Source organism: Impatiens glandulifera, chromosome 3 (genome assembly GCF_907164915.1).
Source record: "Impatiens glandulifera chromosome 3, dImpGla2.1, whole genome shotgun sequence".
NCBI classification, from domain to species: domain Eukaryota; kingdom Viridiplantae; phylum Streptophyta; class Magnoliopsida; order Ericales; family Balsaminaceae; genus Impatiens; species Impatiens glandulifera.
Window position 1 is genome coordinate 14,797,193 of NC_061864.1, and position 137,201 is coordinate 14,934,393.

The following is a 137,201-nucleotide window of genomic DNA, read 5'->3' on the forward strand; positions in this document are numbered from 1 at the left end:
ACAAGGGTTGTTTGTAAAGGTTGATTAATACAACATTTAAGATTTTCAAGACTTTTTCCTTTTTAGTAAATATTTATTTTTCAGAGTTTCATATCTTCACAGTCGTTTTTAGAAGATTCAATAGTCAAAGCCAACAGAGAAGAGAGGGTTGGGGGCGACAATGGGATTCATCGTCGACTATCGGATTTCAACCAACTTTCTAAGCAACCCTCAATGACACCCCACGCGCTCGGGTCCGGGGAGTTTTTGCATCCCACCACGGTTAATCAAGGTGGTGTTGGAATTTTTAAACTAGTTCTATAAATTCAATTAATGAATGGAAATTAGAATATGGATAATAAAATCAAATCAAATTCACATGAAATTCAAACGTGAATTAAAGGGTGAAATTTGATCCAAATGTATAATTTAAATCAATTAATTTAAATTAATTGATCTAAAATGCCTTGATGACCAATTAACAAAATGTTGTTAATTTGTAGTGTAACTTACATGAGTTAGTTATTATTATTATTTGTTATGATAATTTATAAAATTATTAACAAATTGGAAAACCATGTAATGTTAGTATTGAATTGTAAATGCCTTAATTGTTTTGGCAAACAATTACTCTATAATGAAGAGAAAAACGTTAAGGTATTGAAGAGGCAGACAATGCCAACCGTTGGATCAAATGATGATTTTATTTAATGGTTTAACTTTCAACAATATAAGACCTCTATCTCTAATCAAAAACAACTTTATCCTTCATCTTTCTCACTCTAGAATTCCAAAAGTCTTCTTCTTGTTTTGTGAGTGTTCTTCGAGTTCTTCGCTCGATATTTTCCGTTGAAACCCGGTGATAGTTCAGGTACTTTATCAAGCTCGTTGTGTAGTGATTCCGGTGCTGAATCACTACTAGATTCGTTGTACCCTGGGAGACAGCCATCTGTGATAAGCTCTAGCACACGGGGAGATGGTGGAACTGTTTTAAGGGAAATGTGTCTAACACATGCCTCGAATCAACCATCAAATACGGTGATATTGTTCTTCGTACATCTTATTTTATTTTTATTTATTTGTAACATCGTATGTATATATATTTTTCTGTTATTTCAAGACATTATTTCTAACAATTTTTTGTAAAGTTGCGCAACTTTATCTTTTATAGAGAACATATTTCTCTAACAATAAATTATCTTTTTATTTATCATAATATACACAATTATTTTTGTGTTATAATCAATAAAAATATTTGCCCCCACATTCGTGTTGGTACCATTTTTTTTTAAATCACACACTTATATGATTTAAATCAATGATTTTCTAATCAAGAAATTGTCACACAATTCTTTTACAAATTTCTTTTGTTATACTTATCATACAATGAATAAGATAACTATATCATAAATATTTAATTAAATAAAATATAATTTCTATACAAGAGATTAGAATGTTTATTCATATATAAATCATTTTTCACATAATCTTTACATAAGAAATTAAAATATTTAATCAATTAAAATATTTATTTCAACACTTAATTTCTATAAAAGAAATTAGAATATTTAATCAAATAAATATTCACCGTATCACATTATTTCTACAAAAGAAATCATAATATTTCAAGCATCTTTGACCGAAGTCGCTCAAATATTTATTTCTGGTTGCACGTTTGCATCCCATAATATCGGCACGTTTGCCACATTATTCTCAAATCAAACAAGACTTTCCTTGTAACTATTTGATTTCAAAATTATCAAATTACGTAAGTCTTAATGATGCGTTGAACAATGTATATCATAATATATTATATTAAACCAAAATTAATATATCCATATATATGATATTGTATATTATTGCTTCATGAATTTTTGTCACCACAACAAAACAACTATAATATATATAGTCAATAACATAGAAACGTAATCAAACAAATAATATGTCATATATTATTAAACAAATATATATACAATTTCATTTATCATTAGAAAAATACGTTTAAAAAATACATGATAATTAATTAGAATATTAATTATTACACTTAATTAGAATGTTGATCATTTATCTTTAATCGAATATAAAACTAACTAATTATAAAAATAAATATTCATGTCATAAATTATTCGTTTCTTAATTAATTAGATGACCTTTAACATTCTATAACAAATCTTTGTCAATCAAAGAACACATGATTTGTGACAAATTTCAAAATTATCTATTAAAATAAAAATAGATAGAAAATAAATCTTAATTTATATATATATATATAAATTTCTAGATAATCATACTTATTATGAATAACATGAACCATCATATTATTAGCTAATATGCATGATTTATATTAATAGTCAATTAGCACATAATCAAATTAAATATAACTACAAATATATTTCATATCTTAATCGAAGCACTTACATTGTCATGTTTTGAACAATAATCGACGTGAAACGACTATGCATGCTCAAAATAAATCTGAGTAGATTATTCTCACCGAGACTAATTTCCATAGTCGTGTCTCTTTAAATGCATGATTAGAATAAGTTTTAAAACAAATAACTTATTTAATCTCATTATACATATGACCTTCATTTTCTGTCATTATGAATCACATAATTTCTATAGTGCCCCATTTCATTTCATTTAATAATTTTTACACAAGAAATTATAATGATTTTCACATCAATGACTCAAGTATGATTTCTATAAATAAATCATTAACTACCTCATTCATCTTCAACATTAATGGATAGAGTCATTTTAACGAGTCTGATTTCTACCAAGAAATCATTTACTACACATTCAACTCATAATTTCTACACAAGAAATTGAAATGGTTTTAATATCAATGACTAGAGTCATTTTAACAAATCTGATTTCTATAAAGAAATCATTGACTACCCCCATTCAACTCATAATTCCTACAAAAGAAATTGGAATGGTTTCAACATAAATGACTAGTGTCATTTTATAACACATCAGATTTCTATGAAAGAAATCATTGGCTCCATTCATCGAATAATTTCTATACAAGAAATTTAAATGGTTCCACCATAAATGACTAGTGTACTTTGAACCACTGCACCAATGCGCCATTTCATTGTTGTACCGCTTTTATGACCTTTTGTCTTCTTTCTAGAGACAACTTATAATTCATATTTGACTAGACTCTGTCAACCAATGAATATATACACATTTAAAACGATAACTTATTACCATAATAAAATGTAATATATAAAATAATGTATAAATAAAGATATGTATAAATAAAGATATCATCTCTCTTTATTTATTAAATCATCCTACCATATTCTTATTAATTATATTGTTTAATTAAAAAGAAGGTATATATTATAATTAATTATTTTAAAACTGAAACCATATGTTTCAATTATAATTAATTTTAACACCATAAATTTTATAAAAATTGAAAGCTAACATATTAGTTACTTTCTTATTTTCATTCGATATTATTAATAATTTTAATAACCAAACAAATCTTTAAATAAGACTAAAACAAATTAAATTATTGTGTTCTAATTTATTTTATATATAACATTTGTATAATGAATATACAAATTAATATTTCTTGAGAAAATTTTTATATCAAAATATATTAGCTTATAAAAACTAAGCTTTAACAGCATAAGAATATATGTGTTAATAATCAAACATATTTATATGCAATAAAGACTTATCTTTATTTGTTGATTCCTTAAGATGAATCTTTTTCATTTTTTCGAAATGAACATCATCTTTTTCGCAACACCGCGACTCGTATTTCTGAAACATCAAAGACAAAAAAAAAATATTCGATGGTGCAAGCTCTTAAATAGCTTAGCACAAAGGTACTGTTTTAAGATTGTGAAAATAATGTCAAAATATGACACGTTTCTTGATTTCAAAATCCTCAAATATAAAATATTGATTTGAACACCAACTTTACAAAAAAGAAAGAAAATAACAAGAAAATGTCTTGTTTATATTAGCTGAGTTGGTGTTCAAATCAATATTTTATATTTGAGGATTTTGAAATCAAGAAACGTGTCATATTTTGACATTATTTTCATAAAATTTTGAAGAACCAATGTCTTCAAAAGAATTTTATGAAATAAATGAAAAAGAAAGTTTATAAAGTCTTGATATGACTTATAACAAATTTTATAATAATGATATAAAAATTTGATCATACTTTTATTAAAAAGTGGATGTGACAATTATATATATCATGAAGACAATGAAAATTATTTCATTACGTGTCTTTTGTACGATATTTTTATCGTTGAAAATTACGATAAAAATGATTAAATCCATAAAGGATATGAATTGCACTAAACGAAATATCATGTTGTTATCAAATGATATATTGATATTATTAAATGAAAGACTTTACGTCTTAAAGTGAATATGTTTACACTTAGAAGTGCAATCTACGTATGGAAATCTTCTAATAAATTTATGATGGATAGATTAAACGTTATAATCTATATTTTTGACTTATGTCAAAAAATAAAATATTTTTATGTAAAATATATAATCATTTACACGAAGGCAGAATAGTTCAAAGACATTTTGTCTACTAGTTAGCCAAGTAAACAATATTTTCATAAAAAATAAAATGTTTAAATGGTAAGCATGTACGACTGACTATGCTTCTTATTAGAAGATATTCCAAGATTATCAGAAATTTCTAATTATTGTAATAATAATTTGAAATTAGATAAACTTAGAGTCAATGACAAGTCTAGACATGCACGTCTTAGACATAATGTCATTAGACTATACTCTCTAATGGAGTTATCAAATTTGACTATGTAAGTCAAAGATAACATTGTGGATCCACTAATCAAATTATTGAATAGAGAGATAGTTTGAAGTCTTATGAGACATCAGCCTACTATAAGTTGGTATGAAGGAAAACCCAACCTATGCAGACTGGAGATCCCAAGAACTAGGTTCAATGGGACAACCTAATTGTACTAACTTGGAAAGTTATTGTTGAGGATTAATCCTATAACGAAACAATATATATTTTGACGAGGATAAGCATATCGCTTTTAATGATTCTTTGTGAGAAAAGAGATCACCTATGTGAGAGAGAAGTGGGGTCGCTTCGAAAGAATTGCACGGCTCAATTCTAGACCCTCTCACAGAACCAGGCACGTGTTCCATGGCCAAAATGGACACAACCATGAGAGCTTGACATGTATCAGGGAGAATTTTATGTGAAAGTGTGTAATCGTTTACACAAATGGCAGAATAGTTCAAGGACATCGAGTCTACTAATCGGCTAGTAAAGTTATATATTTTCATAAGGGAAGGTTCAAAGGATTACACCTACCTATCCTATGTAGAATTCAACTGTTGAACCTTTCACCGGGTTAATCTTTCAATTTCCATTAATGTGGGGGATTGTTGGAATTTTTAAACTAGTTCTATAAATTCAATTAATGAATGGAAATTAGAATATGGATAATAAAATCAAATCAAATTCACATGAAATTCAAACGTGAATTAAAGGGTGAAATTTGATCCAAATGTATAATTTAAATCAATTAATTTAAATTAATTGATCTAAAATGCCTTGATGACCAATTAACAAAATGTTGTTAATTTGTAGTGTAACTTACATGAGTTAGTTATAATTATTATTATTTGTTATGATAATTTATAAAATTATTAACAAATTGGAAAACCATGTAATGTTAGTATTGAATTGTAAATGCCTTAATTGTTTTGGCAAACAATTACTCTATAATGAAGAGAAAAACGTTAAGGTATTGAAGAGGCAGACAATGCCAACCGTTGGATCAAATGATGATTTTATTTAATGGTTTAACTTTCAACAATATAAGACCTCTATCTCTAATCAAAAACAACTTTATCCTTCATCTTTCTCACTCTAGAATTCCAAAAGTCTTCTTCTTGTTTTGTGAGTGTTCTTCGAGTTCTTCGCTCGATATTTTCCGTTGAAACCCGGTGATAGTTCAGGTACTTTATCAAGCTCGTTGTGTAGTGATTCCGGTGCTGAATCACTACTAGATTCGTTGTACCCTGGGAGACAGCCATCTGTGATAAGCTCTAGCACACGGGGAGACGGTGGAACTGTTTTAAGGGAAATGTGTCTAACACATGCCTCGAATCAACCATCAAATACGGTGATATTGTTCTTCGTACATCTTATTTTATTTTTATTTATTTGTAACATCGTATGTATATATATTTTTCTGTTATTTCAAGACATTATTTCTAACAGGTGGTAGAGGGAGAGCTTGGGATAGGGGTTAATTCGTTGATTGTCATTCTCGCAGCAAAAAAGGGAGAGGTCTCCGATTTGGGTACGTCTAAGGAAGCCTCCCTTGTTGGGTCTGATATTATTGAACCAGCTTCTCGTACAGTCAATGTTCCATCTTATACTGCAATGGTGGGATATAAAAGACGTGTGATATGGATCGATTGGACAAATACGTTTCGTGTAGGCTCCAGGATGTTCGAGTTTCAGGTATTGTTAGTTCGTCCTGGTGTAGTAGCAGTATTATTAATAAAAAATAGTAAACGTCGTACGATTGAAACAGACGAGTCCCATCTCAAGCTAATGCGTCAAAATCTTTTAACGGCTGAATGGAAGAGAGCTCGGCTCGGTCACGCCCCATATACGTGTATTTTGGAATGTAAATATTATAATGGGAGATACATTGCTCTATGAAATAACTTTAAAACAACTTTTATTATGCCTATTGCAAAATGTTTTGTTCATTTGATTTTGATTGAGGTAGGTTTGCGACGGCTTATTGAGGGTCGACCAATTGGTAATGAGACCCCGATGGTTTAAAAACTAGCTCACCTCCATTTGTGGATGGTATATGGATCTTTTTGTATGGCTTGCCTGTTGAACTATGGTATATTTCTATTCATAAAAGGGTTGGTGACTTACTTGAGATTAATGAGAACACTCGGTTATTTTATGAGGTTGGTTGGGCTAGGCTTCGGGTGCAAATGGTTGAGCCAACAAACCAATTTCCAAAATTTATTTATGTTGGCAATGAGACTGTTGAGTATAAAATTTTGGTGTGGTCGGAAAGGCCGGTTGTAGAGATTTTTTCGACGAATTTTGCTGATAATTTTTTGGGTGGGAATGTTGGCGTTCCCTCCTTTATAAACCCTTTATAGGTTCAAAGGATTGAAAATGAGAGGGTGCATGTTGTTTATTTTTTTTAATTAAAGGAGAACTAATATGAAATCCCACGGTTATTCTCCGCTTAAACTTAAAGCGCGTTTCCAGATGTAATCGAACCCATGACATTTTGGTCTTTTAAGTCAGCTCGTACCATTGTCCAATGTGTTATGTCCAAATCTATTGGTAGTTGTTGGGAATTTTGGAAAGAGACAGTCAATTTAACTAGTTTAAAACGGTGGGATTTTATCCATATTATTTTTTGTTGAATTATTTGGCTAGAGAGAAACTGAAGAATTTCAACCACTAGAATTTCAACAACTATAGCGTTGTGAATTACAATAAGGACCATTCATAACGCTATTATCATGAAATTGTCTAAAGTGAGACTCGATAAGAAAGTGGACCGGATATGTGATTTAATTGCTCTAATGGAAGATCAATGATTTTTTATTTTTTTGTTTTTGTTATTCAATTTCTTTGCATTTTGAATGTGATATTTTTTTCAATGTTTTAATTCACTTTAATTTGTATGTACCATTTTTTTTTAATTTTAATTTTCGTTCTTGAATGTTTTGAGAATAATGATTATTTTTTAAGAAAAAAACTTATAAATTTAAATAGTTTATAATTAATAATAATATTATAAAAAGTATATATTTTTTTACATATAATGTCATTATTATTATATAAAAATAAAAAATATTCTTATTTTATTGTTATAAAATAACTATATTATTTAAAAAATATTATTATATAAATTGACTGAAATAAAACAAAGTTTAATAAAATTTTAAAAATAAAATATAAAATAATAAAATAATAAACAAAAATAAAATATAAAATAAAATGAAAATATTTAATTTTTTAAAGTTAGTGAATGATGACTTATGAGTTAGTGATGCATGTGGGTAAAATGAGGCACTATGTTTAAAAAGTAATATAAGAATTGATGCAAAATTACAAACAAAAAATATTTTAAAATATTTTTTATATTATAATTTCATTCTTCTTATTATTTACTATAATCTAATTAAATATATACTTTTATTTATTTATTTATTTATTATTTAAACATAGTTATATACCAAAAATGGTCAAGAATTAACCAAATTAATCCAATATTAGGATCATTAAATTAAATGATTGAATCCAATAATGGCCGTGTCCTATATAAACCAAATAAAGAAAATACAATTCCAAACATGTGAAAATTTTGAATTGTCTTAAATGGCCAAGCTTAGTATTGTTTTTTGACGGTCAAGTACAATGCATCCAAAATCAAATGAATTGTATTTGCTAAAACAAGTTTTTATTAAGTTAAAAACAAAATTATGTAATACACGTGGCATGTCTACAGCCGTCAGATTCCCTCAAAAGTTGACGCTCCAAATTGCGCCCCGCGTGGGCAAAGAAAAGAAAAGAAAACCGGAGCTTCAAATCGATGCCTGAACCGTGGACCTTTTAGATTTTTTTTCTTCTTCAAAGACGGGCTCCCACGTTTATCTTCTTCTCGGAACCACAAACCCCCACGATTGAAAGTTGAAACAAGTGACCCACGACAGACACCAATCCTTCCAGAATATCTCTTCAATAAATCCCACCCCGAAGAAAGCTCTAAAATCCTTATTTTTTCCAAATTGGAATCCACACCACCATTTCCTACCAAATTAATTCCAATAACTTCTTGCAATGGTGGAAGATTGAATCTTACCCAAAATCCAAAACCATGTTCCCGTTTTGACCAATTTGTTTTTGCAGGTTGTGATGGAGAGGGTCTGTCTAATAATGCAGAGTTTTGACACTAGTCTAATGCGGCAGACCAGGAGCCAAGAACAGCAGGGAGGAGAATTTGAGGTTTGCAATTTTCTGATTGAAAAATTCTAACCCCCTAAATTCTTATGACTCATTCGATCCTCCTGTTGTCTCAAAATTTGGAACAAATTTTGTTATCATTTCCTCAAATGGCCCTCTAATTACTATCACCCTTTCAGACTAGCCCCCCTGGATGTTTTCTGTATTTAATTTGATTTAAAATCTTGTTGTTTTCCTCGATTTTTTTCCCCCAGGTATTACACTTGGTATTCAAATTCAATCCTAGGCTTATGATTTTGGAAATTTGTATCAATTAATCTGAAATCAATTCCATAATCAAAAAGGGTTTTTTCGAAATCAAGATATATATATAATAGGATAATATTGAAACCCGAGAATATAATGGTTGTTCAGTATTGATACAAATTAACAAAACATACATGATTCTGAATTCGGTTTGATCGTATCTTGATCATCTTATGATATATAGCAGCAAGGATGTCGTCGTCGTCGTCATCAATTTGATCATGATCAGGGAATTCAACAAGAAGAGCCATATATCATCATTCATCATTGATCTTCATCATCATTTGTAAATTGTAATCATCTGATGAGCAGTTCGAAAAAGATAGTAGAAAGGACAACCGTTGGATCTCCAAATATAAGGCCAACAAGAGTCCTGACGAACAAGGCCGCCTTCCACAAAAACCCATGATCCCCCTTGCTTCTGCTATTCTTCCTAGCCAATTCCTTCAAATTAACCGATGATCCCACATCACTACTATTAGTATTACCCTTCTTCTTCTTCTTCTTGATCATCTCCATTTTCTTCCATGCCTCAATCAGAATCTCTGTCAAGCAATACACATGTACTCGATAATCCCCGCAGCTGGACACATAAGACCACCCAGGGACCCACTTCTTAGTCCCCTTCAAACTTCGTTTCTTGCACCACAGACAATTTTTCCGACAACAGACAGCACCCGATGATCCGGCGGCGGCGGCGGCCATGGGCAGATTGAGGAAGAAATCCGTACCGTCGACGTGAATCTTGGTCTCGAGATTGCTACAGCAAGGGTGTAAATCCCACCCTTTTTCCTTGCAGTGGTACACGAAACCGCAGACCCGTTTCCCGCACGCGTCACAGAAGCGACCCGCCGGGGTGTGAGGATGGAAGGGTAGGAACTCGAACGTATCGCCTGGGAAGTGGTCGTGGGAGATCCTAGTACTAGTAGTAGAATTAGAGTGCTGCAGTACTACCTCGTGACATAGCTTGTGGAGATCGTAATTGCAGCGATCGCAACGATATCTCGGGCCGATTCCCAGTTCCTGGCAGCCATCGCATTTGAAGGTGTTTTGGTAATCAGAGTTCCATTCTAGTTGGTGCAAGTGTTTCCACTCACCATGGCCGTTCTTTCTAACAGTGATCATAGACATGATTAAGATTGATAAACGAGTATTTGAAATATTCTGATATGAAGGAAAAATGAGAGATTAGTATATATATAGAGAGAAATATGTAGGGTAGGTGTGGCATTTGAGATGGTTTGGTGTTGGGCAAGGAGATGAGTACAGGAGATGAGTACGCGTTTTTACAATTTTTAAACACTAAAAATTCAGAACCAATTTCCAAACTAACCTTGTTTTAGGTTCAACTTCCCAAACTAACCTTCCTTACTTTTCAAACTCAATTTTCATATTTTAATTTAATTAATTATTTTATTTTTATTATATTTAAACTTATTTTTATTATACTTAAACTTATTATTAAATATATATATATTTAAATTAATATTTTTTTTTTAAATATTTAAATTTAACTTTTTAACAAATAAGATTATTTATATTTTACATTATTATTTATATTTTGAATTATTAGTTTTATAATTTTTATAATTTTAATATATAAAATACATTTCAATTATTATTTATTATATTATAATAAATATTCACACTAATACATTTGGTATAACTTTTTGGCCACACCTCCCATAAATTATAATCTTTTGTGAGTTATTCATCTTAATTCGAATACACTAACTTTGACTTCGTTAGTTTTTCTCTTTTTCAAAATTTTATTGGGAATGAAATTATCATATTTCTCCCAATTGAAAACGTACGGTAATGATTTTCTTGAGCATATCTGAAATCGTTAACACTATATTTTATGTTAAGTTTGTTCGTTGATAAATATTTTTGACTTATGTTTTTATTATTGTTTCTCAAATGTTTAATCTCGTTATTTTCTGATTTATTTGGTAACACATTGAATTGAATGATTGTGTTTTTTTATAATGTTTTTTTCATTATATTTAAACCATTCTCGTTTATATAATATTTTTTAAAATAAAAATTAAAAGTTATATAAAATAATAATTAAAAATAAATATATATTAAAATATAAATAATCAAATTTATAAAAATATTAATTTAAATATTTATATTAAAATATAAATAATCAAATTTATAAAAATAATAATTTAAATATTTTAATAAAAATAATAATGTAAATATATATATATATATATATTCAATAATAAGTTTAAGTATAATAAAAATAAGTTTAAATATAATAAAAATAAAATAATTAATTAATTAAATTAAAATATGAAAATTGAGTTTGAATAGTAAACGAGGTTAGTTTAGGAATGAATGAACAAAGTAGGTTAGTTTAGGAAGTTGAATATGAAACAAGGTTAGTTTAGGAATTGATTCAAAAATTCATATAACCCGATTAGGTACTTAACCGTGTAGTTATTTTAAGAGTTATGATTTCAAGAATAAGAGTTATGATTTCAAGAAATTGATGTTTTTATGAAGTAAAAATAATAATAATTTAAAATAGGAAGTATTTTAATACTTTAATTAATTAATTAATTGAGTTATATATATGATGAATAAAATAAAGTTAAATAATATTTAAATAGATGATGTGGTTTAACAAACAAGTCCCAAGAATGGAAAAAAAAAATTATTATATATTAACATACTCATTTCCTTCCTATCAATACTTATCAACATCTTTTTAAAATAATTTGTGGTTAGTTAAGTCTTTGTTTGATTCGGGTTTATAAGTCGCGTATGAGTGTGTATGAGTGTTTACGTAATAAATTTTTGCGTCGTTTAAAAAATTACAATCAAACACACTTTTGCGTTTAAGATTATAATTTCAGAGTTTTTCTCTCTTTATCATTTTTAAATATTTTTAATCATTCTCTCATTTATTTCATTCATTTCTAATTATTTTATTAATTTATTATCTATTTAATCTTTTTCTAATTATTTTATTTATTCTCTCTTATCTATTCCATATATTTATAATGTTTTTATATATTTATATAAAATTATTATAATAAAAAAACATAAATTTAAAATATTTTATTTATTATTTATAACATGTGTATTTTAATATATAAAATAATTAAGCAAAATATAAAATATAAATATAATTTTTTTATTTATAATTATAGTTTCTGAAATTAAACTAGCTTTAATTAATTATTTAAAAGTACCTATTACAATTAAGATGAATCAAACTTGACTAAATGAATGATAATAGAAGATGGTGAGAGAACCCAGTAATGAATTGAAAATTAGGTAAGTGAAGGAGGGTTGAAAGATGAAAAATATATATAATAATAAATTGCTTTTTTTATTCATATCATTTATTTTAAAATATATTATTTTTAATTAAATAATTTATTAATTTTTAAATTATATATTAACAAAAAAATTATAAAAATTAATATATTAATATAATTTTTTTCAAATATATACTATTTTTTAATTTAAATCATTTATTAATATTTAAAATTAAATTAATAAATATATATAACATTATATATATATAATATTAATTATTAAATAATATTATAAATATAAAAAATAAATAAACTGGACTTATAAGCTAAATCAAACGTATCCAAGTTTAACGATTAAATAATTAGATAAGATCATATCCAATATACTAAAGAATAAATTGGATAGGCGGACGATAATAATCAAACTAGTCTAAGTAAATACAAACCAAAGCTTTTATCACATAACTGATTATTAAAGTAAAGATGTTGGAATGTTCAACCAGTCTCAAGTCTCTAACATCATTTTCTTTCTTTAATCAATATATATATATATAATATAGTATCATTAATAAAAAATAAATAAATAATTGAAACTTGGTGATCAAGTAGTTACTAACAAGATAAAGAATCAATTAAGCCATTACTAAACGGAGGGATATATAGATTAAACAAAAGAATTGTTTTCTATTTTATTTAAAAGAATAATATCATATAATTTTCAAAATTTAACTTACTAATAAAATAATTTTAATGAAACAACTTAATAAAAATAAGAGAAATGATTGAAAAATTACATGATTAATCTGATTCGTTAAAAAGTTAACAATTTTTTTTATCTTCTCTCTCCTCACATTTTATCATTTTTCTAGCCGGTGATAATGTAGTGACACGTCATTTCATTTCCTGAATTCTCTTCACCTATCACTCTTCTAAAAATAATAATGTATTTAAACCCAACAAAAACAAAAAAAAAAAACTATAAATCGCATTGTTCAAACTTTTGAAAATAGGGTTAATCACACCGACCCAGACCTAGGATTCGGTGGTGGGATGGGCTTAAATCTTTTTTAGGGTGTGCTAAAGTAAAAACAAAATTTGTTTGGATAAAACGGGTAAATAAAAATAAGTTTTACTATTTTTTAATAATTAAATAAATAAAATAATAAATTCTATTGAATTTTTTTTAATAATTAAAGGGTAATGTCATATTTTAATTTTTTTTTAGAGTGGTTTCAGCACACCCAAACCCTTACATAGATTCGTCCCTGATTACAAACAAGTTGAACATCTACTTTCTTATATATAATTACCAACGTAAAATATAGGAGAAAAAATTATTTTGGCTAAGCATATATCTTCAAATTCTTCGCCCTTATATAAAGTTAAATATTATTCATACAATTTTATATTATGTAAAATGATATAATATATAATATTTTTTGTAATTTATTTTTAAAAGCACAACTACTTCTAAATACACATTTTTTTAAAGTTTAATATTTTCATACACAAAACTACGATGGATTGAACGATCGTAAATGTTTTAAACGAGCCTCTAAATGAACATGTTCGCGAACTCATTAACGAGTCTCTAAACGAACATATTCGCACCGAATAACTAAAAACTCTAGTTTGACTCATTTAATTTTCAAGTTTTTAAACGAACTCGAATTCAGTTCGTTAAGACTAACGAACGAGTTCGAACGAGATTTTTATCGAGCCGAGATTCAAATAGCTCGCGAGTAGGGATGCCAATTATAATCCGCCTGCGGTTTTTGACCCGAACTATCCCGTTATGGGTGATTTATCCCTGAAAGCGAACGGGAATATGGAGGGAAGATATTTGTGTCCCCGTCCCAATTTTATCATGATTTTGTCCCAAACACTAATAAACATAATTAAATATATAACTTATCAATATATTTATTTATTCTTTATATTTTATATATAAGAGTTTTAAGTTTGTTTAATAAATTTTCAATATATTACAATATATAATATTAAAATATTCGTTTATATAATTTTGTGAAAGAAAAATTTTATTTTATTTTTATAATACGGTAGAAAATCGAACAATCTCGAAGTAGAATAGGACATCTTGAGCAACTCAATTAATTTACATTACTTTAAATTCATTAATTATATTAATTTTTTATCTTCTATTCTCTTTAAATTCACATCAACTTTAAAAATGTAACATCCCAATAAGGTAATATATATAAATAAATGAGAGATTTAAAAATTATATAAAATATAATATGAAAAGTGAAAACAGTAAATTAAATATTTTTACATGTGTATAACCCAAAAAAAGAGCTACAGTGTTTTTTTCAATGTAATTGGTTTATAAAAATACATATATTATTTTTAAAAATAATAATTTTATGTTTATAAAGTGAAAACAGTAAAATAAAAATATTTCCATATTGATTGGAAAATGGGCAATGAAAAAAATATGGGGGTTTGACAGTTGTTAGCACCTCAACAATCGCCAAGAATATATAGATACTAGAAAGTTTCAAAACTGGTGGTGGATCCAATTGTTGTTCCTACGAATCGTCATCAATTATGGAGAAGAGGAAATATCTATTAAATTTAGTATATTTTAATTCATGATGTCACATTAGCCTTAATACATAATTACATTTTAGTTATTAATTATACAAATCCTAATAGGAGAATACGTACATTTGGTTATATATACGTACAAAAATTGAATTAGAATTTAATATATTGTTTTCTGTTTTTGTATGAACGTTAGAAATTAATATTAATTATTAATTTAAGACGTTTTAAATAAAAATCAAATATAAATATATATTAGGACTAAAATAGAAAACAAGTGTATTAATTGAAAAGTGAAGTTTTAAATTATATATTTTTTCAACTCTTGATATATATATGAACACTCAAATAAGCAATAATTATAATAAACAAATTAACCTTGACCATTATCTTTTATTTTTATTTTTGTCCTAGTCATCATAATGGCATCGATCATTATCCTGAGAGCATGTCGATCGAATCATGGTTATAAGTTGTATGGTTTATTTGATTTCCCTTAAATCTGTAAAAGTTAGTAATTAAATATTGACAAAGAAAATGTTGGACAACATGTCCCTAAACATTATTTATTATTTTTTGACCCGCATTAATATATTGGGAGTTGTAAGGGAGAAAGTCTCTGAAAATTTAGGAAATGATTTTTGAATTTATTTATGTGGTCTTATTCAATAGTTAATTAAATCAGTTAAGAATCAAGCAAATTTATTCAAGTAAATGCATGTTGTATAGTCTAGTTAAATCAAATATAAAATAGGTTAATTAAGCAAATGCATGTTGATGTGGTACCATACATTGTTAGACAGAGAGAGTAACTAAAATGGAATTTTCAGAATTCCCCACATATTGAAGCAAATAAGGTTTTATTTTGGGTAATGAATATTTTGCGTAATTAATTAAACTACCACATTTTTATGGTCAATCAATCTAAAGTCTCAACGTCATTTTCTTTCCTTTCTCAATATATATCTGTAGTTTCATATAATAAAATTAAATTATTGTAACTTGATGATCAAGTAGTTATTAACAAGATTAAGAATATTGTAATTAATTCGATAAACAAAAAAATTGTTTTCTATTTTATTTAAAAGAATTATATAAGAATGTCCAAAATTCAAATTAATGAAATAAAAATAATAGTTTATACAAACACAACACAAATTAACTAAAAAACAACCATATTTCTTCAAAATCTTGACCCCAAAATAAAGTTAAATATTATTCATATTTTTATTAAGTTTAAATTATGTAAAATTATATAATAAATAATAATTTTTGTAAATTAAAAAAAAAAACGAAAATACAACTTTAATAAGAAAAAACAACTTCTAAATACATAAATTTTTAATGTTCAATATTTATCATACACAAATATACAATGTATTGAACAATCATAAATGTTCATAAATGTTCACAAATGTTCTAATAATTTTAAGTCGTCATGTGATTTATATGAGATCATTGTTGAAATCTCAATCTAAATTTGAAAAAATTATATGTGAGAAAACGAAATCCCACTAAAGAAAAAATAACTGTTATTTGCTCATCAAATATTTTAATAAAAATATTTGAATACTGGTCATAAACCTATATATAACTAAATATTTTGTTTAGAGTATGTAATCGTGTTTTTCTTTTATTTAAACGATTAAGGACATAGTTGTTATTTTATAATTTTCAAAAGATTCTATGCTTATATTATATCCTCCATTCTCATTTAAAAGGCATAATTAATTGATTGAGTAATTATATTGAAAATGACTTGTCCGTTAACTAATTTGTTATCATAGCAAAAATATTATTTATTTAGTTTATCATTTAAACTAGTTGATTAGTTATAAATTTATAATATAAAATAGTTGTTACTTTATGTAGTCTGGATACATTGATTGAAGATAGACATATATAAATGAAATCCAAAATTCTTGTTTCTATATATTGTAATGAAATTTGTTGTCTGAAACATTGAAATTACATCCAGTATAAAACTCTGTTGAAGATTAACTTTCAAAATTGAATTCAACATCAAAATTTATTATAATTTTTTTTTTTCTTTTTATCATTGGTATGCTAATATATAACCATGAAATTTTTGTGTCAACAATGATTTCGATATTGAAGCAGTTATTAATTAACTTTCGAGGTCATAATTCAAATATAAAATAGAGCCGTGATAAGACAATAAAGTTGGGAAAAAGTAAAATTAAGAATCTGATATATCTTGCCAATTGTGCAGAAAAGATAAATAAATAAAAAAATTATACTAAAAAAATAATAAGTTAAAAAAAATGATCATGTACCAGAAAAAAATGTCCATGTTCAAAACAAAAATGTCCTGTTCGATATATTTCGTTGTATTAGCACCACTACTATTTGGTTTTTGGAAAAGTATGTCCTAATAAAATATATTTTCCTTGTTAAATCATTAATTATTATATTAGGTTAAGAGTGTTTTACACCGAATATAAGAATATTGCGAATCTATGTTAATTATTTAATTACAAACTCCAAAGTTAATGTTTAGAACAACATATATATTTCCTATTAAAAATAAAAGGGAAATGAAACCATGGAAATTAAGAGGTACAATAAGGTCTTGTTCTTTTTGGGTTTTTTAAAAAACCCACCCCAAATCAATTTTCTAATCAATCACTTCTCAACAATCACATCACCCATTTCATTAACCAAAATACTAAAATAATCTCTATTTTAAATTATTATTTTTTATTTTATTCATATATCAATACCCTTTAAGTCTTTTTACCAAAAATAATCATCACCTCCTCAAAATCATCACCAATCATTATTTTTTTCCCTCTCTAATTTTTTTCAAAAACCCCAATCCGAACAAGGCCTAATATTGTAAACAAAAAATAATAATAATAATTTTTCCGTATAAAAAAGGTCTTATTATTATTGTACACCATTAGACCCTCTCAATAGACCTGCCATATTAATTTCTGTCTTACACATGTTTCAAACAAATTTTGTCATTATACTTATCTTTTTATTTTCATTCTCAAAATATCCACAATTTTCTCTCTAAATCATAAATTAACATTTTAATTATAATTTTCCCACTAAACTTATTAATACTTTATTTTACAAATATAAACATATATATTAATATTAAATAAAATATATTACATTAAAATAATACATATTTTATTTTTACTTAATTTTATAAATATAATATATATAATTCAAATTAAACATTATAAAATAAATAATTCAAATAAATATTATAAATTAAAATAAAATATTATATACTAAAATAAAATATATTACATATTGTTTTAATATTATATATTAAAATAAAATATATTATACTATATTATATTATATAAATATTAAAATAATACACATATTACATAAAGAGTAAAATACTATAAATATTATAAGATTTATGTAATTTATTTTATTTATTTTATTTTAAAGTTTGTTTAATTAATAGTTTTATAAATATTTTAAGATTTATATAATTTATTTTAAGGTTTATTTTATTTTATTTCAAGTTTATGTTATATATTTTATTTTAGTTTATATATTTTATTTAAAATATTTAGTTTTAATTATATATATTATATTTATAAAACTGAGTAAAAATAAAATATATGTTATTTTAATATTTATGTAATATATGTGTTATTTTAGTATATAATATTAAAGATTTATGTAATATATTTTATTTTAGTATATAATATTTATTTAAATTATTTAATTTATAATGTTTAATTTGAATTATATATATTATATTTATAAAATTAAGTTAAAATAAAATATATGTTATTTTAATGTAATATATTTTATTTAATATATGTATTATTAATTTTAATTAATATTTATATTTGTAAAATAAAGTTTGAATGAGTAATTTGTAATTAATATGTTAATTAATGGTTTAGAGAAAAAGAGGTGAGTATTTTGGGAATGAAAATAGAAATGTGGGTATAATGAGAAACCTATTTTAAACGTGGATAAGACAAAAATTGTTTCCGCCATAAGGGTGACTCTTGATCACCTTTAAAACTTTAGAGTTTCACCGGTAAATATTTACAGAAGCTTAGGCTTAATTTATCTTTATAAAAACATTTATGGGTGATTTTGATATATTGTTTTTTTTTTTAATTCGTCTCTCCTCCTCTCGGAAAATTTGACGAAATGACCCTAAAAAGGTGAATAAAAATGCGTTGGTGACCACTTCATATTTTTTTGACAAAATTGCCCATGTTGCGAGACGCAACCGGATGTCATGTGAAAAGTTTACAATCGCGAGATGCAACCGAATGACATGTGAAAAGTCTACAAATCGCGAGACGAAACCCCGGTTGCGAGAAGCAACCGGCAAGCGCGAGATGCAAATTTTCTTTTGACAAAATTTTGCATTTCGCGATTGTCGGTTGCTTCTCGCAACCGGGGTTTCGTCTCGCGATTTGTGGACTTTTCACATGAAATTCGGTTGCGTCTCGCGACAGGGACAATTTCGTCAAAAATATATGAAGTGATCACCAACGCATTTAAAATTATGCGTTGGTCATCAGCTTATTTACCCCTATTATGAGGGTCATTTCGTCAAATTTTCCCTCCTTTCCTCTTACCTCGAAATTTGACGACATAACCTAAAAAAACTGTTAAATATGTGACCAGCGTCCAACGCATAAATTTAATTACGCAAATTACCACTTTAAAATATTTTAACGAAATTATCCTCGTCGCGTAACGCGGAGGGCATGATCGTCTCGCGAAAGAATAACCTGTGAAATTACCCTGTCTCGCGGAAGTCATTTACTATAATCTAATTAAATATATACTTTTTTATTTATTTATTATTTATGCATACTTTTATACCAATAATTGTCAAGAATGAACCAAATTAATCCAATATTAGGATCATTAAATGATGAAATACAATAATGGTGTCCTATATAATCCAAATAAAGAAAATACAATTCCAAACATGTGAAAATTTTGAATTTTCTTAAATGGCCAAGCTTAGTATTGTTTTTTGAAGGTCAAGTTTACAATCATCCAAAATCAAATGAATTATATTTGCTAAAACAAGTTTTTATTAAGTTACAAACAAAATAATGTAATACACGTGGCATGACTACAAGCCGTCAGATTTCCTCAAAAGTTGACGCTCCAAATTGCGCCCCGCGTGGGCAAAGAAAAGAAAAGAAAACCGGAGCTTCAAATCGATGCCTGAACCGTGGACCTTTTGTTTTTTTTTCTTCTTCAAAGACAAGACGAGCTCCCACGATTGAAACCAGTGACCCCACGACGGACGCCAATCCTTCCAGAATCTGTTTAATAAATCCCAACAGCCAAAACCCCACCCCGAAGAAAGCTCTAAAAACCTTATTTTTTCCAAATTGGAATACACACCACCATTTCCTACCTAATCAATTCCAATAACTTCTTGCAATGGTGGAAGTTTGAATCATACCCAAAATCCAAAACCATGTTTCCGTTTAGACCAATTTGTTTTTGCAGGTTGAGATGGAGAGGGTCTGTCTAATAATGCAGAGTTTTGACACTAGTCTAATGCGGCAGACCAGGAGCAGGGAACAGCAGGGAGGAGAATTTGAGGTTTGCAATTTTCTGATTGAAAAATTCTACCCCCCTAAATTCTTATGACTCATTCGATCCTCCTGTTGTCTCAAAATTTGAAGATGTGATTTTAGCTCAACAAGGAACAAATTTTGTTATCATTTCCTCAAATGGCCCTCTAATTACTACCACCCTTTCAGACTAGCCCCCCTGGATGTTTTCTGTATTTAATTTGATTCAAAATCTTGTTGTCTTCCTCGATTTCTTCCCCCAGGTATTACACTTGGTATTCAAATTCAATCCTAGGCTTATGATTTTGGAAATTTGTATCAATTAATCTGAAATCAATTCCATAATCAAAAAGGGTTTTTTCGAAATCAAGATATATATAATAGGATACCATTGAAACCCGAGAATATAATGGTTGTTCAGTATTGATACAAATTAACAAAACATACATGTTTCTGAATTCGGTTTGATCGTTTCTTGATCATCTTGGGATATATAGCAAGGATGTCGGTCGTCGTCGTCGTCGTCAATTTGATCACGATCAGGGAATTCAACAAGAAGAGCCATATATCATCATTCATCATTGATCTTCATCATCATTTGTAAATTGTAATCATCTGGTGAGCAGGTCGAGAAAGATAGTAGAAAAGACAACCGTTGGATCTCCAAATATAAGGCCAACGAGAGTCCTGACGAACAAGGCCGCCTTCCATAAAAACCCATGATCCCCCCTGCTTCTGCTATTCTTCCTAGCCAATTCCTTCAAATTAATCGATGATCCCACATCACTATTATTAGTATTACCCTTCTTCTTCTTCTTGATCATCTCCATTTTCTTCCATGCCTCAATCAGAATCTCTGTCAAGCAATACACATGTACTCGATAATCCCCGCAGCTGGACACATAAGACCACCCAGGGACCCACTCCTTAGTCCCCTTCAAACTTCGTTTCCGGCACCACAGACAATTTTTCCGACAACTGACAGCACCCGATGATCCGACGGCGGTCAGGGGCAGATTGAGGAAGAAATCCGTACCGTCGACGTGGATCTTGGTCTCGAGATTGCTACAGCAAGGGTGTAAATCCCACCCTTTTTCCTTGCAGTGGTACACGAAACCGCAGACCCGTTTCCCGCACGCGTCACAGAAGCGACCCGACGGGGTGTGAGGAGGGAAGGGTAGGAACTCGAACGTATCGCCTGGGAAATGGTCGTGGGCGATCCTAGTACTAGTAGTAGAATTAGAGTGCTGCAGTACTACCTCGTGACATAGCTTGTGGAGATTGTAATCGCAGCGATCGCAACGATATCTCGGGCCGATTCCCAGTTCCTTGCAGCCATCGCATTTGAAAGTGTTTTGGTAATCAGTGTTCCATTCTAGTTGGTGCAAGTGCTTCCACTCACCGTGACCGTTCTTTCTGATAGTGATCATCGACATAAAATTAAGATTGGTATGAAAGATAAGAGAATATAGAGAGAGATACGAGGTTGTAACTTGTATATATATATATATAGGCTTTTGAGATAACAGAGGAAGGCTGTGTGGGTGTTGGTAACTTGCTATGGTTTGGTGTTTGGTGTGGGCTTGAGATGGTTTGGTGTGGGCAAGATTTAGTAACGCGTTTTATTTTATTTTATTTTATTTTAAACGATTCCTAAAAAAATTATATGCCTGTTTAGTTAGTTAGTTAACCATAGTTATTTTATATCTTAAATGTTAAGATTAGTAATGATATTGAGAATTATTTTTTTTTTTTTTATTTTTAAGAAATTATAATAAAAAATAATAATTTAAAATAAAGAGTATTTTAATACTTGTAAATTAAATTGAATGATGTTAGAGATAAATAGAGTTAAATGATATTTTATTAGATTTAGTTATTTATATAACTCAATAAGATCTATAATAAACATATTTTTTTTAAATCCAGTTATAATTAAATATGATTCAAATATGCTAATCTTCTTAAAATAATACCAATAAATATTTTTTTTAAATAATTTGGATTTATTCAAATAAATGCAAACTGATGCTTTTATCACATAACTAATTAAAGTACAAGCATCTTTATATGGAACTGGTCAAGAAGTCTCTAACATCATTTTCTTTCTTTAATCAATACATATATATATATAACTATAGTCTATATATAGTTTCATTTATAAAATAAATAAATAATTGTGACTTAGTGATCAAGTAGTTACTAACAAGATTAAGGATCCAAAATGGAGGGATAAGATTAAACAAAAGATTTATTTTTTATTTTATTTAAAAGAATAATATTATTTCATTAAAAAAAATCGTATAATTGTAACTACAACGCATTACACGAAACAAAAAATATACTTATTATTAAGTTATGATGCAACTTTCTTGTAGATAATTGCACAATCTAAACTATTAGAAACATTGATCATATTTGGCTAACCATATCTCTTCAAATTCTTCGCCCTTATATAAAGTCAAATATTATTGATATAAATTTTTAAATTTTATATTATGTAAAATTATATAATATATAATAAAATTTTATATTATTTTTAAAATCACTAAAATACAACTACTTCTAAATACACCTTTTTTTTAATGTTTAATATTTTCATAGACAAAACTACAATATTGTATTGAACAATTTCTAATATTTAATTCTTCATAGTTTATCATTTATATGAGATATTAATGTTAAAATCTCAAGTATATAGATTTATATGTGAGGAAACGTGTACAAAATCCCAACAAAAGAAAGAATAACAATTGTTTTGCGCGTCAAATATTTAAGTACTGAATCATAAACCTTTGTTGACGGTTGAGTATTCATAAAATATTGTATATGGATATTCGATATACATTATTTAAATAATTTATGACTCAAAAATATCAATATCTCCTAATATCTCCTTCATTGTATTATTTAATTTATTATTTAAAATATTAAAATATTTTATATTTTAAATTATTATTTTTCTATTTTTTCTTATATATTAATTCTCTTTAAAAAAATTTTTTATCAAAAATATATACATATTTCAAAATTATCATCAATTATTTAAATAACTTTTAACTTATATCCATGTCTTTCCGGAGCTGGAGCAATTGCGAAAGCGGATGAATTAAGATCCGCGGAAAACAATAGGACCCGAGCAATAAGGCCTAATTCTCTTCTTTTTATTAGGGTTTTGTTCGGATTTGGGTACCCGTATGCCCGATACCTGTGGGTAGCCGATGGTCGGATTCAGGTATGTTAAATTGGGTTCGAGCCTTCGAGATTGAATATGAGAGAGGGGAGAAAGTAACTTACCGGGTATGAGGTTGGGAATGGAGAGTGTGCGGAATATTAATATGACTTTTCATATCCTCATTATTATTATTATCATAATTACATAATTTATTTTGTTTTTATAAATACTTCATTCTTTTTCACACTTTTTTTTATTATAAGAAACTTTTTTCTCCATCACTCTTTAATCTTATCTTTTAATTTGTAAAAAATTATCTCTCTCACATTACTTATTCATCTTCATCTCTTAATATTTTTCAATATTTCCTCTATATTTTCTTATTCGTTTATAATAACAACAAAATTGTTATGTCTTTCAAAATCTATAACATACTGTATAGGTAAATAATACTTCTATTTTTTTTTTTTATATTTTCATATTACTATTTTCAAGATATTTTTTATTTAGTTTTAATAAAATATATAAATTTACATTTTAATCGGGTAATGGGGTACTTGTCGGGGATCGGGTACCCGACGGGGATGAGAAAGATATAGAGATACCTGTTGGGTTTGGGTAGTAAAATGAAAATCGGGTACGGAAATGTGTACTTCACTACTCAGCGGGTAGGGTACCCGTTGTCATCCCTACTTATAACCCAAAAACATCATATTAAGGATGACAATTTGAAACCGCCCCACGAAAACCAAACTGAATTGTCCAATTTTAGACGATTTTCTTCCAAAACCGAACGGGGATGGGACGAGAATGATATTGTTGTCCTCCGCCCTGATCTCACATTGATTCTGCCCCGAACACTATAAACACAATTAAATATATAAAATCACCAATATATTTATTTATTAATTATATTTTATAAGAGTAGTAAATTTATTTTTTTATAATAATATAAAATTTTAATATATTATAATATATATTATATTTAAAAAATTATTTATATTTTTTTATATTTTTTTTATAAATATTTTATTAACGATGTCCCGCGGGAATTACCTGAAATCGAATGAAATTGAACGGAGCGGGGATGATATTAAAAAAATCCCTGAAATAAAAACGAGACAAGAGATGATAAATGCATTCCCCACCTCATTGCCATCCCTAAATCATATCACTCTCATTTATCATATCATTCAATTTATTATTCAAAATATTAAAATACTCTTTATATTAAATTAATATTTTTTATTTTATTATTATATATTAATATATTTAAATAATCGAATTAATAAAAAATCAATTGAAAGAAATGATTAATTGATTGAATAACAATTATAATGAAATAAATTGGCGTTAATTATTTTGTTATCATAGAAAAAATATTATTTATTTTATTATTTAAAGTGGTTAGTTATAATATAAAATAGTTGATACTTTATATTGTCAAGAATTTAGATATATTGACTATAAAATATACTTTTTTATTTATTTATTATCGGAATTGTGTTATTAACTGTATGTTTTTATTTCAAAGTGTTACAGTGCAAATCTCACATAATTTGTCTAACATTCAATATTTATTTATTATAAAAACACTATTAAGAGTTTATCAATAAGTAAATATTTTGATATTTTTTAGTCTCAATTTTCAGTTTTATTGCTTTTTTATTTATATATCACCATTTCCATTTATTTATTTAGTTTTGTCTCAGAAGTTGAAATTATTATTTCAAAATTAAAACCGTTATTAATTAACTATTACATTAGAATTCAACACCCACTCTTCTCTTTGAACTTTTAAATCAAGATAAAATTATGTATAACATTAATAATTTAATAGGTTAAGTGTTCCCCTAATAAAAAAAAGTTTTCCCCTAATAAAATATGTTTTCCTTTTAAATCAATTTAATAACTAGGTTAATTCACTAATTGTACTTTAAACTAATACAACAATATATATTTCTTGGGATAGGCAAAACAAAAAAATCTTAATTGAACCAACAGAAAAGGACTGAAATAATTACACCGACCGAATTCTGAATGATTTATAATTTTCTGTAAATAATAAAACATTTACGGTTTAATCAACAACGATATGTTTTTTCTTTATTTAGGATAATGTTTCTCAATTAATATTTTTATTTTTAATTTATTATATTATATATATATATATATTTTTTTTTCATATAATTTATTATTATTATTATATATATATATATATATATATATTATTTATTTATTACAACTAAATTAAACCGAAACAATCGAATCTAATAGGGAAATTTGATTAAATAACCTCAAAGATGAGGTTATTTGATCTGGTGGTGATTTACTAATTAAATTGCGTTCGTGGTATTTTTATTTTTTTTTGACGAAATTACCCTTGTAGCGAAACGCTAAGGAACTTAGCGTTTCGCTAAGTGAATTAAGTTTAGTATAAATACTCTAATTTTTTAATTTTTTCATTTTCTTTCTCTCTCTTCTCTTGTTCTCTCTTTCACGGCGGCGGCGACAGAGGCGACGGAGGCGACAGAGGCAGATGCAGTGGGGCGGCGGTCTAACCTAAATCGATTTGCACGATCTTCATTTCTTTCAAACACTAAACCTAAATCGATTTACACTATCTTATCATTTCTTTCAAACCCTAACCCTAAACCTATTTTGCATTCAGGTCAGGTGAAGGATGATTCTAAGGTGTCGATTTAAGGATGTTTCCATGATATTCTCAAACCCTTCTGTTCTTATTTGGTTTATATTGTTTCATATTTATTATTTGGTTCGTTCATATCATATTGGTTCATATTTCTGTTTCAGGGAAGTTTCGCTAAGTGCTTAGCGTTTCGCTAAGTGCTTAGCGTTTCGCTAAGTGCTTAGCGTTTCGCTAAGTGCTTAGCGTTTCGTGAGTTATACTGCGATGATTTCGGGTTTGTCGAAGGTGGGAAGATCGGATGAGGCATTTGAATTGTTTGATGAGATGAAAGAAGCTGGTTTTGTTCCTGATGATATTGTGAATTCTTCATTTGTGGGAAGTCTTCATGGGGTGATTAGATTTTTATTTGAATGGTTGAATCTTCATGTTAATGATGTTGTTCATTATTAGTTTGTTAGTTGAATAGAATAGAGAGGTTCTTCTTATTTGTGTTGTTTAATCTTTCAACTATTGTAGAGAACCAAATTTTAAACTTTCAATCAATTTTTATAACAAAATATTGGTAACACATCTTATGAATTATGATGAATGTACCTTGGTTGGGTAAGAATACAAACCGATCCGAGCTATCTAACTATCTAATCTGAATTGAACTTTTGATCATTTGGTTCAAGTCCGTGATGACTTGGATTCGATTCCATATTTAAGACATTCATGATGGAGTATAATCGAAATCTGAAAAAAATCACACCTTTTTTGAATAGTTTTTATAAGAACATTACTTCAAATATGGGGTTCACTTACATAAATTTGAATCTTGAAATGCCTTTTAGATCTTGTTTTTATCTTAATAGTATAAAGAACTAGAACTTCACTTCTATCAATGAATAAAAGAGCTCTGCATAAATGAAATTGTACCAAGAACAAATAGTCTTATCAAAAATATTATTCTTTTTTACCACATGAACTAAAAAATTACAATTACAACTGTGAACTACATATTATATGTTTTCATATATACAAAATCTATTACCAATTAAAAAACAAACTTTTGAAGAGATTACTATATTTTTTTTCCCAATAATTGAAATGAGAATAAGTAAAAAATAGCATCTCCAATTAGTCTAAAATCCTTTCCTATATAACCAAGTTAGCATAGGCATAGGTCCTTGGCTGCTCCCATTTTGCTTTAGCTTCTTGAAAGGAATAATATTTTACTGGAAGGCGGATCGTTCTAGAGTGCTGGAAAATCGCCTTCCTAATGGATTGCCTTATCCACCTGTATGCATAAGTAGAAAACCTGCAACCAACTTGAGGCTTGAATTTCTCAACACTTTTCAGAAGACCCATGCTTCCTTCCTGCAACAAAAGACTCAGTTTAAATTGACAAAATAATAGTTTTCAAACTAAATAGTTTATTCAAGTTTTGTTTGTACATGTAACAAATCATAAAGTTTGAGACCATGATTCTGATACTGTTTAGCGATGTGAACCACCATCCGTACGAAACGCTAAGCACTTAGCGAAACGCTAAGCACTTAGCGAAACTTCCCTGAAACAGAAATATGAACCAGAAATATGAACCAATATGATATGAACGAACCAAATAATAAATATGAAACAATATAAACCAAATAAGAACAGAAGGGTTTGAGAATATAATGGAAACATCCTTAGAATCGACACCTTAGAATCATCCTTCACCTGACCTGTATGCAAAATAGGTTTAGGGTTAGGGTTTGAAATATATGAAGATAGTGTAAATCGATTTAGGTTTAGGGTTGGAAAGAAATGAAGATCGTGCAAATCGATTTAGGTTAAACTGCCGCCACGCCGCACCTGCCTCCGTCGCCGCCGTGAAAGAGAGAACAAGAGAAGAGAGAGAAAGAAAATGAAAAAAATGAAAAAATTAGAGTATTTATACTAAACTTAATTCACTTAGCTTAGCGTTTCGCTACAAGGGTAATTTCGTCAAAAAAAAAAATAAAAATACCACAAACGCAATTTAATTAGTAAATCACCACCAGATCAAATAACCTCATTTTGAGGTTGTTTAATCAAATTTCCCATCTAATAAAACAACTAGACCGAACCGACATAATCGATGTTATAGCAAGATAGACGACTAAACCGATCTCTTCTACATACTAATCTTATAGGGATGAACCAGAAATTTGGGGGAGGGAGACAGCCAACGGGGACACCGTCCCTAGCCTGGTCATCTGTCGTCGTCATTTGTTCTCTTCTTGCTGGTGCCTCCGTCGTTCATAACATCTACAAGCCTAATTTGGTATCTCATCTACAAACCTAATTTCATATTTTACTCCATCTCATCTGAACTGCATATCAAGCTTCGCTTTATTTGCTACTTGGGTTTCTCTTACTAATTGCTATCATCTACAAATCAGATTTGTGATTCTGCTTCTATTAGTGGATTGTTTAGTCCTTATTAAAAGGGCAATACATGTGCTGCATTTGCCCATTTAGATTGTAGTACTTCTCTGAGCATTAGGAAGGCAACACACTAGGATGAGCTTATTAGATAAATTTGGATTATGCCTCAAGAGGATTCATTTATGTTAACAGAATACAAATCAATAGATATCCATGAATATTTCTTTATCTGCAATGGTAATCCTTCAATGTATATCCATTATGCATCATCCCTTTGGTTGAAAGAGAAAACTTGATTAGGTTAAAATGCCAAAATGAAGAGTCTTGCAACTTAGACGCCATGTGGATTAAGCTTCAATTTCTCATGCAGAAGATACTTCCAAAATACAAAATAGTAGGTTACTCGAAATCCTTACCCGTGAATATTGAGAACAGTTTTTGCAAATCTTGGGAGGCTTAGATGGGTTAATGTCTACAGGATTGGTGAGCATACAAGAACATAGATCAAAAACATCATAGTTAAAGAATATGCGTAGTCATATTTTTTATTGTCGCAAAAATTATCTGGCGACACAATGAATTAGTAACCAAGGAAGTAGAACAATCAAGGGACAGTGTTTGACGTGTATGATATTTCTCATCTTGGTTGGAGCTTTCAAATTATGTGCTAACAGAAGTTGTAACAAAGGAACCTTGAAAATCCATACGTGGATTTGATGAGGATGAACAAGCAAGATTCTTTGAAAGCTTAGGAACAAGAGGTTCATCATAAATGCAGGAGGGTTTTCAATTTGACCCTTCTGAACAACATTGTAGGAAGAAGCAGTGCGTTGTTGACCTCTTGAGTCTCTTTCATGGAAGAGTCAAGATTGCTATGGAATCTAATATTGCGGCGAGAGTTCTTGGAAATAGGACCCAGCAATTTCTTTTTCAATTCATATTGAGGATGTTGGCCTCTAAACCAGATATGTTGAAATAGCCACAACTATTGTTGTTGTGGTTGAACCACTAGTCTGACAGATGCTATAAGCTGTAGCAACATTATGAGACTTATGCCTCCTGCTGGTGATTCAGTTGTCCTATTAGTAAAGTAAAGAGGCTCTTGAAGTTTATTATGTTATTTACTTTACCCATGTTAGACAGTTGTTAGTTTGTTATTAAATAAATAATATATGCAATCATTATGACTTTAAATAGAGGTGAGCTAGTTGGAGAATATCAATCAATGAAATGAATGAAGAACAGTTTGTTGCTCGGACTCTCACCTAAGAAATTTCTTCTCTGGACTTGCTCTTTTGGTAACCTTCTTTTTTTCTCATAAAATTACCTCTTAACCCCTTCAAACCATTACATAACCCTTAACCAAACAAGGCACAAATCTAATCACTTATGAATTCTCATTGTTGGTATTGGAGGGAGCATATATAGTAAGTTGGTGTTAATGGGAGGCATTTCATCGTTAGTGGTGGAGTATGCTTTAATCAACGGGGAGCCATCCGATTAGAAGAATTGGTGCATGAATAATTTGAACTTTGAAGATATGTACAGTTGGTTGGATGTATCTTCTAAGGGAGATAAGGATGATGGTAAGTGGAGAGCTCACGTAGGACTAAATGAGTAGATCAATACGTGAGCTCACATAGGATTAGATTAGTAGATCGAATTCAGATGTGAAGATGAAGACTAAGAAGGAAGATTTGAAGACAATGTGATGGTTCCAGTTGGCATACTATGGCTTTCATTGGGCGAGTAGTATACGATGGATTTATTTGGTTGTTATTTATTAGAATGGTGTTTTGTTCTCTAATTTGTTACTAGGCTTTTCATTATTTATAGATTAAAGCCTCCTATTGTTTATGTTATCCTTTCCATTTTTCTACTTTCTTCCTCATGTTCTTTTCCTTTTGGATAGTTGCTGGTACGAGGAATCGCATTTCTGCGATAGTTATGAACACAAGGTTTACCTTTAAAATAAATCTCATCATATTATATTAAGCAACATTATTCCAATATAATATAATGATAGCTATTACAACAAATGGAAAGATAGGGCTGGGACCTGCTTGAGACAGAAACTTAGGCATATAAAATGTAATGTTTAATTTTAGTTGAGAAACTGAAGACTAGACAAAGGGAGCAAGTAAACCTAAAAAATGAGGGACATTCCCTATATTTAAAGGTTTAACATCCTCCTTGATGCTCAAATTAATGCATTATTTGTCTTGATTGGATGATAACTTTGATTGATAAATGCAGAGCTTTGGATCCCCAGTTACCTCCCCTCATTATTTCTCAGTTTGAACTATTATTGTTTCTCCTCGTCAGCTTTCTCTAATAGCACCTGGTACCCTTATGCAGACAGTACCGGCAAGTGAAGCTAAGAGCAAAGAACCACATGAGAAATAAAAGCCAGGTTTTGGAATCCAAAAAGGCAGGTTGTATTCTTAACGCCCATTTTGTAGTTCAGTGACATCTTATGCATTAGATTGTCTTCTTCTTCAGTTTGATACATACTATCAAGTTGCCCATATGGCATTTTGCTAGTTATTAGGATCATATGCTAATTCTTTTGATTGCATAACTTTGGAAGATGGTTGCACAATGATTGAAAGTGAACTCGATATATAGGAAGATGTTCTTGAATGTTCTTGCCAATATTGCATCTCTCAACTTTCTATTAAATGGTGAACCTCATTGTGGTTATTAAATCAAATATGTTTTAAGGAAGTCTTTCTAAAGCTTATGTTATTCTAAAGTGGATATTTTGATTTGGTAGAAAATTGTTCAATTGAGTACTAATTCTTCAGGAAGAATGTTAGTGTCTCCACCTGGTCATACTTTAGTGTCTCCAAGGATATAAAAAGTGAAAAAAGAATGGGTCCAGATATCCTGCCAGAATTATTTGGAATATATGAGGGTATATTGTCATTTTGATTAAAAATAAAGATAAAGTATATCATAATAAACACCATCTTCATTTATTGAAAATAAGATTTACAAAAAAATTATAAGAAATGTTTCTTCTATTTATTTTTAAATTCATGTCACTAATGTTCTTTGAATGAATTAAAATAAAAATTCCTAAAAATACCAAAAAAAAGTTCTGTCTTTTATATCTTTTTCTTAATATTTTTTTATAATTTGTATGTCCATTTTAAAGATTTCTTTTACAAATAAGATGAAAATTATTAATGAATTGAACTTCTTCAACTAAAATTGTTGAAGTTGATTTTAGAAAATGTCAAACTTAAATAATATAATGATATCTAAATTTAGGTTGAAAACATTTTTTTTCTTCTATATATAACGGTAGAGATTGTAATTGAGTTAATTGTTTTTCTCGAGTATTTAAGAGTCTGATAACATATTGAGTAACGTTTTCTTATTTTTTGTTTTTTAATTATATTGCAATGTTTTTGTCGTCATTTTTAAACGATTTTTATTCATTTTAATATACATAAACATTTTTCAAAAAAATAATAATTTAATTAATTAATTTGAAAATAATAACAATATAAAAATATTTAAGTATAATCTTAAGTTATAATCAAATGTATATATATCTCCCACTGGAATTCAAATTGGCACAGACCGGATACAATCTGCCGGTCCAAAACCCGGCCGCGAATCGCCGCCGAACGATCTCTTCCACTAAAGGCAAGCGAAAATACCGGTTTTCCAATCTTCCTCGAGCCGGCCCAATTGGGCCCACCGAATGAACCCGGATCATTTTGATCGGATTATCCGGTGATCCCGAGTTAATTCTGGTTACCCCAACCGGTCCATCCGGTTATCATCGATTCTCATCCTTCATATATATATTCTTTCCCCTGACTCGGCTGCTTCTCTCTCAATAAAAATCGCCAGCCCTAACATTTGGGGATTCGCTTCATCTTCAGGCGTCGTCAACAGCAACGCCCGGCTTTGCGATCGCTAAATCCAGTTCTTCATCGGCGTAGACTCTGCGGACGTCTGACGCACACTGTTCTTTGTTTCAATAACAATAATTTCAGGTGAGCCTCATCTAATCTTCAATCTCTGGTTCTACAAAATATAATTTTATCGATTTGAATGTGATAACACATGTTAAGAATTCTTAATGAATTCTCCAATTCAATCTCTCTTTGGATCTGATCTGTTTAATTTATTAATCTTACTGGTGTCTCCTTCGTTTATAATATCTACAAACCTAATTTGATATTTCAGTCTTTCTCACTATATCATCTTAATTTGGTACTTCGCTTTCAAAGAATATATTTGATCTTTTAGATTTTGCTACACTAGGTGAGCTTTAGACAAATTTGAAGGATTTGGATTTGGATTATGCGTTCAAACCAAAACCATATGCCTGCAGTTTGGTCGATTTGGCAATTTAAACAAACAAATCACCTAATCTTTAGAAGTCTAACAGCTGGGGATCTATCATCAACAGTAAAAGTGTCTAGAACATGTACATTTCGGTGTCTTCATAGACATTATGTGTCTTCTAGTGTTAAATTATCAAATCAGCTTTCTGTGAAAACAACTTTGTACGCTAATGCTTGAAACAAATTTGGATGTCTTTTTCGAACAATATGCAATGCCACATACTTACATACTTACTCTTGATAATTTGTTGAAGGGTTCTGATGGGGAAGAATGACTTTCTAACTCCAAAGGCCATAGCCAACCGAATCAAAGCCAAGGGTCTGCAGAAGCTCCGATGGTACTGTCAGATGTGCCAGAAACAGTGTCGAGATGAAAACGGGTTTAAATGCCACTGTATGAGCGAGAGCCACCAGCGCCAGATGCAAGTATTTGGCCAAAACCCTAACCGCATCATCGACGGCTATTCAGAAGAATTCGAAAGTACATTTTTGGAGCACATGAAACGTAGCCATCGTTTCAGCCGCATCGCAGCCACTGTTGTCTACAACGAATACATCAACGACCGACACCATATTCACATGAACTCCACACAATGGGCAACCCTAACCGAGTTCGTAAAGTACCTAGGACGAATGGGCAAGTGCAAAGTGGACGAGACACCCAAGGGTTGGTTTATCACCTACATAGATAGAGATTCCGAAACTCTATTGAAGGAAAAGATGAAAAACAAACGAGCAAGAGCTGATTTAGTGGACGAAGAGAAGCAGGAAAGAGACATCAAGAGACAAATTGAGAAGGCTGAAGAACAGTCTGCTGTAGTCGACTCAGAACCGCCGCCTCCACCAAAGGCTCTTGAGAAATACGAGACGAATGAGAAGATTGCATTTAATTTAGGTGCATCATCTTCTTCCAAACCTTTAATGAAACAAAAAGGAGGTGAGAGTTCGACAAAACCAGTATTCGAAGAGCTAGAAACCGAATCCAGAGGCGGAGCTAGCAAGGGTGGTGGTAGTGGTGGTGGTGGTGCTTTGGATGAGTTGATGAAGGAGCAAGAGATGGCAAAGGAGAGGATGAATAGAAAGGACTACTGGTTATGCGAGGGAATTGTAGTGAAAGTGATGAGCAAAGTGTTGGCCGAGAAAGGGTATTATAAGCAAAAGGGTGTGGTGCGGAAGGTGATTGATAAATATGTTGGGGAGATTGAGATGGTTGAGAGCAAACATGTACTGAGAATCGACCAAGAAGAGTTGGAGACGGTTATTCCTCAAATAGGTGGACTTGTTAAAATCGTTAATGGGGCTTATCGAGGGTCTCTTGCCAAATTGATTGCGGTTGATACCAACAAATTTTGTGCCAAGGTGCAAATTGACAAGGGGATATACGATGGAAGGGTGCTTAAGGCTGTTGAATATGAAGATATTTGCAAACTGGCTCAATGACGACGAGATGCTCCTTTTTCTTTTCTTTTCGAAAAATTGTCTGATCGTGTTCATTTCTGAAAGGTTTGGGAGTATGCAACATTGGATTAGAGCTAATTTTATGCTTTTGATACACATTTTTTTTTGCTCTGTTCTGAATATTATTTAAAGGTATCCAGAATGAAGATGCTAACTATTGCTGCTTTTTGAAGAATAATATTGAACCAGACGTTGTTGCACAAGAACAAACATATCTCCGTTACGAACATTAAAGCCTTTAAATCTTTCAATCTAAAACTACATATCCCCCTAAGAATAGTCGACCTAAAAGTGGGAAAAAAAAATTTAAGGTCCTACCGAGAATTGAAAAAAAAATTTAAGGTACTACCGAGAATTGAACTCGGGTTACTGGATTCAGAGTCCAATGTCCTAACCGCTAGACCATAGGACCGCCTATGTTAAAAATAATTATAAAAATAAAATAAAAATTAGCAAAAGAGATGTCAATGTTAAAAGATCCTGGAAAAGATATATATATATAAGAGATGTCAATGTTAAAAGATCCTGGAAAAGATATATATATATATATATATATGTATTCTTAGAAGCTGATTTTCGGGAAATTTTCTAAAAGAAGCAAAAATATTTGGGCCGTCTATTTATGACATTTATAAATATATATATGTATTCTTAGAAGCTGATTTTCGGGAAATTTTCAAAAAGAAGCAAAAATATTTGGGCCGTCTATTTATGACATTTATAAAAAAAATGTTATAGTCAAATGTCAAGACACCGGACTCGTAGGAGGAAATTCCCCGGGAAATTTGATTGAATAACCCTCATAAGAGGGTTATTTCCACTTTTAACATGTCATTAATAATTTTATCATTTTTGACCTTTTGCCAAGGCAAAAGGTCAGTTTTACCCTTTATTAAAAAAAAAAAAAAATTGGTTTTCCCCTTTCTTCTTCCCTTCTTTCGTTCTCCTTCCCTCTCACTCTTTTCAACTCTCTCTCTTTTCAACTCTCCCCCTCCTCCGTCTTCGACCGATCCAGCCTCCCTCTCCCCGACGACGAAAAGCTCCCGAAACATCAACGACGATCCAAACCCATGTAACCCTTCCTCTCCCCCGACCTCCGACGAGTCCCTGACGAAAAGCAGAACGACTATCCATTGAAGGTAAGTTTAAGGTTTTATCTTATATTCCATGCATGCTGAAATGGAAGAATGGTTTAGGTTTATGTTTAGATTTATTGGCTGTTGCAGGTTGTCGAAGGCGAATGTGCATCTGTCGCCTGCGAATGCGCATCTGTCGCAGACGAATGCGCATCTGTCGCCTGCGACAGATGCGCATCTGTCGCAGACGAATACGCATCTGTCGCCTGCGACAGATGCGCATCTGTCGCCTGCGAATGTGCATCTGTCGCCTGCGACAGATGCGCATCTGTCGCAGACGAATACGCATCTGTCGCCTGCGACAGATGCGCATTCGCAGGCGACAGATGCATTTTTCGCCAGATGCATTTTTCGCCTGCGACCTTTTGTTTACTTGGTTGTTTGTACCAACAATGTTAGTTTGCTTTCTGACATTGTGATTTACTTATCAGATAACTCAGCACAAGTTATGTCACCGGACGAAGATGGAAATAACCGGTCTTCTTCTTCTATGTTGTCCGGTGCTTATGGAGGAATGATGGCTATGATTCATCTTGCTCTGTTTTGTTACTTTAATTAAATTTTTAGTGGTTTGATTAAGGTTAATTTATGTTTTTAATTATTTCGTATTTATGGTATAAACAAATTGTTTCTAGCTACTTTGTTCTTGTTTTTTTAACCCATTTATCAACTTTTTAAGAAACCCTTCTTTGGAAACCTACAACATATATCAAATCACTACTAATGGTATGAACAATGCTTATAAACAGTGATAATCTTTTCATTAATCCAGGAGCAATAGAAACATTTGCTCATTAAATTATTAAATTTCAAGTATTTTGATTATGATTAATGAATGAACCATTAGATTATAAGAAATCATCTCTATTAATTAATAATTAATGATATGAACAAATTGTTTCTAACTAGCCTAATTAGAATAGAGATCTATCTATCGATCGATCTAACCAATGATTTATCCATGCATGGAGAATCCATATTAAAGAAAGAATTAATTAATTATAAGATAAAAAGAGTTCTTAAAAAAAAAAAAAAAACTAGAGCCGGGCAAGCACAAGCGTTTTAATTAATACACATGCATATTGATTGATCCATTGTTATCTCTCTTTTATGAGCCATCGGCCATGATGATCATCATCATCCATAAAGACACCATCATCATCATCATCTATCGTTATAATCATGGTGATCTTGATCTCAAAAACAGCAAAACCTAGTTTTCTTCTCCTGCAAATGAATAAATGAATTAAGGGTGTGAATCCCATGAATTTTATAAAGGTATGATCTTTAGACATATACCGCTGAAGGGTACTGATAATTTGATGTGGATTGAGGAGGGGCGGTGGCGCCGGAAGTACCGCTGGTTTTCTTTTCATCTCTAGCTTTGGCAAATATAACGGTGAAACCATCTGCAGAAGATGGATTGTTTAGCCTAGTATTTTTCAGTCACCCATTGTGATTTACTTGTGCTGAGTTATCTGATAAGTAAATCAAAATGTCAGAAAGCAAACTAACATTGTTTGTACAAACAACCAAGTAAACAAAAGGTCGCAGGCGAAAAATGCATCTGGCGAAAAATGCATCTGTCGCCTGCGAATGCGCATCTGTCGCAGGCGACAGATGCGCATTCGTCTGCGACAGATGCGCATCTGTCGCAGGCGACAGATGCGCATTCGCAGGCGACAGATGCGCATTCGCAGGCGACAGATGCGCATCTGTCGCAGGCGACAGATGCGTATTCGTCTGCGACAGATGCACATTCGCCTTCGACAACCTGCAACAGCCAATAAATCTAAACCTAAACTAAACAATAAACACTAAACCATTCTTCCATTTCAGCATGCATGGAATATAAGATAAAACCCTAAACTTACCTTCAATGGATAGTCGTTCTGCTTTTCGTCAAGGGCTCGTCGGAGGTCGGGGGAGAGGAAGGGTTACATGGATTTGGATCGCCGTTGATGTTTCGGGAGTTTTTCGTCGTCGGGGAGAGGGAGGCTGGATCGGTCGAAGACGGAGGAGGGGGAGAGTTGAAAAGAGAGAGAGTTGAAAAGAGTGAGAGGGAAGGAGAACGAAAGAAGAGAAGAAGAAAGGTGAAAATCAAATTTTTTTTTTTTTTTTTAATAAAGGGTAAAACTGACTTTTTGCCAAGGCAAAAGGTCAAAAATGATAAAATTATTAATGACATGTTAAAAGTGGAAATAACCCTCTTATGAGGGTTATTCAATCAAATTTCCCAATTCCCCAACTCTACTCATCAAGGGTCCATTAACCTTTCCATAACATTAATGCTCCCAATTGGGTTACAGGCCCACGCAACTGAACCCAGCAACTATTTGTTCAACTCTAATCGAATATATCCATATGATTAAAATTCTAGCATAAAGATGTGGGAAAACATAGCACTCTTCTTAATAAAATGTATATTAAATGTTAGAGATGTCACCATATATTTTGAGACAGGTAATTAAGGAATTAATTCCTCTTCCTCTTCCTCTTCCTCTTCCTGCTTCTGATTCTAAATACCACCAAATTCATATTCAATTCATCAAACAACAAAGAATAAATTATTTCTTGCAAAGATGAATAATGTTAAAATATACATATTTAATTCTACAACGTTGTTTGCTGTGTGATTATAAACGACTTCAATCCCAGTTTAATTGAACGAGAGATCGATATGATTCATTGCTAATTTGTTGAGATTGAAATTAGATCAAGTGTAGCTAAATCAGAATTGTGTGACACATTTCATCACACTATCTATGCAGGCACGATTATTACACAAACAAATCAAGGGAAAACATTTTATGACTATTATTATGTCTTTTGTAAGACTTTGGAAATTAAAGCTTGCCAGCTGCTAATAATCTAGATTTTATTCCATAAATGCAGAATTATAGGAAGATACAAAAACTACAGATTTCAACAAATCCAATAACTTCAAAATATTGGTGTCAAAACTGAGAATCTTCCTTCAAACTCACCGGATAATATCCCAACTTCCTTTTCGTCCAGTTCTCTACCTCGCCGGACTTACCATTCCCGACGAATCCAGCGACATAGCATAATGGTGGAAAACACTGGTGCAGACAATTTTGATAAAAAAAAACTAATGAACGATCTCCTTTAAGAACTGTATTTATTAGAGTAGTAGTGTATGAAATTAAACTCGACATCTCATTAGAAGGATTACATATTTTAACCATACTTGTTTGTTTTTTAAAACTTTTGTTTGTTTGTAATATTTTTTCATTTCTATCATTCCACTTTTTGGCTTTACAATCATTTTTGTAGTCATATGATATATGCAACTTTTGAAGAAAAATAGTATTGTTTAATTTATAAGTTATAAATTGAGAAGTAAAAGAAAATCAGAAAGAGGTTTGTAAATTTTGTTTTTTAAATACTAATGATTTTATTTATTCGAGTGAAAATCAACTATATGTATTATCTTTAGGGTTATAAGCTTGATGTTGAATTTTTTAATTCAATTTCTCAATATTCATAGATACTTACTCATTCATCTTGTTTCAAGAGGGCGTGTAGAGAATAAGACTAAATGATTTATGTTATAAGTTCGTACTCATTCTTTGTAGGATTATTTTGTATTTTTTATATTTTATTTTTAATAAAAGGTAAATCACAACCTAATTGTGATTAATTGTTTTCAATTAGCCAGCCAACTCTATATTTCTTGATTCTAAATCTTGAGAAGCAAATGTGTGTTTATGGAAGTTATTAGAAACTTTACTAGTGTTTTTACTGGAAGTCATATATTTCTAAATTCCACAGAAATAATAAAATTGTTAAATGGGTAGCAGTATTAAAATTATTAATTAGCATGGTATGACTAAAATATAGGTCCTACCGAGAATTGAACTCGGGTTACTGGATTCAGAGTCCAATGTCCTAACCGCTAGACCATAGGACCATTTATGCTAATTAATTATAGTCATTTATAATATTACTTGATGTTACTAGAAATAATAAAATAAAATTAAACAGCAAAGTAAATTTAAAGAACATATATATATCTCTGTTCCCCCATAACCCAAAAAATTCAAAACTTCAATGAAAAAGTTAGACTTTCAACATTTATATTTAAGGACTATGATAACAAATAAACAAAGAGATTGGAAAATTCCTTTGGTAGACAGGTAGAGATCAAAAAATTATTGTTTAAGGGACTTCAATTTAAGACGAGAGGAGTTTAAGGTTTGAATAAAATTAAGACAGATTGAGATTAGTATATAATAAATTATCAAACCCATAATATATATATATATATATATATATATATATATATATATATATATATATATATATATATATATATATATATATATCAGTCTTGTGACATTTGTCAAGCTTTAAAAGAATAATAGGATTCAAATAAATACATTCCAATGGAAATATGTTGAAAAGAAGATGTCACACATTTGCTTGATTGTATGATGTCCCCCACTTGTTGAAGAGAAACAATCTAAGAAATTTATTTATTTGTGTGATCTTGATTTTTTTTGAGTTTTGTCAAAAAAATATATATTATAGAATAAAAAAATAAGTTATTTGACTTTGTAAATGGTTTAGTTACTAAAATGACATTTTATATTTAAAATTAAAATTTAATAAAATAAGAATATATTTTAATGAATGAAATGAGTAATTTGACAATAATTATTCAGACCTTATTTAGCACTTAATTTATCATATCATTAAAACAAAGTACACATATTATTGAAGCATGATAAAAACCTCTTGTGCTTAAATTTTGCACTTAACTCTAAAAAATTATATTATTAATTAATCTTAGATTTTAAAAATACTCAATTTTGCAGTTATTTAATCATGGTAAAGTTTAACACCCATTTTATCTACAAATTTGTCTCGTATGCTTAAATTTGACATTAATCTGTAAAAATGCTTAATAATCACACTTCATAATCAATTTTAATCAATTGTTGCTGATTTTTTGTTTTATTCTTCATGAAATTGAGATAATCACACAAACAAAAGAAAGAAGATATCATGTCAAACAATAGATGAAACCTAAAGGAAGAACACTATACTACTATCAGACCATATTTGAAAACACCCAGATTCGGATCTGAATTTGAGTTTGATCAAAAAAAGACATCTATAAATTTGACAAAAGGATGATTATAAGTGGAAAGTGTCAAATTGGCCTCTCAAAACACATGAGCCTTGGATGGGTATTTGCATTCATCGGTTTAAGCAACCGTTGGACATCAATTTCCGACACAATTAAAGATCGCAGCCTCTTCAAATGGCTCCGACAGTGTTCATGATGTTGTAAAATACCAGCAGCAGACCCACCACCACATGGTCCCTGATCTGGACCCAGATGTCGACGATGAGGAGATTGCCACTTGGCAAGCAGATAACCGAGAGATCTCCACGGAGGAAGAGGCATCGAATTCTGATTAAGAGAAGATCTAGCAGCTTCCACCATTAAAACCAGTAGCTGTTTAAGCTTTGAAAAAGAACCAACATAAACCACCGGAAGAGAATTCAATATCCTATTATATGATTTCACCGCTCTTGCTATCTCGAAATGACTCTGAAAATCGATTTCAACAATCAATCTTTCTGTATCATCATCATTCTTGATTATGTCAATATACTCGTGATCCCCTGCATCAGCAAGCAAGATCATCTTTATTATTACTTTCATGTTATAAATTGCATAATTTGAAACATGGGTACCTCCTGGAACATTCTTTCCGTTTCCCTTCCATTTAGAGACACAAACGGCGGCGTTATAGCCGGAAAGTCTTAGAAGCTTCACCAGATAAAATCGTAAACAGCTCGCCGCCTTACATGGACTTGATATGTGAAGGTCGGTTTCCTTGACTATGGACAATATTAAGGAATTAATAACCGACGTCAATTCCTTCTCGTATTCACCATCTTCGCCGGAATGTTTGTAAAACTGCAAACAACAGCCAATTTGAGATTTTCCCGGTCGCCGGAAATATGAATCATAATGTGAACAGAGAAAGAGAGAATACCGAGATGCTGTCGGCGAGGTGAGATAGATCGGAGAGTCCGGCTTCACCGTCACTGTTATTCCTTGAATCAGTCGAACTATTACTTCCATTCTCTAAGAAGTCTCTCACCATCACTGACAAATCATGTTCGCTGTCTTGGCTGTAACCGCCGATCTGACCGCCGACAATTCTCAACCAAGTGTCTCCGGTGGCCGTCGTACATACTTCGCAGTTCATCTCAATTCCCAATTACTCACCAAGTTCTTAATTTTAATTTTGTTATTCCAATTACAAGACAAAAGCGCAAAACCCAATCAAGAAAGAAGAGATAAGCTAGAATAAAAATCGAAATTCAGTTTCAGAATGGAAAAAAATGAATACTTTAATGAAGACCCAAACGGGTAAATGAAAAACGAATGCATCCTAGAGAGAGGAAGGGCCTGCAATCAAGAAGACGATTGAGAGAGAGAGAGAGATGACAATGGAGTGTTGTGATATATTATTAACTTGTCCATGTGAAATATTTATAATGATTGGACCTAAATTGTATGCAAGAGCTTGTTTGAATTAGTATTATTTGAAAAATGGGAGAAAAAAATAATGATAATTAATAATTTTGATAAGATAATGAATATTTTTGATAAAATAATATTAATATATATAAATAAAGTAAAATAAAAAACATTTTAGTTAATGAATTGACTGATATTATAGTATCGGTGAAATAATATACCAGACCATGCCTAAAGTTTTGATATTTATTTTTTATTTATAATTTTAGTGTAATGTTTATTTTGAATTTTAAGGAATAAAATGATCTTCAAATTTGAAATAATCAATGTCTTAATCAAAAGTTTTGTCAATTACCTAATCTATGTTATAATTCAAAATAACAATAAATTAAGGTTTTAATTCACTTTACAGATGACCAAGAATACAAAATGTTAGAGCTATTCTTGTAAAATAAATATAGAATATATTTTATTTTATGTTATCTATTTGTTAAAAACGTTGAGTTTCACTTCACGAGTCATAGATATTCACCACTTTTTACCGAAATGTAATATATTTGCATAATAGTAATAATTTTAAATGAGTTTAATTTGATCCAACCATTTACCCTTGTGATCTCCTTCAACAATAAAATAAGCCTTTGTGTTACAATACTGAACGGAAAAAATGAAAATATTAAGAAGAAAATAAAATAAAATATATTTTATTTTTACTTAGAAAACACAGTAATATGAAAATAGTAAGAAAATAAATGCAGAGTAGAAGGCTTGATAGAAATGATTAGAGGAAGGCCAATTGAAAATTTGGACCAGACAAGTAACCATTCATTCAATTCCTATAATTGGATTTATTTGATTTTAAGGAGATGGGACCCACCATGCATATTCCCCCATCATCATCTCAAAGTGTCCCAACATCAACACAGCCTAATACGCCGTCTAATGATGTTTTAGGACAACAAAGATTCCACTTTATATTTAACTAATTAGGAAAATGTCTTTATTTGATTTCATCATTCATAAAAACTCTCTGGCAGTTGGATCCAAATCGCTCTCAGGCTCCAAATTGGGATTTGGATCCAAAAATAACCAACAAAAAGGATGTTTAGAACACCTGTCATGTTGGCTAATACATAATAAAGACAGTTTCTATTGTATTATTATTATTATTATTATTGAATCGGATTCTTTCTTTCCAAATGCTTCTTCTTTCAAACCCCTCACCCCCCACTGAATCTCTTAGTAAATTAAGCCTATACTACTCTATGACCAGATGATTCTCTATCAAATGTTTTCATTATTATTCCACACCTTTATGTGTCTTGCTTTGTTAGCTGGTGTCAACAATAACAAAAACAATAATAATAATAATACACCTTCATTTCCTTTGTTCAACCTTAAGATTACAGCGACAATTACCTAGAGCTCCGTGCCAGAAAAAATCTTCAATTGTTAGTTTGTCACAATTCAAAGTTCATCATCTCCCAGGTTTTAGTGGTCGCTGAGAAACAAAAAGCATAATGAGTATTCAAAGTTTATGATAAAAATAGACCAATAAAAAGAGAGAACATGATTAACTTACTTTGGCCCAAGTATTGGCTGCTGCTGCTGCTGGTGGTGGTTGGACTCTTCTGCTTGTACTACCACCCCTATCCGCTACATCTTGTCCATCAGGACTATCTAGTTTATAGAATGTCTCAAGTGTCTTCACAACAAAAGGCCTCACTATATTCACTTCCATTGCAGATACATTCTTAAACTGCACCCCACAAGTTCATAATCTGAGTAGCTCATAATTATGCAGACAGAATAATATATATATATAAACAGGAGAGACCTTCAATGCAGATGTACGCTCAGATATCTTCTCCAAGCCGGTACCAATCTTGTGAAACCTTACATCCTTGATGTCCTCGATAAGAGACCTAACCTGGAATAAAAAATCACTCATGTGTGTGTGGGAAACCCTCGTATGCATGGAGAGAGCATAACTGAAAGAATCTCCTCAAGCTTACCATATACACATCAGCTATATCATCACGAGCGCTGTTGGAAACATGAAGGACAAAATAAATAAATAAATAAAACATGTTTAACAAGTCTACCACAATGTATAATGGCAAAAATTAAAATATAAACTTCTTACTGGTCAAATAGAAGCCTTGAAATTTCTACATAATGAAAGGGTAGTGGTTGACAGACAGCCTTATCATCTCGCTCTGCTTCCAAGACCTGTGTCAATTTATCTGATCAAATAGAATAATATTAGTGAGAGTTTCCGTCACAACTTGCTAGCTAGTCTCACATGCCAAGGTTTGTTAAAATTACTTGGGCTTTGTTTGATCTCTGCTTATTTGAATAACTAAGTGGTTATTTCCAATTAACCTAATGAAAATGATTCGTCCTTTCAAAATAAATAAATCCAAATAGGCAGGTCAACTAGAAGGTTTCAAGTACAATGTTGTGTGCATCCTTATAGACGATTGCCTATTTTTCCTTAATGAGGATACTCACATTGAATTTACAGTAAGGGTGGGCTTTTCCTTTCTCTTTTTCTGTCTTCAATTTGTTATCCTTAAACAAGTGGGTCAAATAGAAGCCTTTGACCCACTATTATAGTGCAATGAATGAATGGAAATTTGTGATCCTATAGTGACCCACCTAATGATCACAAATTGCCATTTCTGCAATGAATGGAAATTTTAAAGAGACTTGTGTGACCCCCCAAGGCCTTGAATTTGCCAAATAAGCTCCTAAGACCTTGTAACAGAAGAAGATTTTCAATGGAAAACTAGAAAGGCAGGAGAGAGGTAACGAGTTTAACTTCATTGGAACACCTGAAATGAAGAAGAGGGGGCTTAAGGAATAAGAACTAGATTTTATAGCTTCTTTTCCTTTTTTCTTCATGCTTTTCTAGGGAATTTCTATTGGATTCCTTCCTTTTGTGGACACTTCTTATGTTACAGACCTAGTTTACCTTGAGCTAGGCTTCCTTCTTATTGTACATGACTGATGGCTCCCTTTTGGAGCAATATGTTAATACTTTCAAGTACATGAAAACCTAACAAATATTAGTTGTACAAGAAAGATACATACTTTCAAACCCAACAATGTTCATCATAGAAACCAATGAGAAGCTTAAATCTATAATGCAGGTCTTACTATTTGTAAGGTAGAAGAACTATGTCAGATAAAGAGGAAAGACGCAAAATGAAAGGGAGTAACCTAAAACCTGCAAGTCATTTAGACATGCATGTTAATCCAAATTACTTAGTGGAGTGTTACTGCTTCCAGAAAGTTCTAAAAATTAGCAAAACAATGCATAAACATGTATTGTTTTGATGATACATAATTCTGTCAATCTGACCCCTAGTTGTGCAATACAATCATTTGGATGATCAGAGATGGATAAGAGGAAGGAAACCACAACTCAATTTGTAATGGTTTATCTGGTAGATAAAAGAGATACCATCCATTGTCAGTTGATGTGTTGGGTTCATATAAAAATCAGTTTCAATTCTTGCTTTCAACTAGGTTGCATAGAAAAAAAAACATTGAATACAAAATTAGTCAAATGTCAAATGGAAGTCAGATCTCCATCAAGAATGTAAATGATCTTTTTAAGTACGGTATTATTATGTCTGGTTTTTCATCTGTCCCAACCTGTCAAACTGCTAGTGACTATTTGAACTAAGAAGGTCAAGCAATGAAGAAGAAGAATGATTAACTAAATGGATAGGCAAAATTAAGTCAGGAATTAGCAAGCTTACCAACTGACATCCACTCTGGAGGTTGAATTGTACATTTTCCTCTCTTCTTCAAAGCGACAGCCAACCACAGAGGTACTTTAGCAGCTAGTTGTGGATGAAAAGGGCCAAGGTCTCCCTGTTAATATCATATAAACTATCCTAAATAAGTGTCATAAGAATGTATTTTGTTTGAACATGAATTAGTAGAGAGAGTGAAAAGAGAAGTACACAAATAAAATTGAGAGTGCCCATTTTCATATTTGGAACGATCTCGATCATCTCGTCTTCCGCTAAAAACTCCAACTAATGAAACAATAGACATAATATCCATCAGCACTTCAACGCCTAAGTAAGCTTCTAAAGAAAATATTTTTGTAGAGATTTGTCACGCGTTTCGGAACGAAGAATCGGATCATGAAACATAGATGGAAGATTGAGCTAGAACGAACCTCGGCCGCTGAGAATTCGGAGCAGAGGGGATTAGATTGGCCTGACATTGCTGCAAAATCCTGATTCTAAAACCTTACAAACAGATCTAGAGAATTAACTGAAGAAACAAGCTGTAGATTTGCTCGACGAGAGGAATTCTAGAGGGGCGGGAAAAGATATAATTTTACTTCAAGTGAAATGAAAGAGAAGAGTGATTGGGTTAGGGTTTAAAGATGGCGGGTGTTGTAATAAATCATTTTAAAATATATTTTACATGGGAAATTTGACCAAATGACCCTTTTTAAATGCGCTCGTGAATGGCCTTGATAATCACTTTAAAGTTTTTTTACGAAAATATTTCATTTGCGTAACGCGAGAGAGAATCGTCACGCGATAGTAAATATGTGAAAAGTTGAGAATACCCTTACTATTTAATATAACTTTGACCTATTTTTTTTATTTCTTTCCTCCTCATTCTCTCTTCCCGCTCTTCTCCTCTTTCTCTCTAAACGGCGGCGATCTTCGACGAACACCATCATGAGCACGAGCACTGTGACAACTGGTACTCGATTTGTTTGTTGTTTTTATTGTTTATTTAAATGCATACAGATGAGTTCATCTTGTCGATGATGATGTTTGCAGATAATGATGCTCTAATTCAGTTTCGTTTCAGAGAAAATTCATGTGATTCTCGCGATGGGGTTTCTCGCGAAGAGACATTCCTTTACGATGGGGTTTCTCGCGAAGGGTCTTCCCTTTTCGCGAAAGGCACGATCGTCTCGCGAAGGGGATTAATCGTTTTGTGAAGGGCATGATCGTCTCGCGCGAAGGGGACTGACTAATCGTCTCACGAAAGCACCATATTTAATGAATAATTGCATGTCTTCTTCAATAGTATTATTTATCCATTCATTTTTCTATTGCAGTTGAAGTATTGATTTTTTATAATGGAGAGTGGAAATTTGTTGTTGATTGTATAATGTCTTTTCATTTAACTTCAATCAAAACTTTGGATTACCCACAAATGTTACTGAAGAAATTTAGAGAAAAGTGAGAAATTTTATTTCTTGTTTATTGGTTGTGTTTCTTACATAAGACATCTAGTACTTAAATAGTAAAAATTACATTTGCAGAAAAGTAAATAATTAAATAGTAAAATCATGTAATTGATTTGACAATCAACAATTAATTAACAAATCAATTAGTCTAATTGATTGATTTACAAATTAATTAGTCTAATTGATTAATTTGCTACTGACTTTCTCAACATTTCATTCTCAGTCAATTAGCAACTCAATTAGTCTACTTGATTAATTTGCTATTGACTTTCCATATTTGAGATAATTCTACACTCCCCCTCAAGTTGGGTAATAGATATTGAGATTGCCCAACTTGCCACATACTTCCTCAAATCGACTTAGAAGAGATTTGATGAGAATGTTAGCCCCCTAATAAAAAATGACTTGGGCAACTATGAGAGTGGAGAGGATGTTGTCGAGGAGGTGAAAATGTTGATGACATTCTTTCAATTTGACTGATTCAAATCCATGATTCACTTAGTTAGAGGAGTGGTTCTTGGCTCTTGACACTTGGCTCTTGGCTCTTGGCTCTTGGCTCTTGGCTCTTGGCTCTTGGCTCTTGGCTCTTGGCTCTTGGCTCTTGGCTCTTGGCTCTTGGCTCTTGGCTCTTGGCTCTTGGCTCTTGGCTCTTGGCTCTTGGCTCTTGGCTCTTGGCTCTTGGCTCTTGGCTCTTGGCTCAGCTCTTGAAGTGAAAAGTGATAATTTTTTAAGAGATGAAATGTTGGAAGAAATTTGTCGAGACAGAAGCCGATGCTTGTAAAAAAAAAAGGAGAAAAAATAAATCTATCGAGACACGAAGACGATGTTCGATACAAATTCGACAGAACTATGAAAAAACGCACTGGGATTTGTGATAAATAATATTTAGAGAAATATGATATTATAGAATCATTTGAGTTCTTCTCCAATGGCTATTTCCACCATTGGAGGAGGCAGCGGAAAATTGTGAGTCAGTTTCTTTAAGATGAAAAAATCCGCTCTGATACAATGAATAAATTTAGAGAAAAGAGAGAATTTTTATTGCTTGTTTATTGGTTGTGTTTCTTACATAAGACGTCTAGTGCTTAAATAGTAAAAATTACATTTGTAGAAAAAGAAATAATTAAATAGTAAAATCATGTAATTGATTTGACAATCAAGATTGTAGAAATATTTTCAAATATGGAAAGTCAGTAACAAATCAACCAATTAGACTAATTTATTTAATAATTGACCGAGAATGGAATGTTATAAGTAGCAAATCAATTAGACTAATTGATTTGTTAATTGATTTGCTAATTGATTGAAGATTTGATGTGAAATCAATTATATGATCTTATTGTTTAAATCTTTACTTTTCTGCAAATGTAATGTTCACTATTTAAGCACTAGAGTACTTATGTAAGAAACACAAACAATAAACTAGCAATAAAATTTCTCTCTTTTCTTAAATTTTCTACAACTACGTTTGTCGAATTAGTTAATATATTTTATGATAGACTTAACGTGCAAAAATTTACATATGATTTAGTGTTTCAAGTCAAGTATGATGTTCCGCGCATCACAAATCCTCCCCCCTCTTGTTATTGATCAAGATCAGGATGTGAGCACATATTTATCACGGTTGATTTCGGGTCGCACTGTGTCACCACTGTGTCTCTTTGTAATAGAGAAGTCACCACTTACTTAAGAAAAGATATCACTATTTACATATCTAACTCAAGAAAATATATTACCACTTACTAAAAAAATATATATCAGGAGTTGTACCATCGTAGGATGTCTTTGAAAGTCAAAATGAAGCAGGAGAAGAAGAAAATTATTTACCTCATTATGAGGACTTGCATGCTACTACTAGTGCCGCATCAGCAACTGCACTCACGCCTCAGCGAACATCAATACCTACACCATATACTCCAAGAGCTTCATTTCAATCGACAAATTGATCATCAATATCTACGTCATTTAGTGCAAGAGCATCAATGGCTACATCATCGACAGACTCATCACTGACAGACCACTCATTTGGGATGACATTAAGTAGTGAAACCGTATTGAAAGTCAGTGCGTTGTTTGATAATAAAAAAGAACTTCAAATGATGTTATTTAAATATGCGATGACTAATCATTTTGAATTCAAGATAGAGAAGTCAATAAAACATCTTTGGTATTTGAAATATTTGGATGAGACATGCAAGTGAAGATTGCGGATTGTGAAAGATAAATTATCTAAGATGTTTGATATTCGGAAATTCGACCAATAACACTTATGCTCAGTTTTGTCGAGATAGAGAAAATAATGCAAACACCAACATGAGTTATTAGGCAGTGCATGAAGAGTAAGTAAATGGACCATCACCACGACCACTTACCTAAGAAAATAATTAAAGGCATTCAAACAAGTTATGTGATACATTTGAGTTATAATAAGGTTTGGAGGTCAAAGAAAAAGACTTTAATGACGATGCGAGGAAAGGTAGATGATTCCTATGGAAAATTGTCATCATACTTTTACATGTTGGAGAAGAATAATCCGGGGATCATAACAGATATCCAGACAGACGAACTCGGTCACTTCAGGTATATGTTTATGTCATTAAGCCTCTCAATTATGGGTTTCAAAGTCTCTCTGCAGTCATGTATTATGCGTTGATGCCAATTTTTTTAAGCACAATGTTGAATGTCATCTATTGGTGTCTATAATATTTGATGCGAATGAACAACTATATCATGTTGCATTCAGCATTGTTGATTCAGAGAATAATAACTCCTGGACTTATTTAATGCAAAAACTGAGAGATGCAATTAAATTAGTTGATGATCTCGTCTTCGTATCCGATAAACACCCAAGTATCGCCAATGCCTTTTGTTTCGCTAACACAGATTCTCTTCAAACCCATGAATGATGTTGATACATTGCCAAATGAAGTCATGCTTAATTGTAAAAAATAAGAAATATTGACCCATCACAAGAAGGAAATTCCCATCACGAGAATGGACGACCCTTCACGAGAAGCCCCATCGCGAGAATCACATGAATCTTCCCTGAAACGAAACTGATTCAGAGCATCATCTGTAAATATCATCATCATGAACAACCAATATGAATAAGATGAACAATAAGAGCAACCTCATGGTTAAGGGTTTGAAGATGCACATAATGGAAATAAGAATATAAATTGATCCAATCACATGATATTAGAACGGATTTTTGTCGTCGATCTATATGATGTGTTTGTTTAGGTTTCTACCGCCGTCGCCGTCGCGAGAGACAAATAATGCGGAGTATAGAGAGAAGAGAGAAGAGAGAGAAAGGAAAATAACAAAATACATTTTTTTTGAGTATTTATATAAAGAACATTTTTCCATCGCGTGACGATTCTCCCTATCGCCTTACGCAAATGAAGTATTTTCGTAAAAAAAATATAAAGTAGTCACTAGCGCAATTAAAAATATTTGCTGGTCACCAACGCATTTAAGTCGTTTTTAAGGTCATTTTCATCCAATTTCTCTTTTACATTAGGAGAGATAATTTGATTTTTATTTTTTTATTTTTTTACATAAAACTATATTATATGTTAGGATTGAAATTTAATTACTTGAATTTGAATATATATTATTAATATTAATCAAATATTATTTAACCTAATTTATTATAACATTGTGTCAATTTTTTTTGTCTAAGATTTGTTCTTAATAAAAAAAATAATTTTAATTTTTTAAATTTAAAAAATATATATATTTTATGGACATGCTAATTACTTAAATTTTAAAAAAAAAAAATCTGTTCAAAATATGAACTTACTAAATTAAAAAAAAATTATATTTTAACTTCATAAATTAAAAAAAATATTATCAGTTCAACTCTTTAATCTTGTTATAAATAATAAAATAATAAGTTATTTTGTTTAAAATATATATTATATATATTGAAATTACAATTTGAAACTAAAAATAGTTTAACGATAATTATAAAATTATATTATTTTTAATTTCATTAATTTTTTAATTCTTAACCTTGTATTATATGTTATCTAACCTAATAATTGGAATTAGTTTCGATTCAAATTTTAATTCAAATTTTATGATTATTAGTCAAACCTATAATATCATATTTTATTTTCAAATTATTTAATTAATCAGTTAAAACAATTTTTTAAATAAAATTTTAAATATAAAAGATACTCATAGTTAAAAATCCAATATCATAATTTTTAATTAAATAAAAATTTTAATAATGGACTTTCGGTCGGTATTTTTAAGGCTGTGTCAGACTTTCACTACTAAAAAAAAACTTTTATTTTTTTAAATTGAGTACAATCTCTCTTAATTGAGTCCACTTTAACTTAATAATTTATAAATTAAAACAATTATTTATAAGTTTTTCACAAGTTGCATATAGTTGTTAATTAACTTTAAAATTTTAAATGTATATTTTAGGATCATTATTCGGGTGGGTATTACATAAATATAAAGGTGTTGAGATATCCGCTCATGACCACACATGTTATCTTCACTAGTTGACTGTGCAAATACCATAATACCCTTCCATTAACAGAACCTATTAGCGAATATCCACCGTCTCTTCAAAGAACGGTAGGGGCACGATCGCCATTCCATACAAATATGAGTGTCTCCGGATCCTCCACGGTATATATAACTCCAGGTCGTCAATTGATCTCTCTCGCTCTAACACATTGTCTTCTTTGAGTAATCTTTCTTAAAAATATCGTTGAAGATGGCCAGGAAGTTTTTCGTCGGCGGTAACTGGAAATGCGTAAGCTTTCATCCGATCTGATCTTCTTTCTTATTCGTTGACTTGTATGATCTGATTTTTCTCATACCCTTTTTGGGACTTAGGATCTGACACGTTCCTTCAATTGCTATGCTTGAAGTGTGTTATTGATTCGTTATTCAGCTCTTAATTTAGGCGATTGTTAGTGATTTGTGTATCAGATCTTCATTTTACTTGAGAATTCTCTTTCTGATTAATGGGTCTTTATCAAGATGTAATTCTGTTGTGTTTGGAATTTTATGATTACTCAGAATGGAACGACGGAAGAAGTGAAGAAGATAGTTGCAACTCTCAATGATGGACAAGTTCCTTCAGCAGATATTGTGGGTGAGTGGTGGAAATAATAATAACTTCTTTCACTTTCTTGTCTTGTTCTTATGGAGAAATTGCAGTTTTTAGTACTAAATTATATATACTTCACAGTCTGTTACATGTTATTAAAAGAGCCTAAATCTTAATTTTTATAAAGTATCTCAATCAAATAAGTAGCATAATACTTGAGGATGTATTTTCTTGTTTTCTATCTGAGCAATCCAGTGGTGAACTTACATATAGATTTCAAAGAATGGTAATTTCCTTATAACACCAATCTTATTGGCCTTTCTTTCCCTTCTTTGCAGAGGTGGTTGTCAGCCCTCCATATATTTTTCTTCCTGTGGTTCAGAGTTTATTAAAACCCGATTTCCATGTTGCTGCCCAGAATTGTTGGGTTAAGAAAGGAGGTGCTTTTACTGGTGAAGTTAGGTACGAAACTAATTCATGATTTTGATCTTTTTCATATTCTGTCTTATCCTGTGTCCATAGGACTTATTCAATATATGCTGAAATCCATTTCAGTCTACTGTTGTATTGTTTTACCATTGTCATATCAGTTATTTTTTGAAATTCAATTAACTTCTCAAATGAATTGTTTTACTTGCATTTCATGTTCTTTGTTGCTTAAGAACATTTATGGGGGGTTGAGTCTTATGAACTTTATTTTTTTCCACCCAAATGACTTTTTTTGTCTTTGTTTTGTTTGGATTCCCTTCTGCAGCGCTGAGATGCTTGTGAATCTGGGTATCCCCTGGGTTATCCTTGGTCATTCTGAGAGGAGAGCATTGCTCAATGAATCAAATGAAGTAAGTTTTTACTTTTAACAACATGACCTATTTCATCTAATGAGTTATGCACCTGCATATATCCTTAATAATGTTGGTGTATTTGTAATTTCAGTTTGTTGGAGATAAGGTGGCTTATGCTCTTTCCCAAGGTCTAAAGGTCATTGCTTGTGTTGGTGAGACACTTGAGCAGCGTGAATCTGGATCAACCTTGGAAGTTGTTGCTGCACAAACAAAGGCAATTGCAGGTATATGTTTAATTTCTAGTTATAAGTAAAAATATATTGTTGCTTAATGATTTCTCTTTCCCGTTTTTATAGGAAATTAATGTTTATTGTCCCATGAACTTCTGTTTCTAACTTATTATGTCATAAAGTATCTTGATACATATTTTAATATCTCCTGAACAGCCTAAAGGGTTTTATTCACTCAAAATCTATGTTAACTTCTTTCCTTTTTATATATGTTTATAGACCGCGTGACAAGCTGGGAAAACATTGTTGTTGCCTATGAACCTGTGTGGGCCATTGGAACTGGAAAGGTTGCAAGTCCTGCTCAAGCTCAGGAGGTAATTAAGAGTTTGTTTGAACCTAGAAAACTCCATTGTTAATGGAAGGATCTAAGATGATATTCCTGGTCATGAAGCTCCCTCTTTATGGGGAAGAGTTTATTGTCAAGGTTGTTGCAAGTTGTGATATGTTGTAGCCTCTGTTTGTTGATGAAAACAATATTTTCTATGTGACAGGTACACAATGAATTGAGAAAATGGCTTCATGCAAATGTTAGTCCTGATGTTGCTTCTACCACTCGCATCATTTATGGAGGTACATTTTGATATTCTATTATTAGATATTTGGTGTCTACATGTGAAACTGTTTCAACAATTGTCTCGAATATACAGTTGCAAAATATTCACACCACACATTTTCACTAACAGCTGGTTAGAATTCAAATTTAGCGAGTTCTTGTAAAATAGTTGTGCTCAAATGTTTGGATGTCCAAGTGTAATTATTTATAAATTTCTAAAGCTTTTGCTAAAATCTTGTATTTATTTATGGGGTTTTTCAAGTACGTTAATGAATAATTTCATTGTTTATTTTAGGGAAAAATCTCATTTTGAAACTTGCATTAAATGTTCGCATAACTTATAAAGAAATCAACTGACAATTGAGTTTGTTCATGAATGTTGTAAACAAGTTTTTTTTTTGTGTTGTAATGTTATTAGATCATTTAGAAACCTAACCCCAAATGAACAAGCTTTAACCAAGCTGAATAGAAGACTACTTTGATTGCTCTTATTTGTCAAACGTGGACTTCAAATTCATGCTTCCGTTTTGACTTAAGTTGGTTTAATTTCGATGTAGGTTCTGTTAGCGGTGCCAACTGCAAGGAACTGGCAGGAAACCCTGATGTGGATGGATTCCTGGTTGGTGGAGCTTCTCTAAAGGTATTGATTTCAGCTTAAGATCCTTTCACACTTGCTATTGTTGTTTTCCCTTTGCCCTAATTCTCTTTCATTGTATCTGATTCATTCATATACAGCCGGAATTCATTGACATTATCAAGGCCGCCGAAGTGGAGAAAAAGGCTTAAGCTCATCATAAGCTATATATATTATGATGTCTTGTAGCTCATCCCTCTTGCTAGTTTTTTCATGAAGCTAGGAAATGTGTACTCTTTTTTTTGTCAAATTTCCTGAAATTTGAGAATAAGTTCTTATTGCCTTTTTTCCTTTTCAATGAGAACCCCCCCACCCACTAAAGGTAAAAAGTGCAATGATTCTCTTGAATTTGATACTTGATGAGTTCATTTATGGACAATGTTTTTAATAAATTTGTAGTTATGATTTTTAATAATAACAAATTTCTCACCAAGTTTTGATTATGTTTAGTTTGTCACCTGGTACAAAGCTATTTTTTTATGTCAAAAACTTTATTAAATAATGCTTATATTTGAAATGAAACTTTTTCTTTTTAACCTTTTATCTTTTACAAAATATTATCATTAAAATTGAGATAAACAGATTTAAAATATATATATTTTAAATTATGAATCTTCACAATTATTGACCCATTCTTTATTTATTTATTATTATTAATTTTCTTCTTGTCACGTCTCCTTTTAATTGGAGTTTGCCTAGCTTTCCTTAATTTTAATTAGAGTTGAAATTGAGTTTATTTATGTTAAAAAAATGATTTTTGAATATATTTTAAATTATATTTAGTACTAAAAAGTGTAATTTGACATGATACAAATATTCTTCAAGAAAAAATAGTTTAAATATATATATATATATATATATATAAAATTGAGTTGGATTGGATTAAACTTTTTAAATAATTATTTATTATTATTTTAAATACTTATAACAAAAGAAAAGATATTACGTGAAATGCACCACTTCATCTTCTTCTTGATTACTTTCTGCGGATTTTGTTATTTCGTCGCTGCAATTCTCGAATTTCACCAAAGTTACGAAATGACCGGCTAAAGTAGCGTCGTGTAATATGAACGGCTGGCTGACCACGATCGGAAGATAGAACGATCTCCGACAGAAATTTCACTATTCGCATCACTTGAGCTCTCTCTCGGATTGTAAGATATGATTTCTTCCCTTAGCTTGACGCAATAGGCTAGGGTTTTGTTTTTGCACTGTTTGTTTGACGTATCCTACTTACTTTTAGTCTGCATTGCACAACTGTCTCTCTGGGAACACCTGGGATAAATTTCTTGATACTCACCTATTCTTTGTATACATCGAATTCATTCTTCATCTGCTTTGGGGATGAATAATAATGAATTGATGATGGAACAGGCAACAGGATATATAATTAATTCCAACAACTGATGAGATCTCTCTCTCTTTCTCTATCATTTAGAGATCTCTCAATAGATCTTCTTTGGTAAATTTGAGGTTATATTTATTATAATCTTGTTTGGGTAAATAATTGTATAGATTATTTGAGGATAAATAATGGTGTAATAACTCTGTTGATTAAGAATATAATTAAATTTAACCATATCCCTAAACAAGACCTTAAGTTACTTGCCAATTGTTACTTTGGTGATCCCACATGATATTACTTTCTACACTATATACTAAAATGGTTAGAGATAACAAGGCACGACCTTACTTGAACATGATCTGTTCTATAGGCTTGTACATCTGTATCCGACAGGAATCTATGTCTGGTTGATGAGACACATGTACTCTAGACCAGAGCGTTGCTGTTGGCCACACTGGCTTTGGTTTGTGTGTCACATTGTTGTAGAGGATCATTCTTAGTCAGTTTCCTGCCTGGGTTGGTCTAGTGGTTGTCTGACAGGCTCAATTTTTTCTTATCATTTTTCATAAATGGTCCGAGTTTGAAGTCTCGAACTCATGACCATGAGAACATGAATTCTTGTGAATGAATCCAGGATTGGTTAGTATTCTATTCAAGAGGAGAAGAAACCATCTGGTACTACATACAATTTTGGGGATAAGAATATCAATATTCTCAAAAATGTAGAAGAACAAGAAATAGGCCTTGATTTGTTCATCAAATTATTGACCCATAAAAATAACTGTGCCCTACAATCCAAATTCTTATGCTTGTTCTAGTTTCAACACTGTCTTTGTTGGGGCAAAATCTTTTGTTTGTAGGTAGCTAGTGTATATTATATGGGAGAGAGTGTTAATGAAATAATTTTATAGCTTACACTATCTTCCTTCCATGATTAACTAATTCCAACACCTGATCATGTTATCTCTCGATTGCTTCTTGGTTAACTAATTTCAACACCTGATCATGATATCTCTTTGTTACTGTAGCATCTTCGGATCTCATTTTCTTGGCCAGAATTATTCTATCACAGTTTTTCTCTCAACTATTTAGAAATTGTTTGGTTGATTTGGGGTTATTTTCATTAAATCAATTTATTTTTAGACAGTAATCTCGTTTGGTTGAATAAGTTATAGTGTAATAATTCTGTTATCGTTTAATTTAATTAAATTTACCTTATTCCAAACAAGTCCTTTAATAAGGTTACCTGTTATCGTTTCCTTAAATTTACCTTACCTTAAGTTACCTGTTGTTTTTGTCCCACATTGCCTAGGTTATCTAAGTTTATGCACTATATATTAATAAGGTTAGAGAGTACCAGTCACGACCTTACTTGAACAGGATCTGTTCTATAGGCTTGTACATCTGTATCCTTGAATTACTAAGGAGACAGGAATCTATGTCTGGTTGATGAGATGTTGCCGCTAGACCAGAGCGTGATTAACGGTGCTGTTATCTACCGGCTCTGGCTTGTAGTCTGCACTGCTGTAGAGGATCGTTCTCAGTTGGTGCCTTTGGCCCTTGCTGGGTTGGTCTAACGGTTGTCTGACAGACAATTCTTTTTTCCTCTTGTCAAAACTCTTTTTTTATGTCTCTATATGCCTGCAAAGTGTTTGTTGGAATGCACAATGAAACGATCTATATGTCGTTTTTTCTTTTCAAAACATATTTTAAGCAAGACTTTACTTGAAGATGATCTGTTCTGTCTGCATACATACTTTGACATCTAAAAAGACAGGAATCTACGCTTTCCTCTATTTGTGTGAATATTGTTTTCGTGTAAGAAGAGTCTCAAAGTTTTCAACAAAATGCAGACACTGAAAGCAAAACCTCATATATATATATATATATATATATATATATATATATATATATATATATGACTTCTTAATTAGTTCTTGGGGGAAGTCTTGCTATTTACCTGAGATATGCTAGCTCTTTCTACATGTTGAAGAAAAAAAGAGGTAGATATGCTCTTTCTACTATTTCAAATATGTCCTAACGATTTCACACTGCCTAGTTACTTGATGAGTCTAAACCTTTCAATTTTGAGGTTTTCTTAGCAAAAGAGGTAGTACTTGAAAAAGGTGAAAGTAAAGCTAATAATTATATATACTTTAAGAAAAATATTGAATTCAGTTTCTAGGTGATTACCTTCTTCAGATGGTTCAAGAATTTGGAGACACTAACTATATAAGAAGCAATATGAAAGAAAAGATGGTTGGAAACTGTAAGCACACTGCATTGTTGGTAATATAGCTAGTATGTATACTATCTTACACTAACTTCCTTCCATGATTAACTAATTCCAACACCTGATAATATCTCTCTATTTCTGTGTAATCTTCAGACCTCATTTCTTTGTCCTGCATTTTACCTTATCAAAGTTTATCTCTCAAACTCTTTAGAACTTGTTTTTGTTAATTTGGGGTTATTTTTAGTGTAATCTTGTTTTGGGTAAATATTTATATGGATTAAATGTGGATAAATTATGGTGTAATAATTGTGTTGATCATTTTGTTTTATTAAACTTAACCATGTTTCTAATAAGTCCTCCGAGGTAACTAATGTTTATATCCCTCGTTGCCCAAATTATATTACATTCCTAATAACACAAATTATTCAACTTATACAATTTCTTATAATTTAAACACAATTATATAAGTTATACTATTTGTACCCGGGATGGACACGTTTTGTTATTAGGAGGAAAGTATTATTTATTACATTTCCTTTAGAATAGGGAACGGGCGACCCAAAGTCCGGCCCTGTTTGTACCCCCTTTAGTCCATAGTGAGAAATTGGGTCAAATTTGTTTCTCTGTTCCGATTGCTGGTGACGTGATCATCCGCCGGCGGTGATGATATCGATTAAAGTGGAAGTTGGGTCAGCAGTACCAGTGGTGATAAGTTGTATTAGAGTAATTGATGAATTTGAGAGAATGTCCCACCAAGAAGATTCGCCGGTACCGGTAGTAGTCCTAGTCCTAGACGACTCAAGTGAGCGCCGATGACGCATCTGTCGCTCCATTATCTTCATGAGACAATAAACGTGGCACCAATGAAGCCCGCAGTGAGACACGTATGACCACCCCGGCACGCCGTGGTTGTTCTCCCACAAAGTGGTTTTCTTGCAATGGAAACAAGTTGAAGAACCTGCTGCAACATTATTAATAATAGTACTAATTAGGAACATGTCTGTATCGGGTAAGTGGATCTTTTGGGGAAGATTGGCGCAGCAAGGGTGGAGGTCCTGTCCACGGTCCTTGCAGTGGTAGAAGAAGCCATGGATAGGCCTACCGCAGGCATCACAGAAGAGGCGGTGGAGGGACGGATGGTGGTGGAAGTCGAATTTGTTGTATCCTCCTCCTCTTCCAGCTTGATGATCATGGAGGATGGTGAGAGAAGGGAGATGACATTCCTTGTGAAGGTCGAAGTTGCAGATTTCGCATCGGTAGTGAGAGCCATATCCCCTTTCCTGGCAGCCGTCGCAGATGAAAGAATTGGTTTTGTAATTTAATTGGTGCCCACGCCGGCAATGCTCATTTCTCCCAGTAGTCATCGATCGTGTTCTTTCTTCTTTCTGCCTGGCTGCCTGCCTGCCTCCGATTTCAGATACATATAGAGAGAAAGAGAGGATTGCTTTTAAACTTAACGTGTTTAATTAATTTAATTCTTGTTTATCATCAACGTTAGAATATTCGAGCTAGTTTCCTTTTCACAAATTTAACGATTTTTAATTCACTCATTAATTTAATGTAGTGAGACTTTTTCTCATTGTAAAACATTAATATCTATATATGATTTAAAACATATATTAGTTTAATCTCTTAAAAAGTATTGACTTCATCATTCTTTTAATGTCGTGAGAAAAAAAAAATTGGATCTTAATATTTAAATGTATGTTAGTTTAATTATCAGTTGTTAATTGTTTCCTTAAGACCTAATCCATCATTTTTTAAGACACATCCAATGATATTGAATTCCATTTTTAATATATAATATATAGAGCAAATCATCTAATTTCTCTCCTTCAAAATTTAAATCTCACACGACAATTGATTCTCACAACTCTCATATGACATATTGAAGAAGGGTATAAGGAGATAAAAGAAAAAACATCTCATTCCAATAGTTATGGGTCATTCTCCTCAACAATCAGTTTAAACGAAGAAAGTATTCAACAATCCGAAAAACATTACTCAACCGATTAAAAATTTGACCGCATAGAAGAAACGCGACTCTAATGATTCGTTTGCGATTTCCTACAATCCAGGAAACATTATATGCACGACAACATTTAATGGTGGAAACTACATCGGTTGGAGTAGTGTATCATGTTAGCAATGGAATCAAAGTTGAAATTAAGGTTCATAGACGGATGATTAGTGGCTCTAAAAGATGCGGAACAATTTAATCGGTGGAGAAATGTAAATGGCTTAGTATGATCTTAGATCTTGAACATTGTTTCTGAATAAATCTAGGCTAACTATTCTTTCACTTTCACTCCTACTTAGTTGAATTTGTGGACTAATATCAAAGAGCCCTGACAAGAAAATAATAAATAATCTACAACGTACTCTTTCAATTAAAAAAAATATTATTATAAGATTAAGAAACTTTAGGATGAGATTATGGAAGCAATGAATCATTTTTATCGTTTTTCATCATTTGACAAGAGTTGAAACTATAGTTTGATGTCTCATTAGTAAAGCTCCGAAGATTATTGATGTGAAAAATTTTAGGTCTATCAGTCTCGTTTCGTCTTTATATAAAATTGTCGTAAAATGTTTGACCAACAAGTTGCGAAGGGTGTTAGAGACGGTCATATCTAGTAATTATACGACGTGCATTGTTTTCTATCATTGTTAATGGGAGTTCTTAAGGATTTTTTTGAGAGCTCCCGAGGGATCAAACATAGTGATCCACTCTCTACTTTCTTGTTCGTCATTGTTATGAAAACCCTCTTAAAAATGATGGTTTTCACAGAAAACTCGGGACTCATTTGTGGAGTGACTTGTGGGTCAAGAAGATATTATTTTTCCAGATCACATTTATTTTTTGCTGATGACACATTTTACATGATTTAAGCTACCTATAGGAATTTTAAACACCTTTAGGACATTTTATGATTATTCGGTGCATTTTTCGGTTTTCGAGTTAATCTTAATAAGTTAGATATTTTTTTCTCAAATTATTTTTCGAATACAGGAATGATGAAGTCGACAAATGTGTTAGAGTTTAGAATTGGTGCTCTTCCGTCAACTTATATTGGTTTGTCATTATGTGCTAAATTACGATCCAATGTCTATTGGGACTCGATTATCACTAAAATAAAATGTAAACTGTCTAATTGAAAAAATAAAATAATTTAGAAAGGGGGTCGATAGAATCCTCATCAAGAGTGTGTTATATCATCTATACCCACATAAATGATGTCTTTATTCAATGTCCTTAATGTTGTGGCGGTGAAAATGGAGATAATAATGTGTCAAATTATATAAATATCTTTTAACTCATCGTTTTGTCATCTAGTTAGTTGGAATAATGTTAAATGTTTTAAAGATCAAGGAGGTCTAGATATTCGAGATCTAGTTTTCTTTAATAAGGTTCTTCTATCAAAATAGTGTAGTAGATTTGTAACAAAATTGAATAATCTTTAGACATCGATGATCAGATGTAAATATGGTCATGATTGGTCTGGTTGGTTCATCAAAATATCTAATTATCCAGCGGGGTATAGCATTTGGATGTGAATTTATTATTTGTGGAAAAGTTTTCGTGAGCAGTCTAGTTTTATTGTGAGGATAGTTATTCGATTAGTTTTTGAAACATATTTGGTGTAGTGTCAAAAGTCTAGCTACAACATATCCTAAGTTTTTTTCCATTGATATATGTACAAATGTCATAGTTAATGACATGTTTAGTCACCGGTCTAGTGATTTCGCTAGCCGAATTATATTTAGAAGGAACCATTTGGAGAGTTTGTCTCATAATAGAGTTTTACTTTTGGTAGAATACAATCAAGTGTCCCCGTCTGAATAAGACGTTATGGGTTGATAAAAATGAATAGTTTTCATGTGAGGCATTGCTATAATTTGTTCGCTAAAATTATTCCATATATTTTTTATTAGGAGAAATTTTGAGAGTAAGAAATTCCATCTAAAATCTCATTCTTTGGATGAAGCGTTATTCACGATAGAATTCTTACTAATGATATATGCATAAAAATGTTATATTATAGTTAGTCATATGTGTCACGAAGAGGTTGAATAAGTAACTCACTTACTTTTGTATTGTCGAGATGTGGTTATTATTTATAATCTTTTGTGAAGTATTAATGTGATTCATTGAGTGATGTCCGAGTTTTTGAGTAGTTGTTGGAAAATTTGAATTAAGGTAACTGATATGACAAACCTACATATTTGGGTTAGCATCCTAATTATTTTTTTGGTGGACTATCTAGTTAGAAAGAAATATTTGAACTTTCAATTATCGTAGTCGTCCGATGCGTATAATTCCTAGTGTTATTATTATGACGTTTTTTGAGATTCATTTGGAAAGTCGATAAAGTCTGTCGCTTTCTTCTCAGGGACTTAGAAGCTCGATAACCTATTGAGTAACATTTTTTTCATGTCATTCTTTTTCGTTGTGCTTAAACGATTTTTATTATTTTTAATATACATAGACATTTTCCAAAAAAACTTTGGGATGAGTTAATGGTCTTAGAGCCATTAACATGTTGCGATTGTGTTCCAAGAACATTTTGTTGATGTAGAATGACAAAACTCTTAGTTCAACATTATACATCTAATAAACTCACACAGTTTTTTATGGGCTTAAATAATTATTATGATAATGCAAGATAACAAATACTCTCTATGTAACTAAAATAAAGAATTAATCGGGCATATGTAATGTTGCTGAGTAGAGAAAGGCAAAGGAAAGTTCAGTCATTAATGACAAAAAAATTGTTATGTTAATAAAGGATATTTCAGAACAAAAAGGGGCAAAAACATGAGAAAACTTCACTTTCACTGATATTTTCAATAAAAAAAATAATTGAGGTAGAGAAGTAAGATAGTCTGCAAACAAAAGTAATAACAAAGAAGTATCCTCCTCATGCTGCACTTAATGTAAAATTGAGGGACATAATCAAGAAGGGTGTTTCAAATTAATAGGTTACCTTAACTAGTGGAAGGGAACATAGATCAAAACTCAAAAATTCTTCAAATGCAACTAATGAACAACCACAACAATTTTTTAAGCTATTTACCAAGTTTAACAATGTTGAGTTGTCATTGTCATCAAAGAAGTCATGAAACGACTATTTGTTGAAGAAAAAGTCAAAGACGACTATTTTAAATATAACATTTTTAATAGCAATTTACTAGTGAATGTAGCTCAAATGTGCATAATAATCATAAGAATAATCTCATTTAGATAACTGATATGGCATGTATATATTCAAATCTAGGATGCATGACTGAAGTAAGAAATATTGTTAATGTGCATTTGTTTTTACTTGATGAATCATTAATTAAGCATGTAAAACAATTTAGAAACGTTAAGTTTGATGATACATTAAAAATCTTTGATGTCATGTATGTGCCAAATTTTTCATAACCTAATTTCAAATTTTAAGGTGTCAATTTTCTATTATTGTATGTTTATTGTAGGATCTTAAAAACAATAGCATTATAGGCAATGGAGAATTATCCCAAAATTTTTACTTACTAGAAAACTAGGAAATTAAAACTCTTTAAAAAATAATATCTTTAATTCATTATTGATTTCATGTTATTTCATAGAAGACTTGGACATTTATCTGATGTTGCACTTAAGCATTATTTCCATTTTTTTGGAAAAATGGTTAATACCATTTCATTAAAAATTTCAAAAGTGGGAGGGTCAAAAATATTAGCTAGATAGACCCTAGCTATGATTAAATGATTACAATCAACAAACCCTAAAACATCTGATTAGTAGCATTTACACAACCATACAACAAAGGAAACTAAAAAATTACAATCAATAACAACTCTTAATTATCCTAATTAGGGTGCTTATTTCCATATAAGTTTACTGCTTCATGTGTCATTCTTTCCCTTCTCCTGCCCTTTCCTTTTGCGATAAAAGGAGATTGAATTGAAGAAAATGATGAAAATTGCTTATTCTCATTGTGTAATCTTTCTTTGAACGAACCCATGCTAATCTGATAGAAAAGTTTTTTTTTTCCAGGATTTAGGATTCTTATCTTTGTTCATTGTGATATTTCCAATTTCTAAAATGAAGACTACCCTTCAACTCTAGTGCATCTATGACTATTAAATATTTTGAATTGATTCATATGAATGTAATTAATTATGAGGACCTATAAAGAATTCTCACTTAATTGTTTTTAAATGCTTATGGTAGATGATTATAGTAGATTTACTTGAACATGATAAAAACTAAGCATTGTGTCATACAAATATTAATTAAAAAATGTCAAAATGTATTTTTGTATAAATCTTTTAAATAATATTTTATTAAAAAAAATTGACACGAAAATTATTGTTAAAATATCTTGAACCTCAAGCTTTTTCGTTTTCAAGTTAATAGGCACATCCAAAAGGTATATTACTTGGAAGATGCATATTCTTTTATCCTAATAAATGCATATATCTATAAAGGTATACAATCCTAATTAAATTCAGAAGTACACGATAAGACTCAGTAATTCTACAAACTATGTGCAAAGATTGTCGATGAGGAACGACAACTTGTTACAAACCTAGTGATGTTGCGAGAGTTTGACCTATAATACTTGGGATTGACCCTTCTCTTTGGCAATGAGTCATCCGATAGGACGTAGGCATTGTGGAGATGAGGGAAAATTTCCAATTTAGTTGATACTTTCCATTTTATGGCAATGTTAATTCTCCTCTACTATCGATGAGTGATACTCTCTTATGATTCGCCACAACACAAAAATCATAGATACTTTATCCAAGCTGGTTGTTTGACATGTCCAAAAAACTGAACATCGTCATTAAATCATTACGTGACATCTATATATGTATTTCCTGTATGCATCTTGATGCGGTGCGAGTCGAAGAGGCGTTTATGCGAAAGTTGCAGCATCCGAAAATATCTCGCAAGTGTCAGATTTCGACGATTGCCTAGTGTTTTTCGGGCGGAAACGTGGTGCTGTGAAGAAGTCATGGTGCCATGAGGTATGATGGTTTAAGGCCATCTGACGACGTTTAGGGGCTCAAAATCGCATTTTTATTAGTTTCGGGTGTTTTTTGCAATTTATTAAAAGTTGTTTATTTCCTTTTGCAAGCTAGGGTTTGAGTATTTAAAGGATCTTAAAACACTTTGTTATGGGAAGATTATTAATCAGAAAACGAGGTTTCCTCAATATCTATCAACTTTCGGTATTCGTAAGAATCAACGAATCTTGATAAAGGTTCATCCTAGCCACGCACGCTGCATCAGTTGGTATCAGTTTCCAGTCGACCCTGAGGTATGCCGCCCCGAAGACAGTCGCGCAACCCTACCCCTGGTGCTGATGATGGTGACCTTGCTGAGTTGCGACGTGAAAACGCTGAGTTTCGCCGTGATAACGACGATTTGAGGCGGCAGGTTGAATGGTTGACGCAACGGATGGATGCATCTATGCACATGCACCACCCTGAAGATGATGTTACGGTGACAGATGAAAACCCTCTCGGTGGTCTTCGGAATCGATCCCCTGAACGCCCCAATCATCGCTGGGAGCAGGCTTTCAGGGTGGACATCCCTAAGTTCGATGGTAGTCTACCACCGGAAGAGTTTATTGATTGGCTTTCTCAGGTTGAAGAGATTATGGATTTCAAGGAAGTTCTTGCAGATCGTCGTGTACCCCTTGTTACGATCCGCTTACATGATCGTGCACAAGCATGGTGGCAGCAGTTGAAACAGACACGTGTTCGTCATGGTAAGGCAAAGCTCACGAATTGGGACAAATTCAGGAAGCATATTAGGGCTGCGTTTCTACCATATAATTACGAACGTAACCTGTACTAGCGGTTCCAGAATCTTCGTCAGGGTTCTCTTTCCGTGGATGACTATTCCACTGAGTTTTACACCTTTGTGGCTCGTGTTGACATGTCTGAGTCCCCTCTCCAGTTGGTTTCTCGCTATATTGGTGGCCTTCGCCTCCAGTTGCAGGATATTTTGAATATGTTTGATCCCTTGACTGTTTCTGAGGCACATCAGCGTGCTTCATAGGCTGAGAAACAGCTAGCCAGGCGCGGTTCGGGTAGCTTTGGAAAACAGGTTGTCCCCACTAGTGGCATTGGTTCTTCTTCCCAGCCGGCCCATCCCACCCGCAGGGACGTCCCGGTGGCTTGCGTTGTTTCAATTGTGGTGAAGTTGGCCATCGCCAAGCAGAGTGTCGCAACCCAAAGTCCACCAATCGTGGTCTTTTTACTGAGGTGGATGATCCTGACTCTGCTCTTCCTTCAGATTCAGCCCCAGTGTATGATGTTTATGATGATGAGGCAGCGGAGGAGTATGTTTCTGGTGATGTTGGCCCCCTTTTGGTGATTCGTCGATCATGTTTAACCCCTCGTGCTCCTGACAATGAGTGGTTACGCAATAATCTGTTCCATTCCACTTGTACCATCGGTGGCAAAGTTTGCACCTTCATCATTGATGCTGGGAGTTGTGAGAATGTGATTTCTGAGGTTGCAGTTTCGAAGCTGGGTCTGTCCACTGAACCTCACCCCAAGCCTTATCGCCTGTCCTGGCTGAGTCAAGGTACGGATGTTACAGTTTCCAAGTGCGTACTTGTTAATTTTTCCATTGGTTCCCATTATCGTGATGCTGTATATTGTGATGTGGTTCCTATGGATGCTTGTCACCTTTTACTTGGTCGCCCTTGGCAGTTTGATCATTCTGTTATACATGATGGGCGTGCTAATACCTACACGTTCTTATTTCATGGTACCAAGATTGTGTTGATGCCAAATCAGCCCAAGAAGGGTGCTGCCCCCACTCATCATGCGTCCCCCCCTGCCACCTTGTTGTCTCGGGGTCCTTTTCAGACCGCCATGGTCGAATCTGGCATGGTGTTTGCTCTATTTTGTTCGCTGATTACCTGTGGTGCTAGTTCTGAGGTGCCTTTTCCAGTGCAGCCGCTGTTACAAGAGTTTGCAGATGTTTTTCCTGAGAATCTGCCTTGTGCCTTGCCTCCTTTGCGTGATATCCAGCATCACATTGACTTGGTTCCAGGTGCTGCCCTACCCAACCGTCCTCATTACCGCATGAGGCTCAAAGAACATGAAGAGTTGCGTAGACAGGTGGAGGACTTGCTGGCTAAGGGACACATTCGAGAGAGCCTTAGTCCTTGTGCTGTCCCGGCCCTTCTTACCCCAAAAAAGGATGGGTCTTGGCGTATGTGCATTGATAGTCGTGCTATCAACAAGATTACAGTGCATTATCGGTTTCCTATTCCCCGGTTGGATGACTTGTTGGATCAGTTGGGTGGTGCTTTTGTGTTTAGCAAACTGGATCTCAAGAGTGGATACCATCAGATTCGTATTCGCTTGGGTGATGAGTGGAAGACTGCCTTTAAGACTCGTGAGGGCTTATATGAGTGGCTGGTTATGCCGTTTGGTCTGTCGAATGCTCCTAGCACCTTTATGCGTGTGATGAACCAGGCTCTTCACCCTTTCATTGGGAAGTTTGTAGTCGTTTACTTCGACGACATCTTGATTTACAGTGACAGCGAGGTAGCACACCTCTCCCATCTTCGTGAGGTGTTATCTGTTCTCCGGCGTGACAAGTTCTATGCTGCTTCCTCGAAGTGCACATTTCTTACTGATTCTACCCAGTTCCTCGGTTATGTGGTGTCTCGGGAGGGCCTGAAAGTGGACCCGAGTAAGGTACTAGCTGTCAATCAGTGGCCCCGCCCTTCTTCGATTACTGAAGTTCGCAGTTTTCATGGCTTGGCTTCCTTCTATCGGCGTTTTATTCCTCACTTCAGCAGTGTTACGGCTCCTATCACTGATTGTATGAAGGGGGTTAAGTTCTTCTGGACGGATGATGCCGAGGCTGCCTTTATTGAGATTAAGCACCGACTCACTTCAGCCCCTATTTTGGTTCTTCCTGATTTTTCCCAGCCATTTGAACTATATTGTGATGCTTCGAAATTGGGTATTGGGGCTGTACTTCGTTTCAGTACCTATGATATTGAGTTCTATGCTATTGTCCAGGCAGTCAAACACTGGCGTCATTATTTATTTCAGCGGGAGTTTGTCTTATATACGGATCATGATTCCCTCAAGCATCTTGGTGGTCAGGACAAGATTTCTCATCGTCATGCTTCGTGGGTCTCTTATTTACAGCAGTTTACTTTTGTGATTAAACACAAGGCTGGTGTGTCTAATCGCGTGGCTGATGCTTTGAGTCGTCGTCATGGGCTGTTGGCGGAGATGCGTGTCCATGTACCCGGCTTTGATTCGTTTGTGGACCTCTATCGTGATGATCCTTTTTTTTCTCAGGTCCTCATTCGCATCCAACAGGGGGATTCGAGGGACTTTGTCTTGGAGGATGGGTTCCTTTTCCGCGGTGTGCAGCTGTGCATTCCAGATTGCAGCCTGCGTTTGAGGATGATTCAGGAACTCCACAAAGAAGGCCATGTTGGGCGTGATCGTACCTTCCATCTTCTTGCAGCTTCTTATTTCTGGCCTTCGATGCGCAAAGAGGTGGGGCGTTTTGTTGCTCGCTGTCGTGTTTGTCAGTTGGCTAAGGGCGCTTCGACTAATGCCGGGTTATACTTGCCTCTGCCTATTCCCACTCAACCATGGTCTGATGTCAGTATGGATTTTGTCCTTGGGCTGCCACGTACCCAGCGTGGTTCTGATTCGATTTTTGTGGTGGTTGACCGATTCTCGAAGATGGTTCATTTCATTCCCTGCAAGAAAACCTCTGATGCTGTGGCTGTTGCACAGCTTTATTTCAGGGATGTGTATCGCCTTCATGGACTTCCTGCCTCCATAGTTTCTGATCGGGACATTCGCTTTGTGAGTCACTTTTGGAGGAGTCTTTGGCGTTTGGTTAATACTCAGCTGAATTTTAGCAGTGCCTATCACCCGCAAACTGATGGCCAAACTGAAGTTGTTAATAGGTCTTTGAGGAACCTTCTGCGCAGTTTAGTTGGGGATCATCCTAAGGCTTGGGATCTGAAGCTGCCTCAGGCCGAGTTTGCTCACAATCATGCTGTTAATCGCTCCACTGGTTTCAGTCCTTTCCATGTGATTTATGGGTTGTCTCCGCGTGCTCCTCTTGACTTGTTAGCGCTGTCCAGCAAGGTGCGTCCTCATTCCACTACTGCGGATTTTGTTGGTCAGTTGGCTCAGGTTCATCAGACCACTCATGACCACTTGGTTGCTGCTACTGCCAAGTACAAGGAGAAGGCTGATTCGAGAAGGCGTGCTGTTGATTTTGAAGTTGGTGACTTTGTGTGGGCTATTCTGACTAAGGATCGTTTTCCAGCTCATGAATATAGCAAGCTTGCTGCTAAGAAGATTGGTCTTGTTGAGATTGTGGAGAAGATCAACCCCAATGCTTATCGTTTACGCCTTCCCAGCCATGTGCGTACCTCTGATGTGTTCAATGTGAAGCATCTTGTTCCTTTTGTGGGTGAGTCTTCTTCTGATGAGGATGATGCGGTTCCAGATTCGAGGACGAATCTTTTCTACCCTGGGGGGAATGATGCGGTGCGAGTCGAAGAGGCGTTTATGCGAAAGTTGCAGCATCCGAAAATATCTCGCAAGTGTCAGATTTCGACGATTGCCTAGTGTTTTTCGGGCGGAAACGTGGTGCTGTGAAGAAGTCATGGCTTTGCCATGAGGTATGATGGTTTAAGGCCATCTGACGACGTTTAGGGGCTCAAAATCGCATTTTTATTAGTTTCGGGTGTTTTTTGCAATTTAATAAAAGTTGTTTATTTCTTTTGCAAGCTAGGGTTTGAGTATTTAAAGAATCTTAAAACACTTTGTTATGGGAAGATTATTAATCAGAAAACGAGGTTTCCTCAATATCTATCAACTTTCGGTATTCGTAAGAATCAACGAATCTTGATAAAGGTTCATCCTAACCACGCACGCTGCATCACATCTATAAACAAATGAACATCTATGAGTATGTCTCCTTTTCAAAACAAAAACATTTTTGTAAATTGTTTCATACGATTGAGGTCAATCGTAGATAAAAAAAAAAATCAGGTTTGAGTGTTTTGCTGCGCTTGATTCCCGTTTGGCATGCACAAATAAAAAAAAATTTATTTGTTGATCCTCAAATACGGAAAACTGAAGCAGAGAAAAGTAGTGACAAAAACCTTGAAATCCTAAAAAAGAATACATTTTATTATGTTAGTACGAATTCATATAGAGGAAGATTAAACAATAAGAGCAGACATACATCATCATCTGCTTCAATTCAATCTTCCTTCATAAAGAACGCGAGAAGATTGGGACGTGGAAGAAGAAAATATAGTCAAAAAGAGGATATGGAGACAACATAGGTTGGGATAGCTAGATTGCAGTCTTTGTTCATTTTAATATGTGTTTTATAATGTGATTTGACTGCCACCATTCAAAACCTTTTGAGTCTTTTGTTTGCCATCTTACAATAAAAACTAGGGTTTGTCTAGTTTTGATTATTGACCCCTCTTTTGGGATTTTTAATGAAATGGTGTTAAACCGTTTTCCAAAAAAAAATTATTTGCAAAAGCAAGGCAAAATACAAATAATTAAATAGATAAAAAAAATCATTTTTAAATCTACATAATCTATTTAATTTATTTGTACCATTTTTATTTAAAATAATTCTAAATTTTAATTATAAATAAGGTGTAAAATGTGGGTTTTTATAAATAATCTGAATATATTAGTTATTATAAGAAAGACATGTGTAAACAAGAGAATTATATACTTAATCATATAATTGACATTAATATTAATGTGTTTTCTAACCCGGAAAAAGTTAAAAAAAATTAGTCGAATTATTAATATATTTAAACTTTTCTCGGCTCAATATCGGTTTTAGCGTCCAACAACTAAGTTAGTTATACACAACCCCTTCAAATACATTGAGAAATTGTTTTACATATTGTTCGATATCTGTAAGGTGCACCTTTAATGGGTTGTTTTATCTTTATGTTTTTAATCCTTTATTTGAGAGCTTGGGCAACTTGTACTGAAGTTGCAGATGAAAATTGTTCCACGTTCTCCCACTTAAGTAGAATATTGCGTCATCAACGGTTTGCGAACTAAAATGGATTTGATTTCATATACCAGTTAAATTGTCGATTCCCTTGAAAAGTGATAACCAAAAACAACAATTCATATTGTCAAAAATTCAATTTTTCACGAACCGACGAAGCACCTCGATATAAATTGTCAGCTCATTCGAGATCACTTATAAAATAACAATGATTCATTTTATCGGAACATTATATTCAAAGGCTTAACAAAGTGATGCATTTACCAACTCTTTGGATCATGGATCCTTTGTAACGATGAATTTGAAAGATATTTATGTGATGTAAGAATATACAATAAGGCTTATTTATAAAATGAATTAGTCTGCTCTTATATTTTCATAAGTCTCATAAATCTAATCCTTTACTGTCTATTTTCTTTATTTCTTTGTCATAATTTTCCGTTTTTTGTTTGCTTGTATTTTGCATTCATTCCTTATTTGCTTTATATTTTATTTGTTTTTTCTGTAAGTTTTTTTAGTATTCTGATATGGGTTTTCTGCATATTCTTCATATGTTGATATGGATTTGAACCCCTATTTATTCAGGTTAGGTATGCATTCTGATTTTTGGGGTTAGTTCGAATCCAATCGATTATATGGGTTTTAGCCCGGGTAGTGTTCTTGTCAGGATTTATCCTAGCCACATTGGTATTTAATTAAGATAATTTTGTTTGATAAAAATTAAGGTTGATGTTTGCTTGTTTATTAGTATTTATTGATATGTTTTGAATTGGTTGTAGGATTCATGCCCGAAAGTAAAAATCATTCTTCTCCTGGATTCAGACTCAGGAGGTAAAGACTCAGGAGGTAAACGGGTGGCAGTTAATTAAGTTGAAAAGAGTGGCGACTAATTGATCTGTAAGGAGGCTTTTGAGAAAACAGTATTTACCACACAATTTTTTTTTAAAAAAAATGGGAAAAAAAAAAGAAGAAGAATCAAGAACAAGAGAGGCTTGTACAATTTTCTCTTTTATTAAGCATTTTACAAGGCCATAATCTCCAATAAAAGGAAAAAGAAGAAGAATCAAGAACAAGAAGAGAGGCTACAATTTTCTCTTTTATCTGATTTAATATTTTTATTTGCCCTGTTTGGAGTGGTGATTAGATTATCAAGTCGACGAGACTATCGATTAGAACAGAAGTCGGATCAAGACCCGTGCTAAGTTGTAATACATTTGACAGAACGCTCAACCAAAATTCGCCATCATCATCATCCCTTTTATTATTAGTCCTGGCGTTTCCCTTACTACTCATTCTGTCAGCAATCTGAAGTAATCGACGACAACGAATCTCCGGCACCTTCTCCATCATACAATAAACGTGATACCGATGAACCCCACACTTTGACACGTAAGACCATCCCGGCACTTCTTCATTTGTCTCCGACAGAGTCGTTTTCTTGCACCAGTAACAAGCTTTCGTTAATTTGCTTCTTCCCGCAATATCATCATTTCGTCGTAGGAATAACTCAATTTTGGATTTGGAGCTGGAGGAGTTGATTTTGGGATACAGATTGATACAGCAAGGGTGGAGGTTCCACCCACTCTCCTTGCAGTGGTAAGAAAACCCAAGGACCGACTTTCCACAGGCCCGGCAGGAGCAGGGCCCGGACTTGGCCGGAGGAGAAGGGGGGTGGCGGAGGAAATCGAAGGTGTGTCCTGGTAAACAGTTGTCTTGGACAGTGAGAGAAGGCTGGTGGCATTCCACGTGAAGGTAGAACTTGCAGATATCGCAACCGTAGCTGGGACCATATCCCTTTTCCTTGCAGCCGTCGCACTTGAAGTAGGATTTACTATTTTTTATATTCATAGGCGCCTTCGTGAGTTTTAATTGATGCCCACCGCTGCAAGTGCAACACTGACCAGTCTGACCCTTCTCTGTATCCATGGATATTTGCCGCCGGGTTATCTGCATGGAACAATAAACATGACATCGATAACCCCCAGTCCCACCGGAGAAGTGCACGTAAGACCACCCCGGAAAACCCTCGGTTTTCTTGCAATAGAAACATGGTTTCGATGCGAGGTCATCATAACGAGCAGCATCATCGTCCTGTAGGAAAAAGTCTGCACCTGCTGCATCTGCATCTGCAGCTGCATCTTTGATCATCATGCAGGGTAACTTGAGAACGATATTAAGATTAGTACAGCAAGGGTGGAGGTACAGTCCAGGATTGTCCTTGCAGTGGTAAACGAAGCCCGAGATACCCTTTCCACAGGCAACGCAGAAACAGGGAGACTTTGGTCCTCGGAGGAACTCGAATGTGTGTTGTGGAGGGAAGTGGTGGGATTTCATGGTGGGACAAGGCTTGTGGCATTCCGTGTGGAGTTCATAGTTGCAGGTATCGCAGCAACTGTAGCGAGGGCCAGATCCCATTTCCTTGCAGCCGTCGCAGGTAAAGGAATTTGTAGGCGCCTTCTTCATGATCAGTTCTAGTCGGTGCCCATTTGGGCAATGCTCCTCCTCCTCCTCCTGATCATGATATTGTTTTCTCGTAAGAGTCATTGGTGGTCTTTGGGATGGGGTTCAGATAGCTTGAATTTCACGACGGAAGTCATGCCTATATACAGGCAAGGCAGTGACTTGTCTAGAACCTTCCACGAAGCTTCGTACAACGTACGCGTATTCACGCAGAAAACTTAACCGGAGAGACTTACTACGCTGACCCGAGAAAGATGTCACTCACCCCACCAAAAATTGAAGCCGCGGAAGTTGCTTACACTTTTCTTCTTTCTTTTTTGTTATTTTCTATTTTGTAATAAATTGAAAATAATATATTAAATTTGAATTATTATAAATTTAATAATTTATTGTTTTTTTGTGCTATTTTATTTAAATTTCAAATCTTATAACTTTCATTATAAGAGCTCTCTGATCTGAGTTATGTGGGATAAAATTAGATTTTTTTTTTAAATCCAATTTGATAATTTAAAAAAAAAAGACTTTTTATGTATATATTATTTAAATATTCATATCTTTAATAAATAATAAAATTATAAAATATTTAAATAAGGAATAATTTAATATCTATATATCTATATATATATATATATATAATTATATAATGATGCTATAAAAATGTCTCAATTGTCAAGTCCAGATATGTGGTTAATTTTGATATATATGTAGTTAATTTTGTTATATATATATATATATATATGAGAATAATTGAATATTTTGGTCGGATTGTCTTATAGGTATGTTTCGAAATTGTAACCTAACAAAAACAAGTATAACGTTTTAACCAATTAAACTAATAACATTTTATATTTTAAATTCAACATTAAATTTGATGAACGCAATACATTTTAACAATATAAATTACTTAAATATATATTTTTTAATGATTTTAAATTATATTTAAACGATATTATAAACGAACGTGTTTGCGAGCCTATAAACGAACAAGTTCTCGCGAGCTTACGAACCAAATATCAAAAAGTTCAAGCTCGACTCGTTTAAATTTTCTCAGCTCGTTAAGACTAACGAACGAGCTCGAGCTTCTTTGCCGAACCGAGATTCGAACAACTAACAACCAGCCCTATTCATTTACATATCCCTTTACATATCCCTATATGCAAACATATTCAAAGAAATTCAATTTTAGACTTAAAAAAGAAGAAAGAAAGATAGGAAGGAAATTAAGTGTTTTTTACATGAGTTTTAAGAAAACAATTAGCACATGATACTTGAACTGAACATAACTCAGAAGTCTGAGGGCAAATACGAGTTTTATATAACAATGACCTTTGCCGGAGAGGTTTTGCAAGGGCTTTTCATTTGAGCCTCAGAATTCATCCCCGACGGTCACTATTCTTCCGTTTCCTTTCTCCTCCGACGAAGAATAATCTGAGTGTTGACCGCCCATTTCCTATGGCGCTGCTTCAGCAGGCTTGCTTTGTGCCACTCGTACGCGCAGCTCGTTCCCGGTCCCTCACAATTCCTCCTCGCGCCTCTCTTGTTCCCGCCTTAACAAAATCAACACCGCATGCCGACTCTCATGTCCTCCTTGGTATGTCTGAACAAGAGCTCCAGCAACTTGCAGTCGATTTGGGTCAGGTAATTCAATATCCAAATTGCAGAATGTCCATCTGGGTGCTGATAACTCTTAAGAAAGCCACGAAATTTGACATTTTTTATGTTGTATTGGGAATTCTGCGCAGGAAAAGTATAGAGGGAAGCAGCTTTACCAGCTATTGTACAAGAGGAAGATGAAGGAGATTAAAGATTTAAGTCATTGTGAGGGGAACTCAGAATCTTCATATGTTTCACAATTGTTTTACTTGGGGGATAATACAACTTATACTTTTTTCTTGATGAGTAGTGCCTCAGGTGTTTAAAGATAATCTTCAGGAAGCTGGATGGAGGGTTGGGCGTTCTCCGATTCATGAATCAGTCAAGGCAGCAGATGGCACTGTCAAGGTAAACATGTTCTTATCTTCTATGGTTTGCACCCTTATGATTTATGTTGTATAGCTTAATACAAACATAATTGAATGAAAAATAGCATATCTTTCACATTTCACAACAGTGTTGAATCATATTTACCTCTTGACTTAATGCAGTTGCTAATAAAGCTGGAGGACAATAGACTAGTTGAAACTGTTGGTATACCAGTGGTAGATGAAGATGGCGGTTCAATGCGCCTAACAGCATGTGTCTCATCACAGGTGATCACAAAATGTGTCATATGCCTCTGTAGCTATTATCTAATATATATTTCAGGACTTTGTAGATTGGTTCATCCCTTTGATGTCTATATCAAAACTGGAGTTCAGTTGCCCTCCTAAAGAACCAAAAATATCATATGAATGTATTGTTTTTTATGTTTCAAAGTTCAATTTAACAATCTTTCTCAACCTATTGATTCCAGGTTGGTTGCCCTCTTCGTTGCTCCTTCTGTGCAACGGGCAAGGGGGGATTCTCAAGGAACCTTCAACGACATGAAATCATTGATCAGGTTATCCTTCTTTAAACCGCAGTAATGCCGTAATTTTTTTCCTAATAAAAGGAAAACCTCGTAAAATGTGGTTGATAAGGATCACTGTTTTGAGTAGTCATATATAAGATTTGGTCGACAATGTTAAATGTTGATATACCTTCCATGATTTATGAAACAGAATAGTGGTCCCTTTGTAAAAAAACTTATTATTTCTGTTTTGGTATTTAATCCGTTTTCAAATACAAAACAAAAATAAATTTATGTTTAAATCATTGGCGAAATTTAGTTTCCATTACTTTGTTTATTTATTTATTTTTGAATAGGCTTTGCTTTAATTTAATAAGTGAAATGGAATGGCTAAACGACACTTACAAAATTCTCGAAATAAAAAGGAGAAAGGAGAATTACTCAACATGCAGAGTAACCCAAAACATCAAAATCTTATTAGATTATCAAAGTATAAAGCAAACCAAAATATATTACTTTGTCATTATCCTCTAATGAGGGAACCAACAGAAAGAAGATGTGCTTACTTATTATTAATTTACATAAGTAGGTTCTGGCAATAGAGGATGTTTTCAAAAACAGGGTCACAAATGTGGTGTTCATGGGAATGGGCGAGCCTATGTTGAACATGAAAGCGGTTCTTGATGCACACCGATGCTTGAATAAGGTATATATGTGTTCCTAATCTCTTCTTTGTAAACAACATAGGGCAATAGGCTCTCTCAGCCATCTTGACTACGAGCCTTACAATCATATATAAGGTTTTCTTCACTTCCATTGTTTCCCCATTTTCTTTATCCAGGATATTCTAATTGGGCAAAGGATGATAACCATTTCAACTGTTGGTGTTCCAAATACAATCAAGAAGTTGGCTTCTCACAAGCTTCAATCAACCTTGGCTGTCAGGTATGGGAATTAATAGGTGGAAATGATAATCTATAGCTCATTTTAATCGTGTAATTTTTTCTTCTTGTTTAATGCGTCAGTTTGCACGCTCCAAACCAAAAGCTCAGGGAAAGCATTGTGCCTAGTGCAAAATCCTATCCACTCGAAGCATTAATGAAAGATTGCAAAGACTACTTCACTGAAACCAATAGGCGTGTCTCTTTCGAATATGCCCTTTTAGGTACTCAATGACCTCAACAAACCTTTTTGTTCGTTTTTTTTTGTTTTTCAAATAGTAACATGAGCCACACTTCAATTTGTAGCCGGGGTAAATGATGCTACAGAGCACGCAATAGAACTCGCTGAGTTGCTCCAACGTTGGGGCCATTCTTATCATGTGAACCTCATACCTTTCAACCCAATTGAGGATTCTGAGTACCGTCGCCCATACAGAAAAGCGGTATGTTGTATCTTAAGTTAAAAAAATAAATCACATTTACCATCTTCGGGTAACTTTATAATAAACGGTGATCTGATATGTATCATAATTCAAATGAGAAATAAAAATACTCATTTCTATCATTACTGCATATACTTAATATAAAGCTTACTGTAGAACATTGACCTTGTTTGATCTAGTAGGGTTATTTGAATAACCTTGTTTGATGCAAGTTATTGAAAATCATGTTATTTGGATAAAAGGATATTAAGGGTATAAACACATTATGTTTTTTTTTTGTTTTTTTTAAATAGAGGGTATTTTGGTTGTTGATTTAAAAGATGTGATTTATGTCTAAATTTTTGATTGGAGACTTTAATTTTTCCACTTGGGACTTGTCTGAATTATGGCTGCATTTTTATTAATTTTCATTTGGAAACACCTAGATAGTGGGATGGGATCACATTTAAAATTGAACTTAGTTAGACACATATTCATAAATTTATTAGCGCCTCCACTAACAAACATAAACAATATATCTGATTGTTTGAGATTATTGGTGCAGGTGTTGGCATTTTCGAAAGCTCTAGAGTCCCGCAAAATTACTGTGAGTGTGCGGATTACTCGAGGCCTTGATGCAAATGCTGCCTGCGGACAACTTAGAAACAAGTTTCAAAAGAGCCCTCTGCTTACAGATTCCAATATCGATGATCTCAAAGTGGAAGAAGGCCCTCTGCTTACAGATTCAAATAACGGGGATCTCAAAGTGGAAGAACAGGAGGATCTAGCTGCGGTTGCTTGTTGATGTGAAAATATTCTTAGGCTTCCTTCCCTTCTCTTCTCCTTTCATTGACAATGAAGAGACTCCTTACTATCTAACACTATGTATGATCTAAAAACGTGTATTACTTTTGTGGTTTATTTGAATTAAATTAATATATCATTAAAATTTTGTATAATTATTTTATTTTATTCTTTATAATTGTTGTATATTATTATTGCTATGAAAGATAAATATTATATAACTTTAGAAAAATCAAACAGAAATAAAAGTAAAAGCATATATGCACAAGAAGTAATAACTAAACCAAATAAATGCTTTGGTATAAACACTAAATATTTCATATTTAGTAATATATTTGATTTTTTTTTTATATATAATTTTATATTTATAAAAGGAAATAATTTGTGATTCGAGGGAATATGGGTGATTTGAAAAAATGTAAATATAAAGGACATCCAAGTCAATGGAAGTATACAATGTATAATCAAAATGGAGATGTCGAGGAAATTTCGGTCGGAAAAGATGACGACTTTCCTTATGGGCGGTGAATCAAAGACAGACAGATCTAGAATCTGACATCTTAGTCCAAATAAGTTTCATTCAAATTCGATGACACATTAGTACCAATGGCAAAGCAAGAGGCACGCCAGGTGTTTCGGCTTAGTTGAGCTAGCTACAACTAGTACTGTAGTAACAAGGGCTTGTTTTTCATATAATCGGATTCAGATTTCAGGGTTTTCCTTCCTTCCTTCATTGTATTGATTTCGTTCCCCTCTTCTTCTTCTTCTTCCGCAGGTAAAACGGACAAGTTAGAGTCGTTTTCGTTCTATAAACTGTTTGATTGATTAATTTCTTACTAGATCTTCTAGAGTGCCTTCTCTGTAAACTATTTGTTCTGATTCCTTTCCAGATGTTGGTTGCTTGAAATTCTCTACTATCTCTTGCTTTTCTACTATTTTCTGGCCAGTCAATTAATCAATCTATGTATGATCTGTCTTTTCGTTCCTGACCCATCTCAATGTATTGGTTTTTAAGTCTTTAAATGATCTCCTGTGGAATTGGGTTTGAGAACTTTGTCAAATCTGAGGAAACAGACTATTGCCATAGTCATCTGCGAGGGTCAAGAAAATGAACCAACGACAACCCAAGAACAAACCTCCATCTCCCTCTTCATTTTCCAATGTAAAGTCTCTGACCCTTAATTCCAAACTGGGCAGGAAATCCATTCTCAAACATGTATTGCTCGCAATTCTTTTTGTCATTTCTTGTTTTGCTTTCCTTAATGCATACACAAACACTTTTTCATGCCTGGATTCCGCCTTTTCATCTTGCACTGGTGATAAGAACCCCAGTTTTCATGATATTCAAGCACCAGTCAAGGTTTATATGTACAATCTGCCAAGAAGGTTCACATATGGGGTTATTGAAAGCTATACGGTGGCTCGCAATGGGCTGAAGGATTCAGTCAATGACGTGTCGTTGCTCAAGTATCCAGGAAACCAGCACTCAGCAGAGTGGTATTTGTTTGAAGATTTGACGCGAGCTAACCGTTCAGGTTCTCCAGTTGAGAGGGTCTTGGATCCTGAGGATGCAGATTTGTTCTATGTTCCATTCTTCTCATCCTTAAGCCTGGTGGTTAACCCGATAGGCCATGCTGTTGCTGCATCTGGAATCACAATGTACAGTGACGAGGCGACACAAGAAGGGCTTATCCAGTGGTTGGAGGAGCAGGAATTCTGGACGAGGAATAATGGATGGGATCACATTTTTGTGTGCCAGGACCCTAATGCCTTGTATAAAGTTGTGGACAGATTGAAAAATGGAATTTTGCTGGTTTCAGATTTTGGGAGATTAAACCGTAATCATGCTTCATTGGTGAAAGATGTGATATTACCCTACTCCCATCGTATCAGAACCTTTGAAGGGGAAGTTGGCGTCAATTCTAGGACAACTCTTCTTTTCTTCATGGGGAATCGCTACAGGAAAGAGGTAAAAGTTCATTGTCTTCTTTTCCCAGGGATATGAATTATCTCATAATGTTTTTATCCGCACAATTCTGTTATACCTCGTACTAGAAGTAGGTTTAATTTCTAGAATCGATAGAGTACAATTGATGATACGATCCATTGTATCAAAGACTAAGAGCAATTGAGAATCACAGGAGAATACAAATTGGAGAAGAGATATAAAAACTCTAGAGTATTCAACTAATTTTTATGCTAACTAAAACATAACAACTAATCTTCTATTTATACTATTCCTAACCGGTAGACTTCCCAACTGCGTACTTCAACCATAGGTCAAGCCCTAACCCTTTATCCTCCTATTAGATTCATTTGATTAATGAAGTTCCTCGTGGACTATGGACTCTGCTTTTGTGGTAATTGATCTCTTAGGCTATGTTTATTAGGGTAAGAATTGGAATTGTGGTCCAATTCTAATTCCTATATTTGTTTGAGAGTTTGTTGAAATTTGAATAAAATTCTACTCCTAATTTGACCTGTCTAGAAGCAATTTCACAGTGATTTATCATGTGTCAATCTCTCAATCATTTTAGTGGGCTTTCTTATAAGTGTGTTACTAATGATCTGTTTTGCTATATTTTTCTCACATTTTTAATACCTTACACGAAATCTAATGGACGTTAGGGTGGGAAAGTTCGCGATATACTTTTTCAAATACTTGAGAAAGAAGAAGACGTGGTTATAAAGCATGGTGCACAATCTAGGGAAAGTCGACGCATGGCTTCACAGGGGATGCATACATCGAAGTTTTGTTTACATCCTGCTGGAGATACTCCATCAGCTTGTCGTCTTTTTGATGCAATTGTGAGTTTGTGTATTCCAGTCATAGTTAGTGACTATATCGAGTTGCCCTTTGAAGATGTAATTAGCTACAAGAACATTGCTATATTTGTGGATTCAAATACAGCTGTTAAGCCAGGTTACTTGGTTAAGTTGCTTAGAAAAGTGAGCACAGATAGAATTCTGGAGTTTCAGCAAGAGATCAAAAAGGTGATTTCTTATTCTGCTTCTTTTTACTTCACCCCAGTCATGTTCTTAACTTTTTTTTCAAACACTTGCATAAAAATGCTTAGTCATTTCTTCTTACTAAGGGCTTGTATGTAATGTAAGAAACTGCAGCTAATGAGAGAGTTGTGGATTTTGTGGCTTCAGGTGAAACACTATTTTGAGTATGAGGATCCAAATGGAACAGTAAGTGAGATATGGCGGCAGGTGTCATTAAAGCTTCCACTTATAAAGACAATGATAAACCGCGACAAACGTCTTGTGAAGAGGGACTTGTCTGAACCTGATTGCTCATGTATCTGTTCAAACCAGACGGGATTCAAGACCACACTGTGAGGTAACCAATTCTGAATATTGAGCTTATTTGGTTAAGTTTTTCTGTATCCAAACTTATATTGACTATCAATAACAATATCAACATAACCAAATAAGCTCAAATATTAATTAGTGGTGGTGAGTATTATAGAAGATTAAGTTAGAATAAACATCTCTGATATATATATTGTTGTTGGTTAGTCTATATCTGTGATGTTTCTACTGGTATGTTATATATTGTCTATATTTCTGTTTTTTTTAAAGTGATGTTTGCCTCCCAACTGATTTTTAAATCATTAAACATTTTATCCATTGATGAAGCAAATGCAATTTAGGGCTTTAGACACATGAGAGGACAATCATAAGCTTCTCCAACATACTTGATGAAATTTATAACTAATTCGATTGTCATTGCTTCCAATGTCTCCGGAAAACTTGTGCATGAATTTGGCTGAGTATTCGAGTTCTCAGTTGCAGAGAATGATGAATGATTGAATTGTCCATGGAAGGCAAGGGGCTAGTGATGATGTTTTTAAAGGCTAGTTGTGAGGTAGTTACCACCTTTCCAAATTTCGGAGATATGGATGTTGGGGGGAGTTGAGAGGTGATGTAAATTTCAGTACTTTGAGGGATATCAAATATTGATATTTAAACCTTTGTGTCATTTGAAACATGAAATCGATAATATTGGTATATTCCCAAAAACGTGTTTGTTTTAAAAAATTAAAAAAAAAAAAAAAATTTTAGAAAAAAATTAATTATCATTAATTCAAATAGTTAAAGATTTAATTATCGAATTTCAAACCCAAAATACAAATATCAATACTAATTCTCTCCAACCCAAAAACCTATTTTCAAACAAAAAGAATATTATTAAAATATTTCTTTCTTACACTAACTTTTTAATCTTATTAATATTATCTATATATTTATTAACTTTACATATTTAATTCTAAACTTTTCTTATTCCTTTAATAAAATTAATTATATATTAATAATTTATACATAACAAAATAATTCAATAATATATTTAAATAAACAAATATATTATATTAAAATTTAAGTTATACAAAATATAACGTAAAATAAATATATATATATATATATATATATATATATATATATATATATATATATATAAAATTTTAAGTATAATATAATTTAATTATAAATTTTAAAAATATTATAACTTTTTATTTTAAAATTAAAAATTAAAACACCAAATAAAATGTTTTAAATAATTTATATAAACAAGTTTAATATTTAAATTAAAGAGTTTATAAATTTGAAGGACTTTTTAAAAATTAATTTTTTTTTCCGAAATGAAACAATACAACACCAAATATGCGTTATTATTTTAGAAAGAGAGTAAAAAATAAGTATGGGTTTGCGTTTTGCTGGACGGTCGGAGAAAAATGGGGTATGAGTTTGCGTTTTGAGGCCGGTTGGAGATGCCCTCATATAATATTATAATATAATAATGAAATAAAAATAACTAACGAACTATAATAAAAGAGTTTCAAATAAAATAATATAATTATAAAAAGTCAATAATTACCCATTAATTTATTAACTCAGCTCTTATAACTCAGCTCTTATAAATAATTCTGTGACTTTTTTTTTTCTTTTTTTTATTATTATTATTTTTATGTTCATCACATGTATGGTTAAATAATGAGATCCAATATCCGTGTGTTATATGTACATTCCATTCTTATCAATTTTTCTTCTCTTCTAATGATTTAATAACCAATTTCCCTTTTTTCTTGACTAGAAATCTAAATCTAACATTTCATCAAGATATTGTCAATCTCTTAGCAGATTCCAAAAGTTTATGTCCCACATTAACATTATAGAAGAGAGGCACAAAGCTTCTTGTGGGTAAAAAAATCCAAACTTTGAGAAAAACATGTCCTTAATTTCGACAAGGGACTCCCAACTAGAATTATTCGCAATGTGGTAATCAATAGGGAATTCTAAACATTTTTTGGTCATGCAGATTTGAAGTCGTGGAAGCTCTTCACATATTCCTCCCATTTGAAACTTAAAGATTCTCCCAACTTGGACCCTTGGATTACACAAAGAACACTTTCAGATTAACATAATTCAAACACTTTAGATTTACATGAACCTTGACTATTTTGACACTTTAGATTTACATAATGAACTTTGATCCTCTAGATACTTTAGATCCTACACCACTGGTCTGACCATTTGAATTACTCTAATTAACATTTCTCAAAAAAAAAGAAGTAATTTTGGACTTTTGAGAAATCATTGACCATGAATGACATTTAATTGAAAACCTAATCAATCCCCACCCCACCGCCACCAAATTAAAACTACTGAATTTGCCTTTGCCTCTGTACAGTTGTGGAAGAAGAAGCCAGAAAGTAGTAGCCATAGTTAGTTAGTAGTTAAAGAAGAGAGAGGCTGTTCATGGGAGTCACGTATTTCACCTCCTTACAGACTGTCTCTCTGTCTCTTTCCTTTACCCTTTCCTCATATATATACATACATAATAGACACAGTCTTCCTTCTTCTCCAAATTCAACTTTCAGGTTATAATATTACTATTATTATATACAGATGATAGATGATGCAAGAACTCAACAACAGCAATATCTACTCTTCTTCATAATTTAATCTAACCCCACCCATCATATCTCATAATATATGCTTTAATCATACCACAAGTCAACTGCTACTTAATCTTAACCACCTTCAGGTTCAATGGTACCTGCCAAAATTACAATTAATCACTACTTAATCCTCTTTCTCCATCCCCTCCCCTCCTAATCATATATATCATTATTCATTATGTCTATTGTTTGCTAACAGTTTGGACGAACAGATATAATTATGAAATTCGAGGATTTCTTGTTGCAGAAGCCATGTGATCACCCGAAGCAGCAGAAAAGGCTCGAGCTTCAACAAGAGGCAGACTCCTAATCTAATCTAATCTAATCTATCTACATAATAATTTGATCATCGATCGATATCAATACCTACTCTATACTACAGGTGGGTAAATTGCAGGACGAATTAGATGCAGAATTAAAACTCAGCAATCTTTTGACATGTGCACTGCAGAAAGACCCTCCTCCTGTTCTTCCCTGTTCATGCCTTGTTCACAAATTCATTCCTTCCAAGGTAAATACAAAAAACAGGCTTCCTCCCATAATTCTCACTCGGGTGGTGGTTGTTTTTAGTTTCAAATTGCTTTCTATTCCCTTATGAGACAGGTTCAGATGCTTCTCAGAGAGCTTTCTATAGTGGAGAAAGACATAGTAAGCCTAGAGAGACAAGTAGATAAGTTGAAGCTGGAGTTAAACCAAGAGAGGAAAAACCAACCGTCGTCACTCACTCGACATAGACGTCACAGGCAACACTACTCCTACAAATCATCGTCAAGAGGGAGAAGGGCATCTGTCGATTCTTCCATTGACGACGTTCAAAGCTTGCCTGGTATGTTTTATAAACTAAGTTAGTTAATCCATGCAGGTTCTAGCTCTAATAAAGATTAATATATGATAATGCTTCTGTTTTGGCCTTATGGTGCAGGGTTGATTTATGAGACGCCACAACAAAGTAATGGAATCGAACCAAATAAAATCTCACAAGAACTGGTTAACTGCCTGATAAGCATCTTTCTCCATCTTAACCAGGGTTCTACTGCCACTATGAGCAACAACAGGGGATCTAGCATTATCCCAAAGCATTCTATCTCTTGCATGAGCTCAAAGGGGTTAATCTCAAAGGCCTCATTGATCAATTCATGTAAAGCACCTGTATTATCATTTGATAACAACAATTTAAATATTATAGTAGACCCTTATGGGGTACTGCCAGATTTCAACGGGGTAATAAGAGATATCGGTGAATATAAGCATTTCATCCAAATCACGAGAAATTCTATGGACAGAAGCCGCGTTCCTGATTGTTTTCAAGCAATGGGTAGACTAAGGTGAGATTTTTGATTTCTACATAATATTCATTTTCATGTTTAGTTAATTCTTTCATTTTATTATATATACAGGGCGTTGATGCATAAACTGAGCAATGTGGATTTGACATTGTTGACATACAAGCAAAAACTAGCATTCTGGATTAACTTATACAACGCCTGCATCATGCATGTACTGCCCTAGATCGTTCTTGTTATTGTTCTTGTTCTTGTAAGACATGCCTTACCATTCATTTATAATTTGTTATCATCTGGATTAACTTGGTTTTCATTTTTCTCAGGCATTTTTGGAACATGGGTTGCCTTCCACGCATGAGAAACTCTTGGCACTTATGAATAAGGTATAAGAAAAAAGGTGTAATCTAATGATTGTTACCTGAAAATAACCCCTTTGTTTTCTGGTCAGGCTGCGGTGAACGTGGGAGGGATCATTCTAAATGCTTTGGCCATTGAACATTTCATTCTTCGGTGCCCATCTGATACAACAAATGTAAGTGAATGCAAAACAAAGATAATTGGGAATCATTGATTTACTTACTTAATTAGTTATTACTCCTTATGACATCAATTAGGGCATAGCAGATGAGAAGGAAGTTCTTCTACGGCATGCCTATGGTCTGGGGTACCCGGAGCCAAACGTGACATTTGCCCTTTGCAGGGGAAGCTGGTCTTCGCCAGCGGTGAGAATCTTTTACTTGAGAGATTTCTAATAGATATGTGAAATGGGTTTTAAAAAAGTAAAAAAATTGCGCAGCTACGAGTGTATACAGCGGATGATGTGGTGGATCAATTGGGAAGAGCGAGAGTTGAGTATCTGGAAGCTGCGGTTGGGGTAACGAGCAAGAAGAAGGTGTTGGTGCCGAAGCTTCTGCAATGGCACATGAAGGATTTTGCGGACGATATGGAATCATTGCTCGAATGGATTTACAGTCAATTGCCTCCTCATTCTGGGTCGTTGAAGAAGTTAATGATGGAATGCGTAATTGGAGAAACGAAATCCCCTTTATCGAGAATGGTGGAAATTCAACCCTATGATTCTGAATTCAGGTATTTGCTTCAATCGTGAGCCTAGCCAAGGAAAAACTTCAAGACCAGTTCTTGAATTTAGTTAGCTTGTTTCTTTGTTTTTGTATCTAAAATTGTTTGTTGATGATGATGCTAATAAAACAAATAAACCTAATTCTTAGAGAATTTTAAATAATTTATAATTTAAGAATGAAGAGATTTTTAATAACTATTTTCAGTAAATTATTAGTTGAAGTAAATATTAAATAAACTTTTAATTTAAGAAACATTAAATAAAAAATAAATGTTGAAACAAGTATATACAATTTTTAATCAGTTTTATTAATTCTTTCAAAAAAACCCTAAACTGAACTCAGTAGTATCCATTAATTTACTTCACATCTTCGTCTACAATTCCTATAATTTTTTAACTATCCACCTCTAAAGCCTTATTAATCTAATTAATCTAAGAGAAAATGGATAAAAACATAAAGCTTTTTGCAATCAAATTTGGTTCAGTAGTATATAAAAAACGAAAATGAAATATTCTCAAGGGCGGATCGATATTTCAAAAAAAATCTAAAAAATGTGACATTAATTAATAATTTTTTAATTTTTCTTAATTTAATTCATTATTTATTTATTTAATTGATAAAAAAATATTATTTATACACTCGTTTTATTAAAAATAATAATAATAATAATAATAATAATAAAATAATTTATTTTTTTTAAACACATCCTAACTCAAATTCCCTGATCTATTACTACTATTTACTACTGAATATTAAAAAAAAAACACTAAAGAACCTTTGTTCCCTTTGTCTATATCAAGAATTTGACAATTTTAAATGTGATATTAATGACAGAAACAATAATTTGATTTAATTAATGTTGTTTAGAGAATGATAGGTTAGCATTTAATAGGATTTGAAATATAAATTGTATAATATGTTAAAAGATTTCGTTTATCCAGAGTTTGTTCGGATTTAGGTTATTTAAATAACTTAGAGGATAAGAAAAATAATTATAAATGATTTTGAGTAGGTGATTATTATTTTTTATTTTTTTTTTGTTAAAATGACTTAAAATGTATTAATATATATAAATAAAATAAAAAATAATAATTTAAAATAAAAGGTATTTTAATATTTTGGTTAATTAATTAAATGATGTAATGAATGAGAAGAAAAATGATTGTCGATGATTTTGAGTAGGTGATTATTATTTTTGTTAAAATGATTTAAAATGTATTAATATATATAAATAAAATAAAAAATAATAATTTAAAATAAAAGGTATTTTAATATTTTGGTTAATTAATTAAGTGATTTGAGTTATTAAAATAATTCAAACCGAACAAGGCCTAAGTCCAATTAAGTGTTCGTTGTATCATTTCCAACAACCTTACATGTCAAATCATACCACCAAATTTGTATTTTCATAGTTTAATAAAATATAAGAAATTGAGAGATAAAAATTGAAAAAAATACTTAGGTTAAGATGATTGAAATTTCATATCCTATTTTAACTGAAAGAAGTGGAATTAAAATTTGAAATAATCTTCTTCTTCATCTCTAGTTCATCTCTAGTGGTGGTTTAGTTTTTGTAGGAGAAATGATTGAGAGAGATAATTTGAGAGGAAATAACGTACGCAATCTAATTCATTGAAAAAATAATAAATTTTTTCTCACTCTCCTTTTTCATCCTTTATTTTTTCTCAAACCAGTGATGTGGATCATGTGGTGACACGTCATTCCTTCCAACCTTCTCTATCCCTGTCACTCCCAGTTTTTGTAGTTTATATGAAATAAAAAGAGGTTAATACTTGTCTTATTTATGATATTAAACTTTATCAAATCATGTATTTTAAAATTAGTACAAATAAATACATAAATAAAATTATTCAAACACCCTTCAAAATAAATATATTTGATTGTGATAATTAAACAAAATAACCTACCAATCCAATATTGTTTTTTTTAACGAATTAATTGAGAAGAATCTGATACCTCGTTAACACAAAATTGAGCTGAATTTGATTTTATATTTTAGTTTTATTTTGAAAATGTATTAGTTTCAAAAAGAATAAAAATATTAAATTAAGAGAATGACTGAATGAGTGGGTTCAAATTTACTTTTAAAATAAATATTAAATGGAAATGCATTTGGACTTCGGCCCGATTTGAAATATTTACAAAACAAACGGGTTCAACGATTAGGTTATTCTGGACCGGTTCAAGTTCTTAATTCTTAACCTTAGTCAAAACGAAACCATTAAGTCCGTTTGATTCCAATTTATTTTTGTAGGCTTTCTTTTTAAATTAGTCGGTTGAAACGATTTAACAGAAATAAATAATTTAATTATTTTAAGATCTTGTGTGATTTTCAGAATTATCTTTATGGATTGAGCATCAAATGAGATTTGCCCCCCTCCCCCCTAAGAGGAGAAACAAAATAAATTAAAATAATATTAATATTTTATTTATTATTTTATTTATTTATAAAAACATAATATAGGTTTTTGCTTAGTTGTGCAATATTTTTAATTATTAAATATTAATCAATGTAATGAGACTATATATATAGAATAATTTGTTCACCAAACATTTTAAGATATTATGAATTTAGAGGTTAAAAAAGTATATATAACAAGAATTATTATAAGCACAAATACAAACTTATTACATCAATTGGATAATATCACACTTGCAAGTTAATTCTCATATATATATTTATATGTAGAACAAACATGCATAAACAACCGCATAAACAAAATCGTATTAAACACATTTTTAGTTAAACACAATTGAAATCAGGCGGTGTTTTCTTCCCGCAAGCATAAAGAAGCAAGTTGAGAGAGGCAGGAACATTGTGGTTGATGCCAAGTACGTTTTCCTTGATGGCAGTGCAAAGACAAATAGCAGCCTCGAGATCAACCAAGCCATTTATGAGCGCGCAACAAGAAGTATTGGGAGGATATTCGATGATGACACCAATTAATCTTCCAAGAAAATCGTCGCACACTCCCAACTTAAGAGTGTCCTCCATAGGACAGGTATGGGGAGCCAGGGAAGATGACACGAGGGAAAAGAAGAGGAGGTCGAGGGTGATGAAGAAAGCTAGACAGTTAGAGATTTTGGGAACCATGTTGTTTAGCTAGCAAGGAGTTGTAGAGGGTGATATGCAAATTTGTATGTATTTATAGTGGAATTAGAGAGGAAAAATATAGTATTTAAGCATTGATTAATTCATGGAATTAATTAAAGATTTTGATGATATTCACATGCACCCATGCATATTTGTTTTTCAAATTTAGATGACATTAAAGTTTTGAATTTTAGTGACAATTTGGGAGTTAAGTTTAATCATATCCTAATTAGAAATAGTCTATATCTAAAAAAATTAAATGTAGTAAGATTTATATTAAAAATGTCTTAATTTAAATGATAATTCATAACAAAAAATTATAATTATATATAGTATGTGTTGAAATTCAAATTTTAAAAATTATATAATTTTTAATTTAATTTGAATTATAATTCTTTAGTTTAAATTATCAACACACAAACAAATGAAATGGAAAATTGGGAATTGAACCAATAGTTTTATTTCCAATTGAATCCAAACTTATGAAAATTTTATTTTATAGAAAGAAAAAAGATACTTAACTCAACATGTACCCAAACATAATCATACTATAATTCTAATTACAATTTTAAGAAAATAGTTCAATGACAAGAATGTTTCTTAAAATAAAAAAAAATAAAAAAATTCTTAACTTAAACAAACAATAAAATTAAACTTGTTGTCAAAAAAAAAACTTTTTCAATATTACAAAATCAAAGTTAGATTACAAAAAGTAATAAAAATGTTTTACCCATAAAAAAATTAATAGATTTGGACAAAAAATTTAGATTCATCCAAAACAAAATATAACTAATTTTTTATTAATGAAAATTTGAACAAACACCAAAATACACCATATCATATAAGAAGTTTATACGCTAAATTCGCTAATCATAGGGATGACAACATGTATCTTACCTGCCGGGTAGTGAAGTACCCATCTTCAAACACGATTTTTGTGTACCTCATTACCCGATTAAAATATGAATTTTTATTTATTATTTTCTAAATATACTAAATACTAAATATTAAAAATACATAATGAAAATATTATTACTTGTATAGTTATATTGTAGAAGTTGAATAATATATATATATATATATATATATATATATATATATATATATATATATATAAATTTCAACCAGAATTAGAGAGAAGTTTAAAAAAATTGTTAAAACAAAAGAGATAAAGATGTTAATCTTAAAAATAAGAAATGAATAGAGAGGGAAGATTTTTATTATTAAAGAAAGGAAAATTAAGAGTTATGGATAATATAAATTAAATTAATTATGGCGTGGGGAGTGGATGGTTGAGTGTTGATATAACTAATTAATTAATATATTTAATATAAATTTATAATGATGGTATTGATTTAAAATTTGAAAAGTCAATTTAATTTTTAATATATATATATATATTTAATATTAATATTTTGAGTATCGGGTTTGAGTTTTGTACACTCCTCATCCCCGAATCCGAACCCAATCAGGTAATCATTTTTAGTCCCCATCCTTGACCCCGACCCCGAACCCAACCATCTGGTACCTACAGTATTGAGTATACGGGTACCCATTATCACCATAACTGATCCCATTAAATCGTTCTATGCAATCCATCTTGAACTGTCCAGAGATGTGAGTTCTCTTCTAAAACTGCATCTCCCTTGTGAAGATAGGATAGACAAAAGAAAATGAATGGAGTTTGCAAAATAAATTAAGGGTCGATTACAATAGAAATCAAGATAAAAAGGTAAAAGATTTTTCGTTAGTCCTTTATTTGGCTAATTCTGAAAATTGTTGAGTCATTAAATTTTATTTTCGTCCACAAACAGTCTCTACTTCGAATTTTTCCGTCATTTGATATTTTTATTTTGATAAAATTTATATATATATAATGATGCTTAATTTTTAAAGTGTCCAAATTGTCGGGTCGAGAGCTGTGGTTAATTTGGATACTTGGGTCGATTGTGGGTTGACCTGTTTTTAAATTTAAAATGATTAAAAATAAAATTAAAAATGCTAATGGTATGTTTCGAACTTGCAACTTAACAAAACAAGTACAACTCTTTAACCAACTAGGCTACAAAGATTTTATATTTTAAATTCAACACCAAATTTGATAAACGCGAGACATTTTAATATTAATATAAGTTCAACTTTTTAACTAACTAATCTATATATTTTTAATGATGCTTAATTTTTAAAGTGTCCGGATTGCCGGGTCGAGAGCTGTGGTTAATTTGGATACTTGGGCCGGATTGTGGGTTGACCCGCCTTTAAATTTAAAACGGTTAAAAATAAAATTAAAAATGCTAAATGTATGTTTCGAACTTGCAACCTAACAAAACAAATACAACTCTTTAACCAACTAGGCTACTAAAACTTTATATTTTAAATTCAACACCAAATTTGATAAACGCGGGACGTTTTAATATTAATATAAGTTCAACTTTTTAACTAACTAATATATAATGATGTTGAGTAAATGGATACTTGGGTCGGATTGTGGGTTGACCCACCCATAAACTTAAAACGGTTAAAAATAAAATAAAAAATATTATCCGTTATTTTTTTTTACGGTTTTTTATATTATTACTCGTGCAAATACACGGGTTAAATATTAGTTGATATAGAAGACCGAAAATTTGAATACAAGCTAAAGTGGCCATACGAGACAAATTGAACTTGAAAGATAATGTTCAATTATATTTTAACTCCTAAAATAAAATTCAAAATAGAATATCTTTGTGGACCTCACCCCGCCCCGGTCATCCTTCCCTTAAGATAAAAAAAATATTTATAACTTAAATATTGTTCACAAATATTTATTTTTTTATTTTTGTTTGAATATAGAAAGATGAACCCTATAATATTAACTTTTTATTTATTATTATTATTATTATTATTATTATTATTATTATTATTATTAAGACATTTTAAATAGAAATTGAACTTGATTTTTAACTTAATAAATACTTTGTATCTTTAATTATTTTTTATACTCCTCCGGAATTTAATTAAATGAACGAATATTATTAAATTTGTTATTATATAATTAAAGTATATATTTCAAAATTCTATTTAATTTAAATTAATATCTCAATAATATATTTAAAACAAAAATAAATTTTAAATAAATAAAAATAAATTCAAACTCAATTCCAGTTAGGTAGATGAATTCCAAACAATAACAATGCATAATATAATATATTGTTTAACTAATTAAATGAAAAAAATAATATATTTTTCTAGAGTAATCTTATACTTAATTACAACGCAAAATGTAGCGAATTTGATTGTTAGATTTTATTTTATATTTATATTTTTGTTTTATTTTATTTTATTAATTTAAAATTTGATGATTATAAAGTAAGTTAAAGGGTTTGATTTAAAAAGTGGTGGCTTAAATTCATAATTTTAAATTAATTAAATTTTATGATTTTAAATTTATAATTTTAAGATTTTATAAATCAATTTAATTGTAGATCATTTAGTACACATTTACATAAATAAAGTGAATTTAAATTTGTAAAAAAATAAAAAAAAAATATTTATTGAAATAAAAAGTTTTATTAAAAAAAATGAAACTTTTATAACTATTATTTATTCTTAGTGCTATTTATTTATCATTCTTTTTTAGATTTATTTTATTTTTAATTATATATATATAATATTAAAATTTAATTAAATTTGTTTAAAAAGTAAACTTTAACCATTTTAAATAAATTATCAATTTTCACCCTCACTCAATTTTGAGAACCATCTTTACGACATCTTGAAAGACTGAATTTTATAGATTGTTTATGAATATAAAAAGAATGAGCGGATTCTAATTTTATTTTTTTAAATAAATATTAAAAGTACTTGGACTTACGTCGGATTTGAAGTATTTAAAAAAACAATTTCTTGTTTATTTAATGAGCGGGTTGATTACAAGTTTTATTTTATATTTTATTTTATTTTTATTCTTCTCAAATTATTAGTCTGTTCACTCTGTTGGACCTAATTAAAAGAGAAAGATTTTAATTAATAAGGCTGTGAAGTAAAGGCCCAGATCTTGTCTGATTTTAAGATTTAGTTTTATAGAGGTCCGGCCCATCTGTAAGAGGAGAATTAAATTCGCAATTAAAAATCTAATTTTTAACAATAATATATATATAATTTGAAGTATTTATATATATTATTATTTTATTTATTTATGAGATATATATTTTTTTAAATGCAATATAATTTTTTTTTGTTTAGTTTCCCATATTTTAAATAATTAATTAGTTGTTATAGTATCAATGTCAAATTAATTATTATATATTAATAGGTGTACTGAAATATTTGTAAAATTAATTTATTTGTTTAAAATTTTAAATTATTAAAAATTTAGAGCTTAAAATTATTTCAAATCTCAACCCAACCCAAACAGGGGCGGAACGAGGATGAAAAATTACCTGGAGCTGACTCCAACTTGCATCTCAGATTTAACTTTCTATGTTCCGTTTTTTTTTTCAATAAAATTTCCACGATTATTAGAAGATGGAAACTCGTCATTCCCTCTCAATGCACACGCCTGCAAAGTGAGCCACTGAGTGCTTTCAATAGTTGCTGTAAGCCGTAATCTGTTATTTTGTTTTTCATCTAAAGACTGTGTATTTATTACTTTGTTAATATGATAAGGATATTCATTAGATTATCAAGATATTCAACTGTCCTATTATGTGGTGAAATATTATATCCTATATGCATAACAAAAGAGCATCTATCCTCATCATTAACTCGTTTTCAATATTTGAATCCATCTATTGTAAATGTAGGTTTTTGGGGTTGCTTATGTTAAAACAAGAAACATGGGAAACAAAAAGCAACATCTTTCAAAGATGAGTATTCTAACCAAGTAAATTTCTTAAACCAATGACTTTGGAACCGTCGATTTTAATTTCCAAATTTGGTCGGCGGGTACTCATCCTTAAAAGGTTGATATGACCCCATCTTGATATAAGCTCGTCTAATTTTATCCCTTTGATTAAAATGATATTTTCATATCGAAATACGTAATGTTGGATCAAGTTTAAGAGAACTTACATCAACATCAATTTTAGAAGATTTGTTAAGTTGTTGAATAAGGATATCAAATTCTTTTTTATAACTTGTTTATTAATATTAATTTATATTTTCTTATAAATTTTTGAAATAGTTTAAAATTAAGAAATATAAAACACTATTATTATTGTTTTAATTTTTATATTTTACCCTTATAAATAATTTGTATTATTAATTATATTAAAATAAATAAAAAATAATGTATAATTATTATATAAATAAAATTTTAAAATAAATAATATTATTATATAATTTACAAAAATTTTATATATAAATTAAGTTAAAGGTGAGGCCATGTTTGATCACCTGACCTCATATTCATATTTCAGTAACATAGCCAACTGAGCTAAGACTAACATATCAAATACATATATAAAAAATTTTCTTTTAAGATTTTAATTTAGATGGGACCGGAGCCCACCCTGGCACATGGGTGGCTCCGCCCTGAACCCAAACATATTCATATTTTTTTGATTGTAATGACAATTTCAAATAATTACAAAACTAAAGTTAAATGACAAAGTGGACTAATAATTTTTTTTACCAACTTGAAAAACAAAAGAATTTGGACCACAATTTAGATTTATCAACAACAAAATATAACTATTTTTCCATTAATAAAAATGTGCACAAACACCAAAATACATAATAACTATAATAAGAATGATTATTACAAACACAAATACAAACTTATTACATCAAGTGAATCTTAAGACATCACTTGCAAGCAAGTTAAATCCCCAATATTTATTTGTATGTAGAACAAACATACATGCATAAACAACAACATAAACATGCATAAACACATTTTTAGTTAAGCACACTGGAAGCCAGACGGCAATTTCTTCTCGCAAACATTAAGAAGCAAGCTGAGAGAAACGGGAACATTGAGGTTGATTCCAAGCACGTTTGCCTTGATGGCAGTGCAAAGACAAACAGCAGCGTCGAGATCGCCCAAGCCAGCAATGAGCGTGCAACAATCGGTCTTGGAAGGAGTTCCAATGATGGTACCAAGCAATCCTCCAAGCAAATCGGCGCACACTCCCAACTTAAGAGCATCCCTAGGACAAGTAGGGGCCCTAGGGGGAGCCTGGTGAGTCGGGGGAGCCGGGTGAACCGGGGGGGCCAAGGGAGTTGGTTGAACCGGGGGGGCCGAGGGAGCTGGGTGAGCCGGGGGAGGAGGGCAACTAGGGAGTGGCTTCGGTTTAGGCTTAGGTTTGGGCTTCGGGGGATTAGGGCACGTACCACAAGAGGAAACAAGGGAAAAGAAGAGGAGGTTAACAAAGAAGAAGAGGGCAAGAGAGGCCGAGGTTTTAGAAGCCATATTTGTTTAGTTAGCTAGCAAGTGAAGTAGAGGGTGATATGCAAAGTGAGTATTCTAGTAGGATATTTATAGTGGAAAAAAAGGACTAGAGTAACCTTACTTTAGTTTGAGGGCAAATATAGTATTTGGGTCGACGACATTGATTGATTGGAGAAATGGAATTAATATTCCCATGCACCCATGACCCATGTTTATTTTTCTCAAAATTTTAGATAACATAATTAAGTTTTTAGAATTTTGTTACTATGTAGGAATGGTAATATGAATCATATTTTAAATTAAAAGTAGTCTTATATAAAAAATTAAATATCTTAAATTTATTTTTTATTAAAAATATTTTAATTTAATTAGATATTAGAACATTGAGACAAGAAAAAAATAAATAAATAAAGAATCTTGCCCTAGTTAGCTATATGTCATATGCATCCAATTGTGATAGTTTGTGTATTCTTTATAAAGTAATTGTAAGGTATGTTATAGCCTAAATAAGATAAGAATCAACTATTCTAGACTATAGAGTAAACATAAAAAAACAAGATGTCTAGAAGGAAAACAAAAAAGTAAGAAATTTTGTCACTTAGGCCTGGTTTGGATTGAAGTTATTTAAAAAATCTAGAAAGAAAAAAAAAATAATGATGGTTGATGATTTTAAAGAGGTAATATTTTTTTTTTTTGGTAAAAAAACTTAAAAAAATATTTTTATATATAAATAAAATAAAAAATAATAATTTAAAATAGAGAATATTTTAATATTTTAGTTAATAATTTGAGTGATGGATGGATACGTTTAAATGATGTTTGATTTTATTTGAGTTATTTAAAAATTCAAACCTAACCAGACTAATTTTTGTCTGAGATTTTAATCAACCCTTATATTTAATTTGAATACTTTATTAGTTGTCTACAAACTATAATAATATTATTTTGTAGTTAAAAATAATGAGTATTTAATAAGAATATAATTATTTTTAGTTTAATTGAGAATTAAACATTAGTTTTGCCAAAATAAAAAAAAAAGTTCATTAATTAAATTAATTCACTACATTCTATTCATTGAATTTTCTATTAGATCTAAAAAAATATGTCATGATGAAACTTTCAAATAGTACAAAATAACCGTGTTTTGGAATTAATGAACATATTTAATTAAAAAAAAAACAATAATATCAAAATTTCAGTACAGCTGTGTGAGGACGAGACTGGGCCACACCTAATCTAGAAAATTCCATGAAATTCCGGTGTTTTCTCTTTGGACCAGAAAACTTGAATACTAATATTATTATTAAAGTCAGAGTATAAATTAGAGATATTATTAACTCATTAAATATAATAAATGAATAATAATAATAATAAAGATAAAAATATATGATAATTTTGTTTTTCAAGTTTGAGAGTATTTTTATTCTAATTGGATTATTTTTTTTTTAACTAAAGATGAACAATCATAATGATCCTCCGTTTAAATTTAAAACGCTTTCAAATTGAATGAAACTCGTGATCTTTAAGTCTTTAAACCGACTCTTTCACTAAGCTAATCTATGAGGCTACTCTGATGGGATGATTCTAACTTTACTAGAATATACAATCTTTTCTTTTATGTCAAATACTATACTTTAGGAGAAAGAATTTTGATTATTGTATATGTATTTTTTCAAATAAAAGATTCAAAAAGTGTTAATATATAAGATAAATAAAAAAATATTTTAGTTAATGAATTGAGTGACGTGATAGAAGAGAATGAGAGTGAAGTTATAATATATATATTTGTAAAAAATGTCTATCTATATTAAAAATATAAAATATCGTTTAAGAAAAACGACAAAACATAACATTAAAATGAAAATGAAAAAAAACGGTAATAATAAGTTATCGTGATATTTTTTTGTTATACTTGTAAAAAGAACCCAAACGAACTAAAACGCTCGAACACCCGCTTCAAATCGAACTCCACCTAGAAATTGAAGAGAAATGCGTCAACGATTGGAAGCGAGTTGTCGTCGGTCACTTCATGGGCACCCACAAGGTCCTATTCCAAGCAATCAAGGCCGCCCTTTTCCGACAATAGAGCGAAAAGGGACTTAAAAAAGTCAAAATCAACGACTTTGACTATTTCTTCCTCACTTTTGGCACGGAGATCGAAGCCCCCAAGCCATTGCCGACTCAGATTTCACCTTCATGTTCATCTTATGTTTTAAGCTTGCAAATGGAATGAAGAAATGGACATCAATAGCAAACCGCCACAATCTGAACAAGTGTGGGTGAGACTAAGAAACATTCTACCGCACCTTTGTAATGCCAAAGCACTTGCCTACCTCACCGGACTCATTGGAAAGTCACTTAAGCTCGATCCCAATTTTGACTCGTTTGAACGAATCACGTTTGCTCGTGTTTGCATTGAGATCGATTCAACGAGTATAAAACTAGAAAAATTTGAGTTAAGATGCCAGAATGAAAACATGGTTGTCATTGAGGTCATATACGAGAAGCCGAAAAAAAGAGGACGAAGAAGAGCAAAAGAAACCCGTGGCCACCCCCGAACAAGAGAATCTCAAGGTGGTTAAGAAATCCTATATCGAAATTCTCAAAGCAAATGAAAACCACAACGAACACGTGAACGAGAACCAAACTGATTCCGATCCTACCGAGCCTGAAACCGAGGCCCTTTTCCCACTAATTAGGATCAAAAAGCCCGACGTCGACGTGGATGATAGCGAAAGCCAAAACATCTCAAAAACCATGAACTCCGAAATCAAAGAAAGCCGCAACGTTGTTAAAGAAACCACCTTTAGGGAAACAACTCATACGCTCAGCTCCAAACTCAGGCCCAAAAGAAAAAAATGACAAGAGAAGCTAGCGAAGACGAAGAAGTCGGAACTCTATCCGGAAATATATCCCCAAAAAGACATAAGGGTGACAAGAAAGAATGAAAGAAAGAACAAGGGCAAAGACAAGTGAGACGAGTCTGAGGAAATTAACCCCTATCGTCTTGTTTTAGTTGATTGATTGTTAGTTTAATTCCTTATTCACTTGTGTACTATGATTTCATGTCCGTGTGTGTTTCTTAGGCCAACTATGGATTTCTTATGGCCATCGTGTGTTGACTTTGAGCAAACTGTTGTAAGCTCAATTTCAGTTCTTGTACTCCTTTTACCATTTTCGGGTCTTTTTAATTAATGGTGTAAGCCATTTCTCAAAAAAAAAATCACATCATGATACTTTCCAAATCAATTCAATTTTATTTTATAAATTTTAATATTTTAATTTTTTTTAAATTCGATTGAAATTCAATAGTTAAATTAATATTTTATTTATTTATAAATGTTAAGTAAATAATAAGTTAACGTTATTTCAAACCGTTAAAGACAAAATTTCATATCTCAATTAACTTTAATCACACAAAATATTTAAATTGTGAACTAGCTTTAAAATAAAAAATTCATAAAAAATTCAGAATCTCAATTTGATTCAAATAAAGAGTACCAGTACAATTCGACCATTAACTAATTTATAAAATATTTTTGAGTGCAAAATTTATTTATTAAAAAAGACTATATAATATCTCATGTCATGATGACATGATGTCCGACTACAAGTATCCTCACATCTCAACTTTAGACTTGTTTGTTTGAACTAGGGTGAGTTATAGAGTTTTTTTTTATCTCTTTAATGTGTATTCTTACCATTCTAATATTAATTTTAAGAAATACCATATTTAAAAAGAAAAATAAATTACAAAATTAACAAAAAAAACTACACATTTTATGACTAGATCAATCGACTGAGAATAAGGGTTTACTATTGGTGGATGATATAAAACATCCACCAACAACTATGAGTGACAAGTCGATATACAAAGGAAGAAAGACTTACAAATCACAAGAATAATCGAAAAAGATTGGGATCAAATGTAGAACAAAAATGAGTTATAAAATTCAATAAGGATAGGGAAAGAAGGATGAATGTTAGACTACAATGTGAATTCACATGCTAAGAATTCCATTTATTCATTGTCCACTCCACTCCACGCCATGTATATCATGTTTAGTGTCAATTGGGACATGGAATTTTTTCATAAATTTGTTTTTCTTCTACCACTAGTTTGGATGCAATTCATGATTTTGACACGAAATTGAGTAGGTATTTGAATTATAATTATACCTATTAATGTATTTTAACTAGGTTTATAAATTTTTTTAATAACTTGACTAAAGTGTAAAATTTGTTATCTAAGAAGCATTTCTCACTAAAAATACCTTAGATTTGCACTAAAAATACCTTAGATTAAAGTGGGAAGTCAGGACTATTGGGAGTATGGAGTAACTCTAATTTCAAATATAGCATGTCCAAACCTTTAAATAAATAAGTTTGTAGAATCTCAAAAGTTAAGGATGGTTTGACGTGAAATATTTTCAAATAATCTACATCTTATAATATTATTATTTTAGTTTAATTTATCTATAAAATTATTCAAATAGCCAAGATCAAACAAGGCCTAACTCTTTGCATGGCTTACATAAATCAGAGTTCTGTCGTAGTCAACCCTTGTCCTCATATGCAGCTTTCTACGGTCCCAAGTCCAACCCATTTCTAATTGATTACAGAATCTTCTATTATTATAATATTGCAGCTTGCACAAAGTAAACAATTTTATTTTTTTAAAGAATGAAACTAATCAAGTAAGAGTTAAACTCTTCAACATTTCTTACAAAATAAGATACTAAAATATACTAAGTAATATATAAGATATATTAAAATGATCTAACTATATTAAAACATGTCTTAATATATTTTACAAAAAAAAAAAAACATTCTGTGTACATATAAGCAAACATCATTATTTATATTAATTAATTTTCGTAAAATAAATTAAAATATTCATATAGAAATATAATTAGTTACATTATTTCTAAATAGGTTTATATATCATGTTCTAGATGATTGACCAATTGTCTATCATTGTCATAGTTTTAATTATTATTCCTGTCATTTTAGTTACGGTCCCCTAAAAAGTGATTTAGATTAGCGTCATGTCGGCTAGATGAGAACGCGGTTTTGAATGGATAAATAATGAAAGTTCTCATAAATCCCAATTTCTTAATTCATGAAGTAATGAACTTAACATAAACGTTTCACTTAATTTGATCCATCATTTATTATTTATTGGTTTTCTTTTTTCAAGTTTTAGTGTTATATGATGGACTGATGTTTAAAATAAGAGTTTAATCATCAAGAGAGTTTTAAGAATATTGTGCATACAGAGTTACAAACAAAATATATAATTGTATTGTGTTTGATTAATTTTAATGTATATAATTTGTCTATTTGTAGTCTATATGAGATGATTTTAATATATATATATATATATATATATATATATATATATATATATATATATATATATATATATATATATATATATATATATATATATATATGAGCTGTAAACGTAATGCAATGAGAGTGAGTAAAAGAAGAAAGAAATTGTAAAAAATAATAATAATAATATGTATAAGTTGTTATTAATTGAAGCCAATAAAATTATGCAATTGCATGAACAAGTGCCCCTATATTAAACTTATTGCTTGACTTGACAATTATTCTTTTATTGAAATTTTAAGAGAGAAGATATATTATTGCTTAATGATCATGACCACGTTAGTGGTTGTTATTATCTTCATGTTTTTTAATATAAACTACAAATGAGATTATTATTAAAATGATACTAGTAGTATATAATTAACTCATTTGTGAGACTTGACCATTTATCATTTTCCCATAGTTTTTGGTTGGTTGGTTGAATCACTTGTGTGTTCTAATTGATGTGTTATTTTAAAAGGTATTTCAATTCACGTTATTTTGATTTTGGGTTGATTATATTTGAAAATATTATAATTTATTTCATTCATTAAGTAAGATAATACATAAGTAAGATGTCAATATTATATTAATTTTCTTATAGGTTGATTATAATGTAAATATAATAGACATAATTTATAACTTATATAATCAATTATGTCACTCCAATATATTTTTTTTTTATTCTAACAATTGAGGGTTGAGAATAAGAGAGTAGCATTATGATCCCAAATTAAATTTGCTGGATTGCTAACAAAACCATTTTTTTTTGTAACTCTGCACAAATACTTCTTGAGGAGCTAGATATGAAGGCACTACAACTACGATGAAATGCATACGTTTTTTAATAGTGGGTATGCATACGATTTTTAAACAACTTTTTTACTTTGGATAGGGGCAAGTCATTAAATCCATGAACTATGGCAGACTCTTCTTAGCTAGGAGAAACCAACAAAAATATTTTATTAATCATTCATCAACCCAAATTTTATTTAATTTTCTTTATAGATTATATAAATAAAGTATTATTTATATATATACCATGCATGAAAGATATATATGATTAATTTGTACCACTAATAAGTTAAATATTATTAAAAAAATTGAAATTTGTGGAGTAATTAAGTATCACTTAGAATGAATAAGGAATCACTAAATAAATAAATTCACCAGTGTAGTGCTGTGTGGTAAAAGTCGGCTTAAGAGACCAAAATGTCATAAGTTTGATTCCAATTTAAAACGCTTTGAGTTGAGATGAGAGCATATCGGTAAGATGTCAGGTTAGTTCTCATTAATTCAAAATAAAAAATAATCGATATTTTGTTTTTGTTTGACTTCTTTTCAACTTGAGCAGTACGTAAAAATAAATGATGGGTCATATTTTGAAAGGCGCGTTTGTGTTTGGACGTGTCTTCTACACTATGCATGGATTTTAAATATGTAGATAATTACGGGGTATCTGACATTTAAACTAGTGGACGAATCCAGTCATGAATAATAATTATTGGATTTTGGCTGGTTCATGATCATCAGAGAGTTTACTTTTTATTTTTATTTTTTAGTAAGATAGTTCATGTAAAGACAGTTTATCTCTAGCCCCACTGGCCGACAACTTGTCGATCGGATTCGGACTATCAATTGGTCAAACTAAGACCACTACACATATACGTACATCTTTCGCATAATATTATTATTATTTATCATCTTTATTTTTAATCATTGATTCTTTTCATTTGAGTTACCAGTTGCGATAGTGGGTTAACTAGATACATTATTAATAACATTAATAAATATTCATTTGTAGGGAGATATAGTCTAAAAAGATAATAGATATTGAACTTATTATTTTAGTTTCGCCGCCTTAATTTATGTCTCACCTAAGAATCATATGTAATCACCGACAAATTTTTATTTGATCTAAATATGATCTAAAATTAATATAATATAAAAAATAAAACATTTTTAATTTTTAACTTATGGACAAATTTGAATATGACAGTAATTATTTCAAAATAATTTTGATGTCAACAAAAAGTCCTTAAAATTGCAGTAATATGTAACAATTAAACATAAAGTTTATTCACAAGTTGTTTAACACTCAACAAGGTTTATCATTTATACATCTTTCTCAAAAATCTTAAATTACCATTACTTTGGATTTTGTGTGCCTAGCACAACAAAGTATCTTGTTTATATGTGTCAATTATTAATATTTATAAAAAAAATCATGTTTATACCTAAATTCTAAAAAAGAGTAATATATTTTAAATTAGAATTTTTTATTTTAAACAAAACTTAACTCGGATTGTGTGAGTTGTGTTGTTCATTGTGCCATTCTTGTGCGGGCAAAGATATCATAAAATAATACATAGGAACAACCCTCAGAATTGGGTAATGTTGGGCCTAGATAGCTTATTTTTTTCTAATTCGTTTTAATAATTTTTTAAAGAATATAAAATTATATAATATTTTATCGTTAAAATTAGAAAAACAAAAAATTGGCTTATTTGATTACTTGTTTTGTTTATAAGTTTAGCAACTATAAGAGTAAATTCAAACCTTTCTCATTTTATTATGAGTCCAATTTGCTAGAAAAAATCTAGATAAAATATTATAGATCTAATAATTTTTTTTTTGGTAAGAATGGTGTTAGGTGAGAAAGGATTCGATCCTTATCTTCTATACATACTTTTCTACTTTCATTTCAAATCATTACATCATGATTAATCAATGAGATTTTCACATTCAATTCTTTTAGATTTTTGCTGTTTTTTACTATATTGGGATTTTTTTTTATTATATTGGAAAATTTTAGTATTAGGAAGAAAAAAAATTAAATATATATATATATATATATATATATATATATATATATATATATTAAATTGGTTGGATGCTATAATAATTCACATAGGGATCAAACTTTTGAATTCTATTAATTTTTAATTTATTTATTTATTTTGGATGTAAACCTGGGAGACGGGCCCTAGACCAAGTAGATGGCCCTTGCATACCCTTCTCATAAGAGTCTGTCTTATCCTTTAAATTTTTGGAGTCCCAGATTTAGATAATAATTATTCTTTTAATAATTTATAGAGTTAAAAATAAATATACTAAGCTTTAACCAAAAAAATCTAACTTTTTATTTTAAAAACTCTAATGAGTTGCCCTAATGGTAGGGTGTATAATCGGCCGGTTAAACGGTTCCGGTTAAGTCCGCTTAAGTCCGGTTTATCACTTATTTTACAAATCAATTAACCGACTGTATTGTTATCGGTTTTACCGGTTTTGGAACTATTGGTTCCAGTCAGTTAACCGGTTTAACTGTGAATCGATAATTCAATTTTTAAAAGTAAGTATTAAACTTATTAAATGATTTTTTTTTTCAAAATTTTTGTTTGCGTCGTACTTTTATCTCATTTTCCATTTTTATCTGTGTTATAATATATTATAATATTGTTATAATATAATATATTATAACAATATTTTATAGAGATATTTAGAAATATTTTATAATATATTATATAATTCTAACAATATAATATATTTAAAAAAATTATCAATTTTTAAACTAATAGTCATATATATTATATTTTTTAAAAACAATTTTATATAAATTATAATTTAATATAAAAAAAACTAATATATATATATATATATTATTATTAAATATTATTTATAATATATTTAATATTTACAAAATAACTAATATAATATATATGATTAGATTATTATCGGTTTAACTTTACCGATTAAACCGCTAGAAAAATAGTTCAACTAAAAATCGAAGCGTTTAACCGAAAAATCGGTTAACCAGAACCGTTAGAACCGGTTAACCAATAAACTGGTGAAATGAAACCGGTAAGCTATCGGTTCGGTTGGGTTATCGATTTTCCGATTTTTGCACGACCCTACCTAATTGTGTTGTTTCGTTTTTCAAATCTCTTAGTTTTATATTTTACCTGCAAACTTTTTATCTTACATCTACCTTACCAAGATCAATACATTAGAGCTTGTTTGGATTGGGGTTATTTGTACAATTTCTAAGAAGAAGAAAATTAACTATGATTGATAATTTCAGGGAGATAATGATTATTTTTGATAAAATTTTTTTACAGAATATTGATATATATAAATAAAATTAAAATAAAAATAAAAAGTATTTTAGTTAATGAATGAAATGATGTGATGCGATGGTCGAAAAAAGAATGAAATGATGTTGGAGAACTCAAGCCGAACAAGACCTTAGATATGTACTACAATTATATTTGTTACTCCCTAAATCATCTAACTGGGGGAAATCCATCTATCACTTGGTTCTAATTCCAACAATTTCTCATGACATATTTCCAAGATTTTAATGAACTTGAGGGTTCTTAGCTAGTTCGAACAAGCTTTCTGGGCCCTTGCTAATGTCACTTATAAATTCCTTTGCTGTTAACATTAATTTCATTCTGTTTTAATAAAATGTTCAGTCATGGTCTCCTTATCCTATATTGTCTCCGCACTAATAACTTCCTTGGCCCTATTCTTGCTGGTTAATACCCTACAAAGTCTGAATAGATGGTCTTCCTCACTTGTTAAAAAATAACCAATTTCTACAGCCCGAATTTGGAGCTTTTGTATTCCACACTTACAGATTGTTTCCTTCAAAAACAAATAAGGTTAGGAAATGTCTTTGCTTAGAGTTGATTATAGTAGTTTATTTTTGAAAACATAGTACTTAAATATTTTTTGAACAGTCTCTTACTTGATTGTTGGATATTTATTGGGGTTTGATGTGGCCTCTTCCAAATAGTTTTTGTAATTCAGAAATCGACCAGGAAGCAGGTTTGGTAGGATTTTGGTAAAATTAGCTTTCTTGTTATACATGATAATGGATTTTTGTTGTTAGATTGGCTACAAGTGTTTCAATCGATTTGTACACCAAAATACCAAATTAAATAATGTTAGAAGATCAATTTCAAATGGTCAATCTCAATTTATTAGATCTCAAGAAACTTAAGAAGTTTTTAGCCGGTTCGAACATGCTTTCAGGGTATTTGCCAGTGTCACTGATAAATTCCCCTAGCATTTCGACCATTAGTGTGAACAATAATTCTTTTTCTGGTTCCATTTCTGCTATAAACTGTTCAGCCATGGCATCATTATCTTATCTTAATCTCGACACAAATAACTTTGTTGGTCCTATTCCGAGTGACCTCTCCTTGTGCCAACGGCTACAAGTTATATTGTTGTCTCGAATTAAACTCAATAGCCAAATACCCGAAAGCTTCAAGTCGATGAAGGCTCTAACTGTCTTTTCTGTTTCCAATTCCAGTGTCTACAACTTATCTTCTGCTCTCTCCATCCTTCAACACTGTGAAAACTTGACTCATTTGATCCTAACAACAAATTTTATGACTGAATCCATGCCAGTAGACCCTACCCTGAGATTTGACAATGTGAAGGCGCTTGTGATCGCAAACTGTGGGTTAACCGGCTCCATCCCTTCTTGGTTAACTCATTCCACCAACTTGCATCTGTTGGATCTTTCTTGGAATAGGTTGAGCGGAGAAATCCCTTCATGGTTCAACAAAATGGAATTTATCTTCTACTTGGATCTGTCAAACAATTCCTTGCATGGAGAAATCCCAGAAAGCTTAACTCAACTAAGAGGCTTGACATACGGGCAAGTTAAAGATCCCCCAATAGATGCTCTTCCTTTATTCTTAAGAAAGAATCAATCTCTACCAGCCTTACAATATAATAGAATTTGGAGCTTTCGTCCGACCTTGGATTTGAGCCATAACAAGCTTGTGGGACAAATTTCAATAAATTTTGGCAAATTGAGGACACTCCATATATTTGACTTGAGCCATAACATGGTAACAGGACACATTCCTAGTAACTTGTCTAACATGTCTAGCTTGGAGGTTTTAGATTTGTCATATAATAGTCTATCTGGAATGATCCCACTTTCATTGCAACTACTCAGCTTCCTTTCGCAATTCAACGTTGCTCACAATAATCTTACAGGGAGAATCCCAACTGGAGGTCAGTTTCTTACGTTTCCAAATTCGAGTTTTGAGGGGAACCAAGGCCTATGCAATGCATTATTAACGAGGTCTTGCGATGGATCCGAAGGGAATGATCTTAATTACGAAATTGAAGAAGAAGATAATGAATTAGATTTGGAATCCTCCATTTTTGGGCTGCAATTTGGCATTGGAGTTATTGTTGGCTTTGTTGGTGCGGTGGTGGGCATAGAAAAATGTCAATTTTATTTATAAAGTTGGAACTAAGGGTCAAATTTATTTACAAAGTTGTAAAATTCTATTTATATATATAAATTTGTTAGGATGTGTCAAAATTATTTAACATAACGGAATGTTTCAAACGACGTTAAGTTTTTATCCACGTGGATATTTATTTTTTTATATTTTTTTAACATATTTTTTACATTTCAAACAGACCTTCTTTTTCTATTTAATATATAAAATTAAATAAATAAAATTTTCTTTCTTCTACCTACCATCATCTTCATCCCCTCTCTTCACCACAGCCCACCATCATCTTCATCTCCTCTCTTTCACAGCCGCCGCTGAAGGAATTATGTCCTTTAATTCAATGTGCAATGACTAAATGTGAATAGGACAATTAAGAAAATTAATTTAATCCAATTATTTTAGGAGTCGTAGTGCTTTGCTAGAAGCCAACTATGATTAATAGGGTAATACCTACAGCTATTATAATTGGGTCCTACGAGGTCACACATATAGGGTTTACCAATAGATGAAATGAGAATGATTATATTACTAATATATTAGATATTAGTAATATATATTATTCCTTTTATTTTGAAATAAAAGAGTAACTTTGTGGATAAACAATATATTAGATATTGTTAAAGACGTTTAAGCAAGAAATAAATAAATATATATATTGAGAATATATTTATGAAAGATAAAATTATAACATATTTTATTGTCATAAATATGTTACGGTTTATCAAAAAGGAAGGTGGAAGGTTTCTTACATGATAATTAAAAGGGAAATAAATTTTCCTAGGTGAGAAGGGCATTTAAAAGGATGATTATTCGATAATCAATGAGACACACAAAAACTTCCCCATCCCCCTTTTTCTATAGCTGGAGAGAAGTTCTTTAGAACAAAGGGTGCTCTTGATTCTGAAAGCAAGCAATCAGATTGTTTCCTTTGGTTATCCTACGATCTAGCAATCGACGGTAACCGGATCTATTGGAACTCGTGTGGACCAAATAGAGGAGCAACAAGTGGGGCTCTGATCCTGATCCAATCAACCAGATCTGTCAAATTCACGCATCAAAGGTATACCATTTCAAGCTGTATGTTTATTCTATCAGTTATGCTTTTATATCAATGATTAGGTATTTTAGATTAGATCTAAAATTTCCGCACATATACCTAATCAAAAACAACATTGGTATCAGAGCGAGGTTGCATAAACTGATAGAACTATTTGATGCAATCTGAATAATAATCTAACAAGTTAATGATTAATTATAATATGATAATATTATTCGTAATATACAGTTAATTGATCTTGTTATGAAATATAATAAGTTTTGTTTAGAATTAAAATATATAAATATGATTTATATTATTTACTTTTTCTCAAAAGTTAAGAAAAGAAAATGCAAGTTCAAGATTAATACTCTTGAAAGTTACTACATGTTGAACCTTGAAGGATAGTGATCCGTAGAAAAGATTACATGTTTTAATATACATTGTTTTGGTTTTATTTATAACTATTTTTTTTCACTTTTAAAATAAAACCAATGAAAGATTTTAGTTCCTAAAGAAATTGGGAAAATACCTTTCCACATCATAACCCAAGCAGTTTACGGTATTATTTTGGTTAAGATGGGTTTCGCAAAAGCGATTGTGTCTTTCCTCTACTGTATACTCTTGAGGGTGAATCTATATAAGGGATTCATAAACATTGATATGGTTGTACCCAACAAGAGACCAATACCAAGTCTTGGATCTTGAGGTATAGGGATGACTCTAAATTGGATTTAGATTATCAACCAAGAATTATAAAGAAGTTATGATTAGTAAATATTATTTACTTACCCTGAATATACAAGGTCTAAGGCAGTGCAAAAGTACGTTAGACTTTTATCAAATGGGATCTTGGAATCATTTTGTTCAGAAAGGAACTATAATAATTTGAATAAAATGCGCATTCACTCCTGTTAAATTGTTTATCACAAGTGTTTGCATTGTCAATACATAAACTAATTAAGTTGTATTTAAATAACATATTGTAGATAATGGCAAACGATAATTTGAAATTCTCCCTGCGCTCCATTATTGAGAAAAACAAGTTAAATGGGACTAATTTCCTAGATTGGGAAATGAATCTGAGGATAATTCTGAGGTCCGAGGGACGTGAGGACGTTCTTACTACCCCTATTCCAAAAGTGACTGATACCTCGTCTGACGAGGAGAAGGCAACAGCAACCCAATTGAAAACTGAGGCTTTACCTGTCACTTGCTTAATGCTTGCTGCAATGGAACCTGATTTGCAGAAGAGGTTTTTGAGTTCCGATGCTTATACCATCACAACTGAGCTGAAAACTCTGTTTCAGGATCAGGCAAGGATTGAACGATATAAAACTCACAAGGCTATACTTGATAGCAGACTTGTGAAAGGGAAACCCGTAAGTCCTCATGTGATTAGTCTAACTGGGCTGTTCAAGAGGATGGAAGATTTGGGGACCCCTTATGACCAAGAGTTGGCCACGGATATCGTTCTTAGATCCTTACACGATGGTTTTGCACCTTTTAGAATGCAATACCATATGAATGGACTAAAGCATGATCTAAATGAACTCCACAACCTGCTTAAAAATGCAGAAAGCAATATCACTGATGACAAGAGGAAGGAAGTTCTGAATGTCAATAGTGGGAAGGGTTTTAAGAAAATGGCTAAGAATAAAAACAATTACCAAAGAAAAGGTAAACAAGTTGCAAAACCCAAGGGTGATGAGAAGCCAAGAGTAGCTTCTGAACATGATTGTTTTTATTGTAAGGCCAAGGGTCACTGGAAGAGAAACTGTCCCAAATATCTTGAAGATAAGAAGAACGGAACTGTGAGTTCCACTTCAGGTATTTATGTTATTGATATAATGACAACCAATGTCCATACATTAGATAATGGTCCCACTTGGGTATTTGATACAGCATGTGGTGTTCACATTATTTCAAATGTGCAGGGACTAAGAAATAGAAGGCGGGTGAAGAAAGGGGAGATAGACTTGCGCGTTGCAAATGGAGCAAGTGTTGCTGCACTTACTGTAGGAGTTTTTTGTCTGTCTCTACCTTCCGGTTTAACATTTGAACTTAATAATTGTTATCATGTTCCGTGTATTACCAAGAACCTTGTTTCGGTTGGTGCATTGCATTATGATGGTTTTGATTTTAGCCTTAAGAATGAGTGTATTTCTGTTTCTAAGAATAATATTTTCTATGCAACTGCTCATATGAATAATGGGATTTTTGAAATAGATCTTAAATCAGAATTATATAACATAAATAACAAAAGACAAAAACCAAATAATTTGAGTGAAACCTATCTATGGCATTGTCGATTAGGTCACATTAGTATGAATCGCATGAAGAAGCTCCATAGAGATGGAATTTTAAAAGATATGGATTATGAATCCATTATAACATGTGAATCGTGTCTGATGGGTAAAATGACAAGGTCACCTTTCAAAAGAAATTTTGAAAGGGCTACTGAACTATTGAATATAATACATACTGATGTATGTGGGCCAATGAGTACAGAAGCTAAAGGTGGTTATAAGTACTTCATCACATTTACTGATGACATGAGTAGATATGGGTATGTTTACCTTATGTCACATAAATCAGAATCCTTTGAAAAGTTCAAAGAATTTCAATATGAAGTAGAGACTCAATGTGGCAAGAAAATCAAAGCACTTCGATCTGATCGTGGTGGTGAATACATGAGCCATGATTTTGATCATCATTTTAAAAATTGTGGTATAGTAACACAATTGTCAACCCCAGGAACACCACAGCTAAATGGTGTATCTGAAAGGAGAAACAGGACCTTGTTAGACATGGTCCGATCAATGATGAGTTTTGTCAATCTTCCGATTTCCTTCTGGGGATATGCCCTTACTACCGCTGTACTGACACTAAATAGGACTCCGTCAAAAACTATAGACAAAACTCCATATGAGATATGGACTGGAAAAGTTCCAAAGTTGTCTTTTCTGAAAATATGGGGATGTGAAGCTTATGTAAAACATTTACAGACAGATAAACTTGCCCCCAAGTCAGATAAATGTTTCTTTATAGGGTATCCAAAAGGAAGTTTTGGATATTATTTCTACAATCCAACACAGCAAAAGATATTCGTTGCAAGGGATAGTGTCTTTTTGGAAAGAGAGTTTCTTTCCAACAAGTCAAGTGGGAGAAATATTCATCTTGAATCATGTCAAAATGATGATGAGCAACAAACTCAACAACAAGATGACATGGATGATGTCATGGATGATGTCAATGATGAGATAAATACTTATGAAGGGATAAGGACTCAGATCATCCAAGAACCTGAACAAGAGGATCTACAAACTGTTGTGGATCATATTCCGGATTCAGTCGTTGAACAAGTTGAACCCACTCGTAGATCGGAAAGGCCAAGGGTTATGCCAAGACGTTATAATGATTTCATCTTAAATGCAAGCCTTGATGTTCTTATGTTAGAACATAATGAGCCTTCCACCTATAATCAAGCAATGATGGGTCCAGACTCCAATAAATGGCTTGAAGCCATGAGGTCCGAAATGGATTCGATGTTTGAAAATCAAGTATGGGACTTGATAGATTTTCCAAATGGGGTCAAACCCATAGGGTGCAAATGGATCTTCAAACTCAAAAATGACAAAGATGGAAATAAATCTATTCACAAGGCAAGATTAGTTGCCAAAGGTTATAGACAAATTCATGGTATAGACTATGATGAGACATTTTCACCAGTTGTTATGATTAGATCCATTAGGATAATCCTAGCTATTGCTGCATATTATGACTATGAGATATGGCAAATGGATGTCAAAACAGCCTTTCTAAATGGTTTTTTGGAAGAGGATGTGTACATGACACAACCTGAAGGTTTTGTAGATCCGAATTATGCTGGGAAAGTATGTAAGCTCAAGAAGTCAATTTATGGACTTAAGCAAGCATCCAGGAGTTGGAACTTTCGATTTGATGAAAAGATCAAAGAGTTTGAATTCATTAGATGCGAAGAGGATCCTTGTGTTTACAAAAGGTTTAGTGGGAGTAAGATAAATTTCCTAGTATTATATGTGGATGACATACTACTTATTGGGAATGACATTCCGATGCTAGAGTCCGTCAAAGAATGGCTGATGAAATGCTTCTCAATGAAAGACTTAGGAAATGCTGAGTACATTCTTGGAATCAAGATTTATAGAGATAGATCTAAAAGGCTACTTGGACTGAGTCAAGGAATTTATATTGATAAGATTCTTAAAAGATTCAAGATGCAAGATTCTAAAAAGGGATTTTTACCCGTTCAACATGGTGTATATCTCAGCAAGACGCAGTGTCCTAAAACATCTGATGAACTTGAGAAAATGAGCAAGATCCCTTATGCCTCTACCATAGGATCTATCATGTATGCCATGGTATGTACACGTCCAGATGTTTCATATGCATTGAGCATGTGTAGCAGATACCAATCAAGTCCTGGAGAAGCACATTGGAGTGCAGCTAAGAATATCCTGAAGTACTTGAGAAGGACCAAGGATGATTTCTTAATATATGGGGAGATGAAAAATTAATCGTATATGGCTATACTGATGCAAGTTTTCAGACTGACCGAGGAGCTGTGAGCTGGAGAAGCTCCAAACAGGATACAGTAGCAGATTCTACAACAGAAGCTGAGTATATTGCTGCTAGTGAAGCAGCAAAAGAAGCTGTTTGGATAAGGAAATTTTTGGATGAACTCGGTGTTGTTCCTAGCATTTCAATGCCTATTGATATCTATTGTGACAACAATGGTGCCATAGCCCAGACTAAGGAACCAAGTTCGAGCTCAAAATCCAGACATGTTATGAGGAAGTATCACCTTATTCGACACATCATTAATATGGGTGATATTAGGATGTGTAAAGTGCATACAAATGACAACATTGCTGATCCATTGACCAAACCTATGCCTCAGCCCAAGCATGAGAGTCACACTAGGGCTAAGGGCCTCAAACATATTGGAGAATGGCTTTAAATTTTTTTTGTTTATGAGTATAAACACTTGTTTAAGTTTGACTTGATGATTTTGAGATATATGATATTTCATATTTATTTATACATTGTTCTTAACAAATATTAAATAATATGTCCAAATAATTCATTATTAACAAATGGGATCACCTTAAGTGTTCTGGTGAATGAAACCCCATTAAGTGAAATGAAGTTTTGAATTATTAAAAGTCTATAGTTCGAAATCATCAAATGGACATAGATGATTTTATATGTTACTATATTGTATGCTGACTGATAGCGTCAGGTTTCATGAGCTATAGGGACATAGAGATGTCTAGTCATATACATATATGTGTATAGATGATACATATAAGACTGACCTGCTTTAATACTCTTCAATATTATAGAGTTTTAAAATTAAACCATATTTAGTAGATTCCTCAGACATGAGTATGTTATGGTCTCACTGGATAATTAGTATTTCTTTGACATTGTTAAACGCTTTCCGTAAAAGGGAGTTATAAAGGCAATTGTTAGGATTGCTAAAAGTTGAGTGGGAGCCATAGTCATACAAGACTGGAATAGTCCTCCTATTTCGTGTATACTCCGATACATTGAAAAGGGAATGGTGTCTCGGCCACTTGAAGAGTGAGAACTGAAAATGCATGGCCATGCTCGGATGGATTATTTGAATCATCCGTTTTATTTACAGTTCGAACTCAGAGTTCAAGAAACATATTTGATAAAGGATATGGATGTCATCATATCATCGAATAAGACACTAAGAGACAAGGTATCTTATATTGCACACTTGTTTAAGGACAAGTGGGAGATTGAAGGAATTATGTCCTTTAATTCAATGTGCAATGACTAAATGTGAATAGGACAATTAAGAAAATTAATTTAATCCAATTATTTTAGGAGTCGTAGTGCTTTGCTAGAAGCCAACTATGATTAATAGGGTAATACCTACAGCTATTATAATTGGGTCCTACGAGGTCACACATATAGGGTTTAACAATAGATGAAATGAGAATGATTATATTACTAATATATTAGATATTAGTAATATATATTATTCCTTTTATTTTGAAATAAAAGAGTAACTTTGTGGATAAACAATATATTAGATATTGTTAAAGACGTTTAAGCAAGAAAGAAATAAATATATATATTGAGGATATATTTATGAAAGATAAAATTATAACATATTTTATTGTCATAAATATGTTACGGTTTATCAAAAAGGAAGGTGGAAGGTTTCTTACATGACAATTAAAAGGGAAATAAATTTTCCTAGGTGAGAAGGGCATTTAAAAGGATGATTATTCGATAATCAATGAGACACACAAAAACTTCCCCATCCCCCTTTTTCTATAGCTGGAGAGAAGTTCTTTAGAACAAAGGGTGCTCTTGATTCTGAAAGCAAGCAATCAGATTGTTTCCTTTGGTTATCCTACGATCTAGCAATCGACGGTAACCGGATCTATTGGAACTCGTGTGGACCAAATAGAGGAGCAACAAGTGGGGCTCTGATCCTGATCCAATCAGTGGCGGACCCAGAAATGTTTTCTCGGGGGGGCCGAATACATAGTAACGTAGCATTTTTTTGGCGATCAAATAAATGCATTTTTTAATTAAAATTTTACTTGATAATTACATAAAATACTAACAAACACAATTATAAAATACTAATAAGCACAATTACTAAATTATTCTTGTCCATGAGTCAGTACAAAAGAAGACAAAATTATTCTACGAGATTCCATTTGTTGAAAATATTGCAATATTGGCTCATTTTCAATTGTTGAGAAAATATTTTTCTCAACATATACAACTAAACTATCATTCATCCATTCATCTTCCATTCGATTACGCAAATCAGTTTTCACGGTCTTCATTGCAGAAAAAACTCTTTCAACGGATACAGTTGCAACTAGTAAAACTAAAACCAACTCCATCAATCGATAAATCAATGGAAAAACTATATGTTTTTTCTGTTATGACCAATTTCTGAGCAAAAATTTCCAAGTCTTCAATTGAAGAAAATTGAGGATCATCTCGCAAATTAAATAAGTAAGCCCGAAGTTGTTATTCCAAAAATAAATAATCACTGCCTGTGAAATCTCCAGAATAAAGTTTGGCAAGACGAATGAGTTTACGAATATCAAATTTGGAGAATGAATTTCTGGGATGAAGACATGATATGCAATCAAGTAATTCTGTATTAACTTCTGAAAAACGATTATTTATTTCTTGCATAATCAAGTCAACAACCTAGCATTAAATAATAAATAATAACTATTAATAGATAATATATAATAACTATTAATAGATAAGAAATAATATTTATTATACCTGACAAAAAATTTCCACACGATAATGATGAAGATTAGTGATGAGTTCTCCTTTTCCTCTTCGCCTACCATTGCTATCAATTATCATATGCTCATTCATATCAAGTATTGAGATTAAGTGTAATTGACAAAACCTGTTAACTTGGTCCAAAATATCATGCCATCCATCTTCTCTAAATTTTTGTAATTGATTTTTCGAACTCGCAATCAATAACATGGCTTGAACTATATTTTGATCTCCTCTTTATAGGCAAAGTGATAACTCATTTGTAATTCCCAATAAATTTTTCATCAAATATAACACAAAAACAAATTCATAAAAAACTAACTATATAAAAAATATGAAAATCTAATTTAATATGTTTCAGCCTAATTTTATGAGAATATAAAAAAAATAAAAAATATTAATAAAAATAAAAATACAAAAATAATGTAACTATTTTAACTGGTGAGACAAGGTTCGAACACCTGACTTTAGGTTCACTGTTGAGCTACAAAGCCAACTAGACTAAGAGTTGATTGTTAAATATATATATAAACAAATTATTGTAAGGTTGGGGGAGGCCCGGGCCCCCCAAGGCCCCCCTTGTAGGTCCGCCACTAGATCCAATCAACCAGATCTGTCAAATTCACGCATCAAAGGTATACCATTTCAAGTTGTATGTTTATTCTATCAGTTATGCTTTTATATCAATGATTAGGTATTTTAGATTAGATCTAAAATTTCCGCACATATACCTAATCAAAAACAACAGCCGCAACCAATCTATTCACATTCAAGAACTCAACAAATCGAATCTCAATCTCTAGAGGATGTCGCAAGCTGTTTTTGCTATTCCTTATTTAACTAAATCATTCATAGACTTTGATATTACTGTTATTAGTCCTGATAATACAGACTTGTTTCGTGATCTGATCATCAAATGAACCAGTTTCGATCAAACAATATAATATCTGTAATAAACCTCGTTTATCTGCGATTGAACTCTGTGATTGAGGATCTAACTAAATGAGTTTCAAAACCCTAGCTGAAGCGATCTTGGAACTAGTTTTTCCTTCACGAAGAACAATCAGAACCAATGACAAACAAGTGACATATCACATTTAACTTATCAAAATCTCAATTTTATTTTTCAAAATTCTAACCATCCGCTAAAAACTTATTGTTCTAATCCGCAGGCAAATTATTCAAATGAAATCCAGAATTTCTAGTTTGATGTTTCGCATTGAATATATAACCTATTACTTTGACATCAATTGAGAAGAACATAGGATGAAATTCAGAGAGAGAAGACAGAGTGGGTTTGAGAAATGGTGGATGAGATTTTGGAGATTAAGATTTAAATGAGAAGAATATGAATCGGTGAAGGAGGAGAGAGAATGAAATTATTATTTATTTATTTATTAAATATATAGAAAAAGTCTGTTTGAAATGAAAAAAAATAAGTTAAAACAAAATATAAAATAAATATCCACGTGGATTAAAAATTAACTCCGTTTGAAACATTCCGTTATGTCAAATAATTTTGACACATTTTGACAAGTTTGTATACATAAATAGAATTTTACAACTTTGTAAATAAATTTGACACATCCCTCCAACTTTATAAATAAAATTTATATTCTTCCCGGGTAAAGTTTTATGGATTTCCTTATTTCAAGGAAAGGAAAAGAAATTATGGTTTAATGAGATTATGAGAAGTTATTACTCACTGTTTAGTGAGAATTAAACTAGTTAATAAGTTGATGTGTATCTATTTTTATTATACCTTACTCATACTAGCTACTATTATTGTAATATAACGTACAATTTTGTTTAATTGTCTTCTATATTATTATTATTTTAATTTATTAAAAAAAAATATTTAAGTACAACGAAACAAATTATTGAAAGACCCATTATGACAAATAAAAAAAATTGTATATCACAGATAAGATTAAACTAGGTTAATTTGTTTTTAATGATTTTTATGTCACTTTTATATTCTTAAATAAATTGTGAATTTTTTTTATTACAAATAAGATTGTGCTTAAGTTCTTTGATATAATTATATTTAATTTATCTACATGTCGGGTCGGGTACAAGCCGATGATTACTTATATGAGATAAAATAAATATTTGAATCGATTTTAGTCATGCATGTTTGTATTTAGTATTGATTAATTTCAATCCATTTATTATCTTCTATGCACACTAATATACATCATCTAAAAAAATAAAATACCTTTATATTCATTATACTTATATCATAATATTTGTTTTTATATAATTTACATTGACTAAAGTTATAAACAAAATAGAAATATAAGGTAAAAAATAAATAAAATCTTCCCCAAAATCCTTATCTTAGATTACATGTTCAATAAAATGCATGACACCATTGTCCAATTAATAACCCAAGATAGAACAAGGCCTAAATAAAAGCCCACCATTCTAAATATAATTTTTTGTTTTGTTTTGTCAGTCTTCCATTTAAAAGGTGAAAGATAGTATTTGGATTGTTAATATTCTTCTCCCCCTATAATATATTAATAATTATTTTGATAAAAGGAAATGAAGGTGGTAGGACCTAGACATATGACAGACAACCTTTGGTGTTTTGGATCTGTTAAGATTTTTGAATGAATTACTGATGTACTATTGCATGTGGCAATGTATAAACCTGTGGGGGATTAATGATTCACGAAGATTAGACCTGACAAAAAAAACTTAAAAAGACAACCATAAATGGGAACAAGTGTGGGAAAGTAAAAGATTGAGAAAAGAGACTAAAAATGGGAATTGGGCGATTCAAACAAGGAACCCCCTACCCACCACCACCCCCACCCCCTAGGGCCCCTACTATTCCACCCCCATGAAACACGACCTTTGAAATGAAATTTTGTTCAGAGCCCGTCAAATCTTCCCCCTCTCTCACACACACTACACACATGCACATGAAATTTGAACTCATTAAATTATTATTCATTTTTTAAATAATTATCAAACTACTTCAAAGTCATCGAATCGAAGCGCTAATAACATCTCTAATCGATACTTAAACTCAAACTCAAATCATTTTTTTCTTTCAATCATACTTAAAATGTGTTTTTCATTATTTTCTCTCTTCCAAACGCATATATACATTTATACGGTTCATAAATTCAAAACTTTTTTTTTCTAATTCAACTCCTAAATTTAATTTAGATATATTTTATATATTAAACTTATTTATATAATTTATTATTTTAATTAATTAATTTAGTTTATTTATATAATTTAATTTATTTATATAATATTTTTTATATAACATAAATTTATAATAATATTTAAAATTGATAATAATGTTAAAAATAAATATTATAATGATGTTCAGAAAAAATTATAATAATGTTAAAAAATAATATTTTTTAATTTGTGTATTTTAATTTTTGAATTTTTAATAAATTTTTATAAATAATTTGTAATTAAATTTAAAATATTAAAATATTTTGATTTAATTTATAACATTGTAAGATATATGAGGTGATATTAAAAAGTTATAAAAGTTCAGGTAATGAAGAATATTATAAAAATATTCTTTTAGGTTTGAGAATGAGTTTTTCGGTTGAAGAAAAATTACTATTTAATGTAAATAGTACACTAAAATGAGTTTTAAAATAGGTTTTTCAGTTGAAGATAGTATAAGACCATCTCTAACCGATACCCAAACTAAAACCCAAACCATTTTTTTCCTCCCATCAATAACCAAATGCAAACCCAAAATGGGTTTTTCATCACTTTCTATCTATGCGTTTTTATTATTTATAAACTCAAAACTTTTTTTCCCTTCTAATTTAACAAATAAACTTAATTTAGGTATATTTTATATATTAAACTTATTTATATAATTTATTATTTTAATTTATTTATTTAGTTTATTTATATAATTTAATTTATTTATAAAATATTTTTTATATAACATAAATTTATAATATTATTTTAAATTGATAATAATATTTAAAATTGATAATAATGTTCAAAAAAAAATATTATAATAATGCTCAGAAAAAATTATAATAATGTTAAAAAAAATATTTTTTAATTTGTGTATTTTAATTTTTTAATTTTTAATAAATTTTTATAAATAATTTATAATCAAATTTAAAATATTAGAGTGATATTAAAATATTTTAATTTAATTTTTAACATAGTAAAATATATGGGGTGATATTAAAAAGTTATAAAAGTTTCGGTAAGGAAAAATATTCTTTTGAGTTTGAGAATGAGTTTTTCGGTTGGAGAAAATTACTATTTGATATAACATTTACACTAAAATTAGTTTTTCGTTTGGAGAAATGAGTTTTAAAATAAAATTTTCGGTTGAAAATGGTATAAGATCGTAAAATATATGTTGAAAGTCTCGACATAATATGTCATAAGTTTCCCTACATTATATTAACTCTGAAAAATAACTCAAAATGATATTGCTAGGTCAAAAATATCTCAAATATCAGAAATGCAAATATAGGATTTATTGCCGGGTGCAATGCTTTTAAGACTGTCATAATTAACTACACTGAATTACAATTAATTAATTAGTCTCTTTCAACTCAAATTAGGGCTTGTTACTTAGGATAATTATTTCTTTTTTTATATATTAATTAATAAAAAAAATAAAGTAAGAGTATTGTAATAATTTGTGTTAATATACTAAGTCTTTAATTAGTGTAAATAAAAAAAATGTGATAATGTAAATTTTTAATAAAAAAATTGAGAGCTCTTAGGTAACATTTGTGCAGTATTTTTTTTTGTTATCCAATTAATATATATTATAGAGAAGTCAAAATCATATTTATGGACGCCAAATGTACCGTATTCAATTTGATAATCTAATTAATAGTTATCAACCAAAAATCATTGATATATAATTCCAAACAAGGTTTTCAAGAACTGGATTTTGAGATTGTTTATTTTTATAAAATATAAAATAAATTTAATTGGTGTATATATATATATATATATATATATATATATATATATATATATATATATATAATTATTTTATTGAACTATTAAATTATAATAAATGATTATTAAGGTTCAATAGTATAATAACTTTTTAAATAAATGTTACAATAATATAATTTAATAAACAGTATCTTAGAGAAATTAATTTATTAACTTATTTTTAATTATAATAAAAGAAAACTATAAAAGCAGGCAATATATATTGTATATCCAATTGAGTTCTTAAAATAATTTTTAATTATAATAAAAGAAAACTATAAAACAAGGTACGCAGGCAGGCAATATATATTGTATATCCAATTGAGTTCTTAAAATGATGGGTTGGTTGATAGCTTAATTGTTTATCTATATTTTATATCTTATCAAAAAATTTGGTATAAAAATATATGATTTTGTTATATTTTATTTGCTTAAAAAATCAATTTAATATGGTTACTACAAAAACGTTAAATAAAATTAAATTAAAATTAAAAATATTTATCATAAAATAAAATATTTATTTTAAAATCCATCATATTTAGAGACTAGTAAATGTTAAAACTAAATTTAATTACAAAATTGAAATTAACCTACATAAATATAAGTATAATCTTCAAATTAGACGAAATTTAAGTTAACATTTAGTTACAAATTTTGTATTTGAGATACTAAACAACCTATTAGATTTAATTGTGTCTATTCTGAAAAATAAAAAGTGAGTGAAATAAAATAGATTGTATAAATATTACATATATTGAATAATATTATTATATAGTTATATTTTGATTTGATTTTTAAAAGGAAAAAATCGATTATTTAAGTTTAGAGACAAAATAAATATCTTAAAAGTTGCCTCAAATATGGTCCGTGAATAAAATAAATTTATTAAAATTGATTATACAATAATAACAGTTTGATTTTGCTGAAAATTTAATAATGGATTCATCAATCTACTATGAAAATTAAAACATAAATATTTATAATTTTATCAGTCATTATTTATTTTTTAAAACTAATATATATATATATATATATATATATATATATTTAATTTATAAATATTATTTTACTATATATCAATATACTTAAATTTTAAAAATTTCATATTTTTATCGTGTTAATAATTTCAGTTTCGTGCGAATAATATGTATCATAGTAATTTCCCCTTAGCAAAAACTCACAAAAGTCTAATATTTGTTTAGAATATTAATTAAATTTAAAATAAATTCTTGTGATACATATTATTTTTTTTCAGTTTTTGACCATTGTTCTTTGATTTAACTATTCTCAACTCATTCTTTACCCCATGTGACTATCTCCATTTCATTGTCAACAAACTTTAATTTTGTTTCTTATATTGCCAAATTGCTACATACTATATGTTGGTATTCCTTATCGATATGACCAACCCATTATTCGCGGATTTATTCATATGTGCGGGTGTCAGCCTCCTTAGTGCTTAAAGGCTCAATTTATACACATGAGCGGTAAGGTTAAGTCAATTAGGCGGTCTCCTAGGGTCACCACTCCCACTTGCATCCAAAATAAGAAGAAACAAACTTGCACTAACAATATTTTATGCTTGAGCCACAGTATATATATATTAACCTAACATTTAATCGATTAAATTAAATTAATTTCTTTTGTTTAATCAATCTAATATAAAGAATACGTAGTAAAATAAAAATAATAATAAATTTATTTTTTCTGCTTAGGACACTCTAAATAACAAGGCTTCATTATTTGTACTTTGTAAATTGTTGGCTTAATCTTTTGAATTTTCCTCATTCAAAGGTGCATGATCAGTTTCTTTCTTTAGTTATATATTTTGTTTTGATATTTCTCCTTCTACATGTTATGTATATGGAGCTTCTTTAGAGCATCTCCAACGCATGACCTCTGCCCGCATGGGACAGCGTGGAAAAGGGCAGGTCATTGGTTTTTTTCATTTTTTGCATTGGAGATATAAGCAAAAAGAGGGCAGTGCCCTCTATGCCGGTCATGCCCTCTTCTGACTTTTTCATGATTATATAATATAATATATTATATAATATATAAATATTAATTATAATATTTTTTCCTACTATTCTTATTCTTAAGTAACATTATTATAATAACGTTTAATAAATATATATTCTAAAGTTTTACTATAAAATAGGAATATTAATTATATATTAAATTATAATAATATTAATATGTTTTATGGGTGAAATTGTCAAATTCTCCTATAATATATATAATACAGGAATATTACTCATTTAATTAATAAATATATATTTTAAATAAATTAATATATTTTTTTATTAATTATATTAAAACGCGATTTTAAAATCTCAAATTCTCCTATAATATAGGAATATTAGTTATAATATTCCTATATTATAAATTAGTTATTTATTTAAAATAGTATAAATAAAATTTATTATTTAGATAAGAGGGCGGGCAGAAGCATTGGAGTGTTTTGACCAAGTACAATGTGTGCCCGCTTTCTGCTGATGTGGAATATTGATTTCACAAAAAAAGAGGGCAGAGGTCTTGTGCGCTGCTGATGCTCTTAGTAAACCTAGACAAGGAAGACTCTATATCTAGCTAGTTGTTTGGTGGCATCTCCAATTCAATTAGTTGAACTAATTAATGGTAATAAATCATTTTCTATAATATTTTAATAACTTATGAAGAACAAATGAATACACTTTACTTTCACTAGCTAGTAGGCACATATGATGACATTAAAGCGCTGCAATCCTTTCCAAATAAACTAGTGAATCACAAATATCTATAACTTGCAATGACTAATTAAATCTTTTGTAACAAAGATTTTATTAAATAATTTGTAATAATGGGCAAAAGTAATTAGTATCAATAAGAAGAGGACTGAGAAAGGAATAATTCTTCATTATTCACTTCCATTTGCGGAGGGATATATGAATCAGTCGGAATTAAAGTTTTTGGTAAATTTTGGTGCCTTGGATTGTGATGGGTAACTGTTGTGATCATGATCTTATTTATTATTATTATTAATAATATTATAGAAATAATCTCTATCGGTTCTGATATTTCGCAACGATCGATAATATAATCCGATCATATCTCCTAACTAGTATTATTATTTGATCTCTTCAGATCCGTAAAATCTCTATATAAATGGTGCCCTATGCACCCTTCTTCCACATCCCCTCTCTCTCTTCTCTCATCATATTAGCTAGGGTTTGATCTTAAGATCATTTCTCTTCCAAGATAGCTAATTAATATCTTTTCTTTTTCTTCTCTTGATCCTGATCATAGATAGGTTTTTGATAACATGATTTGCACTTGCTTTTTCACAAACATTTAGAGAACTAGGGTTAAATAGTAGAAAAGCACCTACCAACTTGATATTAGTGGAGATCGATTGAGATGTAATGGCCTCCGGACAGTCAGTTGTTGCAGTTGCAGCACCATCAAGATTCACAAAGCAATTCTTTTGAGGGTTTTCAATGGAGAACGTGATGAATCATCATCATGTTTTATTTTTTTTATTTTAAGGGGTTTCATGTTTGTGGTCCCCTTATTGAACTCCATTCTCCCTCTCTTCGATTTTGAGAATCTTGATGATGCTGCAGCAGCAATTACTGACTTACAGTTTTTCTTACCAGATCTTCTAGCTAGGTCATAGATCGATTTTTGTTTTTGGATGGATACAAGTTTTGTTCTTTTGAAACACCCATTAATTAATTTTTTAATTCGTTTCATATTTTCAAAAACTTAACTAAATATGGGTATTGGCGTAGGAATTTTAGTACAGTTAATATACCTGGCAATGTTCTCTGTCTGTTTCACATTATGTAACTAGGTATGATGAATTCTCCAGGTCACTGTCTCCAACTTTGGGATCAACTTCGTAGTACTCAAGTTTCCCGGCCACTGTCGGATATGGGAGGAGATCGTACGATCGAAACTGGAAGATATTTATGAACCATGTTCAAATCACTTTCTTTCATCTAATGGATCTTTCTCTGTTCTTTTCTTTTTCGATCTCTCTGCTTTTTCTCCATTGCAGTTTGTAATGATCGAGAAAACCTGTGATCATTGTGCTTTTCTCTTTTTTAGTTTATTCTCCACAAGAATCAATACTTGTGTTTTCTTGTATGTCAAAAAATGTAATTATTCTTTTGTTTGCGTTATTTATTTATTCTCTTCAAAGTGTAATTAGGGTTTTGGTATTTTTTTTGTATGATCTTAGCTAGCTTGGTTCTTGTGTTATGATAACTAAATAATGTCACTTGTATTGAAATTTTGGTTTTCCGGTGGTTGAAACGATTTACATGCTAACATGTTCCCGAACAAAAAAAAATTATTAGGGTTTCGGTGTAATTTCTATTTACTATCCTTTAAATGGTAAGGTTTTATGAATATATTGATTTTGTTTAAATTTCATGACTTATTCTTTTAATAATGTAATATAAATATTTTTATTATAAATGTCCTTAATAATTATTTTTATTTTTTTTTTATATATAATTGACAAAATTAATATATTAGAGATTTCTAAATTAGTGAATTTAAATGTTATAATCTTGTATATAGTTACATTTTGGAATGAATAGAATAATTGATTGTATTCCTTTAGATCAGTCTCTAATATAAAAATATATTTTAAAATGTAAACTATATATACAATATTATAATATTGAGATCAACTAATTTAGAGATCTTTAATATATTAGGTCAACATATATATAAAATATTTCATAAAATAATTATTAATTGATTACATTTATTAGTACTGATTCAAATCTCATAACCACTCAATTAGAACTATTTATATTGCAATAAAAATATTTTTAAGAAAGTGCTAGCTAATAACATTGAAAGTTAAAACAATGGGTTGTTATAAGATTGAAAAAGTAATTTTAATAAAATATAACATTTGTGAAAAATTAAATAAATTCATTAGGCATAAAATATAACATGTAATTTTCTACCTTTTCATAACATACGTATTCTTATAATGCATAAAATAACTAAAGAAAAATGTAAAGAGTAAAGATTTTAAGTTCAATCATTCACTGTGAACTTTTCATGATAAAAAAAAAAAATCACAAAATAAAATCACATCATATCTTTAGAACAAAATTTGTTATCCACTTGTCTATATTTGAAACTCCATTAGAATGACGCTTTTCTTATTGACAAACACAATATATATGCATCTAACTGTTTAGTTAATTGAGCAGGAATGAAGGATTTTAGCTAGAGATATAAATACATGTTAGAATTTTATATAAATTAGTCATCCGGTTTTTTAGATAATATTAATTACAGTTTAGTTAAGCATGAATATTAATTTACATTATTTTCCATAAGAAAATCTCAATCTATCTTGCTATATTACTAATACCTAGGTATTCTTTCAATCATCTACTCTGAAATTGATAAGTTATGAGAATTTACTTAAAATCATGCTAATATCTTTCTAAATCTCAGTCACATGAGTAGAAATTCACCATTTTATAAAAATCAAATTGTCTTCGCCTAACCATACTAGCTTCAATTGCTTACTCTCTAGAAACAATAAAATAATAAATTAGAGGTAAGGATTCAAAAGTATGGGTGACAATGTATGTCGATTTTAGATTTGCGGGTTGCGGATTGAGCCATACTAATCTGAACCTACCTATTTAGTAATTCAGGTCAAACTCTTTAACCTTAAACTAAATTTGTTTATTTGTAATTAACCCGAACTCGACTTAATTGACCTAATTAATTCGAATGATCTGACTCAACTTGAACCCAACCCGATTAATTAACTCAATGTAATTAATATAAAAAATATATATTTTAGAATAAAATGATATCAACATAAAATATAAATAAAGTTAAATTACAAATTTGTTTTAAAAAAAAACTTATAAAAAATGAGTTGAGTGATTAAGAAATGAGAAACATAAAATTTTACAAAAAAAAAAAATTTAAACGAATTTGCGGGTCTATTTTGGCCATTTAAGGTCGACCCGATTTTGACATCGAGTTAAATCAGTCGACTCGAACCCAAATTAAAGCACACTTACCTGATTTTTTATGTTTGGTTCGAGTTGGGTCATATTTTTCGTGTCGCGTCAAAAATTCTCGGCCATATTCAAAAGCATCATTCACATCAACATAGTAAAAAATGTAGATTATCATGAGAATTTACATTCATCACTTTACCAAAACAAAATATCTATCCTCTTGACTCAATTTAAGGGAATATTCAAAATTCAATGCAACCCTAAAACTCAGTCCATCGTTACTATATATATTCAAATATTCGAACTCAAAACAAATTCACATTACTACAAGTAAAAATCACGCAGTAGCGCGTAAGCATCTCACCGCCTTAGATGAGTAACTCCATTTTATTGGTAAATAAATTTCATAATCTTAAATTTTTTTCCATGTTTACTCATTAACTCATTCTGTATTATCAATAGTTTTTTTTTTGTTGCTTATTATCTCAAAAAAAAAATGAAAACATTTATTTTAAAGGGGGAGAGTGATCAATTTTGTCCGGTGAAATCATGATGTTTGTATAAAAAGTGTGCACTTAGAATTCTACAAATATGATATCTTAACCAAGAAGGTTTGACATTCCAACTAAATATAAAAGAGGAATAATGTGAAACATGCACCAACTCATATTCTAAAAGTCATTAGTTTAAATTTATACATTCTTACCATTTCTTTCACACACAAAAAGAGGAATAATGTGAATGTTAATTATAAATTATGTATTTCTTCAATAATAGGCAAGATAATTGCTATTTTTCTTTCTAAAATTTCGATTTTGTCATTCATGCATAGAGAAATCTGCAAAATTATTTGATTTTGTTCCGGCCTGATTGTCTTACTGGATCAAGTCTATAAAGAACCCATATTATATATACAATCCAATTAAGTTTGGGCCTATAGCATTAAATGTCAAACCAAACATACCACTAACACGTGTCATTAAAAAAAAAACAAGTTAGTACCCAGAGTTGAATTGTAGATAATTACTTAAAATTTGTACACAAATTTTGGTTAGGCACATAATAAACAGGAAAAATAAGAAGATTTAATGTAGCTATCTGGACAGTCCAATGATGGAATGGATCCGAACCAATGAGATGAATTAGAAGTGAGATTAGGTATGCAAAATGGTCCCCGAAAGTAGATTAGGTTAGGTATATCGATCCTAGATGAGAAAAATTGTCGAATGAAGATATAATTGCATGTGAAAATCCTGTAAGGCGTGTTTGATTTAGGGGTTTCGCATTGACGGGGACAATATGTAGAGGAAGGTGATGGTGAAATGAAGCTAGAAATAGGCAAGGAAACTAAAATGGTTTAGACAAAGAAACACAGCACATGGGGGGGCTTTTTGTCGCTAATATAAAATGACTGTTTCGATGTGACCCTCCAGCTGAAATGTGGACCCTTTTCAACGTTTCATTGCTTCTAACAACTCTATATATATATATAACTGCAACATTCAATAAAAGAGTATAGAGAAAGTGATAGTTTCATTAAGTAAGGCAATGGTCCAGACATATATTAGGAACTTCCTGTTAAATTATGGACTACAAAAAGGAATTCGCCCCATTCCTCACACTTGTTACATTGTCCAATCCACCAACCCCCGCCCATATTTATATGTCTTTACATCTTTATGCCTAATAATACTGTGTATACTCTTCTCCAAACTAAACCCCCTATCTCCTTTCTCACTTCAAAATTCATCTTTTTCTAGATCTAGTTATTTCAAGATAGGTCGAGTAACTGGACATTTTGAATACAAAATCGCAGAACAATAGAGTTGGAGACAAAATTTAATAGGGCATGGACACAAATTCAGAAACTAGAGTTTAGGTAGACTTAAAATTTGTTTGGAGTGGACTTAAAGAAAATAAATAGGAAATTATGGATAAAATGTGTAGATGAACATGGGCAAGCCCTCGAGCTAGGCAGTCCAGGGCAGCCCATTTACTAAATAAATAAGATATTTACATAAAATTTATTGTTTTATTTTAAACATAAAATGTTGTAATATATTGGTTCAAGATATAAACTTAATTTTTTTTATTTGGTTATGTGTTCAAATTTCACTAAAAATAACTTTTTTTATCAATTTTTAAATTAGACATAGGCCGTCAAAAAAATATCCACATTTTTTCTTCGTATTACTGGGGCAGCCCAAAATTTAGGGTCGGCTCTGCCTACACTTATAATAAATTGTACAAAAGTTATTTAAAGTTTATTGGGTTTGGGCTTGAACAAATAGTTATTACCTGAATATTTACACTATAAATATATTATTATTAAAGATTTATACGTGTTGAGTTGTGGAGCTTATACTTAAAATAAACTTTATAGAAGTTACTTAAAGTTTATTGGGTTTGGATTTGAACAAATAGTTATTTAGGTTTTATTACCTGAATGTTTACCCTATAAATATATTATTGTTAATGATATACACGTGAAGACATAATTCTATAAACATAAACAATGTGAAACAAAAACTATGTCTTCCATCTTCTTCTTCATAGTAAAATCAGGTGGCGGCTGGAAGTGGAGTAGCTCATTTGAATGAACCACTATAAATGTGTGTTTTTTGTGTTCTTTTTTTGTGTTATTATAGCTCGTTTCAAACATGTTAGATTTGGAGCATTCAAATCCTAACAACTCGTATTAGAGATGTTAGGCTAAATCGGAGAATTCAAAACGATGACAGACGAGAACATTATAGGACATGACATTGGAAGATTTGATGGAACATGTTATTCATTTTAGAGAATGTAGATTGAATATTATCTCTATGGAAAAAAGTTTTATGTTATTTGAGTGAGAAACTAGAGAAGATGGATGAAGCTTAATGAAAACTATTTGATATATATGTTTTGGGAGTTGTCTGATTCACACTAACCAAGATTGTTGCTCATAGCGTAGCAAAAGAGAATACCATCATGAGTTTGATGAAAACTCTTTAATATGTATGATAAATCACCTGCTAATAACAATGTATATTTTAATGGAAAAGTTTTTAACTTAAGAATGGTTGATGGTACTTATGTCATTACTCATTTGAACGAATTTAATACAATTGCGAATCAATTGTTATCTGTTAAGTTTGATTTGGGGGATGAAGTTAGTACCTTGATTTTGTTAGCATCTCTACCAAATAGTTGAGAACCTATGATGACAACAATTAATAATTCAGTTAAAAATGTCAAATTGAAATTTATTGAAGTTAGAGATCATATTCTTTTAGAGGTTCGTAAAATTGATTCTGGTGAAACTTTCAAAGGTTATTCTCTAAATCTTAAAAACATAAGCAAATGTTATGATAGAAATTTCAATCGGGTTAAAAGCATGTCTATGTCGAGAATAATGAGGAGTTAGTCCAAGTGTGGGCAAACATTTGACTGTTGGAACTGTAGTAACTATGGTCATTTGAAGAGGACTATAAAGCACTGAAAAGAAACAGTGATGATAAAAATGATACAAGCAACGTAGTTACAAAAACTATCACTAATGCGTTGCTTCTTTTAGTTGATAGCCCGATAGACTCATGAGTTTTGGACTCGACAACGTTTTTCCACATCATTGCCCACAAATAATAAATAGAGAATTATGTGGCTAGAAATTGTGGAAAGTTTATTTCATAGATGGTGATCCACTACACATTGTTGGCATAGGGGACATCAAATTAAAGATGACAAACGGTTATGTTTGAAAGGTTAATAAGGTGAGACACATTCTGGATTTAAAGCATAATTTGATTTTTGTTACACAACTTGATGACGAATGTCATAGTTTCAGTTGTGGAAATGGTGCGAGAAGGTGACTAGAGGAACAATATTTTTTTCTCAAGGTCACAAAACAATAACGTTATATATGACATTACTCGAAAACCACAATGTTTTGAAATAAAAAATAAAAGTTGAAGTTATGTGTAAATTTCAGAAGAGCTTGTTTGGTTTTAAACAAGCTTCAAGGCAATGGTACACAAATTTGATAGCTTCATAAAAATAACAATTTTATTAGGTGTGAAGATAATCATTGATTCTATATCAAGATATTTGATAAATCGTACATTATTTCGCTCATCTACATTAATGACATGTTGATTGTTTAAGCAAACTTGTATTAAATTAACAAATTAAAGAAAAAGTTGTTTGAGAAGTTGTAATAAAAGATTTGCGTGCTGCAAAACAAATCTTGAAATGAGGATCTTCGGGATAATGATGTTCTCAAGAATTCACAAAAATAATATGTGTAGAAAGTTTGTAGTACGTTCAACTTGTACGATGTAAAACCAGTTACTACCCCATTAACTAGTCATTTTAAACTATTTAAATAGTAGTCACATTCAACATATATAGAATGAGAAAATTTACATGATCACTGTTTTGTATGTCTTTGACATTTGTTGTATTATGTATGCGATAATTTGCACACAATCAGACAATGCATATTTAATGGGAGTTGTTAGCAGATTTATGAGCAATTCAGGTAGACAACATCTAGAAGTAGTATAGTGGATACTACAATACTTAAAAGAAAGTATGAGTCTCTCATTATGTTTTCAAAATTCTAACATGGATTTAGAAAGATATGTTAATGCTGACAATGGTGGTGATGTTGATAATAAAAATAGTACATAATGATACATTTATACTTTAGGAGGTACTATAATTAGTTAAGTTTCAAAATTGCAAAAGATAGTTGTTCTTTCTAGTTGCAAGACAAAGTATGTTGTTGTGACAGAGGTTGCTAAGAAAATGATGTTATTGCAACATTTTTGCGATAATTTGGTCAAGACTACGAGGAAAGTGTTTTGTGATGTGACAGTGAGAGTGTCATTCATTTGGTAAAGAATTCGGTTTATCATGACAGGACAAAGCATAAAGTTCGTTATCATTTCATTCGATCAATTTAGAAGATATAGTGTCAACTCTTGGGGATATTCTATAAATATTGAATCATAAATAATGAAGACTAAGCCTAGCAATAAGAAACTAAGCTTTAAGAGTAAAATAGAATAGAGAACACAACATTAACTATTATAATACTATTGTTAAATCTATTTATATTGTAAATTCAAATGAGTGGTAAATTTTACTATTATGGATAGGAAAGAAATATTGTGAGATATGAGAATATAATAGCATGTTAATATTATTAAGAATAATTATATTTTTAAAGAAACATATTCAAAGGAAAGAAACTAATTTTACATATTTATGGAATCAATTAATTTATAAATTAAAATATTATTTTTTATTTATTTACTATTTTATTGAATGTTGATATATTTTAATTCTTTTAACTCAATAATCTAACTTTTCAAATCCCATATATATTAAACAAATATTATTTACAACCCAAATGAGTTATTTAGTTACCCAAATCTGAACCATACCTTAGGCCGCATTCTTTTTGGGTTTTTAAAAAATTCATTCCAAATCAATTTTTATCAATCATTTCTCAACAATCACATCACTCAATTCATTAACCAAAATACTAAAATGCCCTCTATTTTAAATTATTATTTTTTTATTTTATTCATATATATCAATACCCTTTAAGTCTTTTTATCAAAAATAATCATCACTTCTTCAAAATCATCATCAATCATTACCTTTTTTCCTCTCTAGGTTTTTTCAAAAATCCCAATCCGAACAAGGCCTTAATTATACAACGTGTAACCAACAAGTTGAAATTATTGAAATAATTCGAAAAATCCAAAAATTTTGTGCAAAATTGTAACTACGCCTTTAAAAAAAAACATAGTACCTACAATAATGTTTGATGTTGACTCTAGTAGATTATCTAAATTTTTTCTATGTAGTTGGTGTGAGTCTATTTTCATTTTGATAATTTTGATCTAAGTGTTGTGATCTATTTATTTGGAAGTCATTAGGCTATTAAGTTCAGACAAATCTTATGGTAACTTATTTTTTTATTGATTATTATTTATTTTCAAATTAGAAAGATATTTACTAACAGAATTAATAATAATAATGAAAAGAATATTTAGTGATATAAGTTAAGTTTTTCAGATAAAATAAAATACTAATAATTGATAATATATAATAAAAATAGAGTAAAACAAAATTACCAAAGAAAGGGAGCAAGGTTCGATTCAAAATAGAAATGGATCGCTCACAATATCCACTGAACATGTGGAGGCTTCACTTCCTGCCTGCACGCACTAGACTTCTTTTTTTCTATTCTATTTTTATTTTAAATAATTCTAAAACCTGTTTATATAAATTTGTTTTATTTTGATTTCAAAATATAATAATAATAATAATAATCATTGTCAAAATTATACAAATGAAACGAAGTGACATTTAATTATTATATTTTAATACGTATTTATTATATCCATTAATTTTTTCTTGTTGTTTCTTCAAGTTGTTGGAAAATATTTATCGCTTCTTCGCTAACTCATTTCTTTCTTCTTTCTGTTACTTCCATTAAATTCAATTATAAATAGAGAATCTATAAATAGATTTTCCTCTTTGTAGATTGTCTACATGGATTGTATTCTCACAATCTGTTTATTTTGGTATGATTTATTTGCGAGAACCGATTTAAAAATTGAATTTAGGTAGACTTAAATTTTTAAAAATAGGAATTAAACGTGTATGAATTAGAATAAAAGAAATTATTTGTTATGTCACAATTTTTTTGTTGTAAAAAAAAAAACTTCTATCATAGATAATAACAAGTATTTCCATAGTGTCATAGCTTTAACACCAAACAAATGGAATGCAATAAATTTTTGCTACTATTTCTTAGATAAACAAATGTCACAAACAACATTTTTCGACGAAATTGAACCATTTAAAAATATTTATTTCTCTTTCCAATTTTGAAAAAGAAATTACTACAAAAATAAGTAAATTAAGTGTTTCTGTATGTGAAGAGTTATTTTTTTTTTAAATTTAACTAATGAATTAAAAAAAATGACTAAGATTTACAGCAACTTTTATCAATCTGGAAATTAGTCCTAAGTTGGAATGCCCCTAAAAGAATTCTCGGTAGATTTACTATGAATTCTGAAAATTCAACATTTCATTTTGATCAAGCTTTAAAATAAAATTGATTTTATATTCAAAAAACCTGATTTAGATTCCCTCCAATAAATTTTGATCACCTTAATTTGAAATATTAGTTTTGTATAGTGAAAAAATAGATAAATATTTTATTTTATACCATGAATAATAATTTGAAGCAAAACTGAAAAAGTTAAGTTTTTTGGTTAATTAGAATATCCTAAGGACCTATTTTCATCAATTTTATTCATATGGACTTGCAAACAATGAATTTGAGTGTATTTGTCTTTAAATTTAAATTAATATTTGAATATTTTAAAAGAAAAATAAAATATTAATTGGGGCACTTGGCAGTGATAGATATATATTGTTGCAGAAAAATAATTTGAAAAAAAAGTACAGTTTTGCAAATAAAATAATTTGCAATTATTGAAGCCAAGAAGGATGGCAGAAAAAGGGGGGCATTCCCATGGCCAGCCACTTTACCCTTCCCAAAGACTCTCTCTCTCATAAATAAATAAATAAATAAATATTCAATTAATTAATTTACAATCTGCGTCATCCCAGGCACGCCAGATCCAGTTCCAGACTTCTAAAACATCTGCCATTGTTGAACTCAATCTCTCTCTTTCTCTCTCTACAACTTGTACTTTATTATTTTAATATATTTATTTACACATAATATTATTTATTTTAATCAACCCACAACTAATTAGATCATAAAAATAACATGCATGCTGATAAATCAAGTTCATTAGAACAATAATTTCAATATTATTCTTAATCATCATCATCAAGGAGAAAGAAAGAAAGAAGAAAAACAGAAAGTGAGAGAAATGGATAGAACAGAGCCATGTCAGTAAAGGGTAGTGAAATCTCTCTATCTTCATGTCAATTTTCTCTCTCTACTGGTTTTTTTTTAATCTCAAACTGTCCTTCCCGTTCATCGGAGTAGTAAAAACATTTAACTATAAAAAATGTACTACTCCGTCGTCCTCGTTCATCTCAGATCTCTTTCTTTTTCCTTGTCTCCATCTTTAAATCCCATCACCCCTTCTTCATCTTCTCTCTCAAAAAATCAGGGTAATTTAAAAAAGAGATTTGAGAAGGAAAAATTAAAAAAAAAAAACTAAAAAAACTAAAACCCATTTCAAGAATCAGTGTATTCTCTCCAGCAAATGAGCATAGTAACACATCGTCTCATGATATAGAATCGAGCTCTCTGTTCCTTCACAAGCCTAGCACATCTTCTTGTAAAAGAACACCTCCTCTGGTTCGATTTCGAAGATCGGGAGCTTCTCGAACCTTCTTTCTTTGACATCTTCCATTTCTCATCCAAATACATCTGCGCCGCCGCTGATTCTAAGTTTGAAGAAGAAGAAGAAGGACCCATAAATATAAAAAGACTCCGCCGCGGATCAAGGGCGACCTAGCTAATTAATTCTTTGATGGTTATGAAAGAGAAAGACTGGATCTTGAGGAAGAACAAACAATGGGTGATTTTCAAATAAGGATGAAATGGAGAAGAGAAGTATTTATAAAGAGGTCTTAAGTATTCTATGAAGAGAGAAATAGTAGGGAAAAAGCTGATTCATTATAAAGAGGGCACTGACCAAGTTTGAGCGTGAATATGTCTATCTGCATCACTGTGTGTCTGTATGTGTGTGAGAGAGAGAGAGAGAGATAAAGAAAGTAAAAAACAAAAAGCCAACGGATTTCTGAAATGGGCTTTGCCTATTTGGGCCTACTACCTACCCTTTATGAGGCCCATATGTGATCGTAGCAAGTCTAGAAATTCTGTAAAACTTTAAATATATATATATATATAACAAGTCAAATCAATTCTGTAAAATTATTTAAATTATTAAAATAAAAGTAGATGTTGTGTATAGATTTCAAAGCTATTATGTATTTATTATTTAAATTTGAATAAAGTTAAATGAGTAATTAAAAAAAGTATTATTGGGAGTGGTGGTGGAGCCCTTTCGATAATAGCGAGGTAGGTACTCAAAGTCCCAAGAACACACGTCATTCATTAATTAAATATTTAAATTTATTGAAAATGGGATCCCGAGGCTAAACCCTATTGTTACTCTTCCATCCATCTTTTTTTATATATTTTTTATTTTAATATTTACTTCAAATTTTATGTAGTTTAAATAAATTATAAAGTTTCATATTTTGGTAAGATGATAATTTTGATTCATTACACAATAAAGATAACATATTATATACATCATATTTGCACACAAATCAAAATAACATTAATTCTAGGTAAATTAGTATTTTTTAATTAAATATTTCAATTTCTTATTATTTTATTCGATGTACTTATTGGCACTTTAGAACGTAATTTTTTTTTAAAAGCTATTTGCTTTTATATAAAAATCCATAGACAAACATCATAAACTTTGTAGATTCAAACAATTTTTGACAAATATTTTGTCATTAAATCTTTCATTTGCGGATATATTAGCGACAAATTATTTCACTAAAATAGTCTAGAAATTTAAGTTGTTCAACCTATGTTGAAATTTTCATTTCAAATTTTGTTATGGTTTGGCCTTCAATGACTCCTCCATTATACTTTCTAAATGTTTTTACACCATTTATTTGAGATGG

At 30.9% G+C, this 137,201-nt stretch overlaps 15 protein-coding genes, 1 long non-coding RNA gene, 3 other non-coding genes and 1 pseudogene across 19 annotated transcripts; 8 read left to right on the forward strand and 12 right to left on the reverse strand.

The window, feature by feature from the left end:
* Positions 1-9,571: 9,571 nt before the first annotated feature.
* On the reverse strand, positions 9,572-10,405 carry LOC124929803. Its single transcript, XM_047470194.1, has one exon. It carries the CDS (start codon positions 10,403-10,405, stop codon positions 9,572-9,574), a length of 834 nt encoding a protein of 277 aa, XP_047326150.1.
* Positions 10,406-21,272: 10,867 nt separating this feature from the next.
* Positions 21,273-22,105, reverse strand: LOC124933056. Its single transcript, XM_047473781.1, has one exon. The coding sequence runs from the start codon at positions 22,100-22,102 to the stop codon at positions 21,284-21,286; it is 819 nt and encodes a 272-aa protein (XP_047329737.1). The 5' UTR covers positions 22,103-22,105; the 3' UTR covers positions 21,273-21,283.
* Positions 22,106-32,738: 10,633 nt separating this feature from the next.
* On the forward strand, positions 32,739-34,916 carry LOC124932087 (KIN17-like protein). The gene is made up of 2 exons (XM_047472692.1): positions 32,739-32,904; positions 33,513-34,916. The coding sequence occupies exon 2, from the start codon at positions 33,520-33,522 to the stop codon at positions 34,696-34,698; it is 1,179 nt and encodes a 392-aa protein (XP_047328648.1). The 5' UTR covers positions 32,739-32,904; positions 33,513-33,519; the 3' UTR covers positions 34,699-34,916.
* Positions 34,917-35,056: 140 nt separating this feature from the next.
* Positions 35,057-35,128, reverse strand: TRNAQ-CUG. Its single transcript has one exon. It is a non-coding gene; the product is annotated as a tRNA-Gln (tRNA).
* Positions 35,129-39,714: 4,586 nt separating this feature from the next.
* On the reverse strand, positions 39,715-39,786 carry TRNAQ-CUG. Its single transcript has one exon. It is a non-coding gene; the product is annotated as a tRNA-Gln (tRNA).
* A 1,124-nt stretch (positions 39,787-40,910) lies between these two features.
* Positions 40,911-42,330, reverse strand: LOC124931238. Its single transcript, XM_047471663.1, has 3 exons — positions 41,888-42,330; positions 41,583-41,808; positions 40,911-41,510 (listed from the first exon to the last, which is right to left on the reverse strand). Exons 1-3 carry the CDS (start codon positions 42,101-42,103, stop codon positions 41,032-41,034), a joined length of 921 nt encoding a protein of 306 aa, XP_047327619.1. The 5' UTR covers positions 42,104-42,330; the 3' UTR covers positions 40,911-41,031.
* A 1,328-nt stretch (positions 42,331-43,658) lies between these two features.
* Positions 43,659-46,767, reverse strand: LOC124931666 (DNA replication complex GINS protein PSF2). Its single transcript, XM_047472188.1, has 8 exons — positions 46,577-46,767; positions 46,356-46,430; positions 46,149-46,263; positions 44,525-44,624; positions 44,394-44,424; positions 44,216-44,308; positions 43,961-44,137; positions 43,659-43,879 (listed from the first exon to the last, which is right to left on the reverse strand). The coding sequence occupies exons 1-8, from the start codon at positions 46,622-46,624 to the stop codon at positions 43,856-43,858; spliced, it is 663 nt and encodes a 220-aa protein (XP_047328144.1). The 5' UTR covers positions 46,625-46,767; the 3' UTR covers positions 43,659-43,855.
* Positions 46,768-52,232: 5,465 nt separating this feature from the next.
* On the forward strand, positions 52,233-55,363 carry LOC124932195 (triosephosphate isomerase, cytosolic). Its single transcript, XM_047472811.1, has 9 exons — positions 52,233-52,391; positions 52,661-52,736; positions 53,030-53,153; positions 53,446-53,530; positions 53,625-53,757; positions 53,983-54,077; positions 54,255-54,333; positions 54,874-54,956; positions 55,052-55,363. The coding sequence occupies exons 1-9, from the start codon at positions 52,353-52,355 to the stop codon at positions 55,100-55,102; spliced, it is 765 nt and encodes a 254-aa protein (XP_047328767.1). The 5' UTR covers positions 52,233-52,352; the 3' UTR covers positions 55,103-55,363.
* Positions 55,364-56,633: 1,270 nt separating this feature from the next.
* On the forward strand, positions 56,634-56,838 carry LOC124933236 (annotated as a pseudogene).
* An 819-nt stretch (positions 56,839-57,657) lies between these two features.
* Positions 57,658-57,889, forward strand: LOC124933235. The gene has a single exon (XR_007098934.1). It is a non-coding gene; the product is annotated as a small nucleolar RNA U3 (small nucleolar RNA).
* Positions 57,890-59,178: 1,289 nt separating this feature from the next.
* LOC124929804 lies at positions 59,179-59,895 on the reverse strand. Its single transcript, XM_047470195.1, has one exon. It carries the CDS (start codon positions 59,893-59,895, stop codon positions 59,179-59,181), a length of 717 nt encoding a protein of 238 aa, XP_047326151.1.
* A 12,688-nt stretch (positions 59,896-72,583) lies between these two features.
* Positions 72,584-74,148, reverse strand: LOC124932614. The gene has a single exon (XM_047473272.1). It carries the CDS (start codon positions 74,133-74,135, stop codon positions 72,732-72,734), a length of 1,404 nt encoding a protein of 467 aa, XP_047329228.1. The 5' UTR covers positions 74,136-74,148; the 3' UTR covers positions 72,584-72,731.
* A 1,245-nt stretch (positions 74,149-75,393) lies between these two features.
* Positions 75,394-78,861, forward strand: LOC124929492 (probable dual-specificity RNA methyltransferase RlmN). Its single transcript, XM_047469869.1, has 10 exons — positions 75,394-75,689; positions 75,794-75,869; positions 75,955-76,052; positions 76,196-76,300; positions 76,504-76,590; positions 77,129-77,245; positions 77,381-77,484; positions 77,565-77,704; positions 77,787-77,923; positions 78,468-78,861. Exons 1-10 carry the CDS (start codon positions 75,504-75,506, stop codon positions 78,705-78,707), a joined length of 1,290 nt encoding a protein of 429 aa, XP_047325825.1. The 5' UTR covers positions 75,394-75,503; the 3' UTR covers positions 78,708-78,861.
* A 313-nt stretch (positions 78,862-79,174) lies between these two features.
* Positions 79,175-82,446, forward strand: LOC124931941 (probable arabinosyltransferase ARAD1). The gene is made up of 3 exons (XM_047472529.1): positions 79,175-80,675; positions 81,335-81,700; positions 81,863-82,446. Exons 1-3 carry the CDS (start codon positions 79,815-79,817, stop codon positions 82,049-82,051), a joined length of 1,416 nt encoding a protein of 471 aa, XP_047328485.1. The 5' UTR covers positions 79,175-79,814; the 3' UTR covers positions 82,052-82,446.
* Positions 82,447-84,106: 1,660 nt separating this feature from the next.
* LOC124932339 lies at positions 84,107-86,671 on the reverse strand. Its single transcript, XR_007098742.1, has 3 exons — positions 86,536-86,671; positions 86,374-86,473; positions 84,107-85,495 (listed from the first exon to the last, which is right to left on the reverse strand). It is a non-coding gene; the product is annotated as an uncharacterized LOC124932339 (long non-coding RNA).
* On the forward strand, positions 84,625-87,234 carry LOC124932338. Its single transcript, XM_047472958.1, has 10 exons — positions 84,625-84,766; positions 84,872-84,970; positions 85,055-85,183; positions 85,276-85,498; positions 85,595-85,997; positions 86,070-86,169; positions 86,279-86,338; positions 86,404-86,487; positions 86,570-86,677; positions 86,752-87,234. Exons 1-10 carry the CDS (start codon positions 84,764-84,766, stop codon positions 87,061-87,063), a joined length of 1,521 nt encoding a protein of 506 aa, XP_047328914.1. The 5' UTR covers positions 84,625-84,763; the 3' UTR covers positions 87,064-87,234.
* Positions 87,235-89,790: 2,556 nt separating this feature from the next.
* LOC124932830 (14 kDa proline-rich protein DC2.15-like) lies at positions 89,791-90,152 on the reverse strand. Its single transcript, XM_047473510.1, has one exon. It carries the CDS (start codon positions 90,150-90,152, stop codon positions 89,802-89,804), a length of 351 nt encoding a protein of 116 aa, XP_047329466.1. The 3' UTR covers positions 89,791-89,801.
* Positions 90,153-95,851: 5,699 nt separating this feature from the next.
* LOC124931099 (pEARLI1-like lipid transfer protein 1) lies at positions 95,852-96,586 on the reverse strand. The gene has a single exon (XM_047471489.1). It carries the CDS (start codon positions 96,547-96,549, stop codon positions 96,040-96,042), a length of 510 nt encoding a protein of 169 aa, XP_047327445.1. The 5' UTR covers positions 96,550-96,586; the 3' UTR covers positions 95,852-96,039.
* Positions 96,587-106,871: 10,285 nt separating this feature from the next.
* On the forward strand, positions 106,872-109,398 carry LOC124929805 (phytosulfokine receptor 1-like). Its single transcript, XM_047470196.1, has 3 exons — positions 106,872-108,159; positions 109,035-109,233; positions 109,293-109,398. Exons 1-3 carry the CDS (start codon positions 106,872-106,874, stop codon positions 109,396-109,398), a joined length of 1,593 nt encoding a protein of 530 aa, XP_047326152.1.
* A 25,926-nt stretch (positions 109,399-135,324) lies between these two features.
* LOC124932956 (small polypeptide DEVIL 11) lies at positions 135,325-136,151 on the reverse strand. The gene has a single exon (XM_047473675.1). The coding sequence runs from the start codon at positions 135,970-135,972 to the stop codon at positions 135,730-135,732; it is 243 nt and encodes an 80-aa protein (XP_047329631.1). The 5' UTR covers positions 135,973-136,151; the 3' UTR covers positions 135,325-135,729.
* Between the last annotated feature and the right edge of the window lie 1,050 nt (positions 136,152-137,201).

Coding starts and splice junctions, on each gene's coding strand:
- LOC124929803 (XM_047470194.1), bottom strand. CDS start 10,405: ATGTCTATGATCACTGTTAGAAAGAACGGCCATGGTGAGTGGAAACAC.
- LOC124933056 (XM_047473781.1), bottom strand. CDS start 22,102: ATGATCACTATCAGAAAGAACGGTCACGGTGAGTGGAAGCACTTGCAC.
- LOC124932087 (XM_047472692.1), top strand. CDS start 33,520: ATGGGGAAGAATGACTTTCTAACTCCAAAGGCCATAGCCAACCGAATC.
- LOC124931238 (XM_047471663.1), bottom strand. CDS start 42,103: ATGAACTGCGAAGTATGTACGACGGCCACCGGAGACACTTGGTTGAGA. Junction 41,809..41,887: donor ACCTCGCCGACAGCATCTCG/GTATTCTCTCTT, acceptor TGTTGTTTGCAG/TTTTACAAACATTCCGGCGA. Junction 41,511..41,582: donor CGGAAAGAATGTTCCAGGAG/GTACCCATGTTT, acceptor TTGCTGATGCAG/GGGATCACGAGTATATTGAC.
- LOC124931666 (XM_047472188.1), bottom strand. CDS start 46,624: ATGTCAGGCCAATCTAATCCCCTCTGCTCCGAATTCTCAGCGGCCGAG. Junction 44,625..46,148: donor TCCAGAGTGGATGTCAGTTG/GTAAGCTTGCTA, acceptor CTATTTGATCAG/ATAAATTGACACAGGTCTTG. Junction 44,138..44,215: donor AGCGTACATCTGCATTGAAG/GTCTCTCCTGTT, acceptor TGTGGGGTGCAG/TTTAAGAATGTATCTGCAAT.
- LOC124932195 (XM_047472811.1), top strand. CDS start 52,353: ATGGCCAGGAAGTTTTTCGTCGGCGGTAACTGGAAATGC. Junction 52,392..52,660: donor TCGGCGGTAACTGGAAATGC/GTAAGCTTTCAT, acceptor ATGATTACTCAG/AATGGAACGACGGAAGAAGT. Junction 54,957..55,051: donor TTGGTGGAGCTTCTCTAAAG/GTATTGATTTCA, acceptor ATTCATATACAG/CCGGAATTCATTGACATTAT.
- LOC124929804 (XM_047470195.1), bottom strand. CDS start 59,895: ATGACTACTGGGAGAAATGAGCATTGCCGGCGTGGGCACCAATTAAAT.
- LOC124932614 (XM_047473272.1), bottom strand. CDS start 74,135: ATGACTCTTACGAGAAAACAATATCATGATCAGGAGGAGGAGGAGGAG.
- LOC124929492 (XM_047469869.1), top strand. CDS start 75,504: ATGGCGCTGCTTCAGCAGGCTTGCTTTGTGCCACTCGTACGCGCAGCT. Junction 75,870..75,954: donor GATTAAAGATTTAAGTCATT/GTGAGGGGAACT, acceptor CTTGATGAGTAG/TGCCTCAGGTGTTTAAAGAT. Junction 76,591..77,128: donor GACATGAAATCATTGATCAG/GTTATCCTTCTT, acceptor TTACATAAGTAG/GTTCTGGCAATAGAGGATGT.
- LOC124931941 (XM_047472529.1), top strand. CDS start 79,815: ATGAACCAACGACAACCCAAGAACAAACCTCCATCTCCCTCTTCATTT. Junction 80,676..81,334: donor GGAATCGCTACAGGAAAGAG/GTAAAAGTTCAT, acceptor AATGGACGTTAG/GGTGGGAAAGTTCGCGATAT. Junction 81,701..81,862: donor TTCAGCAAGAGATCAAAAAG/GTGATTTCTTAT, acceptor TTGTGGCTTCAG/GTGAAACACTATTTTGAGTA.
- LOC124932338 (XM_047472958.1), top strand. Junction 84,971..85,054: donor GGCTCGAGCTTCAACAAGAG/GCAGACTCCTAA, acceptor TCTATACTACAG/GTGGGTAAATTGCAGGACGA. Junction 86,339..86,403: donor TCTTGGCACTTATGAATAAG/GTATAAGAAAAA, acceptor TTTTCTGGTCAG/GCTGCGGTGAACGTGGGAGG.
- LOC124932830 (XM_047473510.1), bottom strand. CDS start 90,152: ATGGTTCCCAAAATCTCTAACTGTCTAGCTTTCTTCATCACCCTCGAC.
- LOC124931099 (XM_047471489.1), bottom strand. CDS start 96,549: ATGGCTTCTAAAACCTCGGCCTCTCTTGCCCTCTTCTTCTTTGTTAAC.
- LOC124929805 (XM_047470196.1), top strand. CDS start 106,872: ATGGTCAATCTCAATTTATTAGATCTCAAGAAACTTAAGAAGTTTTTA. Junction 108,160..109,034: donor GGTGGTGGGCATAGAAAAAT/GTCAATTTTATT, acceptor CTTTTTCTATAG/CTGGAGAGAAGTTCTTTAGA. Junction 109,234..109,292: donor GTCAAATTCACGCATCAAAG/GTATACCATTTC, acceptor ATCAATGATTAG/GTATTTTAGATTAGATCTAA.
- LOC124932956 (XM_047473675.1), bottom strand. CDS start 135,972: ATGGGTCCTTCTTCTTCTTCTTCAAACTTAGAATCAGCGGCGGCGCAG.